The sequence below is a fragment of the Dipodomys spectabilis genome, unplaced genomic scaffold (assembly GCF_019054845.1).
Source record: "Dipodomys spectabilis isolate Male_0828 unplaced genomic scaffold, ASM1905484v1 ptg000262l, whole genome shotgun sequence".
NCBI lineage: Eukaryota > Metazoa > Chordata > Mammalia > Rodentia > Heteromyidae > Dipodomys > Dipodomys spectabilis.
In genome coordinates, this window is record NW_024870939.1 from 642166 (window position 1) to 766027 (window position 123862).

At 37.1% G+C, this 123862-nt stretch overlaps 1 protein-coding gene and 1 pseudogene across 2 annotated transcripts; one reads left to right on the forward strand and one right to left on the reverse strand.

The window, feature by feature from the left end:
* Positions 1-43461: 43461 nt before the first annotated feature.
* Positions 43462-121571, forward strand: Znf638 (zinc finger protein 638). 2 transcript variants are annotated; one of them, XM_042699800.1, is made up of 28 exons: positions 43462-43568; positions 54050-55565; positions 60632-60693; positions 65368-65406; positions 66362-66660; positions 69051-69322; positions 70550-70696; positions 71517-71639; positions 79663-79718; positions 80152-80201; positions 85374-85424; positions 89272-89340; positions 90581-90667; positions 91148-91213; positions 92004-92044; positions 94748-94879; positions 97533-97661; positions 98926-98967; positions 99711-99845; positions 101532-101657; positions 107610-107647; positions 111740-112940; positions 113616-113681; positions 114496-115438; positions 117088-117192; positions 118313-118405; positions 119074-119192; positions 121255-121571. In XM_042699800.1, the coding sequence occupies exons 2-28, from the start codon at positions 54252-54254 to the stop codon at positions 121318-121320; spliced, it is 5871 nt and encodes a 1956-aa protein (XP_042555734.1). In that variant the 5' UTR covers positions 43462-43568; positions 54050-54251; the 3' UTR covers positions 121321-121571. The 2 variants fall into 2 exon arrangements, with proteins under 2 accessions (XP_042555734.1, XP_042555735.1); XM_042699801.1 differs by lacking the exon at positions 117088-117192.
* Positions 68101-68866, reverse strand: LOC122125218 (annotated as a pseudogene).
* Positions 121572-123862: the final 2291 nt, after the last annotated feature.

Here is a 123862-nt window from a genome sequence, read left to right on the forward strand (position 1 = left end):
TTGATTGGGGAACTGAGTCCTTTAATGTTTAGGGTTATTATAGAGAGATGTGCCATGTTTCCTGCCATTTTCTTGATTTCCTGTATTTTACTTCTTTCCTCTTCCTGTGATTACTAATTTGGTCTTCTAGTGATTTTTGTCTTATATGATTCCTTGAGTTTGAGTGTTTTCTTCAGAATGTATTCCTCCTTTTAGTATTCTTTATAATGCTGGTTTAGTGTTCATGAATTCCTTTAATTTTTGTTTGTCATGGAGGGTTTTAGTTTCGCCTTCAAATGTAAATGATAATTTCACTGGTTACATCAGTTTGGGTTGGCAGTTGTTGATCTTCTGGCTTAGATTATATCATTCTAGGCTTTCTTAGCATTGAGCGTTTGTATGGAGAGGTCTGCCGTGATTCTGATTTTCTTTCCATTGTAATATATAGCTCCTTCTTTGATTTCTGAAGCATTTAAAATCAATTCCTTGCTATTCAAGTCTAATGTTTTTACTATGATGCACCTAGAAGTGTTTCTTCTTGGATCCTGTCTACTAGGGGTTCTGTATGCTTGTTAGGCAGGTGAGATTTTCTCTTAAGATTGTGAAGTTCTCTGTAATTATTTTATTGAATAGTTTTTTTAATGGCTTTAAGTTCTTCTCCCTCGTTAATCCCAATTATGCATAGATTTGATTTCTTAGCTGAGTCTGCCAATTCTTTGGTTTCCCTTTGGTAGGTTCTGAGTATTTTTTCCATACCTTTGACTTTTTGTTCTAACTCCTCTCTTTTATCCTTGACTCCTGAAAATCTATTTTCCATTTCACTTATTCTGTTATCTATGGATTCCACTGTGGTTAGCATTGTGAAAATTGAAACATTTATGCTTCCAAGATCAGTTCTCATAGTGTTAATTCAATCTTTTAATGAGATGTATAATATTTCTATTTTAAATTTCCATTTCATTTTGGGAGTCCTGGATTTTCTTTGTCATTTCTTCTTTGTACTTTTGAAATTGTTTTTGCATCTCCACTTTTATTTCATTGGCCAATTCTGTCATTAATTCTTTAATGGTTCTTTTGTCTTCAATCTGTTCTTCACTCTCACTGGGGTCTTTCACAGGGTTGTTGTTGGCTCTTGGGTTTGGTTTGTTGTCATGATTGTTGATGATTTTGTAATCTTTTGCTGTGATTTACTCATCTGGGTTCAGGGATTATCAGGCCTGTGCCCTGAGCTTAGCCTGTTTGTGCCTGACTGGTGGGAGCCCTTGCTTGGCCCAGGCTAGCTCAAACTGGGTCCCTGGACCAGCAAGTGCTCTGTATATGCTTGGCTCTGGGCTAGGTGAAAGGAGATGGGTCTGGTGTGTAGTGGGGAACTGGGAAGATTAGATTTGAGCCTCCAGGATAGGCCCATGCTTTGGAGGGGGTGGGCTCCCATGGGTGCATAGGAGCTTGTTTGCTCTTTGGTCCTTGGTTAGCTCTTGTCCCTCAGGTGGCTAACACTTGGCCTCCAGCTTATGCATGTGTGTGCATGTTTGTTTTGTGGCTTCTGACCAGGGGGGTGGCAGTCCGCCGGCAGCTGCCCATTTGGACCTGTCTGTTGCATAGAGCTGGGGAAATTAGCTTCAGGCCTCCAGGGTGGATGCTTGCTTCAGAATGGGTGGGCTCCCTCAGGTGTGCAGGATTTTGTTTGTGCTTTGGCCCTGGGTTGGTTTTGGCCCTTCAGGTGGCTGGTACTTGGGTGGCTGGTGTGCCCACTGTGTGTACTTTGGTGCCATGGGAGACCAATCTGCCAACAGCTGCTCAATTGGACCTGTCTGCTGTGGAGGGCTGGGGAGAGTAGCTTCAGGCTTCTGGGATGGGTGAGATGGGCTTGTGCTTCAGAGGGGCAGCTCCTACAGGTGCAGGAAATTTTGTAGGTGTTGTTTTCAAACAGGCCTGGTTTTCCTACTGACAGCCAGGGCTGTGGTTGACACAGGGTTCTAGTGTCCACCCAGTATGGGTCCCTGTGACATCCTGCTGGAAGCTGACAGGTGGGGTGAGGGGGAGTGATGAAGGGCTATTGCTCTTTGTCTGCTCCAGGTGTGGTGCCCCTTCTTGGGTGGGAGGGAGGGGTCCAGGCCAAGCTCTGTGGGTTACCACCAGTGCTGGTTTCATGCAGGGGAAAGGAGTCCCTGGCAGGTACTCACTGATCTTGAAGTTGGTTGTGGGTTGTTCAGTGGTTCTGATTGGTTCTCTGTCTCTGGCAGCTGTGGAGCTGCAAGTTCTCTGCATCTGGGTGTTGGGGTGGCTTGTCACTGGTCTCTGTCTCTTTTCTGTGCTGTCCAGACCAAGCGCTGTGGGACTTTTCTTTGGGATGGGGGTGGGGGATGGCTCTTTCCAATTTTTTGCCCTTACGTATGCAAGTTATTAGTTTTATTCAGATCCTGTGATTCTCTGCTTGTTTTATATATTTGTTGTTGTCAATCTCTTTGGGAGATTGTGTTAGGACCCAAATCTGTTTGGTTATTGACAGCTAGGGTGATCACCTATTATTTCCCCTCTATCTTTTTCCTGTTCTCAGATCCTCAGCTTCTCAGCTAGGATTATAGATGTAAGGCACCAGAGCCTGGTCAGGGTATCCTTTTTTATTCTGAACTTTATAGAACATATCCAGGACTAGTAGCCAGGAAGTATAAAGACAGCATCAATTCAAGTACACGTTCTCATGAGTTGTAGGGAAAAAGTGTCCACATAGCAGTTTGGGCAGTCTAGAATATATGAAATTGAAACTTAGACATTAAAAAGAGGCAGCTTGGGCTTGAACAGCTTGAGTTTTGCACACCTGAAATCCTAGCTACTCAGGAGGGTGAAATCTGAGGATCACATTCAAAGCCAGCCCAGGAAAAAAGTCCATGAGACCCTTATTGCCAACAAATTACTAAAAAAAAAAAAAAAAAGCTAGAAGTGGAACTGTGGCTCATGTGGTAGAGCATTATCTTTGAGCAAAAGAAGCTCAAGACAGTGTCCAGGCCCTGAGTTCAAGCCCTAAAATGAGTGTGTATGCATGCACATGTGCGCTCATGTGCTCGCACATGTACACACACACACACACACACACACACACACACACACACACACACACACACACACAAGAGACAGCTTGCCTTACATGAGGGAAACTGCAGGTGGCATGCTGTGATGGGAATGGGATGTATGTCCTACTTCTGATGTTAAGTCCTCAGGAAACAGTATATAAAACCTTGAATTCCCATTCACTGGATCAATTTGTGACCACTACTGGAATTAGCTGCTGTGAGAAATGGGCACAGGGTTGTGGTTAGCAGATATCTTTCTGAAATATAATTGCCCCTATAAATTTGCTGTAAGATGAGAGCTTATGATCCATAAAACAGTAGATTGGCTCAGACAAGGTCAGCAAAGCCTCTTGGTTACAGTACAATTTCCAAGAACTTAACAAATAACCTTAACTTGTAAGTGGGTCCACTTGTGTTGTTGTCAGAGTGAAAAAGGAGTGAATGAGGGGCTGGGAATGTGGCTTAGTCGTACAGTGCTTGCCTAGCATGCATGAAGCTCTAGGTTTGATTTCTCAGTATAATAAATAAATAAAAATAAATAATATACAAATAAATCAATATTATAAATAAATAAATAAAGCCTGAAGTGGCACTTGGCTCAAGTAGTAGAGTTAGCCTTGAGAAAAAGAAGCTCAGGGACAGTGCCCGGGCCCTGAGTTCAAGTCCCAGGATTGGCAAGAAAAAAAGAGTGAATGAACCACTAGTAATTTTCAAAGCCCTCATATATGATGGTGAGCTATATTGTGGTCCTAATAGACTAGGTAGAGGCTCTTTACAGAAGGCATTAAGATCTGACTGAGGAATGGGATGTTATAGAATTTGAGAAGAATTGCAGCTTTAGAAGAGAGAGTTATCCATAGCTGTTTGGCTAGATCTCAGGCTGGGCACAAGTTTAAGTAGATACTTGTACTAGATGGTAAGGCAGCTTCACTGTACATTTGCACATCTGGAGTTTCTGAAATTGATGTGACAGAAGAGCTGATGCTCCAGTGCCCCCAAAATATTGGTGCATGGCAATCAGGAGTCCTTCAGAAGATGCTTTGGTCACTGGCCTTCAGCTTGGAGAAGACCAGGATTTCAGACAGTGTGGGTAGGATGTGACTGATAGCAGCTGGCTCTGCAGCTGGAATAAAGTAGTCTTCTGGTTTACTATTCTCTCTCTCTTCCCCAGAGTCAATTCAAGCCTCAAAAATCTGCTCTCTTTCTCTACAACAATTTGTTTATAAAGGAGAGTGGGTCCCATTAATGAGAAAGGCTTTTCTTTTCTGAGTCAAGTATGAACACATACAAGGATTTATAGTCCTTCTCATGCTTCTCTGCATAGTTTCACTCTTCCTCTAAAAGAAACTTGCTTTGAGCATTATTTTAATGGAGCACCAGATCATTAGCTTTCCTGAGTACCTGTATATTCTGATCTGGTTCTTCTCTGCCTATCTTAAAATGGAGAACTCTTCCCGAGTAAAGTGGAATACAGAACAATCCTTTTTATAGTGAAGCCTGGACTATAGCACCAAACAGATCATTTGAGAGTGATCAGCCATAGTAAAGCAGTGAAAGAATGGCAGAGCTAAACTATGATGGATGTATGGTGCTTAAAATTCCTACTCATTCCACCCACCACAGGCTAAATACAAAAATAATCCTACCTCTCTAGATGATGGCATAATTGACCTCAAAGACACAGTTTGCTTAAGGTTGGCATTAGTTAGATAAATCAAGATAGAACAGCTGAAAGAAAAAGTTCCAGAAGGCAAGTCTAAATACTGCCCAGGAGAAAGCAAAGACCAAGACTGGAGAGGGCAGATGGTGTCAGGTCTGAAGAATGACAAAAGCAGATAAAACTAAGTTATGAGCCAGGTGCAAGAGAAGTATGGAATACAGGCCAAAACCATATGTCTGTGTGTGTGTGTGTGTGTGTGTGTGTGTGTGTGTGTGTGTGTGTGTTCTTGTCAGGACTTGTAAATAAGGCTGTGTGTGTGTGTGTGTGTGTGTGTGTGTGTGTGTGTGTGTGTGTTCTTGTCAGGACTTGTAAATAAGGCTGAGTTACTCAAAAGCTTTTTTGTGTTAGAAGTCAACCTGAGGTGCTTAAGTATATTGTCCAGATTTATAGGGACATAATGGGAGAGAACATTAATGACAATGATGTGGTTTAAATAATAAGCTACAACAGCCATAAAAGGCATGTGGAATAGTTGGAAAATAGTACTGAATGCTTGATAGGATTGAAGAACTATTGTTAATTTTACTGGTTGTGATAGTGTTATTATGGCTAATAGAGTATTGTTAATTTTTTAAAGCTACAAGCTAAAATATTTAAGGATGAACTGTCACAGTAAATGAAATTCATTTCAAAATGACTTATCAGTACTCATGGATATACACATGGATGAGGAAAACATAACAAATACAATAAGCAATTTTAGATGCAGATAATTTAGGAGTATCAGACTGCTTTGTTTTCCTGTTTACTTATTTTTTTTAAGATGCTGGTATATTTGTCAAAAACTAAAAGACAGCCTATGTGTTAGGCATGGTGATTTATGCCTGTAATCTCAGCTACTCTGGAAGCAGAGACTGGGAGAATTGCTGTTTGAGGTCAGCCTTGGCAAAAGTTATCAAGATCTCATCTAAACAAAAAACTAAATTTGCTTGTGTGTCTGTCATCTCAGCTATGTGGCAGAATGTTTAGGAGGATTATGGTCCAGGCCAGCTCAGGTTAAAAAACATGAGACACTTAATAAAACATAATTAAAGCAAAAGGCCTAGGAGACATGGCTCAAGTGGTAAAGCCACTTGTGTAAAAACCCAAGTTCCAACCTCAGTACTGCCACAAAAAGAGATAGTTATGTAATGATTTATTATGCTGATTAAAATCAATACTGTATGTATGAAAATGTTATCAATAATCAATATTGACCAAACTGTTTTTCCAAAGTCTTTAACTTAAACTTTGATGAGTGAGTCTGAGATTAGAGATGGCTTATAGAATAGTATACAAATTTCTCCAGAAGCTTATTAGAATTCTCATGATTTCTATAATCTAAATATTCACTTGAAAATTCATCTATTTTAAGAACACTGGGAGTAATGATTACTTCTTCTGTTCTGCAATCCTTTATATATTTTTGTCCAGAATTTAAAATTCTGTCTTCACAACTGTCTGATTTATTCCTTAGTAAAACTGGCACCTCATTAAAGGTCACTCCTCAGAGCTCTTGGTTTCTCTACTTCACATGTACATGTACAGAAAATCTTTACTTAGGAACAAACTTTACTGCCCAATTTACCTTTTGCAAGCCATTACTTTTTGACTATATCTTGCATATTGAAAATAAAGCTCATCCACATTTCCATAGGCCAGAAAGTCCTGCTATATACTCTGGGAACCAAAATTCCAAGAGTGCCTCCAGGTTTCAAATTTATCCCTTCTGTAATGGAAAATCCAGTGTTGACCTTTCCTTCTGAGGTGGTAGTTTTTGGTTGCACAATATTGTGTTGCCTTTCCAGGGCTGCAGGAACCCAAACACCTTTTTGAGAACTTCTCTCTATACTAGAAACACAGACTATTTACTTACCAATTGGAGCTGTCAGCACAGCATGCAAAAAGAGAGCAGCATCTGTCCCTGGGCAGTGAGCTCCTGGCAGAGCCTGGACTGCAGGATTTGGAGAGACAGGGAGACAGTGACTCTAATTTATCATTTTCCTAGCACTTACTCATTTGCATCTTTTATCCTAGAAAATGACAAATGGATTTCTCTCACCTTTATTGTAGAGAAGAAAGTTAGGAAGTATGAAACAGGCAAGAAGAAGAATGGTCCATGGATCTCCAAGGGCTCAAACTTGAGTGATACTGCCTATCCATTCATTTCTTCATTCAACACCCACCAAATGACTATTAGTTCCATACTAGGTGCTGAGCTTGAGTTCTGGGACACTTCATGGTTTTTGTCCCAGAAAAAATACGAAAGAATTTAAAAGGGATCTTAAACTTTATGGGACATTGGGAGCATGTCCCATAAATAGGAGCCTGTCTTTCAAATAGGAATGGAATTAACTGTGAGCCTCCACAGTACTCACTAGCTCCTTTGCCCCCCAAAGCCAAATTCCCTAACCATTTCTGCCTGTTAATTCATGGCAAATTTATTTTTTGAGGTTTTCCATTATTGAACCAGAAAAGCCTGAAAGTTCGCAGATTTTCATGGTACTTGCTGTTCGTGCATTTTATTGTGGCTTATAGAACATGTTGTGCCTGTGGTACTTATTTAGGTATTATGATTGTATAAATCTTGTGTTCTAATACATGTTCCTTCATAGTGTTGATTATCTTTGTACTTCCAAATAATGGCAAGCATAATACTGATTATATATTATGTAATTTTAGCTACCCAGGAGGCTGAGATCCAGAGAGGATTGTGGTTTGAAGCCAGTCTGGGCAGGAAAGTTTTCAAGAAATTCTATTTTCAATTACCTAAGCAAAAAACCTAAGCTGAAGATATGGCTCAAGTGGTAGAACATAAGCCAAGCAAGCATAATAAGCTAGTGTGAGGAATCAGCCAAAAAAAAAGAAAGAAAAAAGAAAAGAAAAAGAAGGGGCTGGGAATGTGGCTTAGTAGTAGAGTGCTTGTCTAGTATGCATGAAGCCTTGAGCTTGATTCCTTAGTAACACATAAACAGAAAAAGCTGGAAGTGATGCTGTGGCTCAAGTGGTAGAATGCTAGCCTTGAACATAGACAGGCTGAGAGACAGAGGCTAGGCTCTGAGTTCAAGCCCCAGGACTGGCCAAAAAAAAGAAGGAAGAGAAAGGAAGAAAGAAAAGAAAGAAAGAAAGAAAGGAAGGAAGGAAGGAAGGAAGGAAGAAAAATAGATCAATAGCAGTCTCCACAACCTCAGTCATGTCTTATTGCAATTGAGGAATGGGCATAAAGGTTTCCTTTTCCAAATCAGCCAGGATGGCTCAATCTGAATGTAAGCCAAGGAATGGAGAAGTTACTTTCCAAAGTCATGTGATTCTGTGATACCAGTATGAGAACACAGGGGATCAAATTGAAAAAATGTTGGCCAGGTCTGGTGGCACATGTCTATAATCTCATGAGGCTGAACCAAGAGGAGCATGGGTTTGATGAGCCTGTAAAACCTTGTCTAAAAAAAAAAGAAAAGAAAAGAAATAAAAAGCAGAAATGTCCTTTACTCTTTACGGTATATTCTAAACTATGAGTTACTTTTGTTTGATGTTATTTTTATTCACTTATCCAGCAATATTCATTGAGTGACTACTATGTAGCATGCACAGAGGCTGGATTTCAGGCTCCATGTGTCTCCTTGGCCAATGTACTACCACTGGGCAAGGAGGAAGTCATTGAGAAAGTGACATCTGAGGGCTGGGAAGGTGGCTCAGTGGTAGAGCGCTTGCCTTGCATGCTCAAGGCCCTGGGTTCGATTCCTCAGCACCACATAAGCAAAAAGAAAAAAAAAGCCGAAAGCGGCGCTGTGGCTCAAGTGGTAGAGCATTAGCCTTGAGCTGAAGAGCTGTGGGACAGCGCCCAGGCCCAGAGTTCAGGCCCCACGACTGGACCCCCCCCCCCCCCCAAAAAAAAAAGTAAGTAACATCTGAGCAGACAGCTGAAGAAGGTGGAAGAATCAGCCTCATAACTAGAGTATTCCCTTGTGTCTCATTAGGGAAGAGACAATAAAGCAAGGACCATGGTCTTGAGATAGAAATATGTCTCACATAATTGAGGAAGACTAAAAGAAAAAGCGGAAGAGGGTTCATGGCTATAATAAAGTGAAAGACAATACTGAGTGATGAGGTAGTAAGAATGTAGACAGCATTGCCAGTGCTGGAGTAGCTCACACTGTAATCCTAGCTACTCAGGAAACTGAGATCTAAGGATTGAGGTTCAAAGCCAGCCCGGGCAGGAAAGTCTGTGAAACTCTTATCTCTAATTAATCACTTGAAAACCAAAAGTGGTGCTGTGGCTTAAAGTGGTAGAGTACTAGACTTGTGCTCAGGGACAGCACTCAGGCCCTGAGTTAAACCCCATGACTGACAAAAAAAAAAAAAAAATATAGATAGCATAGTATCTCTTAGACCATTTGAGAATTTGGCTTGTACTCTGATTAAGGTGATTTGACTTCATTTTAATATCTTTTTTCAGTGAGGCACCAGTGGTTTATGCCTGTAATCCTAATTACTCAGGAGGCTGAGATACTAGGATTGTGGTTGGAAGCCAGCCTAGGCAGGCAAATCTGAGAGACTCTAATCACTAATTAACCATCAAAAGAACTAGAAGTTGAGGTATTGATTAACCTTGAGCAAAAAGGCTGAGACAACACCTAAGCCCTGAGTTCAAATCAAGCCCCAGCACTGACACAAGAAATAATAAAGGATTTCTTCAGCTTGGTGCGCATATGTTGCTGTAGGAGTGAGGGAGGCCAGTCGGACAAAGGAAGATGGCACTAGTAAAAGCGGCAAGACGTCACTGGATTTTAGACACACTTTTAAGACAGAACTGGCAGACTTTGTTACTCTAATGTAAATGAGAGATGAGTCAAAGATGCCCCTGGAAATAATGGTCTAGAAGGCTAGAAAAAATAAGTTGCGCATTAACTGTGATAAAGGAAGACATCTCCGTTGGGAGGTTAAAGTTGGGGGAAGAAAATAAGGATTTTAGCCGGGCGCTGGTGGCTCACATCTGTAATCCTAGCTACTCAGGAGGCTGAGATCTGAGGATCGAGGTTCAAAGCCAGCCCGGGCAGGAGAGACCTTGAGACTCCTATCTCCAATAAACCACCAGAAAACCGGAAGTGGCACTGTAGCTCAAGTGGTAGAGTGCTCGCCTTGAGCTGAAGAGCTGAGGGACAGCGCCCAGGCCCAGAGTTCAAGCCCCACGACCGACAAAAAAAAAAAAAAAAAGAAAAAGAAAATAAGGATTTTAGTTTGGACCCCATTAACTCTGAGGTGTGTTAGATATCCAAATAGAGATTGGTTTTAATTAGATTTACAAGTCCAGGGAAGAAGATGATCTAGAGATATAATTGTGGAATTGAAAGAACAAAGATGATATTTAAACTTCAGAGAGACTGGAGGACATCATCTTCCAATCACCAAGTGATTATAGCTGGGAAGAGAAAAGGGCTCCTATTGGCCTTGCTATACATAAAACATGTGGAGCTCAATCTAGTTTCAGGTTCTTTGTCAAGAATTTTCTTTTAATAGACATTTTGCTAGGCTTATTCCCTCACTTCTCCTTTTGAAACAAAAGATGATTTAAGCCTTGACCACCCATATGCTGACTTATTATTTTTTCTCTTTCCTTTTCTTTTTAAAATTTTTATTTTCTGTGCCAGTCCTCAAGATTGAACTCAGGGCCTAGGCACTGTCCATGAATGTCTTAAAGTTGTTGCTCTATCATTGGAGCCACAGCTTCACTTCTGGCTTTTTGGTGACTAATTCCAGCTAAAAGTCTCACAGACTTTCCTGCTTGGGCTGGCTTTGAACAATGATCATCAGCCTCATTAGCCTCCTGAGTAGCTAAGATTACAGGCATGAGCCACTGGTGTGTGGACAATTATTTTTCTTTATAGCATTCCTCACCTCCTAAAATCATACTTCACTTGTTTATTATTTTCCAAGGACAGTCACAATTCCATCTCTCATCTTTCTTAATCATCTATAATGTGACTTGATACTATTTCGAGACCTCTTTGATAGGCAAAGTCTATGTTTCCTCCTCTTGTATCTGGAAAAAATCTGTGACCAACAGAATATGGTAGGAGTGACAATGAATTCAGAGGCTATCATAAATGATGATATAGGGTCCATTTTGTTCAATGAAGCACTTGCTTTTAGAACACTGATATGCCATGTTAGAAATCTTTTTATCCTGGTGCCATCAAGCTACAAGGAAATCAAGCCACAGGGAGAGGGCATAGGTAGATGCTCTGGTAAGTGATATTAATTTCCATTAAGTCCAGGATTGATCTATGAATAGATAAACCCTTCAATGATCCTAGTCACCACTCTCTGAAGACCCATCCCCTTTGATATCTAAGGACCTAGACATCAAAGAGAAAAGACAAATTGTATCTTTTGTACCTTTTCCAAATTTCTGATCCAAAGGATCCATGAGTCTAATAGAAAGTGTTTTCACTTTATGGAAGGAAATGTGGAATTATCAAAGTGTTTTCTGGTTATGAGGTAACCACAGGATTTAACAGTATTGTAGTATAAAGCTTCGGGGCTGTCTAGCCCCAAGGACAATAATAATATAGAAGATAACAAGGACCCCTTCAGTTCTGCAGAGTGGAGACACTGGCCATTGTGGGTAAACTGTCAGCAGCTAGGATATGAAGAAAGAAAATTACTAATGATTACTATAATGTAATAATAGTGACAATGGTGTGTATATGTGTGTGTGTATGTGTACATGCACATATACATGTACTAATCCTGGGGCTTGAACTCAGGGTCTGGATCTTGTTCCTGAGCTAGTTTTCTAAAGACTAGTAATCTATTACTTGAGCCATAGCTCTATATCTGGTTTTATTGGTACTTAATTTGAGATAAGAATCTCATGGATGTTCCTGCCCAGATTGGCTTTGAACCATGATCTTCAGATTTCAGCCTCCTAAGTAGCTAGGATTATAGGCATAAGCCACTGGTACATGGCTGGAGATGGTGTTTTTAGCAGTAGAAATCAAAAAGGTCTAGATTTCAGAAACTTTTCCAAGTTATATCCAGTAAAATTACAAGACAGGCAAGAGAAGCCTGGAATAATTAAGTGATTGCCTACAATGGACGGTGGCATTAATTCCCCAGGTCAGAGTCTAGAGGACTAGTTCAAAGGAATAGAGATGATTGATTAGGATTCAGATAAGCTGATTTTAAAATGCCTGAGGAAATGTCTTAGCATCATCTGAAAATATGGGAGAGAGCTGGAATAGAAATAATATCTCTGGGTGTCAATAGCATATATTTATTATTACTATTTGGAGGTACTCAGGTTTGAACTCAGAGTCTTGCACTTGTTAAGGCAGGCACTTTGCTCCTTGAGACACTCCCCTGGCCCTCAACACTATATTTTAAATAATAAAGCCATGGATGTCAGTGATATGGGAAAGATACAGAATGAGAAGAAACAAGGGCCTAGGAACAAACATTAGAGAGTGAAGATATTTAAGACAGGCCAAGCTGGGTGCTGGTGGCTCACGCCTATGTTCCTAGCTACTTAGGAGGCTGAGATCCGAGAACTGCAGTTTAAAGCCGGCCTGGGAATGAAAGTGTGAGACTCTTTTCTCCAATTAACCATCAGAAAACCGGAAGTGGAGCCGTGGCTCAAAGTGGTAGAGCTCTAGTCTAGAGTAAAAGACAGCATCCAGGCCTAAGTTCAAGCCCCATGACTGACCAATAAAAAAAAACCCAAAACAAAACAAACAAACAAAAAAACAAAGACAGGCCAAGAAAGAGGACAGCAGGCCAGGCTTTTTGGAAAAAAATGGTAGGGTTGCATAGGTGGTTAAAACATACAGAATTGTCTGGTATAATAATCAAGAGAGGAGAAAATTTTAATGAAATACAAGTGGTCACTAATATCCCATTTTTCAAAGAGAAGACTGAAAAACAGCAATTGAATTTGATCATTAGATTGGAGAGAGAGGTTTCTGTGGAGTGGTAGGAATAACGAACAACAGGCAGTGGACAAGGACTTACTGCAGAGTGCAAAGAAACATGATTTCCCTAACCAGGCATGGAAAGAGAAAAGAGCATTGAAATCTGAAATGGCAGGGAGAGGAGGAGAAGGGGTGGGTGAGTAGGATGACTTGGCCTTTGTCAGTCATACTGCAGGCCTTTGTGTATTAGAGAGGCAGAGTAAAGCAGTGGTAAAGAGGGAGCCTTTGCACCCAGGCTAACTGTATTTGTGTCCAGCTTCATTACTACTACTAGCTTTGTGAACTTGGTTAATTTTATTTACCTTCTTCATCTTTAGTTTCCTTATCCATGAAGGATAATTGGGATGCTTATTAACCTGTATTGAGCACTCAAGAAATGTTAGCTAGCACTTTTATTTCTATCATCATCATCATCAATATATTTGTAAAGTCTGTTTTTTTTTCTCTCAAGAATATCCAGCATTTTTCCTTGGAAGCAATTTTTGGAAAATGGTTCAGGGACCTAAAACTCTTTCAAGGGTCTGGGAGATCAAAATTATTTTCTTTTTTTCTTTTTCTTTTTTTTTTTTTCGGTCCGGTCGTGGGGCCTCAACTCTGGGCCTGGGCACTGTCCCTCAGCTCTTCAGCTCAAGGCTAGCGCTCTACCCCTTGAGCCACAGCGCCACTTCCGGCTTTTTTCTCTTTGCTTATGTGGTGCTGAGGAAACGAACCCAGGGCCACAGGCTTGCAAGGCAAGCGCTCTACCACTGAGCCACCTTCCCAGCCCTGTTTTTTTTTTTTTTTATTTTTTTCAAAATTATTTTCATAATAAGAAGTAATTTTGTTTTTTACATTCTCACTCTCTCACAAGTATATAGAGCAGCTCTCCAGATTCTATGTGACATTGCAACAGAAAAATGCAGAAATAAATACCAAAATACATTCTTTTATTAAGGGACTCATAGAAGAGATTTCTTTTAAATGTAAAAGAATGTCACTTTCTGCATATATTTTTGTTGTATTTTGAAAGTTATACTTATTTTTTAATATAATGTGTTATTTGTGTTAATATATAATGGGTTTGTTTTTGTTATTTTTGGTAGTGTAAATACTTAAAAATTTTGATTTTTTTATATATCTTTTGTTTTATTTTTAAGATGTTTTGTTTTTCCTTGAGAAAATGATTTTTTTTTTTTTTTTTGCTGCACTGGGAATTGAACCTAAGGCCTTGAAGTGCTCTAATACTTGAGCAATACCCCCAATTCTTTTGTTTTTAATTTTGTTTCTGAGATATGAGATAGGATATTGCTAATGTTACCTGGGATGGCCCCTAACTCACAATCCTTAGCCTCTGCCTCCTGAGTAATAGGATTACAGGTGTAAATAATCTTGCCTGGCTAAGAAAAAAATTTTTTGTAAATATGATAGTTCAAGACCAGGACTCAAACCAGCCACTTTTGCTCACTGGCTAGCACTTTACCAACTGAGCCACACCTCCAACTTGTGAAAATTGTTTTTATCTACAGCTTTTGAACTTTGCTGTGCTGTTCCCTCAGTTTAGAATGTGTTTTCCTTTTCCTGTTAAACTATGCATATTCTTTAAGTCACCCACACCCCAAATTTCACTAGCTGATGGTGACATAGGTCCTCTGTTTCCCTTTTAAGAACCTGTACAGAAGAGTCAAGTATGCATATACTGCTTCCCAAACATCTGTTTTTTAATAAGTTTTTATTGTGAAAATACTGTACAGAGGGGTTACACTTACATGAGCAAGGCAATGAGTACATTTCTTATCAAGTATTGTTGCCTCCTCCTTTGTTTTTCCCCTACCATCCCTTCCCTCCCTCAACTACACTCCCCACCACCCTCTACCCCCATCTCTTTCTTATTACTCTCTTTTTTGTGCATCTAGTAGGAGAAAAAAATCTTACTGTTTTATTGTAATAGTTTGTCAGATGGATCCCACAATTAACATGTCTACTTCACTAAGTCACTTTATGTTTTTGTTTTGTTTTGTGCTGGTACTTGATACTTGACCACAGGGTCTGGGCATTGTCTATTAGCTTTTCTGCTCAAGGCTGATCAAAACAGCCACAGCTTGAACCACAGCTCTGTGTATGGCTTTTTAAAGTGTTTAACTGGAGATAGACCTTCTCTGGACTTTTCTGCCTGGGCTGGCTTTGAACTGTAATCCTTAGATATCAACTTTCTGATTACTGCCCAGCTAAATATACACATTTTTAAGTGTTCTTCTGACTACGTCAACAAAAATGTACCTGTTGCAGAGAGGAGTCACCTAACCACCAATCCCTCAAATACCATTTTTTTCCCCTTCAATACCATTAGAGATAAAAGTTAGGTGAACACTCGCTCAATGGCCTCAGTACTTAGAAAACTTAGTGGCTAGTCAGGGCTGGGAAGGTGGCTCAGTTGGTAGAGCGCTTGCCTTGCATGCATGAGACCCTGGGTTTGATTCCTCAGCACCACATAAGCAAAAAGAAAAAAAATGGAAGTGGCACTGTGGCTCAAGTGGTAGAGCGTTAGCTTGAGCTGAAGAGCTGAGGGACAGTGCCCAGGCCCAGAGTTCAGGCCCCACGACCGGATGCCAAAAAAAAAAAAAAAAAAAAGAAAACTTAGTGGCTAGTATGAGCTCTAACTTTTAGGCTATCTTTTTGTTTCCCAGTTCTATGAGTTCAGCAAGGAATTTACACAGAAAGTTATTAGTAGGTGCCAGTGGCACACTCATGTAATCCTAGTTACTCAGGAGGCTGAAATCTGAGAATTAAGGTTTGAAGCCAGCTGGGCTGGAAAGTCTGTGATACTCTTATCTCCAATTAACTACCAAAAATCTAGAAGAGGAGCTGTGTCTCAATTGGTAGAGCACCCATCTTGAGCACACAAGACCAGACAGATAGAGGGGCGGGGAGGGAAAGAGAGGAAAGAGGGGAGAGACGGGGGAGAGGTTATCAGTGAGAATTTGAGAATTTAAGTCCTCAGAAAATTGTGCTTATGAAAACATTTAGATTCATCTGCTAGATTCTCTAAGCTTGCTGATATTACAGTGTTGATGAGATGCTATTTGGAGGTTTAGTTTTCATCGGAATAAGGATTGACAGCGTCTATCTGAAGAAATAAGCCCTATGAAATAAATGATGGCTTTATAGCAGTGGAGTTGTATAATTTTAAGTTTTTTTCAGTTGTCAAAGAGGAACTTTGTTTTTCTAAAAATTATGCTTACATGTGTAGGACATTACTGCTTATAAGATTATGTAAGTCATTTGCTGTTGTTGAGTAGACTTTGGGATTGTTGAGCAAGACTTCTTTAACCATAAAACTATGCTAAGCTCTCCAGGACATTCATTCCTCAACTCTTTGCTGACAGTACACAAGTTATCATATAGCCTGCATGGGAGTCTGAGGTACAGTTCTATTTTCAGCTTACCCTCTGGCTTCTTCTATAACCTTGGGAAAATCACTTCTAGGCTCTGTGCCACAAATTTGCTGTTGGTAAATTAGAGCTGCTCAGTATCTCTCTCCTGGCCAACACAGTGGAAGTCATGAATTCTGGAGTTCGGTAATTAAGAACTTCAAAATGCTTTCCCAAAAGTGTTATTTACCCACTCATTCTTTTAAACTCTTCTTGCGGACCAGTTTTCTTGATTATTTTTATTCTAGTAACCCTTCAACATAGAACATATTGGGATGACTTTATTAAATTGAAACACTCTAAGTATAGTCCAATTTACTGCTACAAGAGAGCAGTGATTACCTAACTGCTTTCCATTTTTCTTAGTCATTGGCCAGGATGCACTTGGTCATCATTTCCACTGGATTTTGTTGTGGCAAGGTCTTAACTAGATGGCTTATTCTGTGTTAGCCAGTATTGTTAGAACAAATGGATAGTTCTTTAAAATTTATATAGTTAAGCCTCTGATAAACTTAAAGTACATTTACATAATATCTATCTATCTATCTATCCATTCATTTTATATCCCGAGCTTGAACTCAGGGCCTGGCCACTGTTACTGCCAATTTACTACTTGAGGAATAGCTTTCTAAGAGTATCAATACTTTCTTTCTTTCTTTTTTGGCCAGCCCTGGGGCTTGAACTCAGGGCCTGGGCACTGTCATGAGCCTTTTTGTGCTCAAGGCTAGCACTCTACCACTTGAGTCACAGCACAACTTCTGGCTTTTTCTGAATCGTATTGGAGATAAGAGTCTCATGGACTTTCCTGACTGGCCTGGCTTCAAACTATGATCCTCAGATTTCAGCCTGCTGAGTAACTAGGATTACAGGTGTGAGTCACAGGTACACAGTAGAGAGATTTAATGTATGCATTTTGGGGAACACAATTCAGTCTATAATAATTTCCAACTTCTTACTATTGAACTCAGGGTCTCAAGTTTGCTAGGTAAGTGCTCTACCACTTATGTCATGCTTTTAGTCCTTTTGTTTTTTACTTTAATTTTCAAATAAAGTTTCTAACTTTTCCTAGGCTGGCCTTGAACCTCACTCTTCCTACTCCCAACTGCCAAGTAGTTAGGATTATAAGCATATGCTACTACAACTAGCAATCTTTTTAATTATACATACTATATAATATATTCTTATGATCCTTGAAAAATACATATAGTATATGTATAATATTCATCCTAAAGAGAGTGACTAGAGCCGGGTGCCAGTGGCTCATGCCTATAATCCTAGCTACTCAGGAGGCTGACATCTGAGATTACAGTTTGAAGCCAGCTGGGGCAGAAAAATCTCTGTGAGCCTCTTATTGCCAATTAAACACTCAAAAACTGGGAATGGCACTGTGGCTTAAAGTGGCAGAACACTATCTGTGGGCAAAAGAGCTCAGGGACAGCACCCAAATCCTGAGTTTAAGCTCTAGGACCCACCCCAGTCCCCCAAAAAGGGTGAAGTAGTAGAGCATAGTGGTTTTGAGTTTCATTTACTTAATGACTACTTTGTTGATGTTTTGTTACTGTTACAAAATACTTGGCATAATTCAAAGGTAGAAAGGTTTATTTTTTGCTTAGTTTCAGAGATTTCAGTTCATAATCACTTGGTCCTGTGCATCTGGGCAACATATTATGGTAATGGATGTGCCTCTTCTTTCTTTTCTTCTTAGTGGTACTCAGGTTTGAACTCAAGGCCTCATAACTGCTAGAAAAGACACTCTACCTCTTGAGCCATGACCCCAGGCTTCATCTGTGAAAATTTTAAGCTCGATAGCTTAAGGTTATTATTCAGCACACAAATATTGAATCTAACATATATTTGCTCATGTGTCAAGAAGAATACTAATGGAAGGGGTGACATTGATCAAAAAGTGTACTCCTGACTTGTAAGCTCTTTGTACAACTACTTAATAATTAAGAGGTAAAAAGAAAAAGAATATTGAGGTGATGTTGTTTGTAACTGCAGGATTATAAACTAATTGAGACAATAATTTGATGAAATACCATACAGTCAGCATAACGAATGAAAGCTATCCAAAGCAACAGTAGTTAAGTGAAGAGAAGCAAGGGAGCAAAAGTATAGAATACCCTGCGTGCATGTGCGTGTATGGGAGAGTTGGAGGGGAAGAAGAAAGAGGAGGAAGAAGAAAAGAAGGGAAGGGGGAAGGCTTTGCTTGTGAATGTCTTTCCAAACAAACACAAGAAATTGATTAGCAGTGAAAGCCAGGAAAGAAAACGAGGTGAAGGTGGGCAGGGGAGGAATACATTCTGACATGATTGAAAATTTTAAACCGTGTCATACATATATTATGCACACATATGTATATATATGTATATATGAGAGACGAAAGATGAGGAGAAAAAGACAACTAAGTGAAGCAATGCCAACAGAGGTGGAATAACCAAGGCTTCCAGTTCTCTTTGGCAGAACTCACCAAACACATGACACGAACTCACGAACACATGACATCCAGACTTCGATACTGGGGTGCAGGTCCTGGTCTCGCTTTCTGCCCATTTCTGGTGGGTCCGGAGAGTGGGGCTGCTGGTGGCTCTCAATGGGTGCTCTGTAAGCCGCATGCAAAAGGAACGAAGCATGGCCTTAGCATTTCAGACTCGCACAGATTGTTTTTTTTCTTCTTCGTCTTCTTAAAGTGCTTCCCCAAATCTGGTCAATTCAGGGAGTGAGGAAGGGGAGACACGCAGAGCCTGAGGCGTCGCGGGACAGCTGAGCGACGACGAGGGCGTCGCGTCTCGCTCCGCCCCCTCCCGCCCCGCTTCCCGCGCTCCGTACCCATTGGCTGGCCTCGGTGATGGGCGGGCCCCGCCATTCCGAGCCCTGCGTTTGGGCCAGTGCGGCGGCGTGCGCAGCGCGCTGGGAACTGCGCGGGGCTGCGCGGGGCTGCGCGGGACTTCGCGGGGCTGCGCGCGCCGCCGGCGATGACCGGGGACCGCTTTCTAGAAGGCATTGCCACCCGGCCGGCTGCCGGGGTCTCGGCGCCGAGCCGGGTCTCAGCGACCTCCGGATCGCCGCACGTTCCGGACTCACTGAAGCGGTAAGCGCTTCCTTTGCCCTCTATGCTGCCCGCCCTCATCCATGCTTGGGGGCTGTTGGCCGGGGTGGGCAGGAAGGGGCGGGCCGGAGGGTGCTGCGCACCCGCCTCCCAGTGTCACTGGGACTGGGTCCAGATTTCCTTCCCCAAGACTATCACACCTCCCTGGTGCTCGTCCTTAACGATTAGCTAGTTGCATCGGTAGCCGTGCCAGTCGGTCTGCGAGCCGCCGTGGAACGCCTGGTGGGGTGGCGCCCGCCCGTACCTTCCGAGGCCGGGGCCGAGGGCTTTGCGGGCTCCGCCACAGTCCCAGCGAGCCTGCTTGGGCTCGGTGCGCGCGCGGCGCAGTGCGCACGGTTTGGGGGTGGGGGTGGGGAGGGGAGACCTGGGCTCAGTGACTGAGCATACACACTGCGGGGGTACCAGGGAAGACCCAACGAGTGTCGCAGTAAAGCTTTTGCGTCGGTGAAATAGCTTGGATGAGCTGGAGCTTTTAAGATTATTCTCTAAAAAAATTATTTTGTAGAATTGCCTAACTTGCGCCGCCTTTATTTGAAAATAGTTTTTGAGGCAAGAATAGTGATTTAAATACAAAATTGACCCCCCACATAGTAAGTTTAGAGATTTATTATTTGGTAGTAATAGATTTCTCAAAATTTGTCAGGTGAGGAGAATGAATAGAGGTGAATCTGATCAACGTACATGTACGAAAATATAATGAAATCTCTTTGTACAATTAACATACACTGATGAAATAAAGAAGAAAAGGAACTTCCTGGGTGGCTGGAGATGTAGTTCAGTGGTAGAGCATTTGCCTATAATCTGCAAGGTCTTGGTTCCATCCCAACATGTTAAAAAAATAGAAAAAAAGTTCTTTGAGAACAGAAAAATTAAAGGAGCCTGGCATAGTGTTTTGAATGATGTTGAATGATGACTCTTGAAGAACTATTTTTTCCTTTTGCTTAGCTGGGTGATTTTCTTTTTTTTTTTAATCACAGCTACCTATTCGCGTTCTGGATTTGGATAGTAAATTAAACATCTCTCAGGATCCTCCGTTCCCCCCCTTCTCCCCCCCCCTCCCAGTAGCGGCCCACCACAGCTAGAGCCCAGCTCCGGACTCAAGGCTTGACCCCTGAGCTCAGGAGAGGCTGTCCTGCTGGTCAGAGTGTTTATTGCAGTGATTTGCATATTCTGAGAGTCACCGGGGACACTGCTCCACCTTGGGGGCACTTTGTAGCAACATCAGATTTTTTTTTTTTTTTTAGTCCTGATTGCTAGTCCTCTAGATGGAGCTAGCTGAACTGATACTGGAAGAAACTAATTGAATTGCACTTACTCAGTGCAAGTGGTTTTCAGTACTGTGCCATCCTCTTTTCAGTCTTTGGGGGAGTTTGTGTGAGGGGGAGTTTGTGTGAGTTGCTAGGAATAGAGAAAATGATAGACATTTTGAAGAAATGGAATGCTGTGGTGTTATGTCATCTTTCTTGGAGTGGAGTTTTAGTGAACATTCTTGGCACCATTGGTAAAGCTTCTATCGCCCTTTCCCAGCTTGGTTTGAGTGGAGAAGGAGTGCTTTTGCTTACCTGTCAGGATTAGAGAATTAAAAAATTCTGATGTGTCTGCAGTTAGTACTGCTATTGAGAAATTTTATATGTTATTATGTTTCCTGTTCCTTTATAGATAAATGAATATATATGTATATATATGTTCCTTTTTCCTTTCTGAAAACCTTTTAGTATCTTCTCTCTAGCATTCTGGTTCCATAGAAATGGTTCCTATTTTTCCATTTATTGTGCTGTGAACTGACACTTTCAACACAAGATCTTCCCTATTTCCCCTGGTTTGGTAGAATTTATTTTAATAATTTCTCTTATTCTTATTTTCTTAGTTGGATTTGTGTTTTGTGGTTCAATCTTTAATTTTCTTGTCGTCTCACTTGCATTTTTATCTGATTTTAAATTTTTTCCAGCTTTTCTAAGGTAGTTTTTCAACTCTGTCCTCTAGCTTTTCTATAGTATTTCATTTTTTTAGCATCCCTTAATTGTGTAGAACTCTTTCATATCATTTCTTTTGATAGCATTATACTCCTAGAGGTGCTGTGTGTGTGTGTGTGTGTGTGTGTGTGTGTGTGTGTGTGTGTGTGTGTTTATACAGGACCTCGTGCTCACTTTACTTACTTGCTCAAGGGCTGGCACTCTACCACTTGAGCCATACCTCCAGTCTGGCTTTTTGCTGTCTAATTTGAGGTACAGTCTTGTGGACTTTTCTGCTCAGGTTGCTTCAGACCTCAATCCTGGGTCCAGCTAGACTTAGTCATGAGCCATCCACACCCAGCTTATATTTTGAAAGATACTAATTGCAGTTTTTAATCTTTGAAGTTGTCTTTTGCTTTCTTCATTGTCTCTGGCCTTTGACCTCCCCTTTTCCTATTTGTTTGGCTTTTCTGGTTGTTTTTTTTTTAAAGTCGGTTGTGGGGCTTGAACTCTGGGACTGGGTGCTGTCTCTCAGCTTTTCAGCTCAAGGCTAGCGCCCCAGCCCTTGAACCATAGCACCACTTCCGGTTTTCTAGTGGTTAATTGGAGATGTATCTCAGGGACTTTCCTGCCCAGGGCTGGCTTTAAGCCATGATCCTTAGATCTCAACCTCCAGAGTAGATAAGATTACAAGCTTGAGCCACTAGCGCCTGGCTTTTCTGTTTTTGTTTTGTTTTGTTTTTAGGGAGAAGCTTCTAGCCCTCTACAGTATAGGATATAATGCTAGGAAAAAAATGCTGGAAAAGGATGTATCAAAAGTCTCCTTGCCCTCCCCCTAATTCAAAGATTCACTAGGAGGGCTTACAGGACTCTTAAGTATCATTCTACTCATAGTTAAGATTTATCACAGCAAAAAGATACAAAGTAAACTTGGCTAAGGGAAAAGGTACATGGGTGAAATTGGAGGAAAAAAGATAGATATGAATTTCTGAGAACGGGTGTACAGCACAGCTCTACAGAGTGTGCTGAATAGTTGTGACAGTAATTGTCTACCAGGAAAACCCACTAGAGACTTAAAAGCCTAAAGACTTTGTTTTGAATGGTCATGTAGACACCTTTTCCCCTATTACATTTATTGCCAACATTCGAGACTCCCAGAAGGAAAGCAGGTGTTCATCATAGTCCATATTTGTACAAACAATTTTTAGGTACTGGGGTCATTTATTTATTTATTTTTTTGGGGAGGGGAGGGAGGTCCAGTCGTGGGGCCTGAACTCTGGGCCTGGGCGCTGTCCCTTAGCTCTTCAGCTCAAGGCTAGCGCTCTAACACTTGAGCCACAGCGCCACTTCTGGCTTTTTTTCTTTTTGCTTATGTGGTGCTGAGGAATCGAACTCAGGGCCTCAGGCATGCAAGGCAAGCGTTCTACCACTGAGCCACCTTCGCAGCCTCCAGGTGCTGGGGACATTCTTGTTATGGAATATTGTTTACTTCCTTGAAATCAGAAATCTAAATACCAGCTATAGACTGAACTTGCAAGCAGGTCTTTCAAAAGTTAACAATGTTAGGTCTGCCATGTGAATGCTTCTGCACTGGAACAAAGGTTCTACAGTTTAGTATTTAGGCTTGGACTCCATTTATTTTCTGCCTATTGGCTTATCATTGTCTTCTACTATTGACCTGGAGGTCAGAGCCTCTTTTCTGCTTCTGGCTGACAAAGTTACCTGGCTTCCAGAGGATGAGAGAGTGGTCTTTGAGAAAGACTGTATCTAAACTAGCTAGATGAGCAGTTCTCAAAGTAAAAGAGAATAGAACAGAAAACCATATTGATTTCAGTGAACTTTTACAATATCCCAAGTTGCCTTAGAATAGCAATTCACTAAGTATGGTGGACTCTGGGGCAGCAGCAACAATAGCATCACCTATGAACAGGGAAAATTCAAATTCTTGGCCCTCCAGACATTATTGTTCAGGACTACAAGGATGGGGCACAGGAATCTGTTTTAACAAGCTCTATACATGATTCTTGTTTGAACTGTACTTTCTTACCAGAATAGAAAATCCTTTAAAAAGTAATCCAGCTCACCAATACTGTCTTCTTTCTAGCCATGCTATCATTATGTGTAGGCATTGGGTATTAGGAAGGTGGAAATGAGGTGTGTGTATGAAAGTAGAGGTGTCTAATCATTTATTACATTTTATTATTTTGATCAGTTCTGCTGTGTGTGTGTGTGTGTGTGTGTGTGTGTGTGTGTATGTGTGTGTGTTTTCAAATGCTGGTACTAGGGCATGGACTCAAGGCCTCACATTCTTGCTCACAGCTGGTACTTTACCACTAAGCCACACCTTCAGCTCAGATCATTTCAACTAACCTTTGTTAACATTCTGATCATCATCTTTTCATATCTCTTTATGTTTGTATACATGTATGTATTTATTTTTACACATATGAGATCATATTGCCACTCTTTAATTTCAATTTTTTTATTAATCTTTCTCTTACGTTCTTTGTTATTTTCTTGGTGTTCACATAATCATATGTAGATGTGTGCTGTTTTTTTATTTCTTTTTTTGTTCTTAATATATATATTATTGTAAAGATACTATACAGAGGGGTTACAGTTACATGAGCAAGGCATGGACCATTGTTACCCCCTCCTTTATTTTTCCCCTACCATCCCTTTCCTCCCCACTTTCCCAACTCCTCCCTCCCCTCGCCATGTACTCCCACCCACAAAGTTGTAAAGCTCATTTTCAACATATTGTCTTGTACATTTCATTGTTACAATGGTTCATCTTGCATCCTTATTTCAGCATTTTGTTATTTCCCTTCCCCTCTCCAAATTAGAAAAATGCAGGATACCGGAATTATCAACATTGAGATTCCATCTCACCCTAGTTAGAATGGCTATAATCAAGAAATCTAATAACTACAGATGCTGGAGGGGATATGGACAGAAGGGAACCCTACTGCATTGTTGGAGGGAATGCAAACTTGTTCAACCACTTTGAAAAGCAGTATGAAGGTTCCTCAAAAGAACTCCCCTATGACCCAGCAATCCCACTTTTAGGCATTTACCCAAATGATCACAAACAAGGCCATACTAAAGCTACCAGCACAACCATGCTTATTGCAGTATTATTCACCATAGCTAAGATATGGAACCAACCCAGATGCCCCTCAGTAGATGAATGGATCAAGAAAATGTGGTGTGTGTGTGTGTATAAATAAATGGAATCCTTTTTTTTTTAAGTGGTACTCCGAGTAGAACCCAAGGCCTCATAGTGCTAGGCAAGTACTTCTCCTCTGAACTACACGCCAGAGGTTTTTCTCAAAGTTAGGGAATTTAAAAATGAATTCCAAAGCAGGCTGTTTGATTTTATACTTTGTGAAAACAAGCATTTTTCAATAACATGCAGCTGAATAGCTACAAGTGAAAGTGCCCAAAAGTATATAACATTAGAGCTACAGAATTACAAAAATAGCTTTGAATGAATTCCCTAAATTAAAAAGTACTATGCAAAATTTTATCTTTGATAAAATACTTAGTGCTTAAGAACACTTCTTTTTTTTTCTAATGAAATTCAGGATTTTAAAAATTATTGTTGCACATTTTGTGCTGCTCTTAACTTTTACATTGATACTTTAGTTTGGAGAAATGATATCAGGCTTTTGATTTTAGATTTAAAAAATGAACTAAAATAAAATACTGTTTTTTTCACATTATGTTCTTGCTTTTTAATTTGCATTTTTTGTTTCAAATTTATGATCTGTAATTATAAAATGCTTAAGTTATGCTACATACTTAAATCATAGTTTATTAACAGTATTTTTTTCTATTTCTGACATTTCAATGTTATATTCTTTTATCTTGGTGACTTCAGTTTATTATCACACTGACCCCTGTATTTGTGTGTGCGTGTGTGTGTGTGTGTCCCTAGTCATTTGTGGAATGTAAAATTTCACCTATATCTTTGGACAAGAGTTTATCAAACTATGTCATTATTTTAATTAATTTTACATTTTCTCTATTTTTTAAACACTAAATATATTGTTGGTTGTTTCAATATCATAGTTTTAGGAAACCAATGTTTCTTATGTCTGCTTATTATTTTAACACTGTAAATAATACTAGACAGCATTAAACAGTATTAGGCAGTAATTAGACAGTTACAAACTCTGATTTTTCCCTTCACTCTTCTTGCACCCCCGAAAAATCTTCAGTGAGAATTTCCTGATAAAGCTTCAAAGCAAACCATTAAAAAATAACAACTATAACCTTGCTAGGTTTTGTAGCAACTTCCAAACTCTTGAAATTTTGAAATGTTTCTATTTAAAAATTAAGAGTTCGGGTCAGGCACCAGATCTCTGTGATATTTTGTAATAACACCTAAATTTCTGATGTTAATATTATTGAAATTCTGGGTTTTGAGATGATGTCTGCAGTTTGTGAGAAGCTGCTTTGTCTCTCTTTCTCCCTGGCAGTGCTACCCTAACCCTTCTCAATTGTTTGCTGTGTATTGCCTTTTCATAGAATTACAGACTTGAAAGACTTCTACTAAAGCGTTGGCCTACCAAGGGCGGGGGGGGGGGGGGGGGGGGGGGGGGGGGATCCAACTTCTTTCCAGAAGTACTCAACGAAACAGAGGACATGGAAAATATTTTTCTAAATATTAAATAACTTGTAAATACTGAATTATCATAGTTAATATATTCTCTTTTGTCCCTGACCTCTTTGATCTTTCTTTGGGATCAGTTAAGTGTAATGCAACTTGTATGTTTCTGAATGTTCTCTTCAGTTTTTCTCAGTGTGGTTGGTTCCTGGGTCATCAGTTCTCAGCATTACCTGGGAATATGTGTTCCCTGGACCAGATATACAGCATCTCCTAGAAACTTGTTAGAAATTCAAAATCATGGACCACATTTTAAACCTACTGTTGGGGAGTAGAGCATGTGGCAACCTATATTTTAAGCCTTCAGGTGATTCTGATGTATTATAATATTTATACCTATGTTCAAAAAGCAAAGAAAGCTAAGTTCTCAGACTCCTTCAACATCTTCCTGCTTTCCTCCTATTGCTCTAGGCTCTGGGATAAAGTATATACTATATGGTGAACCTTTACTCCAAGCTGGCTAGGACTTTTCTATGTCACTTCACTGCCTTGAGTGACAATTAATTATTGAGGTAATAGATAAAACATGCTTTGGGCACTTTTAAATAAGTCACTTAACTCTGGCATCCTGGGAACTATTGATCAGAGAACCAAGTTTTGAGATATGGCCAAGAAATTACTTAATGGAAATGATCCTATGAAGGGAAAAAAAATACATCCCATTCATTTTCATGTTCTGTATTGTTTTCCTTTAGAGACAGTCTCATTATTTTGTTCAGGCTAGCCTTGAACTCCTGGGTTCAACAATCCTGCTGCCTATAGAGGCACATGCCACCCCATCTGCTCACTTTTGTTATTGTTGTTGAGGATTGACCTTGGGGCTTTGTGCATGATAGGCACACACTCTATCACTGAGCTATATCCCTACATAATTTTTTAAAATTTAAATTTTTTTTGGTTGATCATGGGGCTTAAACACAGGGCTTGGGTACTGTCCCTGAGCTGTTTTGCTCAAGGGACAGTACTCTACCACTCTACCACTTTGAGCCACAGCATCACTTATGGTTTTCTGATGGTTAATTGGAGAAAAGAGTCTCTCAGACTTTTCAGCCTGGGCTAGCTTCGAATTGCAAGCCTCAGATCCCAACCTTTTGAGTAGTAGCTAGGATTATAGCATGAGCCACTGGTACCTAGTGTACACACTCTCTCCCTTTCTCTTTCTCTCTTTCTTTCTTAATTGTGGTAAAATACATGTAACATAAAACTTCTTATTTTAATCATTCTTTTTGGCTAGGGCCATATGAGTTTGCTACATGAAATGTCTTTCTCTCAGTCATCTTAGCTATTTTTAAGTACACAGTTTAGAGGCATTAAATACATTTAGTTTGTTATGTAGCCATCATCTATCCATTTCTAGAACTTTTTTTTTTGGGGGGGGGGTCCGGTCGTGGGGCCTGGGCGCTGTCCCTCAGCTCTTCAGCTCAAGGCTAGCGCTCTACCACTTGAGCCACAGCGCCACTTCCGGCTTTTTTTTCTTTTTGCTTATGTGGTGCTGAGTAATTGAACCCAGGGCCTCAGGCATGCAAGGCAATCGCTCTACCACTGAGCCACCTTCCCAGCCCCCCATTTCTAGAACTTTTATATCATTCTAAACTAAAACTTTACTCATTTAACAGTAACTCCCCATCCTTCACTCCCTGTAGCTGCTGCTAATTCCACTTCATTTCTCTTTGAATTTGACTATTCTAGGTGTCTCTTCCAAGTGGAATCATAGAATATTTAAACTTTTGTGTGTGACTGATTTCACTTATTATAATGCTTTCAGGGTTCATTCATACAGTAGTGTGTATTAGAATTCTTTTTTTTATTTTTATTTTTATTTTTTGTGGACACACTGTACAGAGGGGTTACAATTACATGGGCAGGTTAATGCGTACATTTCTTATCAAGCATTGCAGCCTCCTCCTTTGTTTACTCTTCACATCCCTTCCCAGCCTCCCCCCCCCCCTCCCCCCCCATCCTCCCCGCCTTCCCTCCCCGCCCCCTCACCCCTCACCCCCCCCCACCCCCCCCCCCACCCCCGCACCAACATTGTAAAGCTTGTTTTTGACATGACAACTTTTACTTCTCATTGTTGCAGCAGGTCCACCTGTATCCTTAAACGACTTGTTTTTCCCCATCTCCTCTACAAGTTATACTGACATCAAATATAGTGAAAGCAGGGGTTATACTGTGGGGGAGGGACATACAAAGCTACAAGGAGATAATCTTATAAATGTGTTAGAAACAAATGCATGAAAGGAAAAAAACATTAAAATACATATCTAAGGATTCATTTTCCTAACATCACATTATCTGACCTTTTCCGCTTGACTCTGTATTAGAATTCTTAAAACAATAACATTCCATATATATACCACCTGTTGCTTATTCATTCATCCATCAATGGATATTTGTGTTGTTTTCATATGTTAGCTGTTATGGGTAAAATGGTTATGAACAATGGTGTATCAATATCTGTTTAAGTCCTTGCTTTCAGTTCTTTCAGGTACATATCTAGGTTACTAGATTACTGATCATAGGATTCTCTAAAGTATTTTTTAGTTTTATAGGTGTCACCATATTGTTTTTCTTTCTTTAAAATTCTTTCCTTAGACATTTATTTAGAGAATACTTAATTAGCTTCTATAATCAAATCCACATACATAAGACCTTACCAATTAATACAGTGTTAGCTCTGTAAAAATGGAAAAAATAATGTTTCTAGACTATCATGACTATCAATTTCTGTACAATGCCAACTCAACATGGTAAACTGGAATACTTTTTTCCAAAGTTGGAAGCACAGTTAAAGTTGTCCCAAATTCAAATATTTATATAAAAGACCAATAATAGTATGTTATGCATCACTATCAGCAATGGCTTTCCCAGATTCTTTAGTCATCTGAACAAAATTCTGTAGCCATCTGACACATTTCATTTACTTCTTTGTTTTTGAGCTAGAGTCTTGTAGGTTGGTTGCAAACTCAGGATCCTCCTGATACTGCTTCCCCGACTGTTGGGATTACAAGTACTGAGGTTTGAACTCAGGGTCTTGTTCTTGTGAGGCAGGCATTGTACCACGTGAGCATAACTCCAGCCTTTTATTTGTTTATTGGTCATAGTAATATTTTTAGAATAGATTTCCGTATGTATTCCAGATTGGTCTTGAACTCATGATCCTCCTTTCTCAGCCTCCTAAGTGCTAGGATATAGGTGTACTCCATCATGACTGGTTTTTTGCCCTTTAAAAGGGATTTCAATGCAATATGTCTCTTTAGGTGTATAATGCATCTTGATCACTGCTACCCTTTCCATCATTATTCCCCCACATCTATCCCATTCCCACCTATCTCCTAAAGTTTCCTAGTTGCATTTTTAAATATGTACATTTAGTATTATATGTGTCCCCATTTCTCTGTCCATTTGCCCCTTTCCCATAAAGTCCCATCTCTGTAGACAAGATTTCAGCCGCCTGGTATTCATTTGTGAAATTCTCTGTTAATTGTTCCAAAGGGTTACACAATGGAAACATACCCTTGCACATTCTATATTTTAGTTAGCTTGCTCATATAGCCATGTATTTGTTTTTATATATTATTCTATATAATCACATGCCACACATGAGAGAAAACAATTTACTTGGCGTATTTTTTTCCAGGCTCTTCCATTTCCCTGAAAAATGACATAACATTCTTCCTGATAGGTGAATAAAGTTTTGTATATCTGTCACAATGTCTTGATCCATTCATTGGTTGTAAGCCATCTGGACTATTTCCATAATTGTCTATGACAAAAAGTGCTTTATTGAACCTGGATTTATAAATGCCTTCATTGTATCTTGACTTAACAATCTTTTGGATAAATGCTTAAGAGTGCTATTGCTGGATCATAATGTAGTTCTATTTTTTAGTATTTTTCTGATTCCAAACTGACTTCCATGGTGGTTGCACTGATTTTTATGTCCATCAACATCATGTTAGGTTTCCTTTTTCACACATCCTCACCAGTATTTGTTGATGTTTGTATTCTACATTTGTATTGTCATTTGACTGGGTAAGATAGAATCTCAGTTAAAATTTGTGTGTGTGTGTGTGTGTGTGTGTGTGTGTGTGTGTGTGTGTGTGTGTGTGTCAGTGCTGAGGTTTGAACTCAGAGCCTAGACACTGTCCCTGAGGGTTTTTTTTTGCTCAAGGCTGGCCCTCTGCCACTTGAGACAGGGCTCAACTTCCAGCTTTTTGGTAGTAAATTGGAAAAAAACTTTTCTGTCTGGGCTGTTTTTTTTTTTTTGTTTGTTTTTTTCTTTTTTGTCGGTTGTGGGCCTGAACTCTGGGCCTGGGCGCTGTCCCTCAGCTCTTCAGCTCAAGGCTAGCACGCTACCACTTGAGCCACAGTGTCACTTCCGGCTTTTTCTGCTTATATGGTGCTGAGGAATCGAACCCAGGGCCTCATGCATGCAAGGCAAGCACTCTACTACTGAGCCACCTTCCTAGCCCCTCTGGGCTGGTTTTGAACCATGATCCTCAGATCTCAGTCTCCTTACTAGCTAGCAATGTAGGCATAAACCACCAGTGCCTGACCTCAATATTGTTTGATGTTATTTTCTTTAAGGACACGTATTTTGAACATTTTTTCATGTGTTTGAGAAATGTTGATGTGGCTTCTTTGTCCATTTATTAATTAGGTACTGATTCTTTAGTGTTTTTATTTTTTTGAGCTCTTTGTATATTCTGCAAAGATCTTCTCCTGTTCTATAGACTATCCTTCTAGTTTAATGATCATTGCTTCTATTGTGAGAAGCTTTTTTTTTTTTTCCTTTTTTTTTCCAGGGCTGAGGACCGAACCCAGGGCCTTGCGTGCGCCGGGTGGGCGCCCTTCCACTGGGCTAAACCCCCAGCCCCCTGTGAGAAGCTTTTAAATTTGATGCAATCCCATTTGTCAATTCTCTTTCCTATTTGATGAACCCTTGAAATTCTATTTAGGAAGTTCCTTTATATTGATATTAGTTCTAATTTACTCCTTCTTGTAATAGTTTCAAAGTTTCTGGTGTCAACATGTTATATTATTATGTTGATTTTCAAAGTTTCAGCATAGTATTATATATGCTATTTGTATTACAATATATTAGTTATATGGGGGATTCACTGTGACATTTTTATACATATAATGTACCCCAATCAGATTTACCTCCTTTATCATTCTCTCTCATCCCTCCTTAAAAGAATTGGATAGGGGAGCTGGGAATGTGGCTTAGTGGTAGAGTGCTTGCCTAACATGCTTGAAGCACTGGGTTCGATTCTTCAGTACCACATAAACAGAAAAAAAACACAAGTGGCGCTGTGGCTCAGTGGTAGAGTGCTAGTCTTGAGCAAAAGAAGCTCAGGGACAGTGCCCAAGCACTGAGTTCAAGCCCCAGGACTGGCAAAAAAAAATGAATAAGTTCATTGTTTTGTTTTTATACCTCCATATAAAGTATTTAAACCATATTCACCCTTACTCATTCTGTTAACACTTTCTACACCCACTGGTACCCATTCCCCAACAGAGCTTGTTTTATTTTCATACCTTTACTTTTTCATTTTTTAGTATATATCAGTTGTACAAAAGAGTTTCACAAAGGTATTTCACACACAGAAACACAGACACACATCTTTTTTTTTTTTTTTGGTCCAGTCGTGGGGCCTGAACTCTGGGCCTGGGCGCTGTCCCTCAGTTCTTCAGCTCATGGTTAGCATTCTTGAGCCACAGTGCCACTCCCGGCTTTTTTCTTTTTGCTTATGGGGTGCTGAGGAATCGAACCCAGGGCCTCAGGCATGCAAGGCAAGCGCTCTACCACTGAGCCACCTTCCCAGCCCCCAGACACACATCTTTTTAAGGTTATTATGAATGGAATTGTTTTCCTGATTTATTTTCAGCCTGTTGATTGTTGTTGGTATATAGAAAATATACTGATTTTTGTGTTTTGATTTTGTATCCTGATACATTACTGAAAGCATTCATCAGGTCTAGGAGGGTCTTTTTGTTTTGGAGAATCTTTAGGGTCTGTTAAATAAAGAATCATATCTTCTGCAAATAAGGGTAATTTGACTTCATTCTTTCCTATTCAGAATCTCTTTGGCTAGGATTTTTATTTTAATTTTTTGTCAGTTGTGAGATTTGAACTCTTGTGCGCTTGTGCACTTTCCCTGAGCCCTTCAGTTCAAGGATAGCACTCTGCCACTTGAGCCACAGCTCCACTTCTGGCTTTCTGGTGATTAATTGGAAATAAGAGTCTCACAGACTTTCCTGTCTTGCCTGGCTTCAAACCACAATCCTCAGATCTCATGCTGAGTAGCTAGGAATACAGATGTAAGCCACTGGCACCTGGCTTTGGCTAGAATTTTTAGAATTATATTGAGTAAGAGTGCAGAGAGTAGACACCCTTATTTCCTTCCTGACTTTAGTTGAAATAATTTCATTTTTTTCCCAGTCTAGTATGATATTGTCTAAAGGTTTGTCACACATAGTCTATATTATGTTGAGGTACATTATTGTTTTCTTTTTTTTTTATCATAATAGGATGTTTAATTTTGTCAGAGCCTTTTTCTAGGTTAGTTAAGATGTTCATGTGATTTTTTCTTTGATATTGTTTATGCACTGTTTACATTTATTGATTTATATATGTTGAATTGTCTTTACATCCATGGAATGAATCCAACTTGATCAAGGTGTATAATTTTTTAATGTGTTGTTTAATTCTGGCTGCAAGAATTTTATTGAGAAATTTGCATGTATTTTTACCAGAGAGATTGGCTTCTGTCTTTTTTCATTATTTTATTTTATTTATTTTTTTGGGGGGGGGAGGGGGGTCTGGTCGTGGGTCCTGAACTCTGGGCCTGAGCGCTGTCCCTCAGCTCTTCAGCTCAAGGCTAGAGCTTTACCACTTGAGCCACAACGCCACTTCCGGCTTTTTTTTTTCCTGCTTATGTGATGCTGAGGAATTGAACCCAGGGCCTCAAGCATGCAAGGCAAGCGCTCTACCACTGAGCCACCTCCCCAGCCCTGGCTTCTGTCTTTATTGTATCCTTGTCTACTGGCTTGGTAGCATAATTTATCTTTCTATATATGGAAACATTTGTGGTATATTGGTACTAGTTTTTGTTAAATGTCTGATAGGATTTGGCAAGGAATCAGTTGTATCTTGTTTGTCTTTGTTGGGAGAATCTTTATTATTGCTTCAGTCTCAATGCTGGTTATGTATCTGTTTTATTGGTTTTTTTTTTGGGGGGGGGGGAAAGGGTCCGGTTGTGGGGCCTGAACTCTGGGCCTGGGCACTGTCCCTCAGCTCTTCAGCTCAAGGCTAGCGCTCTACCACTTGAGCCACAGCACCACTTCTGGCTTTTTTCTTTTTGCTTATGTGGTGCTGAGGAATCGCACCCAGGTCCTCATGCATGCAAGGCAAGCGCTGTACCACTGAGCCACCTTCCCAGCCCTGTTTTATTGGTTTATAGTTTCTTTGTTCAATTTTGGTAGCTCAAATACATCCAGAAACTTACCCATTCCTCCTACATTTTCCAGTGCATTTGAATATACATTATCAGAGTTTCATCATAACTCTGGATTTCATTGATATTTTGGGAGATACCTCTTTTTCTCATCCCTAATTTTATTCATTTGGGTCATTCCTTAACTTGTTTTGGTCAGATTGGCTAGCGAGTTTATCTTATTTATCTTTTTATTGAATCAACTTTTTTTTTCTTTCTATGTGCTAAGTTTGGGTTGTCTGGTTCTTGCTTATTAGGATTTTTGCACTATTTGAGATTTTTTTCTTTTCTAAATGTAGGTTTCTCATGGCCAAAAACTTACCTCTTATTATTACCTTTATTGTATCCAAAGGTTCTGGTAGATTGGACTTTCATTTTCATTAGATTCTAGAAAAATCTTTATTTCTCTCCTCATTTCTTCAATGACACTCTTATCATTCAACAATGTGTTGGCTGATGGCTCATGCCTATAATCCTAGCTACTCAGGAGGCTGAGAGCTGAGGATCACAGATCTAGCTCAGGCAGGAAAGTCCACATGAGACTCTTATCTCTTTTTTTTTTTGGGTCCGGTTGTGGGGCCTGAACTCTGGGCCTGGGCACTGTCCCTCAGCTCTTAGCTTAAGGCTAGTGCTCTACCACTTGAGCCACAGCGCCACTTCCAGCTTTTTTCTCTTTGCTTATGTGGTGCTGAGGAAACGAACCCAGGGCCTCAGGCATGCAAGGCAAGCGCTCTACCACGGAGCCACCTTCCCAGCCCTCTTATCTCCAATAAACTGCTAGAAAACCAGAAGTGGCTCTGTGGCTCAAGCAGTAGAGTGCTTGCCTTGAGCTGAAAAGCTGAGGGACAACGCTCAGGCCCAGAGTTCAAGCCCCATAACGACAAAAAGAAAGCCTGAACTGGAGGTGTGGCTCAATGGTAAAGTGTTAGTCTTGAGCAAAAAAGTTCAGGGACATCATCTAGGCTATGATTTCAAGCTTTAGGATCGGCATGGAGTGGAGCACGGGTGGTTCATGACTGTAATCCTAGCCATTCAGGAGGCTGAGATCTGAGGATCACAGTTCAAAGCTAGCCTGGGCAGGAAAGTCCGGGAGACTCTTACCTCCAATAAACTACCAGAAAACCAGAAATGGCTCTGTGGCTCAAGTGGTAGAGCACTAACCTTGAGCTAAAGAGCTGAGGGACAGTGCCCAGGCCCAGAGTTCAAGCCCCATGACTGACAAAAACAAAAAACAAAAACAAAAAAAGGAGGGGGGGGAGGTTGAGGTGGTATGAAAAAGTGGGCTGTGATAGGTACAAAAGTTCTGATTAGACAAAAGAATACGTGAAGGATAACCAGATGAAAAAAATGATCTGTTAAAATTACTAAATGTATAGGTGATGAAGAAGGATTGTAGACAGGGGAAGAGAGGAAGAAATTGTAAGTGAGGGAGCTATTTAATTTATAGATAGAAAGAAAGGGGAAGAGCAGTTAGAAAGATCAGGTTTAAGGCTGAATGTTGAAAAATGGATGTTAGACTGTAAGGAAAAGGGAGGAGAAAAAACTAAAAATGAAGCAAAAAAGAAGGAACAGAAATACTCAAATCAAATGTACAAGACTAACAATATCAATTAATAAAAAATTAAAATATATTGGTTGGTACTAGTAGCCCTTCTTAGGAATCTGAGATCTGTAAGATTACAGTTTGAAGGCAACTCCGGCATAAAAGTTCATAGGATTTAATCTCCAAAACAACCAGTATAAAGTATGCCTCAAGTGGTAAGAATGACAGCCAAGCAAGCTTGAGGCCCTGATACTGGCAAAAAATTAATATACAAAATGAAAATATGGAAGGAATTATGAAGATAGTGAAATCAAACAAACAAGGAGAGAGAGGGGAAGAAGAGAGAAAAAGTCAAAGTTCGAAGTTCTGTCCAGCAGGTGGCACTCCCTATAATGGCAAGTCCCTAGTGGGGGAAAAGGGCTTAAAGCTCTGTGTAGGATTCTGGATTTTAGTCTCTTAATCACCCTTCTCCATCTTACTCACTTTTCACTTGACATGTGGCTTTCCTTGAGTTTCTTGAAAACCTGGTTTGTACTAATCAGCCATTCCTTTCCTCGGCTACATTTACTGGTCTTCTCCCAGTTTCACTGCTTAGGTCCATGTTACTGTGGCAGTTCATAGATGTAGATGATACTGGAAGGGGTGTTCAATCACACATCAGTGATCTGATCTCAGAACCTACTACAAAGGTACATTAATGGGGAAAATCAACATGATATTGACATAAAGACATAAATACCAATGGAATAAAGCAGAGAACTAAAAAAATAAAAAAAATGAGGGAGAACTAGAAAAAAATAAATCTTTACATATGTGGTCAAATGGTTTTCAATAAGAATGGAAACCTCACTCAATGGGAAATATGTAGTCTTTTTAGTAAATGATGTTGAGAGAATTGGATCCATATGTATCTATGAAGTTGGAGCTTTACCTTAAACCATACATAAACAGAAACTTAATTCAAAATAGATCAAAGATCTAGACAAAAGAACTAAATGTATAAAACTCAGATTATTAGTGTATAGAAAAAGCACAATTTTTGTGTGATGATTCTTTCATCCTGCAACTTTGTTGAATTTGATTTTTAGTTCAGATAGGTGTGTGTGTGTGTGTGTGTGTGTGTGTGTGTGTGTATGTATATCTTTAGAAATTTCTGCATATCTTGCAGTTTGTAAATAGAGATCATTTTATTTCTTCCTTTCTAGTTTAGATGACTTTTACTGCTTTTTTTTACTCCTTTCTTTTCTTTTTTTGTGCTAATCCTGGGGCATGAACTCAGGGCCTGGGCACTATCCCTCAAGGCTAGTGCTCTACCATGTAAGTCATAGCTCTACTTCCATTGTTTTTGCTGGTTGGAGAAAAGAGTCTTATAGATTTCCTACCTAGACTGGCTTTAAACTGTGATCCTCAGATCTTAGCTCCCCCAATTCTCAGCTAGGATTTCAGGTATGAGCCACTGATATCTGGTGACTTTTATTTCATTTTCTTGCCTAGTTGCTCCGTAGTTAGTTATAGTGAGTTCCTGCTTCTCTAAGTAGCAAAAGTAGACATTCTTGGCTTGCTGATTGTAGTTCAAAAGCTTTCAACCATTCACTTTGGTATGATGCTGCCTGTGAGATTTTCATATGAGACTTGTATTATTTTGAGGCACTTTCTATTTCTCGTTTTTGAGTAGTTTTGTTCTGTAAGGTGATGAAATTTTTCAAGCATATTTTTGATCGAGATAATGCTATGTTTTTTCCTCTGATTTATCTTGTGAAGCTAGTATTTGTGTGAAACCAATGCTAGACAAAGAATACAAAAAATATAGAGCTAAATTTAGACCAGTCTCCTTCAGAAATAGATACACAAACATTTCTCAGCAAAATATTAGCCAATAGAATTTAACAATTTTTAAAGCCAAATCCACTTGGTTATTCCATGACCAAGTGTAATTTTTCCTGAGGGTTCAAGGTTAATTTAATATTTGAAAATTATGCCTTGTTCTGAATTGTATACCATGTTCATAAGGTAAAGAATAATCACTTTGGGGGCTGGGAAGGTGGCTCAGTGGTAAGAATGCTTGCCTTGCATGCATTAGGCCCTGGGTTCGATTCCTCAGCACCACATAAGCAGAAAAAGCCAGAAGTGGCACTGTGTCTCAAGTGGTAGAGCGCTAACCTTGAGCTGAAGAGCTCAGGGATGGTGCCCAGACCCAGAGTTCAGGCCCCGCGACCGACCAAAAAAAAAAAAAAGAATAATCACTTTGTTATATTAGAAAATGAAGTTGGTGGAAATTTAACACTTATTATCACAAAAAATCAGAAAATAAGGAGAAAATACTTTCTAACTTGACATCTATAAAAAGCTTACAGCTAACACCTTAATTGTAAAGTATTGGATAATTTTCATATGAAATCACAAACAAGAAAAGTGTTAGAAATCATAGCCTGTGCAATAAGATACAGAAAGAGAATGAAAGGCATATAAATCAGAAAGGAAAAATAAACATGAGCCTGTATGTAGAAGAATAATTGCTTTTGTAGAAAATTTCAAGAATCTATAATAGAACAATAAATTATAGTATATTCGAACAGGAGAATATTTCATACAAATCAATATAAACAATAAAAATGTAATCCTCGAGATGAATTTTGCAAACATATTGAGTGAAAGAAGCTACATATGAGAATACATGCTGCATAATTATATTTGAATGAAGCTAAAAGTAGAGATACTAAGTTAAATTGTTAAGAAATACAAGATTACATGGTAAAACTGTTAGTGTGAAGCAAGTCAGGATATTGGGCCTTTCAGTAGAAGGTGGGGATATTATTGACAAGGATCATATTGTAAAGTTTAATTTCTTGACCTATAAGGCAATTGTATAGGTATTTCCTTTGTTATGATTTATTAAGATATACATTTTTGTGTCTTTTTTTTAATATGTTTATCCATTTTCTCAAAGGTCTTTTCCTTTCCATTTTTCCTTCCATCTATCAAGATTTATCCCTACTGAAGGACTATTAGAAAATAACAGTAAAAAGAATTTATTGCTCACCAGAAATGCTACAATAGAATCATCTTACAAACTATTGAAAGCTGTCAAGCTGTTCTGTACTATATACCTAGTCATTTAAAAATGTACATCTCAGCTGGGTGCTGGTGGCTCATGCCTGTAATCCTAGCTATAGCTCAGGAGGTTGAGATCTGAGGATTGTGATTGGAAGTCAGCCCAGGTAGGAAAGTCCATGAGATTCTTATCTCCAATTAACCACCAGAAAATTGGAAGTGGCACTGTAGCTCTAAGTGGTAGAGTGCTAGCCTTGAGCAAAAGAGCTCAGGGAGAGCACCCAGGCCCTGATTTCAAGCCCCAGGACTGGCAAAATAAATAAACAATCAAATCCCACATATATATATATATATATATATATATATATATATATATATATATAATAGATATTTTATTATTTGGTTTAAATCCACTAAGACTAGTAAAGTCTAGAATATCTCCTAAAAAAAGATACCTTGTAATTGTTTAAAAGAATTAGGTGTAAATTTCTATATTTACTATAGATTTACTTCTTGCTTTACTATAGATTTATTTCTATATTTACAATAGATTTCTATATTTGCTACTGTATAAGTATAGCAAAGAATCCTTATTGTCAAAAACAAGGTACATATCAATGTTTTAGAAAAGAGAGAGCAAAAAGTTCAATGGATTTAATCATATATCCATCCAAGTTACTTAAGATCAACCAACTCATATAGGTAGAATGAGGAGCAATCTATACTATTTAACAGGGACAGGGGATGGCCATTGTGCTTTTTTTCCCATCTTCTATGTAGTCCATCCTAAAACAGTATATTGAAATAGTGTGTGAATAATTTTAAGGGTTTTACTGACCATATATAAAGAAGAGTTATGCATGATTCAGGAGGTTAGACAAATGAACCATAGTGGCTTTATTAACAATTGTTCAGGATAATTTGAGAGAAACATACACATTGAAGGATCTTTTGTATCTGTGGCCCTCAACCATTTAATGCCACTATTTTCTGAATTATCAACCGAAGAACTAACTGCTCCTTTACATCTTCGAGCATAATTTGGTGGACATGTTTAGAAGCATATTACCTTTGGTGGTGAATATTAGGGACAAGTAATGAAAGAAATGATATCACTGAAACCTCCTCTTGTAAACTAATGTATGCTAATACAAATAATAAAATTAAAAAGAAATATTGCGTCATCAAGAATTCTGAGGAATTAGAGGAAAGGAGAACATGGTCTTTAGTTGATTGCACACAAATGTGTACATTGCATCTGAATAACGAATTTAAGGAAATTTTCAAGAACTGTTTTAGCCAAAAGCAAGAGAGAGAAGCAGGTAAAATGATTACATTTAAGGAAGTGCCATTGTGGCTCAAAGAGGTAGAGCTTAGGCCTTGAGCAAAAAGACAGCACTCAGGCTTTGAGTTCAAGCCCCACAACTGACAAAAAAAAAGGTTACATTTAAGTTCTGTCTGGAATTTAAGTTGGGCTCTCAGTTGTCTAAGTAGACATGTACTTGAGGGACGCATCAATTTCAGTGCTTCAGTGCTGGCCTAGAACTTGCTCTTGCCCTGTCCCCCAGCCCCAGACTGCTGCTTCTTCTTCCTTCCCCCAAAAAGGAGAGGGGAAACACCATTAAGAGAGGTGATGAACCCTGAGTTAAGAAAATGGGACATGACTAATTTAAGGATTCTGGTTTGATATAATGTATTTCTGTATTAAATAATCCAGATAAATTTAACATAAAGAACTGTATTAAGACTGTTATACCTGAAAAGTCATACAAGCTTCCCTTTAGAAAGAACTTGTTGAGACATCTTTCATTAGAAAGGTTTTAGGATCAGCCAGGTGCTGGTGGTTCATGCCTGTAATCCTAGCTACTCAGAAGGCTGAGATCTGAGGATTGTGGTTTGAAGCTCATCTGGGCAGTAAAGTCCTTGAGACTCATATCTGCAATTAACCACCAGAAAACTGGAAGTGGCAATGTAGTTCAAAGTGGTAGAGGCATGCAAAAGAGCTCAGGGAAAAGAGCTTATTAGCACCGGAGCCTGGAGTTTAAGCCCTACAATGGAGCGAGAAAGGGAAGAAGGGAAGGAGGGAGGAGAGAGGGGAAAGGGAGGGAGAGAGGAGAGAGAGAGAGGAGAGGGAGGGAAGGAGGAGAAAGGAGAGAGAGATAAGGAAGGAAGGAAGGAGAAGAAAAAAGAAAAGAAAAGGAAAAAGGTTTTAGGGAGCTGGACATGCTGGTACTTACCTGTACTTACAGCACTTGGAAGGCAAAGGCAGGAAGTTTGTGAGTTTGAGATCAGCTTGGATTGTATAAGAAACCCAAAGCCGAGAGGTGCTGTCCCAAAAATCAAAACAAAAATGTTTTGACCATTGTCATGTCATATCAGTTATTGTTGAGCACTTCAATGATAGCCTGGACTTCATCCAATTCTGGTCACTATGCTTTACAGATGATGTAGATAAGCCTAGGAGCTTATAGAGGGTGGCCAAAACTATCAAAAACAAGGAAAACATCAGCCCTAAAATTGGTTTCGGCACTTTTCTAGAGCCCAGCCCAAATTAAAAGTTTTCAATAGCAGTACTATAAAAGACCACAAGATGGTGACAGAACTCTAAAATACCTTTTTAAAAAAAACATTTAGAAGAGATTAGAGATAGACGCTTGATGAAAAGGAGAAAAAGAAAGTTCAAGAGGGTATTTCATGCTCATGCCTATAATCCTAGCTACTCAGGAGGCTGAGATTAAGGATGTCAGTTCAAAGCCAGCCTGGGCAGGAAAGGTTATGAGACTCTTATCTCCAATAAACCACTCAGAAATCCAGAAGTGGTGCTGTGGCTCAAGTAGTAGAGCATCAGCCTTGAGCTGAAGAGCTCAGGGACAGTGCTTACTAAAGAGTTTAGAGGATTTATGGAGAAATCCTAGCTACTCAGGAGGCTGAGACTGAGGATCTCAGTTCAAAGCCAATAAACAACCAGAAAACTGGAAGTGGCCCTGTGGCTCAAGTAGTAGAGCACCAACCTTGAAGAGCTCAGGGACAGCGCCCAGGCCCAGAGTTCAAGCCCCACAACCTACAAAAAAAAAAAAAAAAAAGTGGAACATCTTCAGTGTTTCACAACAGGTTGGTAGTGCATTTATACTACGAATGTTATTCAAGCAGCTAAAAGAGGGTCAATATGGTTTACTTTTTGAAATAGCAATAATCAGAAAATAGGCTAATGTGTACATAGGGGTAAAGAAAGTTTCCGGTTTCATGTGTTTGTATGTTTTATCCCATTCCAGACATGAAATGATGGGGGTGTGAGGGTATACAATAAAGACTCAAACATTAGATGCTTTTCAATAATCTAAGAATTCAAAATAGCATCCCAACTAGTAGAACTACTCACATCAGGCAGGCACACACAACAACAGTATGGGACTAGAGCCTTGGCTATCAGCTTACTGGCACTCATTGAAGGGCACCCATTGTTGCAGCAGTAAGGGAACCTACGCAGGAGAAGACTCTTGGAGCTAGAGGAGAGGCAGGAGTTTGAAGCTTGGAGTCTTGCAGCTTGGATTTGAGCTCTTCTGCTGAAGCTTTTAAAGTCCCTCCAAGCCAATTTAGGGGTTTGTTTACTAGCTTATCTAAGCCACTTTAAGGATCTGTTTAGCTTGATAGATTATCAAAGCCACCAAATAGCCACCTTGGTGTTGGCTCTTTAGCACGTCCAAGCCACACCTGAACACCTTAGCATTTGCTCATTAGCTATGTGTTAAGTCTTTACCATGGATCCTGAGGGAAGTCTACTGATTCTTTTGGAAGTCTGTGGGGTGAGGCCATCTGGTCCTTGAAGAAATGAGTGAAGTGTGTGATGGGTGGAAATCAGCAAGTCCTCTGGGCTTGTTGATTGAGAGTGTGTCCCACGTTTGCTGATAACCAATTTGCACTATACCCTTGACCTGCTTGTTGGCTGTGAGCATGTTATGTTTTCATGAGTATAAAATAAGGCATGAAAGAAAACTCATCATAATTTTACTTTTGGTTGTTTGGGGTTCAAGGAGAGCTTATTGGCCTTTTCTTTGTTGCTTTGGCTTGTTGCCATAAGCAGGAATTTTGGTTTGAAGTGAATACACTTTCTTTCCCTCCCTCCTTCCCCTCTTCCCCTTCTCCTATCCCCTCCCTTCCTTCCTTTCCCCCCTCCCTTCCTCCCTTCCCTCTTTTCCTCCCCTCCCTCTCTCCCTCCCTTCCTCCTTCCTTCCTCTCTTTCTCTTTCTCTCTTTCCAGCAATAGATAATCATCCCTCACTATATCTCCGTTCACTTACTGCTACTTAATGGATTTTCACTTATCCCACGGGTCTCTGGAAAGTAACAATCCCCATAGGTGAGGGATCACTATGTATTAAAACAAAACAAAACACCCTTCAATACAGTGAAGCTGCAATAAATTAACAGGGATATAGCAAGAGAACAACTGTAATCCTAGCTGTTCAGAAGGCTGAGATCTGAGGATCAATGTTCAAAGCCATTTGTGGCAAGAAAGTTACAAGACTCTATCTCCTGTTAAGCACCCCACAGAAATGCCAAAAGTGGAGCTGTGGCTTTAGTGGTTGAGGGCTAGACTTGAACACAAAAGCTCAGGAACAGCTTCAGGCCCTGAGTTAAAGCCCCAGGACTAGCACACTAGTAGTTTAGCTTTTCTTGCACTTATTTTAATGTGAATGTAGTTGGCATACATAAAACTGATGTAGGAGTCTCCAGCTGGGTGGTGTGAATTATATGAGATCTGGGAGGCAGGGACTGTGAGTTTAAGTGTAGTGCTATAATAGAGTCACTTTGAGAAAATAAAGCACTGACGAAAAAACATTTTTTCTTCATTAACCTTGCATGCCCAACAGTACTCTACCAATTGAAGTACATCCCCAGACCTGATTTTTCTGACATTCGGAGTGGCCATGATCTACATCACATCATTGCTATAGGGGTTGGAGTGTGGGAGTACAAAGCAAGTGTTTAAGGGCTCACCCTCACCCCGTACTGGGCCTGAGGTTTGAACTCAGGGTGTGGTCTAGGCGCTGTCCTGAGCTTTTTTTGTTGTTGTTGTTCAAGGCTAGCACTCTACCATTTGAGCCACAGTTAAAAACTGCTATGCTCAGATCTCAGCCTCTTCAGTATCAAAGATTACAGGCGTGAGCCACTCGTGCCCTGTAAGGCCTTTTAAAATAAAACAAAACCTTCTCTATACCAAACACTTTCACTGCCATGCAAGTATTGCTTATTTTGATGTTATTGAAGGGAATAGGATCAGGGAAGACTGAAGAGAGGTGATGATTTCGAGCCTGATTTGGCTGGGCCCAGCACAAGCTTGTGATTTGGTTTAGGTCTACTGCAGGCTACTGGGCCCGCTCCGGCACTCGGACGCCCCCTTCCGGAAGCAGGCTGCTTCAGCTCTTTTCCATGCCCCGGGCGAGCGCCGAGCCGACAGTACGCAGGCGCCGAGATCAGACGATGGCTCGCTGGGCTGGAGGGGCGCGCATGCGTATAGCTCTGTGTAGGCGGTAGCTTCTTCGGCACGCGACTGGAGACGAGTGCTAAAACTGTGGGGCGCGAATGAGATACCGCTGTTAGTCGGTAGGCATAGGTAGGACCGCTGCATTGTGGGGAGCAGAGGGCCGAAAAGCCGGGGCCCGAGGTGTGGGGGTCCCCAGCCGTTCCCGGGAGGTCCCGACTATTGTATTTGTGTCGCAGCGGCGGCGCACAAGATGGCGGCGGGCAGCGGGCGAGGGCGGGAGGAGCTGGGGACCCCCGCGGTGGGAAGGGTAGCGGGGCGGCCCGCTCTGCTGTTCTGGGCCGTGCCGCCGTGAGGGCTGGTCGGGGCGCTCGCGTCCGGAGCTGAGACCTCGGGTCGGGAGGAGCCTCTGACGCCGCTGCACCGGGCTGGGGAGAGAGAGGAGCCCCGGCACGGCAGCCCCTTCCCCACCGGCGCGGGGCCCGCGGAGGCTGCAGGGCCTGTCAGCCCCGGAAGGGGGGCTGGGAGGGAGCGGCCGGGCCCTCAGGCCCCGAGGGGCGGCGGAGTTGGGGCCCAGCCCTTTGGCCCGCGACGTGGTGTCCGAAGCCTGGAGAGAAGAGCTTGTTTGTGTTTGGGCCGGGGAGTTCGGGGTGAGAGAACGTTGTGGTTCTGCTGCCTGGCGGGCCCGAGTTCCCGTGCCTACCTGCTGCGGGTAGGGGAGCGGCGGGGAACGTCACCTCTGGCGTGGGGCGGCCTCGGACGCCGCGGTGAGAACTATTTCCACTTTTCTTAGCGGAGTCCCCAATGCGGAACCTCAGTAGTTTGTTTGTGTGATTCTCAGCTTGGGGCCGCGTCCTGAGAGATAACTCCTAGTGTATAAAACCGCGTACTCGATTCCTTGACATTTGAAACAGATCTTTTGTTGTTTTGAACTAGCCGCAGAGGGGGCTGCGGACCGTGGCTTACATTTTGACAGAATTCGTTAATTGAGCTAGACCGTGAGGAGGGCCTTAAAACTATTTTTCTTAATCTTAAAAATGTTCTCTTAGACGAAAATTGAGGGCTAGGAATGGGAGAAGAAATACTTGTAATGGGAAGGAGTTCTGAAAAAAAAAAAAAATCACACAACTTTTCCTTGGATCCACTGGCTCGTGTTGATTCAGATTCTTTTCCTAATCACTTTTTGGAGTTGTGTATCTGAAATTTCGCTTTTCATGTTACAAAGGGCTAAGTTATTTTTCGAGGATGTTGTGTGTACTGATTAAGATTCACATTTTAAAATAACCTGGAAAAGAATCCACACACACAAACATGAATTTTAGGAGTTTACATAGAAAAATAAACTTGTATAATCACGTTGCTTCAAAATTGCTTTAAGTAATTTTTAATTATTAGACATTCTAAACTTAACGAGCTTATGCCTTTTTATGCAAAATTTGACAGCCTTTCTCGTGTATTTCACATTCATGTTTTTGCGAACTCGTTTTGAAAATGTGTATCGCCTTATATATTGGTTGCATTTAAGTTTTACGTATTTGTGTTTTGTATGGGATGTGTACAGTACAGCAGTAGTGTCCTGAAGTTCTCGTCCGTCATCACTTTATGGCTTTTTAGTACTTTTAAGGTGATCTCTGAAAATTTTGTTTTTATGTGGTGAAGAAAATGAGACACAGATAATTTAGTGGAAAATAGAATAGGCTCTGGAATTAGATCTGGATTTGAATTCCTGTTTTCTTTGTACTATATTTGTGACACTTTGGGTAAGTTATTGTAGTCTTTCTGATCTTTTGTCTTGTTCTCTGTAAGGTATTGATAATACAACTTGCGTGAATTTTTTTTGTGAATATTGAAACTGTGGGAAGTTTCTGTTCACTGGCACATAGCAGGTTCTAAGCAATTTTTAGCTATTAATTCATTTTAAACTTCACATTGATTAGGTAGCATCTTCTCCTGAAAAAGTATGGCCTTGGATAGCTTAAAGCTGGGTGTTGATGGCTCACACTTAAATCCTAGCCACTCGGAAGGCTGAGAGCTGAAGATCACAGTTTGAAGCCAGCCTGGGCAGGAAAGTGACATGTAACTACCAAAAAACTGGAAATAGAGCTGTGGCTCAAGTGGTAGAGTGCTCGCCCTGAGCAGAAAAAGGTCAGGGACAGCACCCAGGTCCTGAGTTCAAGCTCCAAAACCAGAAGACATACACAGCCTAAAAGAAATGTACATTAGTAGAATTTTACAGGTTGAAAGATCATCTTTCTTTCATTATTTTTCTGCTTCTATAAACTTTATACTTTTTGCATTTATCAAATATAATACAGTATTTACATGGTTATGTTAGCCTTTAAATATAAGTGGTAGTGGTATACATTACTGATGAATTCAGTAAACAGTTCCTAAAGTCAGGTCTCTAAATTATGCTCTTTCTACTGTGCCTTAATGTATATAGATATTACTTGAACAAATCTGTTCAAATTTTTAACAGAATGCTTTACATACTAAGAAACAGTGCAGCCAGTATGTGTTCTCAGTAATACAGGTCTGTTTTTGCAAAGTAACCATACTAATAAATGTCATTTGGAGGTCCTCTGAATTGAAAGCATATTTGTCTCAAGTAATTAATTTCTTGCTAATAAATCCTTACTTGTATCCAACTTGTTTATTAGATTTTTCGATGCTTTATTAAGTGTGTAATTTGTGATTGAAAAAGAAAGGAAAAATAATAAGAAAAATGAGAATAATGGAAAGAAAGAGTAATAAGAAGGCGAGGCATAGAAATAAAATCCATGGGTGTAATAATAATGAAGGTCAAGAATAACAGGTTTGGGATTGAAAGAACGGTCAGGGAATAGATGACAGATAGTTTTAAAGTACATTTATTTTCTTGGTGCTTGTGGTTATGTCTATTTTGAATTTTTTTTAACTCCTTAAAAACCAAATTCTAATTGTTACACTATACCTGTATTTTTTATACCTTTTTTGTCTTATTTCCACATTTTTCATTTTATTAAACTTTCATCTAGCTTTCTTGTCCATATTGAGTGAAAGTTGTCAACTTTTCTCTCTTGAATTTTTCATTATTTAAAAAATAGGTTTTTGTTTTTTGACTTTTTTTCCTTTAGATTTTTTTTAAAAACAGAGTCCTGCAGCTGGGTGCTGTTGGCTCCTGCCTGTAATCCTAGCTACTCAAGAGGCTCCTAGCCAGTTGTGGCTGGAAAGTCATGGAGACTCTTATCTCCAATAAATCACTCAGAAAAAAGCCTGAAGTCACTCTGTGGCTCAAGTGATAGAGTGCTAGCCTGGAGCAAAAAGAAACTCAGGGACAGGCTCTGAGTTCAAGCTCTAAGACAGGCATTAAAAAACAAACAAAACCCAACCAAAACAGGATCTTGCTTTGTAGTTTAGGCTGGCCTCAAACTTGAAATTTTCCCAAGTACTGGATTTAGGTGTGTGTGGCTTAATTTTTTTTTTTAATGGAAGATCTAAAATACATTACAATTCTATAACAATTGACCCACATACTTAACCACTCAGTTTCTTTCACTAATTAGAAACATGTCAGTCTTAATTTTGTCTTATCTCTACCCTCCACCCTATTTTTAAGTAGATGGCATCTTAGTTGTATTAATATATAGCTCAAAATTTTCTCAAATATTTAGGAAAAAACATTTTTGTAAAAATGGTCATAAATAACTGTTAATGACCAGTAATGGCTAATAATTCTTAATATCAAATATGCACAGTAGTAAAATTCTTGCAGTTGTATCTCATATACTACACATGTGTATATATGTATATATGTAAAATTTGCTGGAGTCAGTATCCAAGTAAGATGTATAATTGGAACAAATTTTTAAATTGTTTGCCGTTCAGTTGTTTGACATATCTCTCAAGTCTTTATAAGCTCCCTGCCTACATTTTCTTATTTATTGTGAAAACACTTACATTTTATACATTAAATAAAATATAAATAATGCTTTGCTTCATCAGCATCTGAATCATTGAATTTTGATATGACTTTAAAGTGTTTTCAGTAGTTGTTCTCAGTTTGGCACTACTGAAAAAAATGATGAAAGTAGTGAACTAATTTCTATTTCTAATATATTGTAAATTTAAAAATTACTCATATCTTAATAAAAGGAGCAAATACCTACCTGCTTCTTAAGTAAAACATTTTATCTTCTTACCTAACATTTTAAGCACCTGTTATAAGTTCTAATGACATTCTGAGTGAGTACTGTTTTTATATTCATTTTCAAATGATGAAATGTGCTTGCGTTGATCTGTTTGCTTAGGGTCACACAGTTAGTAAGCAGCAGAACTAGAATTGAAACACTGAATATAGGGTCAGAGTTAAACATTTTGCTATATTACCTCTACCGTTGAGTTACTTAAATGTTAAATTTTGCTTATGGGAGTAAACCAGTTTTGTATGAAATCATTCACTGGCACCCCTCCTAGCAGGGTGGATATGTTCAAATCAGTGGAAATTTCCCCAAAGATTATATTATGGGTTTCGTAATGGGGATGACTAATCTTAAGTAGTTAGAGATGGTACATGATGTAGAAAAGTAAGGGCCAAATCCAAAAATGTGTTTGGGGCTGATGCTGTTTATTATATTGCCAAATTTTCTGTCTTTTGTTACACTTGTTTAAATATCTTTCACTTAGTATGCAATTAAGTTCTTGTCTAGTGGGTTTTTTTTTTTGGGGGGGGGGTCCGGTTGTGGGGCCTGAACTCTGGGCCTGGGCGCTGTCCCTCAACAATTCAGCTCAAGGCTAGCGCTCTACCACTTGAGCCACAGCGCCACTTCCGGCTTTTTTCTTTTTGCTTATGTGGTGCTGAGGAATTGAACCCAGGGCCTCATGCATGCAAGGCAAGCGCTCTACCACTGAGCCACCTTCCCAGCCCCTTGTTTAGTATTGTACATACTGGTTGGGCCATTCAGGTCTTTTGAATGAATTTAAGCTCTGAGTGCTAACAGGAATCAATTCTCTCCCTCTTTTCTTACACACAAACAAACTTTTTATGATTTGATAGTAAGTTGTAGATAAATGAGACCATTCATCTCCAAATACTTTAGTGTATATTTCCCAAGAATAGAATGTTTTATAGTGCAGTTATCAATCTGACATGGATAAAATTGCTTTTATTCTAGTTTTGTCATTTCACCTATACTGTCCTTCATCACAGCCCCCCCACCGTCAGCACAGGATCAGTTTAGGATTAGATACTGCATTTAGTTGTCACATCTCTTTTGTCTTTCTGATTCTGAAACATACCTATAACTGTCCTTTTGTAAAGTTGACATTTTGAAGAGTGTAGTCTGCTTTGCTCTTTCTTGAGAGAACAGTTTTTTGTTTGTATGATATTTCCTCGATTAAGATTCAGATTATGCATCTCTGGGCAGAAAAATCACATGGTATGTTTTTACAGTATCAAATCAGGAAGATCATGATGTCTCATGAGCCCCTTACCAGTTATACTATGTTTAGTGATATGTTTGGTTAAAGTGTTTTCTGTGGGACAGCTCTTTTAAGACCAAAATATCCTCTCATCATTTTCCTGAGTTTTAGCTTGTAACAACTCATGATTTTTCCCTGAGCCATTCTTGACTGATAGTTTTTAAGTGATACTCAGCACTCAGTAAGGGCCTTCCCTTCTCCATTTATTAAAATTTTTTGTATGTAATGGACTCCTGGACTGTTGGGTACTTTATAATTTTATTAGTGTTAGGGTCTTGCTTTCTATGTTTATATTTATATGTCTTCTACAATAAGAGCCCTGGATTACAACATCATCAAATGCTCAATTCTGCAGTAATATAGCTAAAATAGTTTTGAAATTCCTTTGTTTATATTAGTACCAAAACCCCCAAACCTACTAAAAGGAGCTCTATCAAAATTGAGTATATAAACTGCATATAGATTTCATAAATTATGTAGATTAGTTTTCTTTTTCCCCACTAATTGTGTTGGGATATTCTCACCCTTGATTTATTTATGAAAAACATTTATTGTTGACTTGGTTTTAGAGGTCAAAGCCACATAATGTCTATTCCATGAAATATTCCCATATCCTTTATATACTTACTGTACATAACCCCTTAAAGGTAACTAGCTTCATTATATATTCTCTTTTTGTATCTTGTAAAGACTTTAGGAGTTTTGGCACTTATATAACACATTCAGATTAGATTTGTTTACTTAAAGATTTTGAAACCTACTTTAGGCATTGGGGAACATATTTGGGTCCAGTGCCTTCAAAATGTGATAACCAAATTTGACAAGGAGGGCAAAGATGCACTTAGAACTGGATGTTGAATGTCATCAATAATTGTATTTACCTCATGGTCCTATTGTTTATTGTGCCTTTATTTTAAGAGCTTATTTTCTTAGTAAAGTAGTATATATGGTTTTTATAAACATTCACCACTTTTTATGTTTCTACTTCAAAAAACATCACATGGATGATATATTCCAACTTGAGTTGGGTAGTTTTTCTCAAACTAAGTCTGTTGAATTTATTATGAGTGGCAAGGTAGGCAGAACTACCACTGCATATATTTAGGAGAGCATCATTTACAATTAATATAATATTCTGCTGTAGAAACTCAAGTATGTACTGCACATAAAATTTTTAAATGTGTGATTTGTCTTTCAAAAATTTGCTTTAAAATAATATTAAATTGTTGCTACTTGAAGTTTTTAATGCCTGGTTCTTAAAAAGTGATCAGTTCTTTTCATTAACATTTGTCTTTCATTTTCTTCAAATATAAAGTCATATTCATCCATCCTTTTTAAGTATCAGTAATGTTTATAATTCTTTTATCATAGAAAGTAGTGTTTTTAATTGTTTTCACTTTCTTTAACCATTTCCTTCAAAGTATAACATTTTTGTATTTTAAAATCTATGTATTCTCTACATTCATGATACCTTAATTGTGACTTACATATCTTTTGTGAGATAAGAAAGAACAAATTCAATGGGTTGAGTGGATCTATGTTGTAGGAAAGATAAACAAATTGTCAGACTGAGGAAAACAATGTATTTTAGCTTTTGTGATTGAAGAATTAAACTCTTGAGTTAACTGATCATTTTAATAATTATGTTCCTTAATGAAAGTAAGTGAAGTTGTATATTCAGACACAGTGCTCCAAAAGCAGCATCAAATAAAATGTGTATATATGACTAGAAGATTAAAATGATATAAAGTTAAACTGATAATTCTCTTCTTGGTAAATTAAAAAAAATATTTTCTGCATGTTATAAGGGTAACTTTTCTCTTTGTGGGGGAAGATAAAATAACTAGAAAAAGTGCTGAATATGATCAAAGTACATTATGAACATATGAGAAAATATAATGAAGCATATGATTTTGTACAATTACTATATGCTAATAAAGCTATGAAAATGTTATGAAATAAATTTAAATGTTATATGTATTGACTATCACATGAAAAGAACACAAAGGCAGATGTAGGTTCTGTTGTGATTTTGCTGTTAGATGTTTTTATAAGATGTTACTTCTTTGTAAACTGAATTCCTTTTGCTCTTTGGGTTGATATGGGAGCTCAAATGAGATAACTGTTAAGTACTTTATTAATCAGGGAAACCCTTCTTGCTTGCATCAGAAACGTACTTTCTGCTATTTGTTTTTAAAAGAATGATTATTGACACACTGAATTTTTTAGTTTTTAAAAGGACACTGAAGAGAATTTTAAATTGCTATTTAACAAAATAAAATAGTTCAAATGTTTTGTGACCATTAAGTGTCCTGGTTTTGAAAAATATTATATGTGGAAAAATGTAAGTTGAAAATAGTACATGGGCTAGGGATATAGTTCAGTGCTACAGTTCTTACCTAGCATAATTGAGGCCCTTTGTTTAATTATTGGCTTCCCTTAAAAAGAAAAATCTGGGTACCAGTGGCTCATGGCTGTAATCCTAGATATTTGAGTAGCTGAGATCAGGAGGACCATAGTTTGAGGACAGCCTTGCAGAAAAGTTCATGACACGTTTTTCAACTGATGGTTGAAATCGTGGTTGTATGCCTCTCATCCTAGCTATTTGGGAAACGGGAGGATTACAGTTTCAGGCTAGGTAGGGCAGAAAAGTTGCAAGGTTCCATTGTAATGGAAAGAAGATAGGTATAGTGATGAACACCAGTCAGCTACAATGGGAAGCCTGAGATATAAAATAGGTGGCTTGTGGTCTAAGTGTCTAAGCTGAGCAGGAAGCATCTCCAAATGACTAGCATCTCCAAAGGACTAGAGACATCACTCAGTCGTATGCCTAGTAAGCATGAGGCCCCGAGTTCATACACCAGTATTGCCAAAACAAAACCCCCCAAAATAGGCACAAATGACAGTTGTAATTTCATACAATGAAGTTTGTAAATCCTACCCTCTCCAACCACATGCACACACACATGCACAAAATAAGACAATATATCATGGTATTATTTTACTCTTGATCATAGGTTTATTTATATTTGAAGTAGCTGGCCTATTTTGTCTACACAAAGTATTTTGAGCCTGTGCTCAGGTAATTCTGAACAATGATACCCAAACTGACTGTACAAAATGAAGCGTTCATTTATAATGTTGATATATATGTATATTAGTACATGTTTATTAAACATTAATATTTTTGACATTAACATTTTTCACACTAAAGTATTTGAAAAGAACATTTATATGAGCACAAAAACATGTTAGTAAATTCACTTGGCTTTGGTGGTCAAGGAAGGTTTGCTGGAGACTGATCTTGTAGATGAATAAAATTAGCATTCAAGGGTTTTTGTTTTTGTTTTTTAAACGGGGAAATAAAAAGGAATAGGAAGGGAAGAATATAGGCAAAAGCCTAGCTGGAGTAAGTGTCTGGTAGAACTAGCAAAATAGAGATTGGCTCCGGTGCTTGATTAAGAAATAAAGGGAATGAGATACTCTTGTCTTTGAACAAGAGTGTTGTGAGAAAAATGTTCTTTTACAAAAATTATGTTGGCAACACGAAAAAAGGTTGGAAGGGGGAATGTTAATCCGATGATGCTTATTTCCTAACTAAATAACATTTCACTAGTATGAATAAAGAAAGCATATGTGCACACACACACACACACATATACACACAAAATTGTTGCTTGAACTAGTGAGAGAGAGGTAATCAGCAGATAAGATCCACAGTATTTCTGTTAGGAGACACAGTGTCTTAAGACCTCCTATTGCTGTTAGGCATAAAATAATGACTTGATCAAAAGGCATAATGCACGGGGTCCATATGTATAATACGTGCTTTTCTAAAAAAAAAAATAAAAAAATAAAAAAGGAAGGTGGGTCTGTGGTTGCTGACCTTGGTCCTGAATGGTAGTTAAAGTACTACTTGTAGAAGTTGCTTGGATAGGGCTGGGAAGGTGGCTCAGTGGTAGAGTGCTTGCCTTGCATGCATGAGGCCCTGGGTTCAATTCTTCAGCACCACATAACAGAAAAAAAACTGGAAGTGGCCTTGAGGCTCAAGTGGTAGAGTGCTAGCCTTGAGCTGAAGAGCCAAGGGACAGCGCCCAGGCCCAGAGTTCAGGCCATGACCGACCAAAAATAAAAAGAAGTTGCTTGGATTGGATTTGTGCAGCACTTTGCAGAATGGTCTGCAAAGTGCTAACAGTGTCTAGAAACTAACACACTCTTGCTAACATCTGTTAGCTAAGAAGGGAAATTGGTTCTGTTACATATATTGTTGTCTATTACAACCACTTCCGTGCTGTTGTATTTGATTTGTTAGACTCTAGTAAAGTTACTGGCAACAAATTTTATCTTGCAAGAAACAATTGTCTAATAGTAATGTAAGTATGTTTTAATTGCCATATAGTATTATATAAAAACGAAGGCTGATTCACAGGAAGAAACTATCTTACCAAATGAATCTTTTTTCTTTTCTTTTTCTTTTTGTCGGTCCTGGGGCTTGAACTCTGGGCCTGGGCGCTGTCCCTCAGCTCTTCTGCTTAGGGCAGGTGCTCTACCACTTGAGCCACTGCGCTACGTCCAGTTTTCTGGTGGTTAATTGGAGATAAGAGTCTCAGGACTTTCCTGCCCAGGCTGGCTTTGAACTGTGATCCTCAGATCTTAGCTTCCATATAGCTAGGATTACATACATGAGTCACCGGTACCTGGCTGCAAATGAATCTTATAAAACTTTGAAGTTACATTTCTTTCTTTCACTTGTTTGTCTGATTATATACAAATCAGTTGTGTGTGCATATCTAAAATATTTTAATACCTTCATCTTTTTTTTTCAGTATTAAAGCATGAAATAAATCCTCAGTGTTTCAAGATTATTTAAAAGGACTTGTAATCACAACTCAGCACCTAGGACAGCACCCAGTGCAACACAATATACATGAACTCTGGCTTGAGGTTTGGGGGTTTGTGTTATGAATTTGGGAGTTAAAAGAAGAGAAAGTTTTAGGGAAAATTTAAAATCCTTATAAGCCCTTACTCTAAAAGTGTATGAAATACAGAATGGTTTCATGGCTTGATTTCAAAATGTTTTACACTGGCTGTAGAACCCACATCATGAAGTAGTTTGAATTAAAATGATCTAATATTTGTGTTTTAACTTTCAGCTTTGTGTTATTCTTGGAAAATTTCGCACCACTTGTGAATTCCTTGAACCTGGGCATTGCAAACCCACTTCTGTTGGGCCCATCTCCTTTGCACTTTGCTCAGATTAAGACTCAGTTGGCGCTTCAGCAGCTGAATGCCGTTGCCTCACATGGTTCAACACCACCTTATACTTTATTAAATCAGGCATTCTTGAAAGTAGCCATGTCCAGACCCAGGTTTAATCCTCGAGGAAACTTTCCACTTCAAAGGCCACGAGCACCTAACCCTTCTGGGATGAGGCCTCCAGGACCATTTATGAGACCTGGATCTATGGGTCTACCAAGATTTTACCCACCAGGGAGAGCCCGTGGAATTCCACACAGATTTGCTGGCCATGAATCTTACCAGAACATGGGACCACAGAGAATGAATGTTCAGGTAACTCAACACCGAACTGATCCAAGATTGACCAAAGAAAAATTGGATTTTCATGAAGCACAACAAAAGAAGGGAAAGCCTCATGGTAGCCGGTGGGATGATGAGTCTCACATATCGCCTTCAGTGGGAGTGAAACAGAGTTCTATAACACAGGTTACAGAGCAGAGTCCCAAAGTACAGAGCCGTTATACAAAAGAGAGTGCCTCAAGTATCTTAGCAAGTTTTGGATTATCTAATGAAGATCTAGAAGAACTTAGTCGCTATCCTGATGAACAGCTAACTCCTGAAAATATGCCATTAATTTTAAGGGATATAAGAATGCGAAAAATGGGGCGCCGATTACCTAATTTACCCTCTCACAGCAGGAATAAAGAAATGCTCGGTAGTGAAACAGTTTCAAGTAATGTGATTGATTATGGGCACGCAAGCAAATATGGCTACACAGAAGATCCACTTGAAGTACGTATTTATGATCCTGAAATTCCAACTGATGAGGTCAAGAATGAATTTCGGTCACAGCAGAACATTTCTTCATCTGTTCCTACTCCAAATGTTATATGTAATTCTATGTTTCCTGTTGAAGATGTATTTCGCCAGATGGACTTCCCCAGTGAGTCCTCCAATAATCAATCATTTTTCCCAGTTGAGAGTGGAACCAAGATGTCAGGCTTACATATTTCAGGACAGTCAGTCCTTGAACCTGTAAAATCCATCAGCCAACCCATTAGCCAAACAGGTAGTCAGACAATGAGTCAGTCTCTGATTCCTCCATCTATGAATCAGCAACCTTTTTCATCTGAAATAATTTCAGCTGTAAACCAGCAAGAACGGATCACACATAAACCTGTGATTAATTCAGCTACTGTACATGTTGGATCAAGAGGAAGTAAAAAGAATTACCAGTCTGAGACTGACATTCCCATTCGGTCTCCCTTTGGGATTGTTAAAGCATCATGGCTACCAAAGTTTTCACATGCTGATGCTCAGAAGATGAAGAGACTTCCAACCCCTTCAATGATGAATGATTACTATGCAGCATCTCCAAGAATATTTCCACATTTGTGTTCTCTGTGTAACGTAGAATGTAGTCATTTAAAGGTGAGTGTTTTTAAAGATCACTGTATGCTGCTCAGCGCCCACGTTTTCTCTAAATTCTGAAATGTATGCTGGTGTTAAAGAGACATTAAGGAAATGACAGAAATTAAGTGTTTTCATTGCAAATCTTCATGTTTAATTGAAATCTTAAGAAGCTATGACCTTATTACCAAATTGAGTGTTAGATTTTTTTACTTGTGTTATTAGGCATATCACACAATTTGTCCATTATTTTGAACTTTGAATTATCCTACTTACGCAACATGAAATTTATCTAACATAAACTTTGTACTCATAACACAATACTACCTAAGAAATGTTTAAGATCTGTTTGCATGCAAATATGAAGACTTGGTATAATCCATTTGTAGTGCATATTTTAAGAGACAATGTCTTACAGCCTTGCATATACCTTTTTGGAGCTAAAGATATTTAATGTTTTAACTGTTTTCTGATTTTGTATGGGCCAGTGATTTTTATTTTGTGGTGTTTGTCATGGAAAAGCTTCATAAAATAATTTCATAGCAAAAAATGAATCATGATGCACTAATTATATGAATTAGTTGTGAGCTCAGAAAATAAGATAAAATGAAACATGGAGAAGAAAATTAAAAAATAAGTTATAAATAGTACTTTTTTGGTTAGTATAGTTACAAGGAAATATTTTGCAGAGCTGCTGAAAAGTAGGTGTAATGCAGAATATATATCTTCTTTGACAGTAATCATTGATAGATATGAGCAGGTATTCTCAAGTAAACTTTATATGTTTGAGAACTAATGGTTCTTCTGTTTGTAATTTGTAGATTTAGGTGGTAAATGGTGAGGAAGGAATGTAAAAGCTTTGATTCAAGGCCATATCCTTGAATTGTGTACTTCAAAGAGGTTTAACAAATCTGTGGGCAGCTGGCTCAGGTGGTTCATGCCTGTAATCCTAACTACTAAGGAGGCTGAGATCTATGGATCACAGTTTGAAGCCAGCTGCAGCAGAAAAGTCTATGAGACTTATCTCGAATAAGTTACTCAGAAAAAGCTGGAAGTGTTGGTGTTGCTCAAGTAGTAGAGCACTAGCCTTGAGCATAAAGTGGCTCAGATAGCACCCAGGCCCAGAGCTCAAGCCCCAGGACCAGCATAAATAAGTAAATAAATCTGTAGGCATTTACTGTCTTGTTACTTTTTCCTCCTCCTAATGCTGCCCATTTATTCCCTTTTATCTGCTCATCAGGTTTGAGTCAACAAGAATCTGATACCTAAATTTGTGACTCTTGCATTAAAGTTAACACCAACATAAGAACACAACATTCTGGACAGGGAGTATAGCTCAGTGAGAGAGTGCATATGCTTAGACCATGTCAGGCCCCAGGTTCAATCCCAGTTACAGAGAAGCAAACATTCTATTCATTTTAAGAAATTGGTTAAAATCTAGTAAAATAATAGTTGCCTTATCCCACCAAAAGAAATAAAGTATACCTTGAAAAACATATAATTAGCTCTGGCCTAACTATTGAATTGACTGTCATACTGTGACTGGGCATACTACAATATTTCCACTTATTTTGAATTTAGTTGTACTGAAGAAAATATATCTTTAAAAATATATCTTTAAAAACTTGAAGTTTTGTTTTGTAGCATAGAAAAGGATATATTTTCTCTGTATATTGATACCAGTTTTGGATCTGGATTCTGTATTGAGGGCTAGGACAGAAGTAAGGAGCTATATACAATTTAGATGTTTCTAAGAAGTCTTATACAGTCTTCATTCACTCAAGGCATTTTTTAAAAATTAGAAACAAATGGCTTAGTAATTTTTTAAAACTTGTTTGGATATGCTATAGAGGAAAGATTTAGTGTTTTCTGTATTTCAGACTCATCAAACTGGCATCATCAGTACACACACACACACACACACACACACACACACACACACACACACACACACACACACACACACACACACACACACACACACACACACACACACACACACACACACACACACACACACACACACACGGTATATCTAACAGTATGTGATTTAGAAGATAAAAGCTTGTAATCCAAGCCATTCAGAATCATGAGGAAGATGTAGAAAGATGGTGATTTGAGGCTTGCTCTGTCTCCAGACCCTATCTGAAAGATGTGCAAACCAAGCCAGGTGCCAATAGCTCACACCTGTGCTGTAATCCTAGCTACTCAGGAGGTTGAGACTTGAGGATAAAGGTTCAAAGCCAGCCCAAGCAGGAAAGTCCCTGAGACTCTTATCTCTAGTTAATCATAGAAAAAGCCAGAAGTGGAGCTATCGCTCAGGTGATAGCCTTGAGCAAAAAAGGATGAGGGCATGGCTCAAATAGTACTTGAGTGTAAACCCCAGGAATCCTAACTCCACCATAGCAGTATATAAATACACTTCCTGCATTATCTAACTTAACTCTAGTTAGATAAGAATAATGGAGTGACCATTATTAAATGCTCTAAGTCTGTTTGAATTAGGAGAGGAGTTCATGGAATAGTTTGATGAAGGATCTTGAAATAATGAGTAGGCTTTAGATATACCTATCTGAGGGGAGGGGGAAACCTTCAGATGGAAGCAAAGGTCTTGAGAGGAGGCTATATTGTGATAGTCTACAGTGATGAACATAGTAAAAATGACTTTGAAGGGCCTTGGAAGGCTAGCCTAAGGGGTTTAGATTTGAGGTGAGAGGACATACTAAGAAACTAAGTTTCTTGATATGTCAAGTGATATATTGGAAATGTTTTAAGGAAAGCCTAAGTGTGCAAATGAATAGAAATAAAACAGATGAGATAAGGCATCTGGTCGGGCACTTCTTTAATAGATATTCAACTGTTAGACAGTAAAAGCCTGCGTTAATAAGATAAACATTTGAGAGGGAAGAAAAACCACGTAGTGATCATTAGACCTTATATAAATATTTGTCATTAAAAACACATACCTTTTAATGCTACAACAGATAGGGACTTATTAAGTAATGAATTCTTCACTACTTGAATGGCTAAACATTAGTGGGTGAACATGGATTTAATTGGTACAAACTACCTCTTTTGTTTCTGTGTTTTATTTTGCTGCCTCATAAGTGTGTGTGTGTGTGTGTGTGTGTGTGTGAGTGTGTGAGTGAGTGTATTATTTAAATATGTAGCCAGTAAATGTGAATTACCACGTGTAAGTTTTTTTCCTACCAAGTATATCTGACAATGTCTTTGCTTTCTATCTTTTAGTCTTTCAGTTATATCCTTAAAATAGAGTTTGAAAATGTGTAGGAGTATAAAATCAAATGCAAAATGAATTTCCTTTCTGAATTGGGGTTCAAGTTTTAGAGGAGCTTTTCTTATTTTTTTTTCTAAAATATTTTATTTGGTTTGAGAAGGTATTGGTTGATTTTTTTTTTTTTAGGTATATGAAGATAGGAGAACAAGTTTGGATGATAGGTATTTTCACAGTTTGAATCTAAGCCTGTATAAATCTACACTCTTTGCAGTATCTTCTGCTTAATAAGTTAGTATTACTTTTTCCTGGAGAGGCAGTGCTGCTTTTGAACAGTTAACTAATCTGGTTATTGTTACTGGAGAGATTAGAAATTGGGGTGGCATGAGTATATGAAGCAAGTGAGTAGTATTAGTAAAATAAGCCTGTTAAAAGAGTATTGTGTGTGTGTATGTGTTGAATTGAAGTGTATGTCTTAAATAGGAAGCTGTCACTCACCTTCAGCTGATAGTTGCTAAAAAATGCATATACAATATTATATCTTCATACTTTTTAAGAAAAATTGAAAAATTGGGTATGAGGGTAAAAATCTCTGGAGTTCTCAATGTTGGCAACTTTTTCAAATAAAACATTTTACAGCCCAAATAAATCATGCCCAATTCCCTGCCTGATAGTGTGTCTGTTTGATATAAACAATATCCAATTTATATGAAAGACATGGGTTTAGTAGTACCTTTGGAAACTGTTAATCTCTTTTAGCTTTTTATTTGTATCACTGAGGATGATAAGCAAACATTTATGTAGCTTACTCACAATTAATCCATTAGACGTAGTGGTTCAGAGTTTGTTCTAACTTGTTGCTATGTGTTGCAATCATGCTTTTCAAACAGTTCTTACCATGGCAGAATCCAAAGTTAGTGTCAACTGTAGTTTAACTGGGGAAACTTAGTTTGTCTTTAGCAATGATCTAAACTTGAGGGAAGTTTTTAAAATACAGAGCTGTTTAATAAATATTTTACCTTTCCAAATGCTAGAAGAACAATAAAACATTAAGTGGTTAACATGTTGTTCTTAATTAACTGTTTCACTTTGGAGGATGTATCTTTCAACACTGTATGGGCTTTTTCTCCTCTTAACTAAATATTTCTCCCTTCTAGGAATTATTTATGATTATACATTGTAATGTTAGGGGCAGATTTATTTGTAAGTGAAGCAATGTATAAGAAAGCATTTCATTAATTGTAGACCTCCATCTATAAGGGGCATTATGTCTTTGAAGTCATGTTGCTTTCCTTTGAATCTTAAAATAAGTTAGTTTTGATCAGTAGCAATTTTTTCATATTTTAAAAAATATTTATTTCCCAATATAGCAATTTGGAATTCCGTTGGCTTGTGATGTGGGTTTTTTTTTTGTTATTGATATTGCTAGTTTACATTTTAGAGGCATAACACATTAAGATGCTATATTTTGAAGGTACTGTGCCATAGATACCACTTTATAGAATTTTTGATGTTCTCTGGAATGTTTTTATACTTGAGGTAAGTTGTTTTCTAATGTTTTTATTTTCTCCAAAGTTAAATTTATATTATTTTGAAATAAGTGTCCATGGGATATGATTTTTAAAGCATATTTTTATACTAAAATATTTTAAAAGGGATCATTGGGGTATGTTTTCATATGCATTTCTTCAGAGGCCTTTAATTTTTGTTGTATACTTTTTATTGAGTAATCAAATGCTGTTTATAGTTAGGTGTTCTAAATTAAAAAATTTTTCTATCATTGGACAAATCCTAATTCATTAGTCAGCATGAAAAATATTTTAATTTCAACACTTTTCTCCTTTTACAATAGGATTGGATTCAGCATCAAAATACATCTACCCATATTGAGAGCTGTCGACAGTTACGTCAACAGTAAGAACATTTTTTTTAATAAATGATGTATTTACAAAGTAGATAAGTTCATACATAGCTATTAAGATGATTTATTGTGATACTTTGTAAAAATATTTTAAAGCTTTGACCCATTAAAAATACTAACTTTGTAGAAGCATATTGAATACTTTTCCAAAAGGAAAGAATTCAGTATGACCCTTTCCTGACTCCATCCTAACTCGCTTCTTAGTTGGTAGATTTTTTTTTTGGTTTTTGTTTTAATATCACTGGTTTATTCTTGATTGGATTGCCTTTTCCAGAATCATTTATGTATTTCAGACGTCAAGGTATATAGCATCATTTCCTTCTATTATCTGTTTCTCAAAGGTTGAATAAAACCCAACTCAAACCATAGGTTGATATTTAATTTCTAATGTAAAACTGTTCTCTGATTCAGGGCCTGTTGTAATATATTTTGAATAAGGATGAACATTGTTTCTTTTTTTTGGGGGGGGGGGGGAGGTCTGGTCGTGGGGCCTGAACTCTGGGCTTGGGTGCTGTCTCTTAGTTCTTCAGCTCAAGGCTAGCGCTCTACCACTTGAGCCAAAGCACCATTTCCGGCTTTTTTCTTTTTGCTTATGTGGTGCTGAGGAATCAAACCCAGGGCCTCAGGCATGCAAAGCAAGTACTCTACCACTGAGCCACCTTCCTAGCCCCTGTTTCTTTATTCTTTAGTTTAATTTGCTGGTCCTGGGGCTTGGACTTAGGGCCTGGACACTATCCCTGAGGTTTTATTGCTTAAGGCTAGAGCTCTACCACTTGAGCCACAACTTCATTTCTAGCTTTTTGAGCTTTAATTGAAGATAGGCATCTCATAGACTTTTCTGCCCTGGCTAGCTTTGAAACCACAATCCTCACATCTCTGCCTCCTGAGTTGCTAAGATTGTATGAGCCACCAGCACCTGACTTCGGTATAATTTTAAAATAAAGCAGTTTATTAGCTTATTTAGCTAATAGATCCAGAAGGCTGGGTCTAGTTTCAAGAACAGCTAAATTTGATTCTCAGAATTTTATATCAGGAATACTTGATTTTTTTTGCGGGGGTGTGTTCTATTCAGCACAAGTATCATAAAAACAAACTCTAAATAGCTTCCTGTAGTTGTGGACTTAATCTGTAACGCTAATATTTCCAGGAGTTTTTTTTTTTTTTTAAGGAATTCTTTCCTCATAACATCTGCAGAAGTCCTTCATCCTACTCTTTGGTCCACTTTAATTGTTCAGCTCTAAACCACTATAATAGTGGTTATGGGAATAGGCTATACCACTTTTGTTGGTATCATGCCTTCTCTAGATACTGAGTGCAATAAGCTCTACTTGAGTCATACAGATCCTATAGACTAAAAGAAATTGGTCTTGGTTCCCTATATAGTTGCTATCTATCTCAGGATAAATAGTTGATTTACAATAAACATGAAGGCAACTGTAAGTACTCATCATTGGTTTTAATTGTTTTTTGCCAGTACTGGAGCTTGAACTCAGAGTCTCACACTTATCTGGTCTTTTTGCTCGACTAGTACTCTACACTTGAGCCACTCCTCCGCTTTGGTATTTTGGTGGTTAATTGGAAAGGAGAGTCTCTTAATTTTGTCATCTGGCTGGCTTCAAACTGCAGTCTAATATTTTAGCCTCTGAGTAGCTAGGATCACAGGTATGAGTACCTTGTTATCATTGCATTTTAAATATTTTTATTCAAGTTTTGGAATTTTCTCAAGGGCCTCCAGTGGTTCTGAGAATTCAGGTCACCTACATTGTTCAGGAAGGTCTTAGTATGATTCTAGGATTCCAGATTCTCTATTGACAAAATAATCTCAAACTTAAAGATTTGGCTTTCTGGACATAGCTCCTGCTTTCTCAAAGATATACTTCAATTTTCACAATATTAAGTAACTGGAGCTGACCATATATAGAGGGAGTAGTAATCCATCAAGATAACCAGGGAACCAACCTCTAAGTAAAAAGGTATTTGTCAGAAGTTAACAGTAATCAGAGTTAACAGCAGTGGCATTCCAAGAATAGAGCATTAGGAATGGTCTTCCCAAACCACAGGTAATAAGTAGTAAACACTAGTGATGAGAAAACAATATTTAAAAATAGTTGGATCCCTGTGTTGGACACTCAGGACATGCAGAAGATTAGCTTCAGCCTGAGTAGGCCTTGAATAGCACAACATCCCAGAGTCAGCGCAATTGGCTTTTTGTTAAATTCTGAAAAGTTTTCTTCTAGAATGTCTTACATTCTGTACTTGACTATTTGTTTCCTCTATGTAATTTATTTGTTTTAAAACAAATCTTCCATTATGCACTTATTTTTTTCCCCAGTTGTAGTGGAGTTTGAACTCAGGGCCCTGTACTTGTCAGGTAGGCAGTCTACCACTTGAGCCACACTTCCAGCCCTAAAATTTGTTCATTGTTACAGATACTTCAGAGATGATGTCTAATTGTATTGTATCACATTGGGACACAGACATCAGTTACTTTTCTCTTAACCGTTTATGTTATTTACCTGCATGCTTCTAAAATAAGTTTTTGATTAATTAAGCAATACATTGTGTAGTGTTAAGCTCTGGTATACTGAGATGAGGCTGTTTCTGTAGGCATCCAGGTACAGATCTAAAACATAACCAACATTAAAGAAATTTTTTTAAGATAGTCTTGCTGTGTGTGGTCTAGGCTGGCCTTCAGTTTGGTATCCTTCTGCTTGTACCTTCTGAATGTTGGGATTATATGAATGAACTGTCATACCCTGTTTTCCAACATTTAAATATAGTCTTCCAGGTCTTGTGAGATCTTCCTGGAGAGCTCCAGAAACTTACTGATATGTGTTCATAACCAACAATATTTCTAATGTGAGAGACTTGCACATTTTAAGTAGCTAACTTTAAGGTACATGGCTATTAAATGATAACATGTACAAACCTAGTTTTGTTTGATGGCAAATGCTTTGCTTCTAAACATGTCATAAGAATAGAAGCTTTGGTAGCTTCTTGGAAGCTATCCAATAATTATTTTTAAAAATATGGAAGTCAATGAAACAAAATTATCCATGTGTTGGAAATTGTGGACACAAGGTGATGGATACTTTAAAGTTGACTTTTTTTGTTTTTATAGTTTGTCACCTCATAGTAGAAGATAGTCCTGGCAGTATTATCCACTCCCAAAGCAAGAAGAAGGGAGCAGAAGTCTTCTTAGAATCCTATTAATCATCTTTTACTTAAGTCTCATTGGTTAGAACCCTTCACTGGCTATGTCCTAGACAAGCCGGGAAAGCAAACAATCAGTAGGTTTTGATCAGAAGTAGACAAAGAAAAGGAGAAGTGAAAATTACTGGCTTGACGTGTTAACAGTATTTGATGCAAATAGTGAGTGTTTTATTACTTCTAAAGTTTTTAACCTATTTTTATTTTCCCAATATGTGCTTCGTTGAGTTTACTACCTCCATTTTTCTACCTTTCATCTTGGTACTGAAATTATATTCTTGAATATTAGTGATTTCAGTGATTTAATATACTCACTATGCTTTTATCTACTAGAGGACAGATTCTGCAGGAAAATTAAGGGTAAAGTCTTTTGAGGCTTCTATTATTCTGAGGTCTTCTCTTTTTTTTTTCTGTAATTCCTTTTTCTCCTTAAGTGTTGGTATACATAAGTTCTGTTGTCAACCCTCTTGTTTCTATGCCTACCCTTTGTTAGTCTCACTCTTTTTCCTTATGATTTTATTGTTATTGTTAAGGTGTTGTACAGAGGGGTCATTTTGTAAGTCAGGTAATGAGTACTTGAATGAAGTCACCCTTCCTTTGCTTCCCCCCAGTGTCCCCCTTTTACTCTTAAGACTACAGAGCTATTGCTTCTATATGCCTAATTTCTTATTATCTTAGTTCTCATCCTTCCAATTGCAGACATTCACAATTGTGAAAACTGTATTCTGTTGTCCTTGCTTTAGAAATATTCATGAGTTCCCTTATTATCCTTTATTTGTGTGCAACTTCATTGCTTGATTTTCTGGTCTTCTACAATTTGGCTCAATTCATGTTATCCTTGCCAAGTTTTCTTCCTTATAATTTCTTTAAATCATTCCCATGCTGTAACAGAACTAGTTCTAGGGATAGAACCCTATGTTTTTGCCTCTATTTCTTTCATTTATATATTTTCTACTAGATGAAATCTAATATGTACCATGCCTGTTGATAGGTCTTTTTAAGTATTACCTGAAAAGCACCCCATTCTGTCAATTCTGTCCTGATTCCTCTTAGATGTATAATAAGAAACACCCTTCAAATGTGTTCTGTAAGACGCCATATCAAGCCATAATAATGGTGTCTGCTGGGGTTCTATAAGGTAGACGAACTACCTTCGTTCTCTTTTAACTCTGTATCTAAGCTTGTATATTGTACCATTTCTGTGCCTCCTAACTTTTTTATGTGTGCTGCTCATTTTTAATTAAATCTTTAGGCTTTGAAGAGTAATTTTACTAATATATATATTAGCATAATAGCTTGATTATTAATTAGAAAAAATTATAATAAAATTTTTATATTTCAATATCCTATTAAATTTTTGTGTAAGTTTAGGCTAGTCCTGTTATATTTATTGCAGATATAGATTGAGCCCCAATAGTCTATTTAAACTTTATTAATATTGTTTATTTTCAAAATAGATACCCTGATTGGAATCCTGAGATTCTCCCGTCAAGAAGGTAAACAACTTTAAAATAGTGTTATTACTGGATTTTGTTTTTCTTTTGCTTTTTGGTGGCAGTCCTGGTACTGAACATAGGTTCTGTCCCTGAAGTTTTTTGCCTAAGGCTAGTGTTTTACCACTTGAGCAAAAGCTCTACTTCTAGCTTTTTAGTGATTAATTGGGCATAGAGTCTTACAGACTTTCTTACCCAGGCTGGCCTTGAACCATAATCTTCAAATTTCTGCCTCCTAAGTAATTAGAATTACAGGTGTGAGTCACTGGCACTCAGAACTGGATTTCCTTTTAAGAGTACTGAAAAATTAGGCTGGGAAGGTGGCTCAGTGGTAGAGTGCTTGCCTTGCTTGCATGAGGCCCTGGGTTCTATTCTTCAGTACCACATAAGCAGAAAAAGCCAGAAGTGGCGCTGTGGCTCAAGTGGTAGAGCCTTGAGTTGAAGGGCTGAGGGACAGAGCCCAGGCTCAAGAGTTCAGGTGCCACGACCGACAAATAAAAAGAGTACTGAAAAATTATTCTTTGAGATCGTGTCCTATTTGGATAATTTTTTCAAACAGTGGGCAAATGTAATCCTCAGCAAATTTTTTATATTCTAGCTTAAATATTTAAATGTGATACTTTCTGTCAGTGAATTGCTTTATTTTATTCTGCCTTTTATGCTTTGGAATCTTTGATTGCAAATGACTTGAACACTAGGAGTGGTCTTTAGTTAGTGCATGAAAAAAGGCTAAGAAATGCATGATGAATCTTTGTGTAAAGTAGAAAAACAAGGGTTTGAAGCATCTATTTGTTCCATACACATAAGACTGAATTATAAAAAACAGGTATTTTTGCTTTGCTTAAATACGTATATCAGAGTTTGGTATTATTAGTAGTTTCTTTTTAAGAAGGTACTACTGTCATCGAGTATAATTTAAATTTACTGAGTGTTTGATTTTTTCCCCTCTGTTTTGTAGAAATGAGGGCAATAGGAAAGAAAATGAAACTCCAAGAAGACGTTCTCATTCCCCCAGTCCTAGGCATTCTAGAAGATCAAGCTCAAGTCATAGGTTTCGTCGATCGCGAAGCCCAATACGTTACACATACAGACCAAGAAGTCGAAGTCCAAGAGTATGCCATCGTTTCATTTCTAGATACAGATCCAGATCCAGATCACGTTCACCGTGCCGAATTAGAAATCTATTTAGAGGTAGTCCAAAATGCTATCGATCAGTTAGTCCTGAAAGGATATCAAGGAGATCAGTGAGATCATCAGGTACTTTGATGCCAATGAAATTGTTTATTTTAACTAAAAATTTTAGCTCCTCATTGTTTGGATTTTAAAAATGACACTTTGTATTTTATTAAGTTTTTTAAATTGCTGCATGAAATGGGATTGACATCTCAGAGTTTGTTATTTTTGTAACTGGGAAAAGTGTGGAAGAGGGTTGGTTTGTAAGCACATTGTAGTTTGCCTTAATTATTGATTATAGATTTGCATGATTTCATTTTATACACTTTAAAAAATACTCATATTTGGGCTGGGAAGTTGGCTCAGTGGTAAAGTGCTTGCCTTGCATGCATGAGGCCCTAGGCTCAACTCCTCAGCACCACAAAAGCAGAAAAAAGCTGCAAGTGGCACTGTGGTTCAAGTGGTAGGGCGGTAGCCTTGAGCTGAAGAGCTCAGGGACAGCACCCAGGCCCAGAGTTCAGCCGCCGCATGAATGACAAAAAAAAGGAAAAAAAATACCCGTATTTAGGATAGATCTGTCTTAGTAATACTTAATATCTATTCAACAACCTGTAGGGTATCTGTTTAGATAGGTATATATACTCTACAGTGAAAGATATCATTGTTATTGTTTAGAAAGAACTTTGAACATGTCTTTTGCTGTACTTAATATATGCTAGGATTGATTATAAATAGAAATAGTTACAAATGTATACAAATGAATATAGCAGTTCTTATCAGTAGTTACTATATATATATATATACATATATATATATATATATATTTTTTTTTTTTTTTTTTTTTTTTTGGTCAGATCTGGAGCTTGGGCGCTATCTCTGAGCTTCTTTGGCTCTACTTTGAGCCACTTCCAGCTTTTTTCTGAGTAGTTAGTTTTTTGAGATAAGAGTTTCACGAGCTTTCCTGCCTGGGCTGATTTTGAACTGGGATCCTCTCCTCTTAGTCTCCTCAATAGTTAGGATTACAGGCATGAGCCACCAGTGCCTTGCCTCCAGAACTTTTTAGCGTACTGTAAATAGCTTTTCTCTGTACTGTGTTTGGAAAAATGCTAAGTGGTGATGCTTATCTCACTAATTTTTGTTGTTATTGTTTGGTATTAGGAATTATTTTTTAATAAAAATCTTAGTGCATTATTAAGCAAATTTATTTTAAATTCCATTTTAACTTTTTCTGTAGTAAGTATAAAAAAATTTTTTAGTCTCCTCAGTGTAAAAGGATTCTAATACTAAGGAATTTAGAATTACTGATATAAAGGAAGCTCATTCAGTAAAGAAACTTGATGTTAAAACCTTTTTTTATGTATTAAAATTTTCAGTTTAATTGTAAAATTGTTCTGTCATTTTGACATAAAATTTAAAGCTGCAATTTCCTAGATTATCAGCGAGATGTACACACTGGAATAAACAAACAATATATGAAGTGTAGGAGCTTTTTTCTCCAGTGACATATTTATAGTTTAACATAAATTAGAGGCCTGCTTGAAAACCAAATCCAGGATCTTTAGGTGGTTCAGTCAAAGAGGTAAGACCTCTAGCTGGCTCACAACAGAAACTTCTACTCCTTGGCCCAGGTTTTGGAAGTTGGCCAGCTTTGAGGTCATCTATAATGTACTCAATATCTTTAAGTGTCAGATCCTCATAATAGTTGTCATTTATTCGAACCGTTGGTGCATATACACAAGCCTCTAAACATTCCACCTGTGTAAGAGTGAAAAGTTTGTCAGGTGTTGTCTCCCCAACCTTCAGTCCAAGCTTTTTCTGAATGGCATCCGGTATTCTGGCTGTCAGAGTTATGAAGTATGCAAGGTGTGGTAGTGCAGACCTGAATGTGGTACTTTCCAATTGGCTTTTGATTATACATTGTATAAACGTTGTAACTTCATATAGTCTCATTGGAGGTACTTGTAAAACTTCTGCAACCTTGTTCATAGCAGAGATGGTCAACCACTCATTCTGCTTTGGGCTAAATCCAGGACTGGAAGCACAGCTGCTGCTTTGTGTCCTTCTGGATAGTTTTTCACAGTTGCTTCTATTCTCTTATAGTTTTCTGGTGTGAAATCAAATGGGATATCTGGGTTATTCTCAGGCATATCTCTGTGCACAAATAAGACTCCTCCAGCGCCATTTTGCACAGATGACTTATGCGAATTCCTTATTTGTCTTCCCTTGAATTGAAGAGCCACTGGGCAGTGAGGCTGGCTGCTCTGTCCTGGAATGCCATGGAAAAGAACATGGCGGGCCAAACTGTCAGTAGTCAAGGTTGCTTTAAAAGCCTTTTGAACAGTTAAAGACAAAGAATTTTGTGTGGGCATAACACATATAATTTTGTGTGATAAATATTAGTGCTTTTTCATAATGTCATGAGATGGTTCTTTAAGTTCTTTTCATTTAAGTTGTACTTAAATCCTTTCTTCTAGAGAGAAAAAAGGCATTAGAAGATGTAGTACAACGATCTGGACATGGGACAGAACTTAGTAAACAGAAGCATCTTGAGTCAGTTGACAAAGGACTTTCACCAGCACAAAAGTCTAAAAGTATCACCGGGACAAAGCCATCAGTTAAATCTGTAAGCGCTGCAAAGAGTGATTCAAATGTAGGACATTCTGTTCGTAAATCAAAGAATCTAGAAGATGACATCTTACCAGAATGTAAACAGGCATCTAGTAAAGCTCTGTCTCTTCAGCGTAAGGTCAGTAATTGAGTTATTAGTACAAGTATGCATTTGTTGTTTAGACAGAAAACAAAATTTTCTAAGTTTTGTCACATTCCCAGTAAATTTGCAATTATGTCTTATTTTGGTGTACTGTTTTATTAGGCTCCCTTATGAATGTAATGAAAGTTCAATAACTGAAATTTTCATCACTTAGAAATGCCAGAAGTTTGGCAAATGGTTTTGTCAGAAGGGAAAAAAAAAGTCCGCTGTAGCCAGGTATGGTGTGTCAGGGCTATAATCTTATCACTCCAGAAGCTGAGGCAAGAGGATTACAAGTTTGAGGTCAGCCTGAGCTATATGGCAAGTGCCTAACTCAACAAAAAAATAAGTGATTGTGATGATTTGATAAAGTTTCTGTCTAGCTTGACATGAAGATCTGATTGGGAAAGTAAATGTGATTAGCAGCAGCCTTGAGTTTGTTTACAGTTTCTGTCAGCAGGCTATAAGAGGGAATGTCTACTGAAAATTGATCCCCATTGTTTTATACTTTTCTGTAGTAGTTTGAAGTCACATTCTCTTAAAATAGTGTGGAATAGTTTGTTTTCTGGTTTCTTGGCTTATTAGTGGATTTTGACTAACCTACTGGCTGCTATACTAAGCTATTATTGTATATTTTGTTAAATTACTACTAAATATATTAAAATACATTCATTCTAAGACTATCAGAATAGCTTACTAAAACACTGTTTTTAGTGTATTCTAGTACTTTACTGTTTTCAAGTATTTAGGTGTACATTGCTCTCAAAATTAAATATATTTGAAGACTTGAAACTTACTTCAAAGAGGTTGTATTTAAATGGGTAAATTTTTAATAATTTAATTACGGAAGTTCAAAGAGCATTGGATGAAATGTTGAAAATAGGGGAAAATTTGAGAGGCAAGACTTGTAGTCTGATAAGGTTGTATATACAGCTCTTTTCATTTTGTTTCAAGACTTTTAGGTGGTGGCCATTTAAACTTTTTCAGTAATTTTTTTCTTTTTTAGTTAATATTTAACATGGGGTAATTTGATATTATAGTATATTCAAATATATGTAATATATATGCCTTATTTGAACTATGCCTATATAGATATTTTCTATTAGAACATAGGCTGCAAAAGCCTTAAGGACTAAAATTAATAGTAGAAAAAATTATGTAGGGAATTGTTACTGCACTTTGTGGCTTATTTGGTTTATTTTTTAATTTTCACTTTAAAATTAGCTTCGAAAAGAGCAGTCTTTGCGTAACAATTCAGTTCTTCTTATATCTGAACTACCAGAGGATGGCTGTACTGAAGAAGATATTAGAAAAATATTTCAGCCATTTGGAAAAGTTAATGATGTCCTAATTGTTCCTGGTAAAAAAGAGGTGAGTCGTTCAGTCTGTCGCAAAAACTCATACAAAGTTGCTGCTGTTGTGTTTCTATGAACTGTAGCTGCTTGTACTCCATATATAGTTGTTTACCAATATTTATGTAAAGATACTACATCTTTTATGTTTACAAAGAGAAAAATCACAAAATCCCAACAGATTGGCATACTTACTCTGTAAAGGGCTATATAATAGGATCACAGTTCTTTGCCACCATGGCATAAAAGCTGGTGTGGATGTGTAAGTGAGTAGGCATGATTGTATTCCAAAAAAAAATATTGAAATGTCATAACATAGTTGACACCACTAAAGTTGTACTAAAATAAGTGAACTGACTTTAGCTTGTATGTAAGTTGTATTTTCATGACTTTAGCTTGTATGTAAGTTGTATTTTCATAACTTGCATGACAATTTGGAACTAAGAATAACCTTAGCCAGAACAGAACATAAATTGATGAGTCAAGGCAAAGGAATATAACAAACAATAGTGTAGTCTTAATATAAGAAGCTTAAATCTGTCAGAACAAACTAAGCTAGATCTTGTCTTCCTTCCTGTTCACTTTGCATTGCCTTCCAATTGCTTCTTCTTACTCAGTGAGCTACCTCTGTGTTTCTCTTCTTATCTTGGAGTAGAAATTCTAAAAAATTAAATGTCCATTTTGTATGTGAAACACCTTAGTAATATAAAAGAAACAGAATGACCTGCTCTTTGAAGTAATTGCATAGTTTTATGTAACACAAACAAGTATTAGATCCAGTATAAAATGTAGGGTCTTTAAAAGGGAGATCTTTGACTAAAAAGTAAATTTTATTTTAGGCTTACTTGGAAATGAAATTTAAAGAAGCAATTACTGCAGTCATGAAGTATATTGAAACAGTGCCTCTTCTGATAAATGGAAAAAATGTGAAAGTATGTGTTCCAGGGAAGAAAAAAGCACAGGTAAATTTAATTTAGATCATACATGTTTTGTTGTTTTAGTTATTTTAACATTTTGTGTTAATGTGCAGAAAAGTACATAAACAACCCAACAAAGTATATGTATGTAATTTCAAATATAGTGAAATTAAAATTTTGTTTATGTATGCCCAACCCTATAAATATATGTATATGTGTATCTATACACACACCACACACACACACAATTAAATGACAAGCATTAGACTAGGAAAATATAATTTAAGATCCATAATACAAAGTTAGAAAATGCCTTAAAAAAAAAAAGTTAGAAAATGCCTGTGAGACTGCTGCCTAAGTCACAAAATAGAATATTGACAACATCTTGGAGGCCCCTTACCTGCTTCTTCCCAGTCTTTAGGCCCTTTCTTCTACTCACAGGTAATCCCCAGACTTGATTTCTAAAGCAATATTTAAGGTTCTGCTGATTCTAATTTTTGATCAGCATAGACTATGCCCTTCAGGGCCTTTTGTTTTCTTAAAATAGTGATGTTTATGATTTTGGTCTTTCTAGACCATTTTTTCTGTATTGTAGTTTAAATGTCCATAGATAATACATGTAAAAATCCTTAAAAGAAAATCTCCAATTAGTTATGTGTATGTTTTTTATTTGTTTGCTTTAGAATGCCTACTTTGTATAGCATAGATTTCTTAATAAGAGTTTAACTGACAATACGTACAGATTTTTTCTTTTTAACTTCTGTATGTTATTTTATATGAGTTACAAGTCATTATACTAGTTCCTTAGTCATTGATATTTAGATTATTTCTAAGTTTTGTTAATTATACAAAACATTAGCCCCTTGTATACTTTCACAGAGCATCTTATATTTATGGCCAGTTTTAAGGGAATACCCATATGGAATGTAGTGTACAATAATATTTGATTGCCTACAAAGTAGCTGTAGTAATAATTGACACCTTTATAATTTATGAGAGGACTATTACTTCTATACTATCATCTAGCATGTTAATTTCCTCAGTTTTGAAATTGTGGAAAATGACATTTAGTTTTAATTGGCATCTTTCTGATTATAAGTGAACTTCACCGTCTTTTGTATTATGTTTCTTATTTAATGTTTTAGCAAGTCATCTCTATTTTTTCCTTTTTTTTGTGGGTCATGGGGCTTGAACCCTGGGCTTGGGCACTGTCCCCGTGCTCTTCAGCTCAAGGTGAGTGCTTTACCACAGTGCCACTTCAAGAGTCACACGTACTTTCCTGCTTGGGCTGGCTTTGCACCATGATCCTCAGATCTCAGCCTCCTGAGTAGCTAGGATTACAGGTGCCAGCGCCAGCTTTTTTCCCATTTTTTTATTTCTGTTTTATTCTGAAACAGGGTTACACTATGTGTAGTCCAGGCTGGCCTTAAACTGGCAATCTTGCCTGAGTCTCCTGAGTGCTAGGATTATAGGTGTGCACCATCATGACCAGTTATCCATAAGTTTTTTCTTTTCTCTCTTATTTAAGTAGTTGTATAAAAGGATTTCAATTCAACAAATCAGTTTATAAGTATAGTACATTTTTGTCAGTGTTGCCCATTCCATCTCTCCCATCTTTCCCATCTTTCCCAGCTTTACCATATCCTCAAGTTATGTGGTTCCTTTTTCTCATATATACATTGAATATAATGACTATATTCATCCACCTTCCCTCTCTTTTTTATTTGTCTGTCCATCCTCTATTGCGTTTTATCGTAAGTGAAATAAATCAGTGGATATAAGAGGCTCACATTTATAACCTAGCTATTTTGGAAACTAATATTGATTGGAAGGATTTGGTTTCAGGCCAGCCCAAGATATCTTTAAGATATCTTCTCACTTGTAGCTGGGGGCGGGGGGGTGGGGGTGGTGGTGGTGCATGCCTGCTATCCCAGTCTTTTGGGAAGCTGAGATTGGTGGATCAAAGTTTCCAACCAGCCCCGAGTATTCATTTCAGTGGAAAAGCTGAGTATGGTGGTATGAACATGTCGTCACAGCTACAGTAGGATGTATAAAATAGGAGAGTTGAGGTCTAGGCGCATTCTAGGTAGGAAGTGAGACCCTGTCTCAAAAGTAACTAGCTCAAAAAAGAGCTAAAGGTGTTGCTCAATGGTAATGCCAGAATAGCAAATGCAAGGCCCTGAGTACTGTTTAAAAAAAAAAGTAAATATGGAAGGTGTTCATTTTAGTAAATAACTTTCTGTTCTATGTAAAAGTTTTTCTATGTTGCTTGTACATACACACATATATACGTATATAAAGTTTTAAATTTCTGCTATTATTTTTGGTATCATGTGTGATTGGGCTCAATATTATTTCCAAAATAATCACAAGTTAGTCACATTATTTGTAGCTAACCTGTCTTTGATTGTATATGAATTTCCCTATGTATATAGATACTTGAGATTTTTCAATTACATCAGCTTATTATTAAATTCATTTTTATTATTTTTTGTATAAAGAGTTGAATCAGTGCATCCAGCTTAGTAGGCAAACCCTCACTCAAGCCATACTCCCAGTCCTTGTTTTGATTAATTTTGGACATTTACTCAGGCATACGAGTTTTAGCATCAGTTTAAGGTCTCTGAAAACTTACATCACTTCCAGTTCAGAAACATGATCTGTCTATTCAGGTTTTGAGTAAGTTTATGATTTTCCCCATAAAGTTCTTATACATTTGGATAAGGTTAAGTTTGTTTAATATACATATAATATTTATGTAGCTATTAGAGAAAGGATCTCTATTTTTTCTCATGCATTTTCTGAGTATTTACTGCTAGGATTTTGCCTGCAGCATGTATGCCATGTGTTTATTCCTGTTGTCCTAGTTTTGATAATGAAGTATATACTTGGTTAAATATCAGTTTTATCATTTAATTTTCTTTCCAACTAAGTGAAACTTCATCAGAGGTTTATTAAATAAGATGTTGACTTAAATTGTAACAAGAAATCTGTAGGTGGCTCCATAATATCATTAGGAATCTAACCCTCTTTTTTTGCTCTACTACCTTTAGCATGTAGCTTTCATCTTGAATTGTAAAATGGTTGCTGTCTCTTCTGGCATCATTTCTATCTTCCCAGCAGAAAGGAAAGAATAAAAATCAGGAGGAAAATGGATTTGAAACAATGAGTTCCCCCAAAATATTGGCCTATTTAATTTGCCAGAACTACGGTACATGGCTATCTAGTTGCAGAGGAGGTTAAGGAGAAGCAAGAATTGAATGCATAATTTAAGAGTTTAAACTTTATCCTATCAACAGGTAAATGTTACTAAAGGGTTTGAACATAATGATGTAGATTAATTAGAGTGATTCATCTGAAAGTAGATGAATTAGGCCAGCAAATATTCTAGCACAATCACCACTTTGATTAAAAGGGAAAGAAAATAAGAACACTTAAGTTCATTAGAAAACTCATTTGAATTATCTACCTATTGTGTTAGCAATCATTTCTAGATTAGTAACTTTGAAGATAAGATAGAAAGGAAAAATAGATTGTAACAATGAGTATCAAGCAAGATCTAGCTGATCTTTAAATTTAGAGCTGGGGAGAAGACCAGTAGTTAGCTGATCATTAAATTTGGAGAGCTAGGAGGTCACTTGTGTTTAATTCTTAAAAGTTTACGAAAATATGTAAAGATACATTTTGAGAAATAGAATAGTTCAAGCAGGTAAAAATCTTTTTGGGTGACTTTTTGGTAGATTTGGCACTATAACAACATAAACCCAGGAACTCAACTGTATTTAATGTTTTCAAAGAAATGAATATGGGAGGCCTGGGAAGGTAGCTCAGCGGTAGAGTGCATGCCTTGCAAGCATGAGGACCTGGGTTCGATTCCTCAGCACCACATAAACAGAAAAAGCCGGAAGTGGCGCTGTGGCTCCAGTGGTAGAGCGCTAGCCTTGAGCTGAAGAGCTGAGGGACAGTGCCCAGACCCAGAGTTCAGGCCTCATGACCGGCAAAAAAAAAAAAGTCAAAGAAATGAATATGGGAAAATATCAGTATTCTAAGGTAGAAAATATACCATCTTCCTGTCAGAAACATTGATGTTTTTCAACTACATATGTTTTGGATGATGTTGAATTGAAGGAGACTTAAAACGGCTAGCTCCTGACTCCTCTGTTGTGATAGAGCAGCATGCCTAGGGGTTAACTGGAAAGGAGTCTCCAACACAACCCTTAATTCTACCTTCTTCAGATTGGAAGTATGTCTTTTTGGCCTGTTAACACAGTAAGTGGAAAATAAGAAGCTTCCCTGGCCCAACAAACCAGAAATAATCTGGAAGCTCAAATGAGCAAACAGGACACTGCTGTAGATTTGTAGTCTAAATCATGACTTTTGGCATAGATCTTGGAACAAAAGAGAAACTTAGTTGCCCACATTAGATGATAAAGCTGCCTACTACTGGCTACAATTAACCTAACCTCTCAGTGTTACTGCTTTTTATGATCAATGTTACAGAAGAGGCAGAAAAAAAACCCCAAATTTGTGTTAGTATGGATTTGTGTAATTCCAATGGAAACAAAGTTAAATAACAAGCCAGAATAGACCTCCACACTTAACGGTGATTTTTTTCGGTGATTTTTTTTTTTTCAGATTAGTATGTGTGCACCCACAGCTTTTTTTGCTCAAGGCTACTTCTCTGCCACTTGAGCTATGGCTCTACCTCCTGCTTTTTGGTGATTAATTGGAGGCAAGAGTCTCACTCACTGGGCTGCCTGGCCTGGCTTTGAACTACTATCTTCAGCTCTCAGCCTCCTGATTAGCTAGGATTACAAGCATGAACCATTCACTAGCTCTCAGCTTAACTTTTTTTTTTTTTAAAGTAAATTCTTCTCCACCATTAAAAATAGTTTGAAGAAAATATTCTCTCCATCTTCCTCAAGAAATAGCTACAGGCCCATACTAAAATTTCTTTAAAGGGGTAGGAACCCTGACCTAAAGAAAAGTAGATTTTCAAACAAACATATTTAATATTTTTAGGAAGATATGGGATATTATATCTAAAACTAAATCGTCGACTAAGATAGGAGAAGAGTGCATGGAAAAGAATGTTTAGAGGAAGTAAACATTTGAATATTATTGCAAATTAATGAATTAAAGGATAAAAGTGATAAGATGCAGTTAGAAATCATAGAGAAAATTTTAAAAACAGTTTCTGACATCTATTATGTGTCTGGCATATTTTATAACTGTACAAAATACAGTGATGAAAAAGACAGGTGTTGGGACTGGGAATGTGGCTTAGTGGTGGAGTGCTTGCCTAGCATGCACTTGGGTTTAATTCCTCAATATCACATAAATAGAAAAAGCCAGAAGTGGTGCTGTGGCTCAAGTGGCAAAAGAAGCTCAAGGGCAGTGCCCAGGCCCTAAGTTCAAGCCCTAGGACTGGCAAAACAAAAGACAGGTGTTAGAGACCTGTTATTTATTATTCTTGGTCTTTTGGAGAAAGTAAAAGAGTTGAAACTGATAAAAATGAGAGCTGTGGTGAATATAGACCCAGCTTAACATAACTGGTCATCTAGAATGCTCATGTTGATGTTATTTTACAGTTGTGGAGGGTTATTATGTAGTGATCTAGCAAGATAATTTCTCATGCAAGGATTGCATGAGGAAAATACGATGACTTGTAGTTCAGTATATCCATTTCAAATGAAATACTAATATTTGGTAGTATAGTGCTTTCAGATATATATGGGCTCATCATGTAATTGACTTATATATTTTTCCAAAACATAAATAAAATAAAAGAACTTAAGAAGTAGAGAATTAATTATATAAAACATGGTAATGTGCAGTGAAACCATTTTACAATAGTTAAATCTAAGTAATGTTTATAACAGCATAAATTATGAAACAGTTAAAATTATACAAAGAACTTTGGTCTAAAATCTATCTTCTGAAAGTCAGATGAGCTAGATGTGGTGGCATATATCTATGTAAAACTTAGAAATATTGACAGTTCTTGGCCAACTTAGGCCAGCCTGCCCTCTATGGTTAAATCCTGTCAGGAAAAAAAAAAAATGGAAATGAGTCTGGCATGGTAATACATGCCTGTAATTCCAGCCATTCCAGAATTGGAAGCAGGAGGATTACGAGTCAAAACTAGCCTTCATAAATTTAGTGGACCTTTTGTGTTTTTTGTTGTTGTTGTTTTTCCATCATGGGACTTGATCTAGGGGCCTGGGTGCTGTCCCTAAGCTCTTCAGCTCAAGGCAAGTGCTCTACCACTTGAGCCACAGTGCTACTTTTGGTTTTCTGGTGGTTAATTGGAAGTAAGAATTTCAGGGATTTTCCTGCCTGGGCTGGTTTTGAACCATGATCCTCAGATCTTGGCCTCCTGAATAGCTAGGATTACAGGCGTGAGCCACTTGTTTCTGGCTAGTGAGACTTTTTGATGTCAACAAAATATAAAACAATAGGCAGTCCATGTTGTTTTTGTGTCAGTTGTGGTGCATGAACTTAGGGCCTGGCGCTGTCCCTGAATCTCTGTCCTCAAGGCTAGCGTTCTACCACTTCAGCCACAATGCCACTTACAGTTTTTGAGTGGTTAATTGGAGGAGATAAGAGTCTCATGGGGACCTTTCTGCCCAGGCTGGCTTCAAACTATGATCCTCAGATCTCAGCCTCCTGAGTAGCAAGAATTACAGGCATGAGCCACTTGTTTCTGGCTAGTGAGACCTTTTAATGTCAACAAAATATAAAACAATAGGGCATGTCCCAAACCTGTGCATGTATGTGTATGTATGTGTATATGTAAATGTGTATGTGTATGTATATGTATATGTGTATATACGCACATGCCCACACACACATAAATTTTGTGGCAAAGAATGTCAGGAAAGAGGAATATAAATGTCCTCTCTTATTGGGGAGTAAGATCCTCTGTAACTCTCAAAGAGTTAGTTGGGAAAGTTTTCATTTGAAAGGTATTACTGATGTTATTGTAATTTTTCATTGAAAAAATGTTGCACAAACACATGAAAGGATCAAGCTATGTCTTCAGTTGAAAGCATTCCAGATGGAATAGCATCTGTAAAATACTGAGTGCATACCCATGTGGTCCAAAACTATTAAATGGAAAATTCCAGAAATAAGTAGTTTTAATTGGGTGCTATTCTGAGTAGTAGGATGAAATCCCTAGCTGTTATGTTTCATTTTGGGTAGAACATGAATCATCCTTGTAGATGGTACATGGTTCCTGTCCTTTAATCACTTAATACTGGTATCTGTTATGCTGACCACTAAAGAACTGTGGAGCTTGAGAACCTAAATTTTACTTAGAGTCCCAAACTGTAAGATTAGTGATGTTGTTGATTCATATATGCCAAAGAGAAACCATAAAGCACTTACTTTAAGTGAAAATATTGTAAGGTAATTTTAGGTGCCACATTCATACAACTTTATTATAATATATTGTTACAGTTACTCTGTTTTGTAATTTTGTGTTACTGTTTTTAACTTAAATACTAGACTAATAGGTATGCGTGCATATATATATATATATATATATATATATATATGTATATATGGTTTCATATTGTTTATAACTGTAGTCATTCAGTAAGGGTTTTAGAACACATACCACACAGTGAAAGGTGATACTACTGTGTTGACTTTTTTTCTGAGTCTAGATAATGGCAAATTTTATGTTGTCAAAAGTTTGTGGGTAAATGGAAAAGCAAGGAAAGAAGAAGAGGCATCCTTCTGAGGCTGATGGTAGTGATCATAGCATTCTGCCTTGACAGATAGGATCAACATGATAGTAATTAGCTATCTGAAATGTCACAGTATTCCAAGAAATAAAGAAATTTGAAAGAATAATAAAACAGGCAGGGTGGTAAAAGGTAGGATATAAAATTATGTTGTATGATTACAAATTGAAGAAAATACCTTTAAAGAAGGCATTTATACTTCAGAGAAGGAAGATTTTAAATACTTTCTGTTGACTTCCATAAGCATTCTGTATTTCCTAAATTGGTTTTTAATTGAAAAAATAAAATTGCTTTTTCAAAATATGTCTTTGTAGAACAAAGAAATGAAGAAGAAGACATCAGATTCAAAGAAATCTGCATCTGCTTTAAAGTAAGTGATTTCATGATTATATAAAAATCAGTGTGCCTATGAATTAAGAAATTTAAATTTTAGAAACTGCATGTTCAGTAACATAGTTAAAATGGAACCTTTAGATACCTGAAATTTCAGTGTTAAAATTACTAAGCCACCTGAGCCAATGTCTAATGCCTAGCTCCTCAGTAGGCTGAGATCTAGGGACTGCAGTTTGAAGCCATCCCAGGCAGGAAAGTCCATGAGACTCTTTATTTCCAATTAACCACCAAAAAACTGGAAGTGGAGCTGTGGCTCAAGTGGTGGTGTGCTAGCTTGTGCAAAAAAGCCCAGGGACAGCATTGAGACCCTGAGTTCAAGCCCTAGAACTGGTACACACTCAAAACATACAAAAACTCTACAACAGAATTACTTTAGAATTTTTAAATTGCTGCTTTTTTCTTTTAAATAGAAAAGATACAGATTCTTCAAAAAGTGTTGAAAATGCTACTTCAGCTTCTGGTAAGTTGTTAAATTTTCATGCTCTCCCAAATCAGTATATTTTGCCATCCTACTGGAAACTTATTACAAAGTGATGTTAGATGTCACTTATTGTACTTCTATGGGAGGAACTTAAGTTTTAAATTTTAGGGGAGGGGAGGGAGGTATATTGGTTTTGTTGTTGTTTGATTTTTATACATACCCCAACCTGTCTCAGCCTCTATGTAGAGTGCTGAGATTATAAGCATGTCTTAAAAATCTAATTGTTTGATACAAATGACCCATGGAATAAAGTCTAGAATGTTCGGCTTTATATAAAATTGCCCTTCTCTTCCCTATTACTTTTTCTATGTCTTGATACTCATTTGTTATATCCTAGCCACTCAGAACAGTTTATTTTCCAACTCTCCCACGTAGTTTTATCCATTGGTACTTTGTGCTGTACATTTGTAAAATTGCCTGACTTACGGTGAACTTTATTTAGTAAGTTCCTGATTAGTTGCTAGGCAAGATACTGAAGATAAAAGGTCAGTTAAGATTTTGGAGATAAATAAGGGGTGATACAAAATCCTAATTTATCTTTTAAAGGCCCATCTAAGATGATTTTTTTTTCTTAATACCTTCTCTAACTCTCCTTGGCAGGTCGGAACTCCCAATTCCCTACCAGTAATGATTTATATTTTAAATAGTTTGGTTTATAAAGGAGCCTGTCTCCCTTAGTTGGTTGATGAAGGGAATGTTTATAGTTTTTTTTTCCATCTTTTAATATCTAGTATATAAGTCAAGCTTACACTTATAATCCTAGCTATGCAAGATGTGGAGATTGGGAGGATCAGGATTCAAGGCCAGCATAAGCAAAAATGTTTTCAAGATCCTCATCTTAATGAGTAAAAACCTGGGTGTGGTACTAGGTATCTTGTCATCCAGCTACATAGAAAAATAAATAGGAAGGTAGTAATCTAGGTTGGCCCCAGCATAAATGTGAGGCCTTATTTAAAAATAACAAAGTAAAAGGGTCTGGGGCCATAGCTCAAGTGGCAGCATTGCCTTTCTAAGCAATCATGAAAACCCTGAGTTGAAAACCCAGTATCTCTAAAAAAAAATAAATTAAAGTATATCATGAGATTCTAATGAATACACATGTATAAAGAGAAGAGTACAGAGACACTTAAAGGTTTATATTAATTAATGTTATAATTACATCCATGGAAAAGCATATAGTGCACAAAATGTTGTGTTTTCTCATCCTTGATTGAACAATTTATTTTCATGAAATTTTATAGCTTTTCCCCCCAAAAAAGAGGATCTTCCCCATGACCCCCTTTTCTGATCTCAACTGAAAACCTTTTTGCCACTCTGGAGAGTGAGATCTGAGCATTGAGATTTGAAGCCAGCCCCAGTAGTCAAATCCGTGACTCATCTCCAGTTAACTTGCAGAAAGCCAGAGTGGAAGTGTACCTCAAGTGGTTGTACACCAACCTTGAGTTAAAAAGCCTTGTGAGAATGTGAGGCCCTGAGTTTTAAGTCCCAGTACTGACACACACAACAAATGGTTATTATAAATGGAATCTTGGGGCTGGGAAGGTGGCTCAGTGGTACAGTGCTTACCTTGCATGAATGAGGCCCTAGGTTTGGTTCCTCAGCACCACATAAGCAGAAAAAAATGGAAGTGGCACTATGGCTTAAGTGGTAGAGCACTAGCCTTGAGCTGAAGAGCTGAGGGACAGTGTCCAGGCCTAGAGTTCAGGCCCTATGACCGACCTAAATAAATAAATAAATAAATGGAATCTTTGTGGTGCAACTCATCTATCATATTCATTTCTAAAAGTGATAAAATTTCATAAGACTATACATTGATATAAAACTGGTGAAATCTTAATGTTGCTAGATTCTGTCAATGCCATTTTCTTATATGTGATACTGTATTTTAGTTACAAAAAAATTACTACTGAAAGCAACCTGAGTAAAGGGAGGTATATGAATGTGCAGTTATTAAATTGAAGTTTAAAGTCTTAATTATGGTAAAGCCCTTTACTATATATTAAAACTAGAAATTTCAGTTAAGGATTTTGATGTTAAATTCTAAAGTCATATTTTAGTATTTACTGCCTAGAACTGCTTAACAGCAAAAAGTTCCTGAGCTTTTATCTCAGCTATTAAAAATCTTAGTTCAGTAGTATGGTCCTGTCATCTCAATTGCAAGTATAAATTGGAAGATCTCAATCCAGGTTGGCTCATATATAAATTTGACACCCTATTTGAAAAATACCTGAAGCAAAGAAATAAGAGAACAGCTCAAGTGATAAAGTACTTACTGGCAAGGCTTGTTTTCCTGAGTCCAAACCCCAGTATTGCCCAGCTCTCTCTCCATCCTTCCTGGAAAAAAAAAAAGAGGAGAATATACCTCACTTACGTACTTTTCTAGGTACTAAAAAAAGTACTTGGTATTTTCAATGGCTTTTTCTTTTCTTTTTTTAATTTTTGGGGCTGACACTTTAATTCAAGACCTCATGCTTATTCATCTTGATCATGGCTAACACTCTACCACCATCTAAGCCAGACTTCTAGTCTAGTATTTTATTGTTTAATTGGAGTAAAGTCTTACAGACTTTGCTGCTAGACTGACTTTGGCCCCAGTCCTCTTTAAGTTTCAGCCTCATGAGTATCTGAGATACAGGCATGAACTACCCACCAGTGCCAGACCTTCAGTATTCATTTTCATCATATCTGTCTGTCTATAAATATATGTGTATGCATATACATACTTACACATATATATGTACATATATATACATGCTTACACGTATATATATGTACATATATATGTATATATCCTTGCATCAAATACAATATTGTGTATATAAATATACATATTTCTTATGCTGGAGATTGATACTATTTATGCAAAGATTTACAAAAGTACACATGTTAAGCCAAACCAGTTACCACTTCTTTGAGTTAGTGTGTTTTTCTAAAACATACATATAGCCAGTAGCGAGTGCATTATTTGTTATGAGGCATGAAAACTGGAAAATCAGGGACAACATAAAAGTACCGTGGTATAATGCAAAATTCCCAGAGAATCAGTTTAAATACTAAATGTAATGATAGTAGTTCAGTTGCATACATAAAAACCAGCCACTTAGGGATGGAGGCATGATCTACATGGTTGAGTGCCTAGCCAGCAAGCTCAAGGTTTTCTAAGTTCAATACCAAATAGTACCATCAGATCAGATAGTCGATCATTTATTTAATCAGTACTGTAACTTAATTGCTAATAAGTCCTTTGGCATATACCTGTAACTCTAGCAGCTCTGGAGGTTGAAATATGGAGTATCTCAGTACAAGGCCAGTCTGGCAGAAAAATTCTCTGGACTTCATCTTCAAAATAACTAGCAAAGCCAGTCACCGGTAGCTCATGCCTAATCCTATACTCAGGAGGCTGAGATCTGAGAATCACAGTTCAAAGCCAGCCCAGCCAGGAAAGGCCATGAGACTCTAATCTCCAGTTAACCACCAAAAAAATTGAAGTAGCATTGTTGCTTAAGTGGTAGAGTGCTCAGCTTGAACTGAAGAGCTCAGGGACAGCACCCAGGCCCAGAGTTCAAGCCCATGACTGACAAAAAAAAAAAAAAAAAACAGTACTGGAGGGATATCTCACAGTGGTAGAGTGGCATTCAAGCAACTAAGAGGCTGAGTTCAAGCTAGTGTAGCCAAAAGAAAGAAAGGGAGGGAGGAAGCAAGGAAGCATAGGAGGGAGAGAATGAGAGAAAAAAAGAGGAGGGGAAGGATAAAGGGAAAGGGAAGGCACACAATATAATGAACTTTGAAGTATTTAGTACATGTGCAACATGTAATAGATAAGAAACTGACTTGGGTAGATAGCCTCAGTTATAAAATACCTTTTTCATTAACTGGTAAAAAATCTATCAATAACATTTTTTAACTATATAAACTGGTTGTAACATTTACATATTTTAAAAAGGACCTGAAGAATGGCAGGAGAATTCTTCAAAGGACAGAAATTAAGACTGTCCCAGGTACTGTAGTTGTATAATACAGTATCACAAACAGGAAAATGACATTGACTTTTATAGCCTTGAAATATTTAAAATAGTTTCCTAGTATTGCAAAATAGACAACAATGTCATTAGGATTAAAGAAGAATTCAGAAGTACTTCCCCAAACCTATCAGTTATTTTACCAGTAAATCATGATAAAATATCATACTTGTTCAGGGGACGGGAGGAATTGAATCATTCATTCATTTGACCAACCTCTTTTTTACTTTTGATTAAAGAGCAAGGGAACAGGTGACATTATCCAAAAAGAAATATACTCCTTACCTGACTTATATAACTATAACCCTTCTGTATATCATTTTTATAATAATAAAAAAATTTGAATTAAAAAAATGAAAAAAAAGTAAAGCACATAGGTAAAAATGTTATAGATGGATCAGAGATTTATGTCGTGCCTAAGCTTTTAAAGGTACTGAAAAAATATGGAAACTTGCAAAGTGAAGGACTGGAGGCATGGCCTGGGGTGGTATATCACCTGCCTGCAAGTTCAAGGTTACTAAGTTAAAGCCTCAGTATCACAAAAAGAAAGTAAGGAAGACATCTGTTTACATAAAAGTGTTTTGTGTAAGTATTTTGCATACTTTTTTTAAAAGTTACCTTTTAGTATTTAAAGATATCGAATACATAATATTACAAAAATTTACAGCCAAAAATAATTTGGCAAATAGTGTGCATAAGCAGACTACAGATGCTAAAATATAAAGGACTTTTTTAAGTATGTGAAAATTAATACAATTTACTCATAATTAAGGCTAAAAATAAACCATCCCAGTGTTCTTATCACAGTGGAAAATAGGTATGTTATATTAGCTAAATAAATAATCTTTTGTGTTTGTGTAGAAATGATAGCAAATCATTCTTACATACTATTGATGGAAGTATTAAATGATAAAGCCCCCCTGGACAACAGTTTAATATTATTAAAATTTAAGTGTATGCCTCTTACATATCAAGTCCATGTCCAAGAATTAGCCCCAGAAATAATTCCCCAAAAGTTATGTACAGAGATGTTTCTCATAGTGTTCTATCAAAAATATTGCAAGGATAATTCCTACCTAATTCTAAATGATACTATTTGTAATATATAATTGAGATATTATTCTTATTTCAGCCAAAATTGGACAAGCTAAAACATCACTACCCAAAGTAAACAAATCTTCAGGTATGTTGTTCTTGTTTTGTATGTTTTTTGTGGTGGTCTGGGTAGAAATCAAAGTACAGGCCTAGTGCATGTTGGGTAAGTGTTCTAATTTTTCAGTAATCTAGAAAATATTAATATTTTTGCAATTTTTATAAGCTGTACTGGGCTTTAAGGTGATTATTAATAATTTTGAGCCAGGTACTGGTAGCTCATGGCTGTAATCCTAGCTACTCAGGAGGCTGCAATCTGAGGATTGTGTTTTGAAGCCAGCCCAGGCAGGAAAGTCCGAGAGACTCTTTATCTCCAATTAACTTCCAGAAAACCAGAAGTGGTAGTGTGGCTCAAAGAGGTAGAGTGTTGACCTTGAATGAAAAAGCTCAAGAATAGCGCCTAGGCCCTAAGTTTAAGACCTACTGCTGACACAAAGAGAGAGAGAGTCTTTAACCTGGCATGATCCTCTTTTCTCCTTTCTTTCTTTCCTGTTCTGTTAAATATAGGTTAAGTCAGTGTCAACATTTAGGATAAAGAGCAGTTGTCTTCCATATATTAAAAAGGCACAGAAGCAGTTTTTTTACTAGGAAATAACCACTGTTGGTGGCAGAAACAGTTTTCTTGTAGTAATTTTGTAGAAGCAGTCATCTGAATTGGTAGGAAATCTCTCTTGAAATTTCATTTATTTAACAGACTCTGCCATCACTTTGATTATAAGTTTATGGGAGTCACCTGTGGAGATTAGATGTGTTAGGTACTAAAGCCATCTAGTTAATTAAGCCTTAACTGTTGTATTGCCAGCTATTATTCCTTAAATCCTTAAATTCTGGTACTCAAATAGAAATAATAGTGAATTGACTTGTGATAGTAACAGGGATAGTAAAGGAAACTCCTTAATGGCTTACTGAAGGTCATTTCTCATCAGTATAGCAAAACTTCTGAAATAACTTAAGAATTGGCTAGTTGAATGACACCCTATATGGATTGGTACAATAGTTCCCCTTCTGGATAAGGATATATTTCAAGATTTCCATAACATGTTCAAACTTGAAAATAGTACTGAATCCTGTATGTACTGTTTTATTGTGCTTATACATAATAATAAGTACAGTACTTATATATTGCATTGTACTTATATAATAAGTCCAGTAAAATTGAATTTGTAAATTAGGCACAGTAAGAGATTAGTAACACTGATAATAAAATAATAGTAACACAAGTAGAATACTTAAGTTCTGTATCTTAAATATCTAGTACTACATAAACCTTTTTTTTTTTTTTTTTTTTTTTAATATTTTTTTTGGTCCGGTCATGGGGCCTGAACTCTGGGCCTGGGCACTGTCCCTCAGCTCTTCAGCTTAAGGCTAGTGCTCTACCAATTGAGTCACAGTGCCACTTCTGGCTTTTTTCCTTTTGCTTATATGGTGCTGAGGAATGGAACCCAGGGCCTCATGCATGCAAGACGAGCGCTCTATCACTGAGCCAACTTCCCAGCCCCTACATAAACCTTTTTACTAAAAGAAGCATTTTATGGTTTCTCTTTGGTATATGAGTTACCATCATTACTATTCATACTTTGTAGCCATAATTAAGTTATTTGAACATGAACATATTCTAGTAAGTGACTGATAGACAGGTAAGGTAATGTGTGTACTGAACAATGGGAAGATTTAGGTCCCAGGATGAAGCAGGACAGCTGGTGATTTCTTCACAATACTTAGCATAAAACGTACACATTGTTTGTTTTTGGAATTTTCTATTTAGTATTTTTGGTCAGTGTGTAACTGAAACTATGGAAAATAAAACTGCAGATAAGAACACTATAATATTCCTCTTTTTGAACTGACTATAGCTTCTCTGGGTATAAAAAGCAGATGGACATTGGTGACTCATACCTGTAATCATAGCTACTCAAGAGTCTGAGATCTGAGTATCATGGTTCAAAGCCATCCCAGTCAGGAAAATGCTGACTCTGATCTCCAGTTAACCACCAAAAAGCCAGTAGTGGAGATGTAAGTGATAAAGTGTTTGCTGTGAACACAAAAGCTGACAGTCCCTGAGTTCAAGCACACACTGACACACACACACACACACACACACAGATTAGTGGACTATTTCTATTGTTTTTTATGGTTGACAGTGCTTGTTGATATGTGATATGATTTTTGAAAGTAGGATTTTAGTTTCTTTAAGATAGTTGTAACAACCACTCTCATTTATATGGAGATAATACACAGAAATCAAGTAATGCCTCAGGGCTCCTCAATTTTAATTAAACATAGACCCACTGATTTCTAATTCTGGACTTTTTCTTTATCCTTGCTAGTTGTTATGAATCCTAGTTTTCAGAGAGAAACGTCCTCTTTCTGAATGGAAAAGGTTTTGGCTCACTGTGATATTTACAGTAATTTTGATCATAACAGTTTTATAAATAGCATGGAAAAATAAGCAACAGTTGAAATGTAGGTTAAAAAAAGATCAGAAAAACATAATCCTGCGCAGGTAGGACACACTAGGAATGAGTGAAAGCAATCTTTAGGTTACCTTTTCTTTGGCAGTACTGGAGTTTTTAAAATTATTATTATCATTTTTTTTTAATGCGACCTTTAAAGTTTTTTTTTTTTTTGTCCAGTTGTGGGGCCTGAACTCTGGGCCTGGGTGCTGTCTCAACTCTTCAGCTCAAGGCTAGTGCTCTACCACTGAGCCACCTTTCCAGCCCCCCTTTAAGGTTTTTTTTGTTTTTGTTCTTTGTTTTTCTGAGACCAGAACTCAAACTCACTTTCACTCATTGGTTCTCTTTCACTCTTACCTGAGCCACGCCTCCAACCACACCTTGAAGTATTTTTGAATGCTTTCAATCCTAGGGCTTTGTGCTTGTCCAGCAAGCACACCGCCATTGAGTTACATCTATTTCTTTCTTTCTTTCTTTCTTTTTTCCCCTGGGCCTCAGTTCTTCAGCTCAAGGCTAGCACTCTACCATTTGAGCCAAGCACCACTTCCAGCTTTTTCTGTTTATATGGTGCTGAGGAATCGAACCCAGGGCCTCAGGCATGCAATGCAAGCACTCTTACCACTGAGCCACCTTCCCAGCCACATCCCATTTCTTGAGACAGTATAGCTCAGACATGCTTTGTTTTTGTTTTTTTGAGCTGAGACTTGAACTCAGGGCCTTGCACTGGCCAGGTAAGCGCTGTTCCACTTAACTAAATCCTCAGCACTCAGACTTGCTTTGAATTTGCGAAGTACCCATGCAGTCTTGAAATTGTCATCTTCCTACCTCAGCCTCCCAAATGCTAGGATTATACACATTACCACCATACTAGTCTTGAATGCTTTTCATTCAACTGAGAGCCAAAGAATTGTGGATAGGGAGGCTCTAGGTTTAATTGCAGCAAAACAAAATTCGTATTCAGTGTTTCAAGGTTTTGTTTTGTTTTGTTTTTTCAGAAGGGATTATCATCATTGCTGGATTTAGAAAATGACTTATACTCCCCAAGATAATGGCATTTTAAAAAAATAAAACATAGTATATAATATTGTTTGTTTTTGTTGGTCATGGGACTTGAACTCAACCTGGGCACTGTCCTTTGGCTCTTTAGCTCAAGGAGAATATTCTACCCTTTGAGCCACAGCACCACTTCCAGTTTCTGGTGGTTAATTGGAGATCAGAATCTCACGGATGTCAGGAACATCCCAGGCAGGCCTGAGCTGGCTTTGAACCATGATCCTCAGATCTCAGCCTCCTGAGTAACTAGGATTATAGGTGTGATCCCAGCTCTATTATATTGGTGTGGGGGGGGGGGGGGGTTCTTTGGAGACTGATAGCACAATCAGCAAATTAAGCAAATCAGTTTTGACTGCAACTTTTCTGATTTAGGAAAATCTGCTGGTTCTGTAAAATCTGTGGTAACAGTAGCTACTAAAGGTAAAGCTTCCATCAAAACAGGTAAGATTCAGATAAAAGGTTTTAGTAAATCTATTTTTAGTTCTTTCTTGAATGTTACAGTATCAAAAAAGTTTTAAATACACAACTTTTAATATCTAATAACATCTTAAATAATTTCGTTGATATCTCTTTGCTATTTAAAATCTCACCCATTTTGGACTTTATTTATTGATACTTTAATCTTGAGCAGTATCTGCTATTGAAGATGTTTCTTGTGGAGAGGTAAAAGTCACATACATGTGTGTGTGTGTGTGTGTGTGTGTGTATATATATATATATATATATATATATATATATATATATGGATAAGTGTCTAGTTTTGACAAATACAAGCTGCTCTATTACGGCCCCCGTAAATGGTTTAATTTTCATGTACATGTTTAAACTGTCATGTATACATTTCATAGCTTATTCCTCTGATATTTGTTACTGTAGGAGGGTTATTTCCATATTGGGAGGATGCATTTTCTCTATAACAGTATAAAATGACTCAAAATAAATGCAGCCTATTGAAATTAATATTCTTTAACAAAATTTCAACAAACAAAATTTCAAAATTCTTTTGTTGTTGTTGTTGTTTTGTTGGTATGTATTTCTTCCACATGAAGTTTGTTTAAGACTTGCCAAAAACCATCAAAAAATTATATCTCAGGGCTGAGAAGGTGGCTCAGCCTTGCATGCCTGAGGCCCTGGGTTTGATTCCTCAGTACCACATAAGCAGAAAAAAAAAAGCCGGGAGTGGCGCTGTGGCTCAAGTGATAGAGTGCTAGCCTTGAGCTGAAGAGCGGAAGGACAGCACGCAGGTCCAGAGTTCAGGCCCCATGACTGGACTCCCCATCCCCCCCCCCCCCCCAAAAAAAATTGTATCTCAGCAGGTGCCAGTGGCTAATGCCTATAAGCCGCTCGGGAAGCTGAGTTCTAGAGGGCAGTTCAAAGGCAGCCCTGGCAGGAAAGTCTGAGACTCTTATCTCCAATTAATCACTAAAAAGTCATAATTAGAGGTGTCATTCAAATGGTTGGTAAAGCCACCAGCCTTGTGCAAAAAACTAAATATTAGTGTTTATATGCTAGGTTCAAGCCCCAGTAATGGCACAAAAACACAACTCAATTTAAATTTGCTTTCAATATTAAAGAACTGCCTTTATAATAAAACTATGCTGTTTACATACTTACGTATTAGTTTTAAACATGCTAAGTGATTGAACAGACCCGTATCTTTAATCATTTCTCCTCCTAAAAGCAAAATCTACTGGAAAGAAGTCTCTAGAAGCTAAGAAGCCTAACAATGTTAAAAACAAAGACTCCAGTAAGCCTGTGACAGTACCAGGTAAGCTGGAAGTAATCTTTTTGAGCCTTCAAGTATATTTTGAAAATTTCCTGAACGAGTCTCACAAGAATTACTTCTGTTTCTCAAAAAGTTTATATAAGCTGGGCACTTATATAAGTCACACCTGTAATCCTAGCTACTCAAGAGGCTGAGATCTGAGGATCATACTTCAAAGCCACCTTGGGCAGGAAAGTCTATAAAGTCTTATGTCCACTTAACCACCAAAAAGCCAGAAGTTGAGCTTTGGCTCAAGCAGTAGAGCACTAGTTGAACAAGCTCTGGGTTATTAGCACCTAGACCCTGAGGTCAGGCCCTAGGACTGGCACCCAAACAAAGAAAAAAAAGAAATTAATATAGATTTCACTTGGGTTAGAATGAGAAGACCTGAAATGGACAAAAGATGCTAAAATTCTTGTGTAGATTTATTAGTTTATTGATAGTAGTGTTTTTTAGATTAATAAAACTGACTATTTTATGCAGCAGACTCTGAAATGAAGGCCAGTGTGGAAATCAAAGTCATTGATAATACTGAAGAGATTATTTCAGGTAGGCCAATAGTATAGTTCTATTTTCTTCTCTTTAAAGATAGAAGGAAAACTAAAGTTTTAAGTTTTGTGCTAAACATATTTTTTACCCTCAAAATCAGGGTCATACTAAGTCAAGAACATTAGAACCACTTCAGTGTCTCATGCCTGTAATCCTAGCTGCCCAGGAGGTTGAGATTTTAGAATTGAGTTTGGACCCAGCCCAGGCAGAAAGTCTGAGAGACTCTTTTATACCCCACAAACTATCAGAAACAATAACAACAACAAAAAGACAGAAGAAGGGGGCTGGGAAGGTGGCCCAGTGGTAGAGACCTTGCCTTGCATGCCTGAGGCCCTGGGTTCGATTCCTCAGCACCACATAAGCAAAAAGAAAAAAGCCGGAAGTGGTGCTGTGGCTCAAGTGGTAGAGTGCTAGCCATGAGCTGAAGAGCTGAGGGACAGCGCCCAGACCCAGAGTTGAGGCCCCACAACCAGACCCAAAAAAAAAAAAAGACAGAAGAGGAGCTATGGCTCAAGTGGTATAGAGCACCAACCTAAGTAAATAAAAATTTTAAAGTGGAATATAAAAATAAGATTTAGATTTTTACTGTGGATTGTTCTGAAATTAAGGAATAAACCAGATGTGTTTGTTAGAATCCCATGTCACTATTGTAGTTATTTCCTACTAATCATCTAGACTTTTGTCAGTTGTAAACATTTTCATATAATTACTAGTAGGATTATATTAAATATCTGTCTGAGTTTTAAAAAAATGTAACTAGTCATTGTTTTTATTATATTTTGGTGTTAAGAAGCTGCTTTGGAGGCCACAGAAAATGAACCAGTGAGCAAGGTTAGTTTTTTTTTGTTGTTGTTGTTTTTAAATTTGTATAGAGGGGTTACAATTACGTGGGCAAGATAATGAGTGCATTTCTTATCAAGCATTGTAGCCTCCTCCTTTGTTTCTCCTTCCCATCCCTTCCCATTCTCCCCTCCCCACGTCCCCTCACCCAATCCTCCCTGCCCCCCCCCCCACCAAAGTTGTAAAGTTCATTTTCACCATAATGACTTGTACATCTCATTGTTGCAATGGGTCCACCTGTATCCCTATTTAAACGATTTGTTTTTTCCCTTCCCCTCCACAAATTATACCGACATTAAATAAAGTGAAAGCAGGGGTTATACTGTGGGGGAGGGACATACAAAGCAACAAAGAAATAATCTTATAAATGTGTTAGAAACAATCACATGAAAGAAAAAAAAAACATTTGAATACATATCTTAGGGTTCATTTCCCTAACATCACCTTATCTGACCTTTTCTGCTTGACTCAGACATATAATATTGCAAATAAGAGAAACCATGGGACCTGTGTTTCTTTGGGCCTGGCTTACTTCACTTAATATAATTTTTTCCAAGCGTTTCCATTTCCTAACAAATGAGGAATGTCATTCTTTCTGATGGAGCCATCGAATTCTTAATTGTCACCTCTTTTCTTGTCTCATCAAATCTCAAGTCCTGTTTCTGGATTCAAAGTCCTTACCTATATCTTTCCTGTCCAGGTTATACTTCTCTTATTTCCCGAGTTCTTTCCTCCCCTCCAGCTATTTTGGGTTGCTCAAATCCCAGGACATACTAGAATTATTCTTGTCTCAAGGATTTGTCCTGTGGTTTACCTAGTCTTTATTTACCTTATTCTTTTAAAACAAAAAACTTTTAGCAAAATACATTGTTCTTTAAGACTAAGGTAAAAAATAATCTACCTAAAAACTACTCTAAGTTACAGAGTAAGTCCCCCAAATTTAGGAGCAGATTATCAATAAATGTTTTTTCAGGGTAGGTGGAATTTGGACTTGGGGTCTTGCACTTGCTAGAGAGGTGCTTTATCTGTAAGCTGTGCCTCTAGATTATTTTTTCCCCAGAGAACAACTTGTTAAATTGCAATTGTTTTTCAGGTAAAGTGGAGTGTATGTGCGTGTGTGCATGCATGTGTACATGTACTGGGCCACTTGATTTTTTTGTTCAAGGCTGGCATTCTACCACTTAAGCCATACTGCTCTCTGTTTGTGTGTGTGCGTGTGCGTGTGCGTGTGTGTGTGTGTGTGTGTGTGTGTTTAGGCGCGTGCGCATGTGCATGGGTGTATAAATGTGAGTCTTACTGATTTGTCTGCCTAGGCTGGGTTCCACCCTTGATCTTCTGATCTCAGCTTCCTGAGTAGCTATGATTATAGGCATAGGCCACTGGTACCCCACGATAAACAACTTTTGAAATTAGAACCAGTACAAATTTATAAAAAAAATTTTCTCATTACATGCATATGAGAGATATGATAATATTTGCAATACTAGGGAATTTCTTTGTTTATACTTATGGAGATATAAATTGATTATTTAAAAGACATAGTCTTTTATCATTTTCTTGTGACTTATGTCATTAAGCATGTGTTAAAATTGTGGGCTGTGGTGGCATATGTTAGTAGTCAGGGAGAGAAGATCACCAGTTAAAGACAAGCCTGGGTTATACCTTAAACAAAATGGCCCTGATACTGGTGGTTCATAGCTTCTCAGGGGGCTGTGATCTGAAGGTTGCCATTGGGAGCTAGCATGGGCAGTAAAGTCTGTGATACTCTTTATCTTCAACTAACCACCTGAAAACAGAAGTGCAGCTATGGCTCAAAGTGGTAGAGCTCTGTCCTTAATAGAAAGGCATAAAAATAACATTCAGGCTCTAAGTTCAAGCCCCACAGCAAATAAAAACAAAACAAAGATCTAGTCTTAATAATTTAGATTTTACTTGTTTCGATTTTAAGGTCACTCTAATGCTAAACCTAGGTTCGTTTTTTCTAACCTCTTCAAGAAGCAACTAAAATCTTATTCCATTAAAGTACTATTGAAGGAGTGATTTATGAATGCATGTAACTGGGCTGGGTAAAAAAAAACTAGTTCAAAGTCACTGGTTTATGAAAATTACTACTTCTTACCTTTTTCTCACAAAATATCAAAAATATTGCTAAGTTTGCTATAGCACATCTTTAGGATATTTTTTTCCCAAAAATCAACCCAAGGAAAAATTGGCTTGATAAGAGAATATATTTTAGAGAATAAAATATATCTGCGAGAAAGAATGGATTAGCTAAAACAAAGCACTTGATGGGGATCCAAAAGAAATTGTTTTTATATTGCCTGAAAGTGATAATGTTATTGAGAAAGATAAAAATACTTGCTGCTTTGGAGGTTGAGGCTGTATCATAACAGGGCATAGAAATGGCAGTAGTACATGAAAAGAAGAAGAATCATTGTCAGAGAAAAGTAGACTTGTGTTTTCATATAAAAGGAGGAGACCTACAGACCTGAACTAAACAGCTGGTATGACTGTAATTACTTTGTGTTTGATAAATGGAAATTTGAAAATGGAGGAAACATTTGATTTGAGGTTCAGGTCAGCCTTCTGACTACATTAGGCTTTCTTCAGTAGTAAATGCAAATTGAGTAATAATTTAACATGACAGTATGAAGTATAACTTATATAAATGTAATTTCTTATTTTGTTTTGAAGGAAACAGAGGAAATGTGTGTAGTACTTATTTCTGATTTGCCTAATAAAGGATATTCTGTAGAAGAAATTTACAACTTAGCAAAACCATTTGGTGGTATAAAGGATATTTTGATTTTATCATCTCATAAAAAGGTAAGAGTTGATTTGCTATTCATATTGTCTGCAAGCACACTTTGAAAAAAATCTATGAAAATATTGACTTAAATTACCCTAACATTGTTTTACCATGAGATGTTTTCTTAATGCATGGCACAAATGTCCTTTATTTTAGTATTGTACTACTCAAGCATAGTTTTAAACAGCTTTGCTCAAAATTTTGACTATAAAATGCTTATCTCATATGTTTTTTAAAAAATTAGTAATTTTTTATTTTTTGGTCGGTTATGGAATTGAATTTATGTCCTGAGTGCTGTTCAACAGTCTACCACCTGAGCCATGGCACCACTTACAGCTTAATTAGGGATAAGGGTCTCATAAACTTTGCTGCCTGGGCTGGCTTGGAACTGTGATCCACAGATCTCAGCCTCCTCAGTAGATGATTTACAGGTGTGAGCCACTGGTGCCTGGCTTCTAATATATTTAATAAATATTTTCATTTTATGATTTTCTAGATCATGATTTTACTAGTATTTTTGTTTTTTCACCAGTGATACTCAATTCCACTCTCAGCAGTGCTTACAACAACCTAGCTTTTTCTTCCGTATATATTCCATTTGTAATTGTAAAACAGCACAACAAAATCTTTTTGTTAATATTAAGCAACTTGTGGAAGATAATTAAAAATTATGTCCTTAGCTGGGACCGGTGGCTCACGAGCCTGCAATCCTAGCTACTCAGAAGGCTGAGATCTGAGGATCACAGTTCAAAGCCTGCCCAGGCAGGAAAGTCCATGAGACTCTTATCTCCAATAAACCACCATAAAACCAGAAGTGGCACTGTGGCTTAAGTGGTAGAGTGCTAGCCTTTAGCTGAAGAGTTGAGGGACAGTGCCCAAGGCCCAGAGTTTGAGCCCTACGACCAACCAAAAAAAAAAAAAAAGAAAGATGTCATTGAAGTGGTTGGAAGACAATTTTGAACTTAAGTCTTCCTGTTTTCTAGGCAGACATTTCTACAACATTGAGCCAAACACTGAAAGTAGTGTTTTTGTTATAGAAAGTATTTGGCATTATTAAATCTGTGAAACTAGAGTTAGATATATATTCGATGATTATCAGAGCCAGTATGCTTGAGAAAACATCAAGTGAGTACAACTGATTTAAAGTAGTTCTCTTATTAATTGACTGATTGTGTAACTGTATAAGTATACTAAAGACCATGAAGTATAAATTGTTAAACAGTTTACTGTTATATTTCAATAAAGCTGATTTTTAAAAAGGGGGTTATTTCTGATGTTTATAGGCAGATGATAATATGAAAGCAGTTTTTAATATTAGATTTGTTTTTATTGTGACTATATTGAACTAGGGAGAATTTTAGGTAAAATTGTTACATCAGATACCAAAACATTTATAAATACATAGGTTAAATAAAGTTTAAGGGGGGTGGGGGGAGGATGGAATGGGAAGGGGAAACAGGAGGAGGCTACAATGCTTGATAAGAAATGTATTCATTATCTTGCCCATGTAATTGTAACCCTTCTATACAGTATTTCACAATCAAAAAAGAAAAAAGAAAATTTAAGCACAGACCTATTAATACTTTTAGATATGACCTGGAGAAATATCAGATTCAGTTCCCCTGTCCATAAGAGTTAGATTCCAAGACCTCAATAGATACCTGAATCTGTGGATTATATATGTATATATTTAGTATATTTATACTATTTCCTCTTTCAGAAACAGACTTAATTCCCTTTTCATTATAAATTAGTACTTACTACACACAGTGGCTGTAACTTTTATAGTTTAAAATGTGACAGCCAAACTAGCAAAAATTGATGTTTTTTTGACTGAATAAAATCATGGATTTAAGATACGCTGTTAGCATAAATTCTAGCAACTTTTGCCTGCATTTTTTATTTACTATGTAGAGAACTTTTATAGTTTCACTTAAAGGATCTTGAAAAGTTCAGATCAGATCTTGAAAAGTTTTTCTGTAAAATGGAAAAAGGAGTTTATGTCTACATTATGTTAGGGCATATTAAAAATTCAATAAAAATTGGCAAATAAATTAGGGATAATTTAATAGACCTACAGTTACATACACAGGTACTGATGATTTCTATCAAATGTGTAGAAGAACGTTTAACCTATTATCTAATAAGAAAATATATACAGCCACATTTCTTTTTTTTTTTAATCTTCTCTAAGTCTTTTATTTAAAAATCCACATCTATTAATATTAATTTTCTTTTTTTGGGGGGGGGGGTCCGGTCATGGGGCCTGAACTTTGGGCCTGGGCACTGTCCTCAGCTCTTCAGCTCAAGGCTAGCGCTCTACCACTTGGGCCACAGCGCCACTTCCGGCTTTTTTTCTTTTTGCTATATGTGATGCTGGGGAATCGAACCCAGGGCCTCATGCATGCAAAGCAAGCGCTCTACCACTGGGCCACCTTCCCAGCCCTACAGCCACATTTCTTTAGTTTTTTTCTCACATTTTCATTTTAACAATCATTACATTTATTTATTGAAGAAATACTCATAAAATGTCTTATATTCTGGGTACTGATAGAGAGCTAAGGATGCAGTAAGAAAATTTTTTTGCTGCCAAGTTGTTTTAAGTCATTTTACTTTGAAATATTAAGTATTTTCAAGAAAATAAGGTTCTTTTACTTTCTATTTTTAAAGGCATATATAGAAATAAATAGAAAATCTGCAGATTCTATGGTAAAATTTTATACTTGCTTCCCAATGTCCATGGATGGAAATCAACTCTCGATAAGTATGGCTCCTGAAAGCATGAATATAAAAGATGAGGTAAATCATAGATTTTGAGCTTCATTTTTATTAGATCTTTCAAAATGTATAATCAAATTCATTATGCTACTTAGTTTTTTTCTTTTGGTTACGTGTTGTTATCTAGCTTTTCCTCTCTCTGTAGTAAATCACTGTCTCCTATTTGTGAGTTACGTTCATATTGAGGAAATTCTATGTCTTAGGTTTGTTGGATTGGAAAATAGTTGAAAAGTATTTGAAAATTCAGTCATCCAAACAGGGATTCTGAAGTTTTTGTTTCTCTCATTTCTCACATTTTTTTTCCTCATTAGATGTCATCTATTTTAACTGTTTAAAGATGTTCCCTCTACTATTGCTATCATCTCAAGTTTTCACTAGAGAATAGTTGAACTCTTCCACCTTCAGTTTTTTTTGGTCGGTCATGGGGCTTGAACTCTGGCCTGGGTGCTGTCCCTCAGTTCTTCAGCTCAAGGCTTGCACTCTACTACTTGAGCCACAGCACATTTCCCCACCTTCAGTTTTGTCACCTTCATGTCCTTTCTCTACAAAGCCATGAGACAGACATAAAATTGAGTCTGATCAGATTCAGCTTCATCTGAAAAAAATCCTTTAATACTTTAATAAAGAAATACTTTAATGTTAATTATATGAGATATAATGAAATATAGAGTCTCTAGAGGGAAGGAGGAAATATAGATAATTTGGAAAAGCTTTTCAGAATCACTGTTAACTTGATGTACTAGGTGGTATTGTTTTACACATGTATCAAAGAGAGTTGAAGAGCCATAGTCTCACACAATAATGGTCGTGTCTACCTCTATACACAGACTTCTATTAGGTATCCTATGGCAACTTTGACATTCTTTTTATCATGCCACTTTGGGTATAATTAAGCAGCAGCAAATCATTATGCTATTTTTTATTTTCCTGAGTTGTTATTCTTCATTCCCTATTTTCTCTCTTTAATTGAATTTTATTGTTTAAGTTATCTTTTTTCTGAATTGTCTCTTAATGCTTAAATATTATTTTGAACATCCTTTCTAAATGGCACTCACTGCCTTAGACATTTTACCAAGGGAGTAGGAAGAATTAAATTGTATAGATAGGGTGAAACTTCAGTAACATTCAGAAAGAAAGTTTTCAAAAAGGTCAAACTTTTGATGCCTCATTTTATGAAATACTAGGTGGTATATGTTTGTGTATGTTATTATATTACAAATCTTAACTAAGTATATAAATAAGAAATCACTTCTGTCTTTAACTTTTATTTGTTTTGGCATTTTAGGAAGCTCTGTTTATAAATTTGATTAAAGAAAGTGACCCAGAGGTAAGTTTTACATTTAAATACTGTTGCTAACTTGTTTAATTGGAATACTGATTAATTGTTCACCTTTTAGGAATTAAAAACAGTAATTTTAACATTGAGGTGGTAGAGATATGAGATGGATCTTCTTGGTTAAAAAAAAATAGAAATAAAGGGTTTTTTTGGTAGTCCCTGATGTAAAAAAAAGAAATTCCCATATGCTGGGCTGAACCATCAGTAGCCAAGTAGGTCATTATCCATCTGGGGGATGGTTTGGGTAAACGTGAACTCTGGGACTGGGCTCTGTCCCTTAGTTCTTCAGCTTCTAGCACTCTACCACTTGAGCCACAGCTCCACTTGTGGTTTTCTGAGTGTTTTATTGGAAATAAGAGTCTAATGCCTGGGCTGGCTTTGAACCATGATCCTCAGATCTCAGCCTCCTGAGTACCTAGGATTACAGGTATGAGCCACCAATGCCCGGCTTAGTGATATATATATTGATTATTCATATTTAAAATTGAGATTTCACTGTTGGACTGGAATGTAGCTCAGTGATAGAGTGTTTATCGAGTAAGAACCCTGAGTTTGATCCTCAGCAATAGAGAGGGATGAAAAAGAAAAAGAAAAAAGCTATTTCCATCCACAGTATCATTTTCTCACTCTTAAAAGAAGACATGATCTGGCTTCATCAATATTAAATTGCTATTAATCTGTATTTTACAGTTAAATGCTACAACTTTTTTCTGTGCTCTCAAAAAAAAATACAGGTAGATGTTGATAAAATATGGAGCCGGTTTGTACATCTTGATAATTTGCCAGAAGATGGACTTCATTGTGTACTTTGTGTTGGGCTCCAGTTTGGAAAAGTGAACCACCATGTATTCATGAATAATAAAAACAAGGTAACAAGTTCTTTTCTTGAAATCCTTGATGTTATGTCGAGAATATAGTACTGAATTCTGAATTGTGGTCTGTGTTATTTAACTTGTGAATTGAAGCACCAATAAACATGATTCAACCACTTAACAGAGTTATGATAAACCAAAATATTTTCTCCTGAATTCTCATAAGAAAGAAGAGATATCTCTATTTAGAATAAGTAAGATTCACACATGAGAAAACGTAGTGCCAAGAGCATTATGTTTCTGGGAAATTTAGACATAAGTGCATTTGTCTGTGACTTAACTAATTTTGTGATCTTATTAGCAGAGTTGTTTTGAAGTTCCTTCTATATATAAAACACACAGTTCTATTTGTATGATAAGTATAAACAAAATATTTCATGGTTTAGCCTCTGTCTTCAAAATTAAAAACTAAGCATGGTTTAATATATATTTCAGCTATATGATCATTAAAATTATATTTTTGTTTTTGTTTATTGGAGAGAGTGTCACTGTAGCTTTGGCCGGCCTCAAAATTTATCCTTCTGTCTCTACCTACTGAGTAGTATATTAAAATCATGTACCATTAGACCCAACTTAAAATTAGAATTTGATTAACCATGTATTACTTACAAAGTAAGGATTTCATATCAAAGTTAATTTATGTTAGGACTGGGAAGGTGGCTCAGTGGTAGAACGCTTGCCTTGCATGCATGAGTCCCTGGGTTTGATTCCTCAGCTCCACATAAGAAAAAAAAAAGCCAGAAGTGGCACTGTGGCTCAAGTGGTAGAGTGCTAGCCTTGAGCTAAAGAGCTGAGGGACAGCACCCAGGCCCAGAGTTCAGGCCCCACGAACAGACCCAAAAAAAAAAAAAAAGCTGCTACCAAAGTTAATTTATGTTACAAAGGAATAGTATTTAATATACTTATGATACATCGATTGTATTTGTTACTATAGAAATGGGATCATCCAGTATGGAATGTAGGATATAGATGACATGTAGGAATTTTGAACCTTTCTTCAGTCTTTTTTTTTAAGCCTGTCTTTTTGTTTTGCCTTGCCTGTACAATGAATGCTCTTAGGATTTAAATTCTTGTTCTCTTTCAAATAAGGATTAATTATACCTTTGTAATCCTATGTGTCTGAAATCTGAAAGAAAAAATATTCAATTTTTTTAACTTAAGCAACAAATTTTTATTGTGAAATACACAAATTTTACAATTCATAAAACTGAAATTTACCGTTTTAACTATGTTGTAATATAATTTAATGGTAATTAGTGCCATCATCCATTTCCAGAACTTTTCTATCTCCTCAAGCTTAGGCTTCTTGCCTATCCAAAATTAACCTCCCTACTAACTCTCTCCCAAACCATCAACTAATATTCTACTTCTGTTTCTGTGAAGGTGAATACTATAGATACTGAAAAATGTGGAATTAGATTTTCCATTTTAAGGCTAAAGAATATTGTATAGAATATACCTTATTTTTAAAATTGATTTATCTGTTGATAGACAGTTGGGTCACTTGTAGTTCTTGGCTATTGGAAATCATGCTTCTTTGAATATGAATGTACAAATAGATGTTTGAATCCCTTCAGTTTTTAAAGAATTGAAAATTCAAAATTGAAAGCTATATATTGCTGGCTCATATACCAATTCTTCTTTAAAGTTTTCAGTATCTAATCAGACTTTTATTCTCTCTAGGCCATTCTTCAGTTGGAAAGCCCTGAATCTGCTCAGTCAATGTATAGCTTTCTGAAACAAAATCCACAAAGCATAGGTGATCGTGTATTGACCTGTACATTGTCTCCAAAGGTTGACTCATCAGAAGTAAGATTTTCTTTTTTTTATTTATTTCTTTTTTTTTTTTTTTGGTCATAAGGCTTGAACATGGGGCCTGGGCACTGTCCCTGAGCTCTTTTGCTCAAGGTTAGTGCTATGCCACTTTGAGCCACAGCTCTACTTCTGGTTTTTGAGTGGTTAATTAAAGGTTTAAGACTCATGGGGACTTTTCTGCCCTGGGTGGCTTCAAACTGCCATCCTCAGATCTTAGCTTCTTAAATAGCTAGGATTACAGGTATGAGCCACTGAGGCCTGGCCAGGGTTTTCTTTTTAGGTCAGGTTTTGGTTTTTTGGAAAATAAAAAAAAAGTATAAATGTCTTTCTAAAACTGAAAAGACATATTCTGGATTTAATTTGGAGACTTATTTTCAGATAATATCAAGCTAATTGATTTTAGATTTTTTTTTTTTTTTAAAAGCATGTTGTGTGGGATTGGGAAGGTGGCTCAGTGGTAGAGTGCTTGCCTTGTATGCATGAGGCCCTGGGTTTGATTCCTCAGCACCACATAAGCAGAAAAAGCTGGAAGTGGTGCTGTGGCTCAAGTAGTAGAGTGCTAGCCTTGAGCTGAAGAGCTGAGGGACAGTGCCCAGGCCCAGAGTTCAGGCCCCACGACCAACACTGCCCTCCCCCCTCCAAAAAAAAGCATTTGTGTAATCACTGTTGCAATTTTCATCATTTACAGAGCAATATAAATTTTTCTAGAATAAATTGAGATAACTGAAAAATGTGACATTGCCATTGTATTACTTATTGACTGTTTCTGTGATATCAAGGTTGCTTTGAGTCTATTGTTGCTACTTCCTGGGGAAAAAAAGTTGGTTTGTAGTTTAATTATAATCATTTTTTTTACAGTTCTTAGTTTACATAATAGTATATGGCAGTAATTTAGGAAAGTTCTGAATAATCTACCTTAGAATTAAATTTCGATTCATGTATTTTTTTTTCTTTTTTTGCTTGAATTCTGGGTTTGAGTGCTGTCCCTCAGCTCTTCAGCTCAAGGCTAGCGCTCTACCACTTGAGCCACAGCACCACTTCTGGTTTTCTGGTGGTTTATTGGAAATAAGAGTCTCATGGACTTTCCTGCCCAGGCTGGCTTTGAACTGTGATCCTCAGATCTCAGCCTTCTGAGTAGCTAGGATTACAGGTGTTAGCCACCAGTGCCTGGCTCATGTGTTGTTCTTATTGTTCTATTTTATACCAATAGCAGGCAGTAAATAATAGGGCCTTGTATTTAGTTTAATTTTCATAAAATCTTGGTTGGTGAACAAACATTCAACCCTCTAAAAGATAAAATACTTGTAAGTAAGTACATACCGCATATAAAATGTCAAATGGTTAAAACTTCTTTGAAAACAAATCAAGTTCAGGAAAGAACAAGTATGATGGGTGAGGTGTGTGTGTGTATGTGTGTATTTTTAGAGTGGTTAACTATAGCCCCTCTGCAGAAGAGTTATTTGATGGACTTGAAGGTAATAAGAAATCAAGTTCTACAGATACATCACTGAAAAGAGGATTTTAGTAGAAAAGGAAAAGGACTTAGGGATCTATGTGATAATTAAAAAATTTCTAAGGATAATCAGTATGTATGGTCATGTGAACAATATTTTATCTTGGCTTAGGACATATTAGAGTGCTCAGTGGTATTTTTTAATATTTATATTATATCTAGTTGTACAAAGGGGTTACCATTCAGCAAGCCTATCTCCCAGCTCAACCTATCTCCTCAGTTTTCCTAATTAATTTTTTTTGTTATTATTTTGTGGTTTTTTGTTTGTTTGTTTTTCCAATCCTGGGGCTTGAACTCAGGGCCTGGGCACTGTCCCTGAGCTTCTTTTGCCCAAGATAGTACTCTACCACTTGAGCCACAGTGCCACTTCCGATTCTTTCTGCTTGTGTGGTACAGAGGACTTGAACTCAAGGCTTCATGCATGCTAGGCAAGCCCTGTCCCACTAAGCCACCGTCCCAGCCCAGTTTTCCTACTTTTGTAGGACATACTTTGAATTTTATGACTGCATTCTCCCTCCTTCTTCTCTTCATGTAAAGGTCCTTGGTTTCTTTCTTCCTTTTTTAAATTAGATCAATTTTTAAATTTTAAAATTTAAAAAGGTGAGGTACAGAGGGGTTACAGTTAACATCAGTCAACATAGTGTCTGGTACCATTGCTGCATTTGTTCACCTCTTGTCCCATCGTTTCTGTGCCCCCTTTACCTTCCCAAAGACAGATTAAAAATGAACAAAAAAGACAAAAGGGAAAGAAAACAAAAAACAACAAAGAAAAATTCCTCTTGTTTCCATTTTCTGGAATTCCTTTTGATAAATGCTATTTTATATAACCAGATGCTTATAGCTATTGCACCTTTGTGATCATCTCCTAAGAATATCCTCCTTTGGACTGTGTGAATGCCTGGAGGCCTATATAAGTTATTGTGTCCTAATATATTCATTTAAAATACCATCCAGTGTGTTTACTTGTAGATTTATAGACACATTCTAGTTACCACAAATAAGGGAAACCCACCTATGTTTCTTTGGATCTGGCTTCTTTGGATCTGGCTTACTTCACTTAACACAATTTTTTCCAAGTTTTTCCATTTCCTTATGAATGGTACAATATCATTCTTTCTGATGGATGAATAATATTCCATTGTGTCTATATACCACAATTTCTTGATCCATTTGTTCACAGAGGGGCAACTGGTTTGTTTCCATATCTTGGCTATGTAAACAGTGCTACAATAAACATGTTTGTGCTGGTAGCTTTATTGTGGTGGTGTTTGTGTTTTATTGGATAAATGCCCAGGAGTGGAAATGCAGGGTCATAGGGAAGCTTGATCTAAGGAACATTGTCTTATTATTTATTTTTTCAATTTATAATGTCCTATAGTTTTGTAGAAATTCACTCCTATACTGATTTTGTATGTGCTATATTTCATTAAAATTTTCTGAGAATACTCTAGCATCGAATTAGGTTGTCTGAACTATCTTCAGCCAATCTTGTACGCTTATGGATTTTTATATGCTTTTTCATTCCTGTGCATGGTTCTTGGTTTTGTTTTTCCTTAGTAACTTGGGAAGCAAATTAGCCAATATAGGTATATATTATAGATCTTCTATCAGACACCTGTTCTCTTAACAGATCTCTCATTTAGTGAAAGCCCATTACTGTTTACACATACTGTCGTCAATGGGACACTTAACTTCTTTAACTTCTAGTATACCATTAAGATTGAGACTAGATTTCCCATCAGATACTCTAGTAAAGGAAGCCTTTACTCTGTGGTGTTTTTTTTTGTTTGTTTGTTGTTTTGTGTGTCTGTGTGTGTCTGTGTCTGTAGGGCTTGAACTCTGGACCTGGGTGCTATCCCTCAGCTCTTTAGCTCAAGACAAGCTCAAGAGCTACTTCTGGTTTTCTGGTGGTTAGTTGGCTATAAGAGTCTCATGGACTTTCCTTTCTGGGCTGGCTCTAAACCATGATCCTCAAATCTCAGACTCTGGAGTAGCTAGCATTACAGAGTGAGCTGTGGACACCCAGCAGAACTAGAATCCTTTCTAGGAGCATTATTCTGCTTTTAATTTGAATCTTTCTGGAAACAAAGTTTTAATCCAGAGGACACATGATTCCACAAAAAAAGACCTCTTTAGTGTTTGCTATTTAATATTTATTTTACTTAATTTACTTTATTGTTATTATAAGAGTGATATACAGATGGATTACAATTATATGAGTTAGGTAATGAGTACTTTTCCTTTCCTACTGTGTCTTCTGTTCCCTCATTCTCTCCCTGTCTCCACCCACGAGTTGTATACTTCACTTTCATCAGTGTCCAGTGAGCTCCATTACTGTACTTTTCACCCCTTTTCCCTCAAGTTCTGTGCCCTCCCCACCCACCTTCCCAAAGATATGCACATGAATATGCCATACATAAGGTAGGGAAGACAGAATCATCAAAAATTTAAATTTAAGGGCTGGGAAGGTGGCTGAGTGGTAGAGCACTTGCCTTGCATGCAAGAGGCCCTGGGTTCGATTCCTCAGCTACATAAGCAAAAGAAAAAAGCCGGAAGTGGTGCTGTGGCTCAAGTGGTAGAGTGTTAGCCTTGAGCTGAAGAGCTGAGGGACAGTGCCCAGGCCTAGAGTTCAGGCCCCAGAACCGGACCCCTCCCCCTCCCCCTCCCTGCAAAAAAAAAAAGCCTTTTGTTATATCTTAGAGTTTGTTTCAGTATGTAAATTATTTTATATACATATCAAGAGGCACTTAGGCAGTGCACCTTTGTGTTTCTCTCTTGAGTATCCTCTTGGTCTCACTGTGTGTGTGTAAGTAGAATTCCTGTACAATTTGTCATATCCCAGTGCATTTTAGATGTAACTTCTGCATATCAGAGAAAACATGGACCATTTGTCTCTCTGAGCTTAGCTTACTTCACCTAACGTGATTTGTTCTTGTTCCATCCATTTCCTTGCAAATGAGATTATTCTTTCTAACAGCTATGTAAAATTCCACTGTGTATAAGGTACCACATTTTTTGGATCCACTCATCTATTGAGGGACATCTGGGCTGTTTCCATATCTCGGTTGTGCAACAACAAACATGGATGTGCAGGTGTCCTTATATCCTGGCTCATGATGTTTGGGGTAGATCCCCAGGAGTGGTATGACTGGGTTATAGGAAGGAAGGTAGATGGTTAGTTTTTTGAGGAACCTCCAGACTGCCGTCCAGAGTGGTTATACTAGTTTATATTCCCACCAACAGTGCAGTAGGGTTCCTTTTTTCCCACATCCCCTGCCAATGTTAATGTTGTTTAAATTCACACTTTTGGCCCATCTTACTGGAATGAGATGGAATCTGAGTTGTTTTGATTCACATTTTCTTATGCCTAAGCATTTCCTCATGTGTTTCTTTGCCTTTCTTACCTCTTCTAAGAAGTCTCTCCTTAGCTCCCTTGCTCATTTAATGATTGGTTTATTAGGTTTGGGAGGGATTAGTTTCTTGAGCTCCTTGTATATATTGGGTATTAGTTCTTTGTCTGATATATTGCTAGCAAAGATCTTTTTCCAGTGTCTTGGCTATCTTTCCAGTTTAGTAACTATATTCTTAGCTGTGCAGAAACTTCTTATTTTGATGTAGTCCCACTCTCAGGTCTCTCTCCTAACCTGGGACTCTATTCAAGAAGTTTCTGCCTGTGCCTACAGTTCTAATATTTCTCCTATGCTCTCTAGCAGTAGTTTCAAAGTTTTGGGACTGACATTGAGGTCTTTGATCCACATTGAATTGCTATTAGTGCATGATGACAAACAGAGATCCACTTTTAGTTTTCTGCATAAATATTTAATATTTCAAAGGGATTACTGTTCTAGATTACTTTTCTAATAGTAATATATGTTTGAGTTAAAGGGTTTTTTGTTGTTTGAAATGAAGTCTTGAGAATTGCCCAGGTGGTCACAAACTTATGTGCTCAGGGGATCTGCTTACCTAAATTTCCCAGGTAGCTAGGACTCTTTAGACTTAAAACCATACCCTGCTGAATAAGACATTTAAAAAAATCTTATCTTATAAATAGAAATCTTTTAAACATAATTCCACAAAGAACATATTGGTATTTCTTTTCAGGTTTGTTAGTTTTTATAAGCAAATGATGCTATTTCCAGACTTTTGAAGTATAAAACATTTCTTACTTATATCAATATAAGTAAACTCTTAATTGTTTTATCATTATTTATATAACACACTGTTAGCAGTCTGTAATGAGGAAAATTTTCTAGAACCTGGTAATTACATGGACATTGAAAACTAGCTTCTTTCATATTTTTTAAAGATGGTGGTCTTTTTTTCTTTTGCTTCTTTTTTTAAATTATATTTTCATTGAAAACCATAGAATTGAGGGGTTAAATATTGAAAATAGAGAAAAATAACCTCTAATAAAAATGTTAATTGTATTGCAGGCTCATTTTGAGAAAGACCCAGAACTAGGAAAAGAACGGTATGTTTTCTTAAGTTTGCTAACAATATTCAGTAGTTACTGAATTTTATTTCCACATTTTACAGTAATTGTTTTCATTGTAACAAAATATTCTTAACTTGTATTCATTTTGTCTACTATGAGTTTATTGTCTTTTTGGAGGGGTGTGGACAAGAAGGGTTCTTGTTTTCCTAGAGATTTTATTTGCTACTGTTTGCTTTTTTTATATATACTATTTAAGTATTTATGATCATTCAGTAAAAGTACATGAATAAACAGTTTGAATGAAAGGTGAATTTATTAGGTATAAAATCTTTTGCAAAGCCCCTTAAATAATTGAAATTCATAATCAATAGTATAAATTTTTGTTAGATTTTCCTATTCCAAAGGTTTAAAAGCAAAAGTAAATTTAAAATTTTTATTAAGCTAAAGCACAAATAGTTTTCAGTGTATATTTTGTTATAGGTTTAGAACAGCTGTGTGAAGAAAGAATATTTGTCCAAAAGTAATTTTTATATACTACTTTGTATTAGAGGATGAAACTGTCAGGCTGCTCAAACTTTTCACAAACTTGTTTGCCCTGCCCATACAGTACATCTTCTATTTAACACTTACTCATTCTGATAGTTACTACTTGTCTTCACCAATAACCACCTTTTACTGCTTTTCATTATGAATCATTGGTTTAGAATATTGCTTTCACTAATTGATCTCTGCTGCTTGTTAGTCTACATTGTAATATCATGTAAGTTTGAAATACCAGTTTGAATATGCTTAGAGATAAAAAGTATTTATTTGACGCACCAGCTTCAAGATGCCAGTAAACCAGAATGCCTTACAGGTTTTTCTTCTTCATAATGGATTTTTTTTTTTTTTCACAAAATCAGAGTATTCTAGATGACAAAGATGATTATGAGTACATTAAAATATTTGTTACTTGTAAGCAGTAGATGTGTTGTGTTAGCACTTTTTTTTTTTTGCCGGTTGTGGGGCTTAAACTGTGGGCCTGAGCACTGTCCCTGAGCTCTTCAGCTCAAGGCTAGTGCTCTATCACTTGAACCACAGTGCCATTTCTGGCTTTTTCTGCTTATGTGGTGCTGAGGATTCAAACCCAGCGCCTCATGCATGCAAGGCGAGCACTCTACCACTGAGCCACCTTCTTAGCCCCTTAGCACATTTTTTAAAATTGTACATTATCAAACTAATGATATATACATAGGAAATAATACCACTAACTGTTTTCTATGAAAATCCACAGGATGCTTAGAGCAATGCTACTTTAGAGACCTACAGTTTGGCAATAGTATCTGGCCAGAAAGTACATAGGTTCTCCCATTTTCTGTATTTTATTTGGCAGAGTCTTTTTTTAAAGTCTGTAAGAAAAGTTTGTAGCAATAGCACTTGGTCATAATTTCCTTTCATTGTTTAAATTTATTTTTCTTGTAAAAATCAGATTTATTCAACAAATTTGGGTAATTTAAAAATTCTAGAATTGATGACGTTTAAGTTCTCATTTTGCTACCAGTCTTTTCTGATCTCTATAACTTCACAAAAAGTGACATTTCTTTTGGAGTAAAATGATACCAAGAAAATACCAATATTTATTCGTTATGAGTATGACCCTTCATTTATAATTAATGTAAACTATGTGCAGAGATTTCTATTTAGAGAAAATCTTGCATTCATAATTTAACAATAACCTACATTGTATCTCTCCTTCCCCCCCTTATAATTAAAAAGTACTGTTTCTATGAGATCTCAGCCTCCTGAGTAGCAAGGAGTACAGTACCAACAGGGCTTGAGCACTGTCCCTGAGCTCTTTTGCTCAAGACTTGTGCTTTAGCACTTTGAGCCACAATTCCACTGAATAATAACATTTTAATTTACAAACTTTCAATATAGTACCAGGAAGACTCTTGATATATCCTTGAGCCAGATCAAAAAGATTTCCATAATTTTTCCCCCAACATCATAGATGTTCTTTTAGGGTTAATATACAATTTGATAAGAAGGTAGGAATATGCTTTTCTATTGGAAATGAGTCTTGGAATTTAAAAATAAAAGCTGTAATTTGAAAAATAGCCATTTAACTACTGAAAATGTTACTGCACAATTGTTTCTTGGTCATAGTTCTTCTTGGCCACAAATTTTATTGTAGTTTCAAGAATTTGGAACACTTACAAAACCTTCGGGAGCCCTGTGCCACTTGTAATCCTAGCTACTCATGAGATTGGAGATTGCAATTTGAGGTCACAACAGGCATAAAAATTAGAGAAATCTCTTCTCAATACATAGTTGACTGCAATGACACATACCTGTCATCCACAGGGTACATGGAAAGTTGAGATTAGAAGGATCACAATATAATTTTAATTAAAAAGTACCAGGTATCCTGGGCAGAAATATTTATGAGACTGCCATTTTTGTGGAGGAAGCTGGAAGCAGTATCCAGCACACATCTGTTTTCCCAGCAATACTGGAAAGCCCAAAAAGTAGCTAGATTAAGATTGAACACTGAACCCTGAGTGGAAATGAGACCTATCCTTAAAATAACCAGTGAAACATAAGGATAAAACATGGTTCTAGAGTATCTCACCAATTTAGCATGTAAGCCTGAGGTTCTGAGTTCAAATCACAGTACTTTACAGGCAAAAATCAGCTTTTGGTATTTTCCATATAAAAGATGTAAATTATTTCAAATTAAAGCATTTTCAGCATACAAAGTATAGCTCACATAGTAAGTAGAATGCATATTATTACTTAGATTCTCTTACTATTCAGCTTAAACTCCATGAACTTACTGCCATCACAATTTTTATATAGTAGGTGTTTCTCCAATGTGGTAGAGAAATAGAAGCCTTCACTTCATTAGCCTTGGGGGAGAACCAGTTTATTGGCTCAAATAACTAGACTGATATAGTACCACATTTACCAAAGTTTCTGAAATATAATTAACATCTCTGTACAGAGGTATATATCATCTTGTAGTGTTAACCAAAAGATACATAGACATCCTTTGGGAAGCATGTTAAAGAGATAGCCCATTCTCTCTTTCCTTGAAACAGTGAGGGAAATGTCAATATTTTTTACTTTGAGATATTGATACGGTACAGTCACTTCAGTTATCTTCCTCCAACCTGCTTCTAACTTTGTGTGAATGTACTTATTAAACTTACATTGATAATCTACTGAACATTGTCTTCAGAAGCTATTATTTTCTATGATAACCCCTTATCCGTGGAACATTAATATCAAAGCAATTGTGTTTGTAGTAAGGTAATTCTATTAGTTTCACTTCTAACTTTAAAATCTCCAGGGCTAGGAAGTGGCGCTGTAGCTCAAGTGGTAGAGCACTCGCTTTGAGCTGAAGAGCTGAGGGAGGCCCAGAGTTTAGCCCCATGACCGACAAAAAAAAAAAAAAATCTCTAGGGCTGGGAAGGTGGCTCAGTGGTAGAGTGCTTGCCTTGCATGCATGGGGCCCTGGGTTCCATTCCTCAGCACTACATAAGCAAAAAGAAAAAAGCTGGAAGTGGCGCTGTGGCTCAAGTGATAGAGCGCTAGCCTTGAGCTGAAGAGCTGAAGGACAGTGCCCAGGCCCAGAGTTCAGGCCCCATAGCTGGACCCCCAAAAAAAATCTCCAGTAGTCATTTTGATAGTTTTAAAGAAAACTGTCGATTAAAGCATCATTAATAAATACAGTTCTTAAGAAACTAAAAATAAATCTGTCTTCTATCATAAAAAGGAAAGTGATGTGGTTGAATGTGGCATTTTCTCCTTACTAGTTTCTTTTTATATTCTTTTTATATAAAGTTCACATACAATATTTTAAATTTCAATGCATGGTTTTATTGTAGAATAGTAAATATTTGAAATTTTTCAATAGCTATTGTTTGGATGAATTGAGAAATCTTCAGTGAAATGGAAGGTCTTTTAAATTTTTACATTGTTGACATATTTACATCAGAATATCTTAAGCAATTTAGTGCTGATTGGGAAATCTATTTCCCAGTGCTTATTACTTATACATTAGGAGGTCTTTACCATTAGCATTAGTAGAGTTATTTATAAAGATTGAATTCTCATTATGGTTTGTTTGTTTTTAAATACTTTTAGCCTTGACTTGAAAAATAGTCCGGTTGGCCAGAGTGATGTGCAAACAGTATCTGCTAGTCCCTCTGTTAAACTTAATGAGGTTGAAGAAGAAACTTCTTCCAGTATTCAAACGGAAACTTTGGGACAACAGGAAGAAGTGGTTAAGGAAGAACCTGAAAAGGCACTGTGTGACTTTGACTTTGCTCTTGAAAAATTGGAAATTGAAACTCAAGGAGAGCTCAACATAGAAATTCCTCTTGTAGCATCCACTCCAGCCAGTATTGAATTATTCACTGAAAATATAGAAGAGTCTGCTTTAAATCAGCAAGTATGTAACAATGACTTTGAGAAGCAAGAAGCAGACATTACAAATCCTGAAACAGAATTGTCAGTATCTGAAAACAAATCTATAGAAGATAAAAACATCCAGAGAATTCTTGAGGAATCTTCATCTGCAGCAGAAGGGGGGTTTTTTGGAATTACACAGGCTGTGGTAGAAGATACAGCTGAAGTGAACAAACCTGAAATGGTTTCAGACGTAGTAAAATCTACAATTTCAATGCCAGGAATTTGTACTGAGGAAGAGAAGGTAGTGAGTAAAAAGGGTACTTCTGAAAAAAGTAACGTGGATGAAAAGGAGGCGAATGAATTTAAAGACAAGGAAACCAGAGTGGATATGCAGATAGGCTCAGAGAAAGCTGGAAAGAATGAAGCTAGGATGGTTGCAGAAAAATTGGAAAAAATTATGGCAGCAACGAAAGAAAAGCCTGAAGAAAATGCTCTGATCAAAGCATGCCCAAATAAAGGAGTGGGTCAGACCAATAAGCCTGATGAAACTGGTAAAACTAGTATGCTGACTGTATCAAATGTATCTAGCACTAAATCAACCATCAAGGCTGCAACTATGATCTGCTCTAGGGCAAAAACTACAACAACTGAAAATCAGAAAAGTTTAATAAAATCTGTGTTCAGAGGTCAAATAAATGCTGAAAAGAAACTTTCACCAAAGGAATTTGGTCTATTTAAAAGTGCCAGATCATGCTTGGTAGAAAACAGCAGTAAATTTAAACCTACTCAGAGTGATGTTACCATAGGAGGTGGTGGAAGGATCTCAGCACTGCAAAGCAAGGATTCTAAACTGGATTTCAAGGACATAATAATGCAGTTTCAGGAAACAGAGGGTAGACCTTCTGTCATGAAAGGAGATGACAGCAATAATAAGGTGAGGAGAAAAGAGGATGCCTTTAAAGTGGTTCTGTCATGCTTAGCTCTGTTGCCATAGCTGTGGAATAGGTATATACCAACTTCCATATCTCCTTCTTAAACTTTCATAACTGTTTCTTAAACAGTCTATTGACTTAAACCATTAGACATTGGGAGTATCATGCTCAGAGTTTATATTAATTAGTTTTGGAAGTGGCGTTGTGGCTCAAGAGGTAGAGCGTGCTCTTCTTGAGCTGAAGAGCACAGGGACAGCGCCCAAGCCCAGAGTTCAAGCCCCACGACCGACCAAAAAAAAATAAAAAATAGGCAAATTAATTGATTTGGAAACACTACTTGATCGGAAATGTAACTGTAGATCAAAGGTAAAATTTGGTTGGAAATAAAATTGTGGTTAAAACCTTTAGCACTTTTAAGTTGAACCTTCCTTTATTAATTATTAGTTAGTTCACTGATGTCCCAAGTAAAGCATTGTGGGTATAGGGAAAGAAAGATCTGTAAACTGTAACTTAACTGCAACTTTTAGATTACTTGTACTCTTAAATGATTATTGGCTTCATTTTGTATATTTGTACAATAATAGTTTTATATATGCTCTGTCAATATTCTCTTTCTCTGAATATTGATAGCATGATTGTAAATTCTGTTTTTCTGTATTTCTTACTTAATATTTTAGGCCTTCGCTGGGCAAAACACTAAGAATTCTAAAAGCACTACTGGTAGAAGTTCCAAATTTAAAGAGGTAAAAAATAATCAACCCATCATTTCCATCCTCTCATAGCAGAGCTCATTTCTCTTGTATACCCATGTGTCACATCATAGTTAATGCATATGTTTAGAGAGTGAATGATACAAAGGGATAGAAATGGAGTGTTTCATATTGACACTAGCACTAATTGCACCACTGATTCATTTATTTTATCTTTAAGTAGGCTTAAACTTTATTATAATATTTACTAGTAATTGAGTATTGATAGCATACTAACTAGGAACCTTGCACAGATTTTATTTTCTTTAATGTAGGTACCTTTTTTCATATTATGGATAGTTGTTTTTAAACAGTTATATTAGCTTATAATAAGACTTAGTAATAATTTCTTCAGATAACTTTCTCAAATTTTAAGCTATATCTTATTGTATAAGTTAAAATATGTATTATCAATCAATGATTAATTATACAATCTAGGTAGCAATTTACTTTCTAGAAGTCCAGTGAAACTCTGGAATATTTGTTAGATATTTAACATGAAACAGTAAATTTATATTGTTTTGACCAGGGCTTGCTTTATATTTTTGTACCAATACAGTTCAAAATATTTGGGAAATGATTATAATCTTGTTAATATAGAAATAGAATTTGATTGTGAATACCTGTGGTATTTACATTGAAGCATAACTAATTTGTAGAACTTTCAAACATAATTTTAGTCCTTAGGAAACTACTTTGCAGTGTAGTTCACAGAAAAATGATCCACATGCACATTTATTTTGACTATTTAGAACCTATCCAATGGTCGGTAGTTGTTCACAACACTGTTGATTTTTAATTCCAACAGGAAATACTATTTTCATTTAATTTGGACGAATATGTTACTGTAGATGAAGTTATAGAAGAAGCGAATCCTTCTCAAGCCAAGCAAAATCCTTTAAAAGGACAAAGGAAAGAAACTCTCAAAACTACTCCTTCCTCTGAACTTAACTTAAAAAAGAAAAAAGGAAAACCTTCTATTTCTCCCAATGTTGAGGGAGGCTTATCTTTTGTAACATTGGATGAGATTGGGGAAGAGGAAGATGCAGCTGCACAAGCACTAGTCACTGTAGATGAAGTAACTGATGAAGAACTAAACATGGAAGAAATGGTAAAACATTCAAATTCACTTCTTACATTAGATGAATTAGTTGATCAAGATGATTGTGTTTCCCACAATGAATCTAAAGATGTTACTGTTCTGTCAGTGGCTGAAGAGCGAGATCTTCTTAAACAGGAACACTTGGTAACTGTGGATGAAATTGGAGAAGTAGAAGAGCTACCTTTAAATGAATCAGCAGACATAACTTTTGGTACTTCAAATACTAAAGGAGATGAAAGAAGTGCTGTAAGGGATTCCATTGGGTTCATTTCTTCTCAGATGCCTGAAGATCCTTGTGCTTTAGTTACTGTAGATGAAATACAGGATGATGGCAGTGATTTGCATTTAGTGACTTTGGATGAAGTAACTGAAGAGGATGAAGACTCATTAGCCGATTTTAACAACCTTAAAGAAGAGCTCAATTTTGTTACTGTAGATGAAATTGGAGAAGAAGAAGAAGGAGACCATGATTCAAAAGTTGAGTTAGCACAGAGCAAAAATGACTGTTCTACAGATAAAAAAGGAGAAAGAAAGAAGAGAGTTGCCAGCACAAAGAAGACAAAACTTGAAGCCTTGTCCCAAATGGGTCCAGTAAATGAGAATGTGATAGAAGAAGATCCGAAAACTATGAATGAAAGACACTTAGCAGGTAGAAAATTGAAAATGGTAGTTTTCCTATTTTATGAGAGTATTACATTTAAAGTTAATTTGAAAATATATATTGAAGCATTAGCAGTAATTTCACTCGTCAAAATTTCTTAAACTTTCTAGGTGCCTGGCTTACACCTGTAATTCTAGTTACTCAGAGGCTGAGCTCTGAGAATCATGGTGTGAGACCCAAAAGCCAGAAAAGGAGCTGTGGCTCAAGTGATAGAGCACTAGCCTTTAGCAAAAAAGGTCAGGGACAGCACCAGGTCCTGAGTTCAAGCCCCAGGATGCTTGCTCTCTCTCTCTCTCTCTCTCTCTCTCTCTCTCTCTCTCTCTCTCTCTCTCTCTCTCTCCCCCCCTCCCCCTCCTTCTCCCTCTCCCTCTCCCTCCTTCTCCCTCTCCCTCTCCCTCTCCCTCCCTCTCCCTCTCTCTCTCTCTCTCCCTCTCACACACACACACACACACACACAAAATTCTTAAGCCAATAAATGGACAGGTATAGCCAGTGTTTTGCACCAAAATGTGTGTAATAGTTTCACAAGTTTCTCTTAGTTACCAGGTAAAAGTTGTTCCAAGTTATTCCTCAAGAAAAGATGACAAAGCCAAGAAGACTAACAGAATTAGAATTGAAATAAAAATGATATATTTGCCGAGTACTAGTGGCTCCTACCTATAATCCTAGCCACTTAGGAGGCTGAGATCAGAGGATTGTGGTTCAAAGCCATCCTGAGCAGGAAAGCTTTTCATACTCTTAGCTCCAATGAACTATTCAGAAAAGGCTGGAACTAGCTCTATGGCTCAAGTGGTAGAGCTCTAGCCTTGAATAGGGAGATTTAGGGACAGAGCCTCCTCGGCCCTGAGTTCTAGTCCCAGGACCAGCAAAAAAAAAAAAATTGTATATTTGTATTGTGGAGAAAACAGCTTTTTAGAGAGAGTATGGTCATACCCTGCTACATCCCAATTTTTGCTTAAACTTAGGAATTACAGTAGGTGCTATTTTTGGGGGATCCGGTCATGGGCCTGAACTCTGGGCCTGAGCACTGTCCCTCAGCTCTTCAGCTCAAGGCTAGCGCTCTACCACTTGAACCACAGTGCCACTTCCGGCTTTTTTCTTTTTTTTGCTTATGTGGTGCTGAGGAATCGAACCCAGGGCCTCAGACATGCAAGGCAAGCGCTCTACCACTGAGCCACCTTCCCAGCCCCAATAGGTGCTATTTTTATTTAAAGTAATATTTTCATAGAATAGAATAATAGAGTAAGCACTCTGAAAAATTTGAGCCAACTAAGAATGAAATATTAGTATAAATAAATTATTAACCTTCTGGGACAAATTTTAAAAAAGGACAAAATGATCAGTGTACAATAAATAAGAAAGATACATAGAAAGTTTTGACTTAATTGAATATTTTTAATAGAATTCTTTTTAGAAATAGGTTTACCTACCTGACAGTGATACACACCTATAATCCCAAGACTGGAAGGTAGAAACAGGAGGATTGTGAGTTCAAGGCCACCCTTGGCTACATGGGGGAGACTGTCTCTAAAACATACACACAGAATCTTCTTCCCAAATTTGGATATTGTTATTTAGTTAATTTAATATGCTTTATTTTAAATGCCAGATCAATAAATTAGACTTTCTCTTTAAAGCTAAAACAACAATGAAGAGAGTTAGAATTGGAAAGGCACAGCCCTCACAAAAAGTTGCTGTGGCAGAACCAGCAAAGGCTGAAGAGGTCATCCAGATTAGTGAAGGTAAAGAGGATTCTTGGGGTGGGAAGAGAATTAAATATTATGGAATGGTGGTAAAGGTTTCAAAGGTTACAATAGGAAAATTGAGCAAGTGTGAGAAAAAAGGCTTGTACTTATTAAATCCAGATAAAATTTTTATTTTCATAATTGAGATATTGGACGTGGGTGCTAAGACATAAAGATATTCTGGTCCTGTTGCTGTATCACATCTAAAATATTTATTAGCTAGCTTAATTATTTGTGACATTATGTCACAAATTTGTGTCATAGCATCCATCTGATATTATTGGTAGTAAAACGTTAAAAATAGGTAAAAGAAAAGTGCACAGTTTTTATTCTCAAGTTTATTGATTCTGAGAGGTGAGGGAAAAAAAATGAACTGCCCAGTGTGTTTTAAACAGCACTGCCCTGTAAGGGAGTAATTTTTCACCATTCTCTTAGTAACACCCATCTTGTCTAAGGAAAAGCAATCAACTATGATTGTTTGAATCAATTCTAAGAAGCTCTTTGAATCCAGCAGAGGTTAGGCTCTCAGTCTGAGGACTCCCTTTTTGGTTTCCTAACAAAGAATACTCCTTGATCTGCTGACTTGAATTTTACGTTTTCCAGTTCCTTGCACATATAACCCAGTTCTAGTTTTCTTACTAGGAAAACCTCTTAACCTTAGAATCCCCCTTAATGCCAAGAAATACATCTGGAACTGTGTATTTTTGCACCTTGGTTTCTCAAATTGACCTGGCTACAGTTTACTTTCCTGGACTTTAATATTTGTAATTTCATTGTGACTTTTATCTTAAGCTATCCCATTTAAGCTGTGTTTTTTGGGTTGGAAGATTGTCAGAACAGAATATCAGAATTACGTTTTGCTGTGTCCTTTTCCCCTAATCAACCTAGTGGCTTTCATATACATGTTAACTGCTGGTAACTATAGAAACTTGACTTGTTACCTTTAAATTCTTTCTGAAACTATATACATATATAAAATTTTGTTTAGCCCTATAATCCTAAGTCTTTTAGTCTTAAATTAATTTTTGAAGATAAGGATTATCCAATATAACTGTATAAAATTTGTAAATTAATTTTCAAATAATTTTTTTTCCCTGAAAAAAAATTTAATGACTAGTTAATAAAGAATCTGAATTAAAGGATTCAGAACCAGATCAAAAACGCAGGAAGATTGAAGATGACAAATCAGTGGCACCTGATGTCCCTGAAGGTAAAGTAAAAAAGATGTTTTTTCTTATCTTTGTGAAATAAAAAATTAGCACAATAGTACGTTGTTTATGTAAATAAATAATTGAGTAACCTTGCTTGCCATTTTACAGATAGCTTGTTTTTTTTTGCAATCTGGCAAAGTTATTTTTATTGTGTTCAAAATGTAGGATAAATCTCCTTTTTTTGTTTTTATTACTTTCATTGGTGTTCGGGTGAGAATTGAGTTAAACTTGCTTAATCAGAAACCCCTGAACATGCTAAAAGCTTAGATAACAAACTTTTTATGCCATTTAACATGAACAGAGGGGAACCTTATTCATTTATACATCATAGTCTGAATGTTCATAAGTCTAAAATAAGAATATTGTCAGACTTTTATCCAGTGATTTGCTAGTTTGAAGGATAATCAAGACAGTTCTTCATTATTTGAAGATTCTCCGTGGAAAATCTATTCAGCTTGCAGTATAGCAGTGCAGTGGCATTTTTTTCTTTTCTTGGAGACTTTGAAATATTATTAGAATTTTAAGTTGTTTTATGACATGTTAGTATTGTGATCCCAGCATGTGTTGTATTTACTTAACAAGTTTGTCCTGTTTTGAAAATTGGTTTATATAATCTTTGCTAAACTGTTGTTTTCCTTTCTCTTTTCTTTCTCGTCTTGTCTCCTAGACTTAGATTTTCTTGTACCTAAGGCTGGATTCTTTTGTCCAATTTGCTCCCTCTTCTACTCAGGTGAAAAAGCAATGACAAATCACTGTAAGAGTATACGTCATAAGCAAAATACAGAGGTAATTTTTAAAATGTTTTTTAATCAGAAAATTATTCAGGTGCTATTATTTTGTAGCTGAATTATTTATCAGCCAAAAGTGCCTATTTTTCCTTTTGTAAATCTAAGGTCTTATTTTGTCCTTTACTTGCTAATAATTTCTAGCCTTTACACCTTTCCTTTAACAGTAACTTATGCCAGAGTAGCTCATTATAGATCAGTAGTTTCATATTTCACTCCATTAGACTAATAATATGTGTTAAACTGCTTATCTTGCTGACCTGTTACGAAGTCATCTGTTTGTTAGCATATTAAAAAAACTCTGCTTATTTATTTCCCTAAACTGACTTAATCAGAAAATCTTTGTTTATAGGTTTAGAATGTTTTGCTCTAGAGAATTATGAGTGGTTGTGGTTGAAACAATGGTTCTAATTCTTGAATATCTAAGGATTGCTTTATTTATCCTCTGTATTGAATTTGAAGGATACAGACACTTAACCTTTATTGAACTATTATGCACTAAAAGCTTATTTATCCCCAAATCCACTTTAACAGTTATGTGTTACCATTCCAGTTTTAAAGTTGATGACACAGACTTAAGGTTAGGTTTCTAAACTCAAGATCACATGGTTCATTAGTATCTGAACCCAGTTTTAATTTGTACTAGGCCTAATCCCATCCACATTTTGCTATGCTTTCTGTGTCTTTAACCTGGTTGATCATGTCTTGTTTTTCCATGTACAGTCTTCCAGCAGCTTTATGTGGCATTTGGAATTATCTTTAAACTGATATGATTCAGTTTTGCTTCTCTAAACTTCATTTCTTTTTAACGTCAGCTTTTCCAGTTCTTTGTTCTAGAGTCTCCATCCTGCTTTTCCATCTCTATATGTGCCTTTGCCACCTCCTTCCCACAACCCTATTTGTACGACCAATTCTTCATCTTTTTCTTCTCAACTCAGATATTAACTTCTCAGAAGTGGCTGTAAAAAGAACCTAGCAGTCGGGATATAGCTCAATGACAAAGCACTTGCCTAGCAAATGCAATGTCCTGGGTTCAAAAAAAAAGAAATAAATGACACACAAAAAAATACAGTTAAAAAATGGCCAAGCATCAATGGCTCACACCTGTAATCCTAGCTACTCAGGAGGCTGAGATCTGAGGATCACCATTAAAAGCCAGCCCTGGCAGCAAAGTCTATGAGATTTTTTTTTTTTTTAGTCCGGTCATGGGGCCTAAAGTCTGGGTCTGGGCGCTGTCCCTCAACTCTTCAGCTCAAGGCTAGCGCTCTACCACTTGAGCCACAGCACCACTTCCGGCTTTTTTCTTTTTGCTTACTGTGGTGCTGAGGAATGGAACCCAGGGCCTCATGCATGCAAGGCAAGCGCTCTACCACTGAGCCACCTTCCCAGCCTGTCTATGAGATTCTTATCTCCAGCTAACCACCAGAAAACTGAAGGTAGTGCTGTGGCATTAGGCTGAAGAGCTGAGGGACAGTGCCAGGCCCAGAGTTCAAGCCCCACGACCAACCAAGAAGGAAAAAGAAGGGCCTAACTCTTATGTTACAACCTCAAAGAGGTCAACCCAACTTTAGAGCCTATATTTAAGTTGTATTTTTTGTGGTGCTACATGCTACAAAGTTTACTCAGGACCCCATACATAATAGGAAAGGACTCTATTTCTGAGCTATACTGTAGCTCAATTCTTTGGTGGTAGTGATTATAATTTTAGAAGTGTTTGCTACTGCCTATCCAAAATTACCTTGTTTATTTTTCTCTTTTCTCACTAAGTATAAGCTCCATGGTTATAAAATATCTATCTGGTTTCCTATTGAATCCTTAAGGTGGATTCAGTGATAAGTTGATAGAATATGACGTGATACACTAACCAAAATTTTTGATGTATCATAAAGTATCGGAAAGCTGATGAATGAAAGGAAGGAATGTTAATAAAAGGCACTGTATTTCTAATATTTTGTGTTTTGGGATCAGGCTCTTTTAAATTATAAATATAACGTATTGAGTTTGCATATATATAGTAAAACAACATCTAATAAGTTTTTCATGTTGCTTATTGCTTTTAACAGAAGTTCATGGCCAAGCAAAGAAAGGAAAAGGAACAGAATGAGGCTGAAGAAAGAAGTTCTAGGTGACTGAAGGAAAGAAAGAATTCATTAGTAATTCCTATAGGGTCCAGTTAATTTGTGTATTTTTGTTATCACTTACTTTGTAATCTTTGTTTCAGAACAAGTAGTCATGTTGTACAAATTTCTGATTGACCTTGATGTAGAAAGACTGATGGGTAAAAGTATGATGGGTTTGATTTTTATATCAAATCATCAGGTATGGAAAAATATCTTTGTAGAAGTGTTAAAATAAATGTTTCTACGGTATATTTAAAATACTTCGTTTTTGTGGTTGATATATTAATGACTTCATTGCCTCTGATTGCTACAACCCTTGGAATTTAGACAATTTGAGAATTCTTCATGTATTTATTACTCAAAGTCATGACATTTCAGTCATTCATTTCTAAAGATCAGAGGTTTCTTAAAATACTCAGTTTTTCTGGGTAAAATCAGATTATGTTTAGTTGGTCCAGGTAAGTTTTAATAAAACATTGCTTGACTTTCAAGTGTGTTTGGAAGATGGGATTTTGGGATTGTGATGGTTTTTGTTTTCTGCTTCTGTCAACCCTGTATTTTTACTAGGGTCTATTCAAAGTAGCATTTGCAAAGTACAGTATTTGCTTGAATTTATTTCCTGTTAACTATCAGAAAGGCTTTTTTCTTAACATGATCTGTAGTTCCATCCATTTTCCAGCAAATAACATAATTATTTCATATTTTTTGGTTGAACAATAATACTACATTGTATATGTATACTACATTTTATTTATTGACTAATGGGCATCTAGGCTAATTTCATATTTGGGCTATTTTGTTTTTGTTTTTGTTTTTTTTGGGTCCGGTCATGGGGCCTGAACCCTGGGCCTGGGCGCTATCCCTCAGCTCTTCAGCTCAAGGCTAGCACTCTACCACTTGAGCCACAGCGTCACTTCCGGCTTTTTTCTTCTTGCTTATGTGGTGCTAAGGAATCAAACCCAGGGCCTCAAGCATGCAAGGCAAGCACGCTACCACTGAGCCATCTTCCCAGCCCTATTTGGGTTATTTTGAATAGTGAGTGTGCAGGTACTTTGACTTTGTTTGTTGACTTACAATACTTTGGATGTAATCTCCACAAGTACTATAGCAGAACTGTTTAATACTTCTATTTTTAGCTGTTAATCTCCATGATGATTTCCATAGTGGCTAGACTAATTTTACATTCCCACCAGTGTATAAGGGTCTCTCTTTTTCCCTTCAACCAGAATTTTTTGTTTTCTCATTGTTTTTTTTTTTTTTTCTTTTTTTGGGGGGGTTGGTCGTGGGGCCTGAACTCTGGGCCTGGGCGCTGTCCCTCAGCTCTTCAGCTCAAGGCTAGTGCTCTACCACTTGAGCCACTTCTGGCTTTTTCTGTTTATACGGTGCTGAGGAATCGAACCCGGGGCCTCAGGCATGCAAGGCAAGCGCTCTACCACTGAGCCACCTTCCCAGCCCTTCTCATTGTTTTCTTGATGATAGCCATTCTGACTAGGGTGAAATGGAATCACGTGTTTTGATTTGCATTTCCTTTATGGCTAAGGAAGTTGAGCATTTACTGTAATTTTTTTTTTACCATTTGTATTTCTTCCTATGAAAACTGTTCAAATCATTGGATTATTCTCTCTTCTTAAAATTTTAACTCTTTATGTGTGTGGTGTGTACACCTGCTAATACTGAGGTTTGAACTCAGGGCATTGCCCTTTTGCTTAGCGTTTTTGCTCAAGGATGATACTATATCATTTGAACCACAGTGCCACTTGTAGCTTTTTTCTAGTTGCTGGTAAAAATGGAGATAAGAGTCTCTCAGATTAAGTTGCCCAGGCTGGCTTCAAACCAAGATCCTCAGATTTCAGCCTCTCCTAAGCTAGAATTGCAGGTATGAGCCACTGCTCTTTCTATATTGTGGATATTAATCCTTTCATCTAGTGAATATGTGTCTTACTTTGTCTTATTCTGTGGTAGTTTTTTTGGTTTTTGTAATTATTATCTTTGCTGTATAGAAGCTAATTTTAGTTTGGTGTAAATCTCATTTTTCAATTCTTATTTTCTGAGCAATTAGGAGTCTATACATAAAAGTATTACCTATGCCTGTATCTTCAGGTATTTTCTCTATATTTTTCTCTTACCAGTTTCAAGGTTTCAAATCTTACATTAAAACTTTTTATTGATTTTAGATTTTAGCCAAGAGGTAAGGTTCTAGTTTCAATTTTGTGTGTATATCTGGTTTTCCCAAAACCATTTGCAGTAGAGACTGTCTTCACTTCAACATAGACTTTTTAACTGCGGTCTCATTTCTTGATCTTCTGTTCCAGCCATGTGTGGTTTGTTTCTATAATTCTGTAGTGTATTTTAAAGTCAGGTATTATGATACTTCCAGCTCTTTTTTGCTAAGTATTGCTTCCAAATGATTTTTAGGATTTATCTTCCTATTTCTGTGAAGAATAGCTTTGGAGTTTTTGAGGGCTGTATTTAGTCAGCTATAGATTGCTTTTAGTGGTGTAGCCATTTTCACAATAGTAAGTCTGCTGATCCATAAATGAAAGTGGATCTA

Coding starts and splice junctions, on each gene's coding strand:
- Znf638 (XM_042699800.1), top strand. CDS start 54,252: ATGTCCAGACCCAGGTTTAATCCTCGAGGAAACTTTCCACTTCAAAGG. Junction 97,662..98,925: donor GCATGAATATAAAAGATGAG/GTAAATCATAGA, acceptor TTGGCATTTTAG/GAAGCTCTGTTTATAAATTT. Junction 118,406..119,073: donor GGCACCTGATGTCCCTGAAG/GTAAAGTAAAAA, acceptor CTTGTCTCCTAG/ACTTAGATTTTCTTGTACCT.